Genomic DNA, 144,179 nt, shown 5'->3' on the forward strand with positions numbered 1-144,179 from the left:
TGCAGTTCTGACACCAACTTATCTAACCCCGAGTGTTATCCTTCTCTACGATTTATAGCCACGACACTACTAAGCATACACGACACCTACCTGTCCCTTCGTCTGACTCGCCGCCATGCCACTTGAACTCATCTCCATCTACTTGCCTCGGACAGCTACCACACTGTAGCAGCTTTCTATGCATGTTCGATATCTTGGTTGTGAACCCGATACAACGAGAAAGAACCGTGCGGGTAAATACTCAGCTTTGATGTCTGTGGCCCCCTGTTTCTAACGTTCCACTTTTTTTTTCACTGCAGAACGCACTGTTGCCGGAGAACAAACAAAACAAGACTGCACTGGTGGACTCCACACGTGTCATCTTTGACTGTTTGAAATATTTGAGTGGCGCCCGCTGGCGCTGACATAAGCTTAGGGACTCGCGCCACTCTCGTCCGCGACGCTGCACTTGTGAGGAGAAGTAGTGCCTGTGCTAGCAATTGCCTTCTTCGATGCTTCAGGGACCAAAAAGCGTATTTTCAATAATTCAGTTAATAATGAGAGGTTCTGACTCCTCTGAATAATTTCAAGCTGTATCCTGCACAAGTTTGCAGCGCATGAGGAAAGAGAAATGTCTTCAGAGCATCGTTCGGATGATCATGTGGAACTCGTAGTCTCTAGCTTACTTGACAGGTTAATGGCTCAGAGCTACTGACCAGGTATTGACAATGCAGAGGATTCTGCAAACTATTTTTGAGATGCTCTTAAGAAGACTCAACAGTCTAATGCTACGCATCATGCATTGGGGGCATCGCACAGCATTACAGAAAGCGGCCGTCTTCTGTTTTTTAAGGTTGGTGTTGTTGACTTGTATATGATGCATGTTTTTTTTTGTGCCAAACGCGTTATTTTTTCGGTAAGTCAGAAACGTCTTATCAGAATGTTTGGGAATGGTTGGAAGGCTCTCAATGCTCGTGTGGATATATTCTTGAGTCTATAAGCCATAGAACCTTCTTCACAAATGGGCGTTGCTTATCGCTGCTTCAATGCAAAACCGCTGCGTGCGTTGTTTATTCACATGTATATGCAATGAGAAGTTATGGGCTACGCCATGACGAACCGGCGCAGACGATTTACTCCGTACTGAGTGCTCGAATGTGTTTTTTTGCTCCAAATTTATATCGTTACTCTAATTATCAAAGCGAACTGACTCTTCACCCTAACAGTTATCGGTATTGAATGGTTAATATACCCGCTAACGAATGCAATAAATAGTATATGAGCCTGTTTTCAGCATAACCTGAAAAAAAGCCGATGAATATGTCGAAGCTGTTATTACGGTTTTCTAACCCTTCCAGGCGTAAAGAATAAATCCTTGCCTGCTTGGGATGGTCATCTAGGATTGAAATAAGATTACTCTTACTTTCTTATCCTGGACCTAGGACGCCACCCAATCACCAGCTTGATTTTACTTTTAAACAAAGTTTTCTCCTTCTGCTCCCCCTCATTCCGTTCCTCTTGAGTACAGCTTTACTATAACGCATATCTGAATATTGGAAATATATTGCTGTGGGAAATGTTGCCAAGAATGTTTCATGTCTAAACAAACATAGTAATACTCGATCTGCTAAATAAATCTCCAGACTGGTTAGAAGACTGATATTAAACCGGCACGCGCCTATATACAGTCGGTAATTAGCAAAATAACCTACATTTTTTGTTGGCCACGGTGCATGTCCGCGCACTTTCATGCCGTGACACGGTAATTGATGTAGTACGATACTTTGGAGCGTTTGGCAATTTTTCCAAAACTGTTTTACCTGACATACGATTACCGGAATCGTAATGCCGTCTGCCAAAGCCGACAGCCCCGAAGAATTAGCATTTTATTAAGCTGTGAATTTTCTCGGTTGTCGGTTATTAGAAGCTAGCTGTTCCCTTTGTTCGAAAAATTTTCTGACAACAGAAGCTGGCGCCTGGCATAGAATGGCGTGATGCCGGCCACGTTTCTTCCGGAACTGCACCCGAAACTCTGCTTTAAATCACTCATTGGGTTGTTTTATGCAATTCTAAGTCTTTTATTATGAAAGAAAGTGATGCACGCGAAAACTTTGGTGTCGACAAGCAAAAACGTCAACCGAGCCTAATTAAACAGCAGAGAAAGTCAGCCCCAGTGAAGCAGGCGAGAAATGCTAGACTCCCCAAGCTGACGTCACGGAGACGCGCTTCGCAGCGCCACCTGCTGTCGCGCTTCATGCCGATTTCCCTCCCCAACACCTATGTCTATTTCAGAAGTTGTGCAATCGCTTGAAATCGGCGGTATAGCTGTTATCAAATAATTGCTGAGAATTACGCACGAGCGCAAATGGGCATAAAAATGACCAAAAGCTGCCGCCAGCGTTGCCGCCTCCAATTCCACATCGCATAGTAGGTGCAAATACCTGATGGTTGAAAGATTCACTTGCCCAAAACGCTAGAGTGAGCTCATGTTCCTAAGTTAGCCTGAAGGCGTTCCCGAGCGACGTCGATAAGACTGTTGATAATGATGATTCTGCGGTATGATGAAAGTTTGCGCGATTCCACGACTCTTCCTGTCCATGTCCTGTCTACTCTGAGTCTTAGTTGGCAAAGTGCAGCTGAAGGGAGAGACGCGAAACCACTCCCAACTGAGAGCGTCATCACCCCATTCACCGGAGTCTCCAAAATCGGTGGTGCGTCACAATGTTCACCTAAAAAAAGCCGTAGCGGAGGGACTACCTCAGCTTCCACCGGTAACGCAATAGCAGAAGGTGACAGCTCAACTAGGGGGGAAGACTGCGACACGTCAGCAAGGATGGTGTACTGAACAAGACCCGTGTGAACCTGCGCCTCGGTAGGATTAAACCAAAAGCAACTTGTGCTTTTGTCGTGCTGCTGTAAAAGGTACGTTTTTGGTAACTTAGATCTTAATCATCCCCTTTCCTCTCTTAAAGAATGGGTATGATTGTGATTAGAGTGAGCGGGAACCACTGCATTTATAGATGCTCTTTTCGCCGTCTTCGGAGGAATGATCGTTTCCGCAGAAAGTAGCCCAGGTGATTTTTCCAATGAGAGCTTCGGTACTTTGGGCGTAGTGTTCAATGTCGTGGTTATGGTGAGATTGAATTTTACGGTACAATATGCAGTCATCTGGAAATAGTTTGATACTAGATTTAACGCTGTCTGGTAGATCATTATTATAAACTAGAAAAGGCAAGGGCCCGAGTATTCTTCCCTGAGGGGCACCAGATGTTTCGGGGACTGGGGATGAGCTGTGATTGTTAACTAATGTAAATTGCATCCTGTTAGAAAAAGTATTTTATCTATGTTATATTAATAGGGTAACCTTGTGAATAAGTCCATGGTGAGGGACACGATGAAAAGTTTAGCTTTTGAAAAGCTTTTGAAAAGTCTAGAAAAATTGTAGAAAAATGTTTCTAGAAAAGTCTTAAAAAATGCCAGCTTCTATAGATGAATGCACTTTGTGAATGAAGCCAGCTACTTTGGCGTCACAAGAAAAGCCTTTACGGAAATCGTGCGGATGCCGAAAAATAACGTTATGTTTTGGAGTAATTAATGATCTGGGAGTGTATAATATGCCCTATAACTTTGCAAATGGTACTGGTTAATGAAATGGGGTGATAGTTGTGGGGTGAGGTGCGATCACCAGATTTGAAAACCAGAACAACCTTCGCCACCTTCCAGTCATGGGGTATAACGTCGCTTGATAGAGACTGCTGGAATAGGGAAGATAATACTGGGGAACTGCTTTGTGCTATATCTTTTAGAATAGTTTTATTTAAACCGATGCTGTGAGCCGAAGAATTAATCCTAATATTTGTCCTAAGAGAATATACGCGAGCCTCGGTTATTGTTAATTCTGGCATAAACAGTGCTACTGGGTAAGGTTGCCTGTGCGTGAAAAGATTCAACGGTAACTACCAATGAAAATGTTTTGTTCAGTAGTTCCGAACAGTCACTGGCAGGTATTATTAGGGTGTTGTGATAAGTAAAGACGATATCAGGATGACGCTTGCGATTGATGATACCCCAGAAACGCCGAGGATAATTTGCTGGCATGGATGATAAATTACGCTGGAAAAACTGTAAGCGCGTGGATTTTAGCAATTCTGATACTCTCTGTCACATTCCTTGTACCGATGCCAGGAAAGAGATAATTTACATGTTAAGCTTGCTTGAATAATCGTTTCTTTTGTTGGTTAGGCGACGACGTTTCTGTAAATACCAAGGCGAAGTAATATCAGATTTTATAGAGATTACCGGGATGTACTTGTCTATCAGATTAGTGAGAGGGTGTTTCAGTAGTAACCAGTTTTCTTCGATGCTCCGCGAGAAGTTTTCTTTTAGAACGTCAATCACAACAAGCTATAGTTTGCGGTTATTACGATCGAAATTAGCTTTCTTGTCACATATTATGAGCCTGGTAAATGTTTGCCTTTTGATAAAAGGAGGAACTATGCGGCCGGTACTCACGTCGTGATCGGATAAACCATTAGGTTTTGTATATCAGAGCATATATCTGCGTTGGTTTTTTTCTTACGTAACCTCAGACATGATACCGCGCGTTTACGAAAGTTGGAATACATTACACTAATACGCTTTGAACTAGAGTACGTGGCAGCCAATTGCTACCCTCATGAGGCATATGTAATAAATGACTTAGAATCCTCCCAAAACTGTGCGGTCCGCTTCATCTTTTCAGAGTACTCACCCTATACCAGCGAAACCGAATTAAAAGTCGTGCTGAACTCGAAGGCTTATTGCGTCATCACAAAATATCTCTCTTAATATTATTTCATAAACTGTACTTCCATGTATCCCTTCGTAATGAATTCATGTGTAAACCCGCAGCCATATTTCCGCGTCGAGATCAGTCATGCAACATCAAACGCATCCAATGTCCTACCGTTGCATTTGCCGAATTATTTGTTCATCGTACCACAATAAACTGGAATAACCTACCATCAAACATTGTTACTGATCGGAATACCATAAAATTTACTAATGTTTTGAGCAAAACTATCACAGTATAATATGTATCATTTCACTGCCTTCTTGTACTCAGTTTTGAGTTGTCAAATGACGTGTGCTAAAATTACATGTAATCATAATCTGCATAGTTTGTTCTAGTTAGTGTGCCAATAACTGTTCTTATTGTTTCCTATTTTTTTATATTGTTTCCACTCTAGCAATGCAAATTATTTTTTCCATTTTTAGTTCTATTGTTTATTTTGTTTTTTTGTAGTTTTTGTGACACCAGTGTGACCCCCTATCCTATGTAATACCCTCCCAGAGATCCTTTAGAGATTTTTAAAAACATAAATAAAAAGATATCATCGCTTTGAGTTGGGAAAGCAGGCACGCACGCGACAGTTAATAAAAACTGCTTTCATGGTCTCCGGCAGCGTGCGGCTGGCAAATGCTAGAAGGATGCGTCGGGTCTTGATTAATGCCCCATCTCTTGTTATTACGAATCCATGAATGCTAACCACACCTTCATCTTTCATTCCATCCAGGAAATCAGCGTCTGTCTGAGCAAGGATTTCTCTTCCGAAAATAGCACCTTGTACAATGTTTAGCGCACGATGCGGCGTAACGGTGATGACCGAGTTGGCAATCATTCCTTCCTTCAAGAGGCGCGCGCTTTCGTTTTTTTTTTCGAATTAGCTCAACAAGCAGTTCTCTAGAGGGCATCTTTTTGGCATTGGTTTTTAGAGGAATGTTTTCAATGCACTTGCAAGTCAAGATGGGTGACCTGCCACTGATTGGTGATTTTTTGTTGGTAGGGTACCTAACTAGTAAATTACTTAATGTTCCCGAAGTTAGTTCGATTCGCAGTGTTTCAGTGCGACCCCCTTTTACGAGGTCGATCAGGACCTTCGGTGGAATGAAAAATGTACCCATAAAAAATAAATCACTCCGGTTGCAAAACTGGTCGCCCATGACCGAGCACAACAATGGACATCACTTCACAGCACACGCTAACAATACCTTGCAACTTCACCGTCTTCTTGAACTCAAAAGAGAGATTTTTTGCAAACGGTTACTTCCCCCGCTTAAAAAAAAGCGTAGAATGAAAGAGGGTAACTTTCTTATACTGATCGACATTTCTTCGGACATGTAAAGTTTAGGTTTGTCGTCCCCAGGTTTTGTAAGGCATCTCTCGCTTGTTATTGACTACAATATAGCGAATGCTTATCCCGAAATAAAGGAAATGAGTGCACGCGCTTTTTGCGCGTTTCTCGTAAATATATAAAATACTCGCAAGCCTTGGGACAAATTTGGTTTCATTATTGGCCTACTAAAGCAATAAATCGACGTTTTTTTCCTTCTCTTTCAACGCAAGAGAGGGAAATGTTTCTCTCTTTCAGCGCAAGAGGTCTCATAAAGCCCATGCTTTTCCTAGCACGAACAATACAAAGTAAGGAAAGCAACCGCTTGCGCATAACGCACACTGACGTTTGGTAGCCAAAAGCAAAGGAGTGTTCTACAAACAACTGAAAAAAGAAAACCAATATTTTTCTACGAACAGAAAACAAAGTAAAAAATCCGTTTACCCCATTGTCTAAGGCAGGCTGAAAAAGAAGAATAGAGTCCAACCAGTGTCTCGAGAGATGGACGAAGAGGTAAAAGCATGGTTTTTAAATATAGGTCGCTGCAGTTTTTTCTTGGAAAAAATGATGAGCCCGGTAAAACACCCCTAAAAGTCATGTGGAAAGGACTAAGATATGGTTTGGTTGCCTATAGTGGGTTGGCTCATGCAGAGGACTTCAAAGTTTAATTTGAAGGATTTTGTTCAGCTTGCACGTTTCGCGGTATTGCTGTGTTTTGCGGTATAACCGGCAATATGAAAGGGCGAACTGTTATGCTGATTGTTCTCATGGTGGGGTTTGTTACGTGAGTAGGTTTTTATTTTTTGGTAGGAAATTTTTAGCTCTGTTAAAATCTTGTGTGTTCTAGAGATTGGTATATGTGTTTACTGTCAGAGGGGCAAACAGTTTCTGTCAGCGTCCAGAGAAACAGTTGGGAAATGCAAGAAACCTTCCGGGTTGGTTGCTTTGTGGCATCTCCAAACCCTTTCAGGGTTTGAAGACGCCACAATTGTTCAATGTAATAGAACTTGCTCTGTTCGGAGTTTCAGTTTGCTCAAAGGAAACGATGTTAAATATATTAGAAGTCATGCAACTCATGTGATACTTAATGTTTTAAAGCAAAAGTATAGCACATAGCATACCAGACATACGGTTCTTTTGGACGTCACCTTTAAATTGGATTACCAGAATTGCTCAGAATAGGTTCATTGGCCACACTCTGTAATACCCATTACCGGCAGGCACAAAAAATCTGGCCTAACCCATGCAAGCCCTTAGTAATTTTGATGGTTCTGCATTCATGTGGCTGCTATATTTGTAATATCTTGATATCAGTTGCTGCGGCCGTACTGGTGAATAAACAAGCTTTCTATAGAAATTGTATTTTAGGTACTTCGGAGTTTAAAACAGGATAGTATAATCGGAACCACTGAGGTTCATACCGCGCTGAGCCTTTGATGGTCTGTTATTTAATAAACACTCTCATAAACAAAAGCTTTTCGCGTTCACTAAAAAAACTAGAAAAGGTGAGATATTTTTTTTCAAGCCTGAACAGCATTGCTCCCTAGTTGCCGGCAGTTTAAACTCCACGGTTATTCCGGGCAAAAAACGATACAAATTCACTACATGGTTTTGCCTAAATGTAAGCAAGTAGTCGTCGTATCGATAGCCCATAGTCGTCGTATCACGATGGGCAGCCTCTTCGCAATTGAGGCACACTTTTTTTCCGAAGCTATTGATACAGCACAACCTTTGGAATTGTTTTCTGGAATAGAGTACTGCATGGTCCCGCCGATGCGCGGGTTGCCTGAGTGAGCCAACCCCCCCCCCCCAGAACTTTGCTTCCGTTTTTCCTTAGGGGGACCCACCGGAATATTCTTTTCTCTTTCTCATTTGATATACCGGGTAGCGAACGCACAGTGGTGGTTGTTGAGTTGAACGCCTCATAAGCATTGCATCGTCTCACGCTGTTGAAGGAGGTTCTGAATTTCGACGCGTTAGCCTGTTTTCTTTGCTATTGCTTCGATGTGCATTGGATAGCTTATAACCACCTCCGGCCTGTCTCTCTTTCCTGCCGCCATGCAAAGGAAAGCCCATGCCGACGGTGGAATATCTTGTTTTTATATTCGCTCTATCGGTAGTTGTACTAATGTTCCCGGACTCTATCGCTAGCTCAGCTAATAATACGCGCGCAATAAAACCGTTCAAATTTATGGCTTTTATGCGAATTTTCTGTACGGCGATACACGTTTATTGGGCAGTTGAAACGTCGGAGCGCTTCCTGCCGCATTCATATTTGTAGAATTAGGAAAGCCAAATGTTTTTATTGTAATTTTAGACGCATTGGGAGCGAGGGAGTTTACTTTCCTTAAAATATACAGCATATAATAGCCTAAAATTTCAGTACTAACCTCTGTAGAGACTCCAAACAACATTTAAAATACAGGTATTGTAGAGCCATCGCAGACGTATGCAGTTGTTACGTCTTAGCTTTAACGTATGTCATGCAGGGGTAAATTCATTGAATATGCTAGGCTCAGAAATTCTGGATATTTTTGAGACCCTGAACTTCGTTTCCCAGGGGTGTAAACTTTTAGGTCTTGTAGAATATCGTACGATCTCGTAGGATCTCCCGTGCGCGCTTTCAGGGAAGGAGCAATGGTGCTCGCTGGCTTGTGGTGACAATAGTGCAGAGACGTCATTTATCACTGTTTTTGTGAGTGAGCTCTAAGTGTGCATGGCCGACAGAGCAGAAAGAGGGGACTTATAAAATCTAAGCAGACATGTGCTATGGCCTTCCTCTGAATTAACTGTCGGCACAACCCTGATGTGTTCTCCGTCCACTACGTATCAATACGGCTGTTAAAGAAATGAGTCCAGCACCACGAGAAGGAACGATTAACTGTATTCATAATAAATTGAACCTGAGTAATACAAAGCTCATGGCGTCTGGTGAGTTTCTCGCCTTCCTTCCTTCCTTCCTTCTTCTTCTTCTTCGTATTCTTCTCCTTCTTCTCCTTCTTCTTCTTCTTCTCAGGTTGCTGACGTACAGTGCCCGTAAGCCGTGTGCTGCTGCGCTGCCAGCCAGCTTCGCACACCGCTGTCCCAGGTGTGCCACTGCAATTAGCTCATTAGACGCCAATGCTGCAATCTCTAGAAAAAATGCCTTCTCATGATACTACAAAATCACCACCTTTAAAATGCCTATCTTCGTAATTTACGCTCATGCCTGATGGTCCTGTCGCATAGAGCCGCAAAATAATCACCTGAGTCAAACAAAAGGTACCTTGACTTGTGTAACGGTGTAGACGTTCCTGCCACCACGCTTAGGGGCTTGCCTAAAGATTACATTCCACCGACTGCTAATGGTGGAGCTTGTTTATTTATGATTATTAACTGCTTCTTAATATTGAGTGGCTGTAAAAGTGCATCAGTCTCGCAATCAAAAAACATGGACGGTGCCGTTGCTCCGTCTAGGGGCAATCCAGCCCTGATGTACTCGACCTTTGCTAAGTATGGGCCAGTTATCTGTTGTAATGAAGGATAATATGCAAAGGTAGCGATCTCAGAAGAATGTCCATCATCCTAGAGGCATACGCAGTTGATGAAATCTTTAACGCAGCCAGCCCGCACACGTGACATTTTATGTGGCCCAGGAATCGCCATAGTCCGCCGACCTGGGTAAATGACGCTATCAACCCGCCGCGGCGGCTCAGTGGCTCAGGCGTTGCGCTGCTGAGCATGAAGTCGCGGGTTTGATTTCTGGCCGCGGCGGTCGCTTTCCTGATGAAGTTGAATAGAGAAAACGCCTCCGTGTACGAGATTTCTGCGGTCTTTAAAGATCCTCAGGTAGTCAAAATTAATCTGGAGCCCTCCACTACGGCACGCCCCATTGCCTGCGTTGCGTCGGCGTTTTAAACTCTACAATCAATCAAATCACGCTACCGAAAGTCGCTTGTGGTCCCACAAAGCAGCCGCTGAAAATTATCTCGGGACCACTCTGCAAAAACGCGCCCACTTGAGAGGCCCTTGCATGGCCTATTTTCCCTTAACAGGTAATATTCTCGCCCTTACAAGCCAATACCCTTTGAGATGTTAAAAACACCAATGACGCCTCACCGTCCTCTCAATAGCGGTAGTTCTTTGTTTTCCTGTGACAGTGACTTGCCTGTAACTGTGACAGTGACTAGTAAAGCCTCTAGGATACTACTTGCTGTTTTTTGGCTCTTTAGCGATCAGCTGTGTTTTTGCCTTCCTTGTGCAATGGTAATGTTGCCCCTGATACCCATTCATAACTACAATGTGTTCGCTTTTTTAACCCGCATTTAGCGTGCCAGAGTTTGGAAAAGCCGTAACAAAAGGGGAACGCCATTGCGCTTGCTTCACTGCAAATGTCAAGACGTGTAAATTCTGCCACCATGACGTGTAAATACGTCTCCTCGATTCTAATACACAACTCACACCTGGGCTCTCACCCTCTTTCTGTGGATGCTGAAATAAGTGCATATTTACATTCAATTTATTTATCTTTGCAGCGTTTGCTCTACTCATGCGCAGTCTGTTTTATTTTTGCGAGCAGAGGTTATTTTTTGCGAGCAGCTTGACGACACTTCTTTTTAAGCGTTTCGTTTTATTTTGTCGTCTGTGCCGCCTATTTATTGCTGTATTTTTTGGTACCTTAAATATGCAACTTGTTCTTGAGCGGGAATGAATGGAGGCTCTCGTTGGTATATATGTAATTTTGCCTCTGAAATGTCGGGTACTTTTTGAGGCTGAATAGTGTAGACAGAAATAGGTCCAGACACCAGTTCAATCCTAACGTGGCCAGCTGTTGTGCTAGCAAATAATTGCCGGGTGGCAACTGGTTGAACCCACGTAGAGTCCCACAAAAATGCAGAAAGGCGGACTGAGACTCGCGTACATACCCCGAAAGTTGGTGTTTTGGCCGCCCAGTAAATAATATTATCCTGAAAGAAAGTACTCGTTAAATACATCCGAACATCACAACCAATGATTGATTCACCCCAAGTTTTCTGTTACAGCTCTTAGGTTCTCTGTTCTCTATTAATTGTTTCTGTCAATCAAATGTTTTGGCGTGTGGGAACCAATTAACACGCATACAAATAGAACAAGACACACCGGCGTTGTCTGCACAGCGTTCACTGCCAGGCGTGGTAAAGGGCTTATCGACATTTCTCACATTCCAGAGGTTTTTTTCGGAACACTTCAATACAGGCGAATTTTAAAAAAAAAGCTACTCTGGGAAATTTTCTGCCTGTGCCTGAATCACATTTTAGCTGGAGAAGTGCTCTACCCCAGACAGTCCTGTTAAATGTCAATATGAGCTTAAAATTGTAGCCGTCGTTGCTGCAAGCTAATTTTAGCGTGATCTACAGTAGCCGAGGTTGAGCAGTTTTATGTGGCTCCTGGAGAGCCGTGCTGCGCATGCGGGAGGCGCAGTGACGTCACACGGCACACAGAACTTTTCTCGCTGCCCGAAGTCTCTCAAACACCTCACGCACCCAACTTCTTCGCCGGCCTCTGTTCTGTACGTGACGGCCCGGTCCACTTGATGATCATGCGGAGGGTGGCCGGGTGTGGAACCGATGGCTCTCGTGTGTCACAGCAACACCGGCGTGCCCCAGTGGAACCAGCTTAGCTCTGGGAGGATTGGTTACGCTGCGCTGGACCGCTTGATACATTTATCACATGATGCGTATACCGTGTGTGTGTTAGTGAAGGAGCAGTGAGCATGGTAATCAAGGTTATCCTGGACAATCAAACAAGCTGGGAATAATCAGCTGAACCTTAAGTCACGCTACGTATATCCTGGCATAGGCGAGCTAAGCCACTGCTAATATCTTTTATGCCAGGATCATGCATTCATCGTGGTTTTCTTACCTTAAGCGACGTTGTTTCATAGCGTGCAGCAGTAGCAGTGGTAGGTTGTATGACATTCTTATGCTGAACGGTGACCAGTTTCAAACGACCCTCGTGTTGACACGGAGGTTCAGCTGTTTAACAAATGTTGTAAAATGCGGAATGAGCTGCGTATCCAGAAGAACAGAAAGCCTCGTTAGATACGTCGATTTTGCTTTTCTGCGATAACTGAGCTGCGATTGAGTTTCCACACGTACAATACCGCGTTCCTTTTCTCAGAAAAAATGGAACATTGTTTTGCCTAAATCGTTTTACAACAGGGGCTATATCTCTAGTCTGAGCCTGGGGCAGTTTCTGCAACGCGTGTGCAGTGTATAATCTCAATGAACTTTTGGGTAACACATTTCACATTACAGTATATGCTTACGGTAATCTTCTGGGCATTACTTTCATGACGCAGATTATTCCTAGATATCACTTCTACATCTCTAAAAACGTGCTCAACAAACTACTGTAATTAACCAGGAGCCTGTAGTTCATATCTTCAAAGATATCACGGCTACTATGTGTTCTGGGCAGAGTACTTCTGGTAGCTGTTAAAGCAACCTTAATATTACCTCTTTCCTCTTTTACACTTGCTATTATATATTTTTAATTTAATTTGTGCTGCAAAGTAGGAAATATATAGAATGTATAATTGATCCAAGCAACACTACTTATGTGCTTCATTACCCATTGAAGACAGAAAATTATGTCGAATACACAGCGTTGTCGTCACTGCTTGAAAAATAAACTAACATCCTACGCCAGGACCTATTGCTAGGTTTTTAACATTTGTATTGCCTAGTTTAAAACAATGCCTAAAGTGCTGACCAAGGCGCAGTGTATTTTAATCTCTGTGATATACTCAGACATCTTGAAACTGATTGTGTCGTCTTCATACTGATCGTAGATGAAACTATTCTTTAGTTGTGGACATGCTCCTTCACTTGTGTTACTGAGGAACTATTGGCTAAGAATGATGAAGCGTAATTTCGAACTGTCACAGATCTTTGGAACAAAACCCATGCCGTAAAATATTTCAAATTGTGGTGTTAGGTCTTTCACCTTTTAAGTACAAAGTCTCAAGCTAATATAACTGCAGAATTTTCTTGCCAGTAGGCTTATCGGACAAAATGATCTTACACAACTCATTTGCCAGTAGATTGCTTCTCATGCCGGTGCAAATGCATTCCATCGCAGGTGCCAGGCTCGAGTACCCAATAATTAACGAATGAAAACCGCTCGCAAATAAGTCACAAAACAAATTCTTTCATATTTCACATTATTATTAAAGCTAGCCTCCTAAAACGTCACTACTTAAAGACGTTGAATTATTCTTCCACAACACGCTCAGTCTTTAAAACACTGCTATTCCTAGATTATCTGCGTACGTTTAGGTTGTGGCTCGGTTGGCTTGCCGTTCAAAAGCTTCAGGCAATTATTTGCTTTAAGGGTTAACCATTACTTTCAACGTTTACTTTACCTTTTAAAATAATGAAAGTGTACAGAAACTATTTTTTACAAAAAGAACAGGTTCTTACGTCAACATGCCTTCTGCAACGTTTGCCGCGTTGCTTTTTTGTATATACTGATCGGGGAGTAATTTCCTGCGTCACCATAGCGTCTTTGAGCTTGTCTTGCTGTTAGCTTCAGATAAGTGCATGCAGCTGCAATATTGATATATTACATGTGGCCCCAATAATTGCAATGATTGCAATGATTGCAGCACCTCTAAAATGATGTTTGAGTGAAGTGCTATCTTTTGAGGGCTGCTTGCCTAATGTGTGGGGAATCCTGAGCACTCTTTGAAAGATGGTTATGTTTTTGTATTCGGTTCATCCTGCAAATCGTCATTTGCTATCTGATTTACCTGTAAGTTTTGTCTTCAATCAAAACAGTCATATTTTTATTTCCTTGCATTGTTAGATTCCGCCTATGAATGCCTCTTTTGCGTACAAGCGCGTGTTCTTACTTCAATATCATATTGTTTATGCGCCATCGTTACTCGGTATTTTATTCAACCAAAGTCCCTCTCAGTCAAGAAACGCCTTTTGGGATGAGAGCGAAACTAAAAAGAAACGACAAACATCGTTTTTTAGGTTAATAAAAGAATATTAGCCGCGGCTTTAGGAGAAATTGAAGCAATCTACGTAGTCTAATGCAATACAAACTGTAGCGGAGCTTCTGCACCATACTTTTTATGTGCAAGAATAACTAGCAGATCCTTCAGGAGATCCGCGTCGGAAAAGCGGTAGCTCTTCTTTATGAAGGTAAAAATTTGTCCTCTTCCCCCTCGATGCACGTTAGAATGCGGCTATTGTCTACAGTACCAGTGATCGTCGGACAGCAAAATTTGTGCTGGCGATATTTTCTTTGCTTCCAGACTCTCTGATGGACTAAAAATAGCTGTAGAAGCTGCCATGTAACTAGTTACTCTTCAGGTTTACATTGGCAGAAAAGGAGTCGTCGATATTTTATTCTTGGCTCTATTTCTGACAAATTGCATTCTTTTTGCAATCAGCAACAGAATAGACCGACATGGCAATGTATTCTAGAGACAATTCCGTAGAATATGTTTGTTACATTACAATTCTGGACACTGTCCGGGAGTATGCTGTGCATAAAGAAAGCTTTCGTACAATTAGAGCTCAGCATAAATTCAGTGGCTCCTGGCACCTTCCTGTTAGTTTCAGACTGCTGTTCGAAGTTGAGTTACCACACTAATTATTATCCTTTGCAATATTTGCTTCAACTATCGTAAGTTTCATTACTATGACGTTTGCAGGCTCTGCCCGATGGTGCTCGCATCGCTGCCGCCTACTACTCGAAGGTAAATCTTTCCTCGTGTAAAGTGCAGTTTTTTGCATGAAAAAAACACATTTTTTCTTTGCCTATAAAAAAACGTTTTCGCAGGTATCTTTTACCACGGTCAATGGCCAGCTCTGGAAAAGTTGCAGATTGTTCGCTTAAGCATTAGCAGAATTAGCAAATACAAAGACATCCGAATACAGCATGACGGGGAAGCTCAGAATAGTGTCAACGATGGCAGAAATCCAGGGTAATTAGAACAAGTCCCATAAAACAGAATTGGTTCTGGTTCAGGCTTCTGAGCACGGCTCAAGAGTCACCTTTTCTAACAAGGCATTGAAGGCGTCATGAGCGAGAAGCACATTTTTTTCTGCGCAACTAACTGGCAAAAGATTGCATGGCGATCGAGAAAGCTGATTAGACGTGTTATTGGCTTTGCAGCGGGCCTGTGTTTTAGTGTGAGGCAAACGGCTTCCTCTATAATCGAAAGTGTACCTGTTCATAAAAATGGGTGGCATGCCTATGTTTGGTACAGCAGGTAATCCTCGCGCCACGCTGCCTTGCCCGTTCATATCTACTTGGTGATTGCTGACGTGTACTGTGTGTGCGCACTGGTGTTGGTATAGCCATTGCAAAATAGGAACTTGACGTAATCTTTGCCTTCCACAATGCACAGTCAAAACGACTTACGACCTGTGCGAATATCCCCGAATGTATACCCACATAAACATCTCTAAAACAAAGACGACACTTTGGTAAAAATAGCCAAACTACAGCTCAATCTTGTACTAAACTGAAGTTTGTCATGCCTTTACTCTGAATTATCGTCAGTTCGCTTAGAAAAAAAAATACCGGTGGTAATACTTTTCATCACGCACAGTTCCACGTTTGTTCCTCTTTATTTGTTCGCAGTCATTTTTACGTGAAAAGGAGATGTATAATGCATTTAGGTTTATTCAAAAACACTACTGATGCGGGTGCGCCCTACAGGTTATAAAATAACAGTTCATTTCTATCAATGGGACGTGCAAGAATGGTATAGCTCGCACGCAACCGCCTCAAGCAAAAAGACCTAGCTGTTATGGCGTTTAGCCATTTATTAAATTCTGTTTGCATGCTGTGTGGATTACCCAATTTGTCAAAAGTTGATGATTAGAACGTAGAGGTTCTTTCCAGAAATTTTAGCTTTGAAGGGGTTGTGAGTGGCCGTTGAAGCAGAAACTGTTCTCGTACTCTCTGGGTCTTCCAAATATTGTGTTACAACTACATTCTCATAGTTTATATAAAAACGTTTAGGTTGTTGCCAAAGAAACCGCTACTTAAGCTCCTATTGAATCTTGAGCGCACATATTCACACAATATGTTTTGGCTAGCGCTGTCTTTCGACAGGGTAAATTTACATTTCATTCGAAATCGGCGGCCTCCGGGGCCTGGATTTTGTAGCCGCGAAAGGTCTTTGTGAACGATAATATTTGCGCATTGATCTTGAGGCGATGCACCCCCTGAACATGAAGAAGCACTTTCGTACTGCTGCCTGCGTACGGCTGTTTCCACTGTTAAAATTGCAAAAATTTTAACAGTGCAAAAATAACTTAAAAATAAAAAAATTTAAAAATTGCAAAAATAACAAGCACTGATAAAAGTGCTTGTTAAAATTGCAAAAAATTCTTCACGAAATGTAGACCCTGGAAAAAAAAAAACGAGTACAAAGACAAGGCCAGATTGCAAGTACCTTTATTTTCTTGAATGAAGCACCCATAAGGACCATCAGTGGAAACAGCAAAGCGCCCGAGCTACACCAATACAGAAGCAAAATCGAATCTAGCCGGCCACCCGCGTCGTGCGAGCTGAAAAGAACCCGGTTGGGGCTAAGAAAGGGGCTTTGTTAGGTGCGCCAAAATACTTTTTCGTTGCGACAGCTACAGGAACTATTCACTATAGCTTTTTAGGAAACGAACTGCAAAATGTAAGCAGATTCGTTTTTGTGCACAAAACCCATGTGCAGGTGTAATTAAGAGTAACAAAAGCCAATTTTAACACCAGAAAATTCAGAACATTACCGCGAACCGTGCTTTGGGTTTGTTTGTTTCCGCTTTTTTACAAACTGGCTGCGCCGGTCTGTTAGCAGTGTTATCCGTGGGCCAAGCGAAGCGCATGTCCCATCATTTATGCCGCACCTATATAACCATTGATAGGGAGAGTGTTTGAAACTAACCTCACCAGCTTAAAATAATCTTCTTTGAGATTCAGTGTTCTGTATTCAATACGACGGTTCTAGAAACACTCGAGCTAAGGGATAAATGCCCGCTAAGCAGACGCCGCGGCCTTTGATAGACCAGACGCTCTCTCCCACAAGTCGCTTTGTTGACTGCTGCTTCGCCACCTCGGTATACTTAGAGTTTTTAGAAGAGCACAAGTTTGGTCAAATAAACTTATTTTTCTTTCAAGGCAAATGCGTCGTCTTGGCTTCATGAGATCTGGTTGAGGTGCTGGGTACGCACACTTTATGTTCCCTACCACCTCTGGAAGCCGCCAAGACAGTTCAACTGGCAGCCGCCGACTTCAAGGTTTACCGCCCGAGTTGGGTCTTCTGCCAGAAGGACCGAAGAGAACAACAGCTGCAACAACCATCCCGGTGCGAGAAGTAACGTCGCCAATTGTCCTGCAGCAGCCCCGAAAAGCGCCAGGTTTCAGGGAACAAAACGTGGGATTCGCGATACCTATTGCGACAGAGACACCACGGTAGAGAAAATCTTTGGTCAGTCTGCACGATAGCTTCGACATCAGGAACAGCCTCTGAGCAGCACACGGTAATCATCAAGCTTGCGTGGGGTGGCAGGGTGACATGATCATCACCGATCCTTACAGCAGCACGGTGTTCGGTTACCCACTTGTTCTCTAGATGATTTATTGCACCGTTGTTCGTAAAAACGTCCACTCCACAATATACCTTGCGGGAGCAGTTAGGCGAAATGACGAACCTGACAGGGCACGTGGTGTCGTCTATGGTGATGCGTGATACACACGTTCCACCTGACGTTAGGAGATTGTCTCCTGCTGTGCGTATGTGCGGACCATCCCATCTGGTCGTAACGTTCTTCAGTTTATACGCAAATGATCTGCTCATTACTGAGTATTCGGCTCTAGTGTCTATCAGGAAGACTACATAAAAGCCGTCGATGGACAACTGGATGTCCGACGCCGCCTTCCACGACTTCCCGATGCGTCAGGGCGTTTAATCTCGGCTTGTGCGGGTGACCATCGGGACCTATGGATTGTTGCCGTCAACTTCTCACAAGCAGGTCCGGTCATGTCGGCTACGCATCGCACCGTAGGGCTGTCGTCATGTGCGGGTGTCATGCCAGGGTTAGATCGCTTTGTCGGGCTGAGAGCACTGTGTTCGGTGCGTCCTTGCATCGTTCGAGGGTTTTTGGTTTTCCGCCGTTCGGCAACTTCACCTCCAGAAGTGGCTGCTTTTAGTTTCCTCCTAGTGGACAGGGGGACCTTCCACCTGCGAGGTAAGCAGCGCTACGGCGGTTCGGCGACTGGTACGGGTATGGCGACGGAGAACACTTGAAACGCGCTTGACCTAAGTTGGCGATAGACAGGTATTCTTCGATCTCAGATGGGCGCTGGCCGGGTAGGGGACGGGGTGCGTCGACAGAAAATTGGCACATACCAAGCCTCTTGTAAGGGCAGCGATGGTAGTTGTAGTAGGTATCTCAGCAGTGGTAGCAGAGTGGACAATTATTGGGCGTTCGCCACACGTCGGAATTCCTCGGTGTCGGGTATTGGACTACAGGGGGTCAAGTGGGCGACAGTGGAGGGTGGTTTTGGGGGGCCTTTTGGCGACGAGCTGGAGCAGGGCGGGGTAGACGAAGAGCTGCGGAGGAGGCTCGCGCTGTGCTTGCGATGGCGTAGGAGTCCCCAAAGATGGTTGAACCTCTTCTCAGAACCCCTCAGTCGTGGAAGCCACTTGATGTTGCGGCGTCGTTGGAGAAAGTTTTCGAAGCTCCTTTCTGACCGCTGTTCGGGTGGTCTCGGGCAAAGTAACGGCGCTTACAGCTGCGGCACCGATGGTGTTTGACAACAGCGCATTGAAGTGCAGCCGTACTGCCTCGTTTGAATTTCGAGCATCTTCTGCATCGCGGCAGTTCTAGGTGCGAATTCGGCCTTCATTTTAGGGGGGTTGCGGACAAGGCAAGCAAGGAATTTTTGCTTTATTCTCGCATAAGAAATCTCAGTTTCATTTCTTCTGTCCTTTCCGGGTTCCCGCAACAAAATAGTCACTATTTCTCCAACCAAGACAATGGCTTCTTCGTTGGGGTGCTGCGTTCGAGGAACCGTCGTGTCATAGGCTCCTGAAAAGACTGCCCAGCATTAAAAAGCGCCGGTTTCGCTCTGACAAAATGTCGAACAGTTAAACGCACTATAATTCTTAACGAGCTTTGATTCTTACCCTATTTCTTGTCCCAATCTCCATTCTTATATTGGGATTTTTACCCAATATAAAGTGGCGCTCATACACGTTCAGTTGCAACGCACACGTTCTTTAATAAAACACTACCCAATACACTAAGAAACAATCTCAGATAATCTGAAGCATCATTAAAAAAGCACGGATGTAGCTGCAGCGCTTAAGTATACAGATCATGACGCAGTGCTTGCGGAGGTGTTTCCCGATATTTGCAATGCTTTTTTCTTCCCGATTCTCTACATGTAATATGTTTAAGGGTTAACTTGATTATAAAAGTCTTCATGCATGTTTTTTGGAACCGAGTGTTTTTGATAATTACGGCGTTGAATGTGTCATTAGAAAACTGAAAATGTCCTCATCCTGCAAGGTTGACAACATCAGCTTGAAGTTTTTCGTAATGCTAAAGTGTAGTCCTCCATTGACATGACCAAACACTTTGCGCAGTAACTTAAAACATGTGCTCCCTCAACAACTCAAATTGACTGCTGCGAAGCAGCAGTCAATTAAGCGACGTGCGCAGGCGTGCGCCGGCAAAAGGAATGCCGTGGCGTCTGCTCTGCGGGTATTTATATTCCGCAGCTGGTGTTTCTGGAACCGTCGAAATACATCGAAAACACTAGACTTCAAAAAAAGATTATTCTAGGCTGGTCACGTTACTTCGAAACACTCTCCCTTTCAAAACAGCTAAGAATTGAGGGATACACAATAATCAATGAACACAGGATTCGCTTTGCACACAGATAACACAGCCCGGTGCAATTGGGCGGTAAAAGCAAAGATATAAATACACAAATTTATACATGGTTCAGGAAGGTACCCCCCTTTAGGAGTGCATCGACGTGTTGTACGCAAACGTGACATATAGAAGCACTTTGTCCAATGTCTTATATCAAACGTCGACATACATAAACACCCTATCCGCGATCGTCTTGTTCAGACGTTCCCTTAGTCCGGTCATTTAAGGGTGGTACGCCGTTGTTCGTGGGTGATCCGTATTGCTGTGGCGTAAGATTTCTTGCATAACCTCTGCATTGAAGGCCGTTCCGCGGTCCAGGATTGCGACATCATGGGCTCCATGTCGCAGCACATTTTTGGTTATGAAGAACTTCACAACTTCTTGTGCAGTCACCCTCGCAAGATAGTCGGTCTCGGCGTAGTGCGTCATGTAGTCTGTCACTACGCCAATACACTTGTTTTGGGATTGTGATGTAGGGATCGGGACCAGAAGGTTCATTCCAATCTGCTCGAAGGGCCTAGATGAGCAGGCGATTTGCAGCAGAAGTCAGGCGGGTCAGTTCGGTGGTGTTTTTCGTCGCTGGCGGTCGGGAAGCTCCGGACGTAGGGGGCGAAGTCGGGTGTAAGGCGGGCCAGTAGTACGTCGACTTGATTTTTCCTATAGTGCGAGATGTGCCGAGATGTCCGGAAGAGGGGTTGTCGTGGCGCACTACCGAAATTTTGTCACGAAGGTCTGCTGGGTTCACACGAAGATAATTGGTTCTTGTTCCGGGGCTGAAATAATTCTTCAAGAGGACGGAGTTTTTCAGGGTGAATACACATAAGTTCCGTTTGAACGCTTTAGGCACAGGCGACGTTGCATCCTTCGAGATAGTCGATCAGGACGCGTACGTCAGTGTGGGAACGCGCCTCGGCGGCCAGGTCACTCTCCGTCACGGCTGCGAAGAAGGCGCTGTCTTCATCGAGTCTTGTGGTGGTGGGTCGACTGGGGGGCGGAAGGGAGGGGAGGGGTGAGGGGCCGCGGGAAAAGGCAGTCGGCGTTGGAGTGTTTCCCGCCAGATTTATCAAGATTTTTAAGTCGAACTATTGGAGGCGCAGGCCCATCTCCCAAGACGGCAACAGGGGTCCTCAAATTGGCGGGCCAACAGAGCGCACGGTGGTCTGCCACAATCTTGAATGGTCTGCCAGAAACGTATGTGCAAAATTTGCAATGGCACATATAACTGTGAGGGGCTTTTTTCTTGGAGGATGAGTAGCTTTTCTCTTCCTTCGACAGACCATGCCTGGCAAAGGGATCACGGTTTCGCAACCGCTGTGCTTTTGCATGAGAACGGCACCCAAGTCTATATCACTGGCGTCCATGTGCGTTTCCGTTTTGGTGCTTTCGTCGTAATGCGGGGGCACGGGTGGGTTTTTTAGGCGTTGTTGTGGCTCGCAGAATGTTTTTTCGGGCCTTTTCCAAGCTGAACGGGGTGCTATCTCTCGTCAAGCGCGTGATTGGCTGAATATGTGTGGGAAATTTGCGACGAAGCGCCGGTAGTATGCGCACCGTGCGACAAATCCTCGCAAGCCCTTATTGTCGTTCGGTCTTGGGAAGTTCACATGGGTGAACCTTTCGGCGGGTCAAGCACCGCTGCCACGGCGTTGAAGGCATGACCCAAAAACTTCAGTTCTTCGTACGCGAACAGGTATTTTCAGGCGTCTGCGTTAACTACGAGCGAATAGCCTCGAGTACAGACTCCAACCTTGCATCGTGTTTCTCGAATGTCCGGGCGAATACCAGATGTCGTTGTGTATACGAGACTGGTGTGCCATTTTCAGGGCAGATAGCATGGTGTCCGTGGTACTTATAAACGTTCCTGGTGCCGCTCACAGCACGAACGGCATCGGCTTGAACTCGTACAGGCCGTCCTGTGTTTTAAGTGCAGCCTTCTCTATGTCTCTCTCGTCCTGTTCTACTGGCCAGTAGCCTGTTTTCAGATCCATGTGTGAAAAATACTTAACGTGGAAAAGGAGGTTGACGGTGTCGTCGATTCGTGGCAGGGGGTACATGTCCTTTTTGGTGATTTTGTTCAGTCACCGGTAGTCGACGTAAAACGTTGCTGTGCCGTCTTTTTTCTTTTCGTGTATGACCAGCGCAGGCAAGGGGCTTTTCGGAGGCTGTATAATGTCTTCGCTCAGCATGTCTTACACTTGTGTCCGGATGGCTTCCCGCACGTGTGAAGGTGCGCGGAACGTGGTACGCGCGTCGTCGTACCAGGGTACGTGATACGACGACCTGTTTCAGCAGGGCGGGGTCGGCGAACGGCTGCGGAGTCGGTCATAGCTTTGGCTCGCGGGATGGTTCGGATGGCGCAGAAGTCCGCTAAACTTTCTAAGGCATGTTGAACTTCTTCCCGGATCACGTCAGCCTAAGAAGCGACCTGGGGTTGTGGTGTCGTCGGGAGGTTTCCGCAACTCTTCGCGAATGACGGCGCGTATTGTTTTCCGAAAGTATTGCGTCGCAAATCCAGGGGCGTTGACTGGGCTCGCCAAACACGCGTGTCGATCGTACTGCCTCGAGCGCCATTGAGTGTCTTCTCTATAATGGAAGCTTTGGTCACAAATATAGCCACAGTTTTGGGGGGTTTGCGAATGAGTCCAGCGAAGAGCCCTTGTCTAACGTCTTGCACCAGAATGCGCAGCTTCTACTCATCTGCTATTTCAGGGTTAGTACCAAAGAACAGCATTTTCATCTTTTCAACGAACACTGTAACATCCTCGTTGGGGTGTTGGATTCGCGTCGGTTACCACAGCTGAGCGCTTTCTTTACGCACTTCGGTTGTACACGATTTTCAAAATTCTGTTTTGAACATGCTCGATGATGTTAGCGAGGTTTCGTGATTTTTGCACCAAACTGAAGCGGAGTCTTCGAAAAAGAGATACGCTTGCCTCAGGGGTTCTCCGTCATCCCACTGGTTGAAAATTCGAACGCGCTCCAGCTTCTCTAGCCACTCTTCCGGGTATTCATGGGGGGTCCTTGGTGTGATGGGGGCTCCCGAGGTTGCAGCAGAACTATGAGAGGATGGGCGTGGTTGACCATGGTTCTGGTCGCGATATCTCCCTTCTTCATTTTCTCCGGTAGTGAAACCGAGCTCGGTTGGGTGGCCTTGCTATCACTGGCAGCTAGGAGTAGGGATTGCTCAGCGACATGCACAGGGTTTAAGGAGCATGTACTCAGCACCTCTATCGGATGTTACGATGCCAAAATAAATATGAAACAGTTGGCATAAATGAAAAAAAACTTTATTGGAGCGAACCTGTGTTCCCCGAACAACTAAAAATAAATTGGCTCCAATACACGCTGTGAAGGTGGTTGGAACGCAAAGGTTTAAAAGCGACCCATAACAGTTACCCATGCGACGTCACTTCAATTCATACATATGACTCTACAAAAAGTGAGACCAAATATTCTGCCACCCGTTATCTGGAATTCGCGGGGGTGGCGTGGCGAACGCAGCAGCAGCGTCGGCCACGACGGGGCCAGAGCGGTGGACGCTGCCGCTGTAGCCCGGCCGTGAGTTGGGAAAAAGAAAATGGAATGTCGCGGATCGCGACGTAAGAAAGGAGCCAGACAGCCGGTCGCCCTTTCGCTGCGCTGATCACGAACCAACTGCCCCGAGCACGAGGCGCGAGCTAAACCTGTACCCGCGTGCCCGTGCAGCCCTGCCTCTTTTATTCATTATCCACAACACACTCCCGCCGACACCAAGGTGCGCATTTGTTGGGTGACAAAGCGGAATCTAGCAACCCTGATGTGCTAGCTTCGGGGTACGCCACCGCTCGACACAAGCGCAGAAATCGAAACAATTTGGAATGTGAGCTTAGTTCTCCCCATTTATACCATTTTTAACAAAATAGTTTAGTAAGTGTGGGAATTTCAATAAAGGTGAGCGGACTTTTATAATCGCTAATTATCAGAACCAGTTGGTACTTTCGCCTTTTTATAATACCTCTTAAAACACAATGTATTTGGTATTCACCAATTTAGAAATCGGAGCCCAATTCATGCCAAGCAGTTCGCAAATGGTAGCGTTTTTTTAGCGGCCAGATGCCTTTATGTGGTTTGTACATGTTATTTTCACACCACCCTGCAAACCAATCCTTGAACTATGTTTGGCGTATGACCAATTAATTCCGTTGGGTTCGCGTTACCAGGAGGTGCTGCGGAATAAGTTAATCGAGCCGTGTGAAGGCAGCGAGCAATGAACGGGAAGCTGCTCCAAAGCAGGCACAAAACAACCGCTGCCAAAGAAGACGCGAAAGCCGCATCGCAGACGCCACCGCTGCTTGCACGCACTTCCGCCCGGGGAACGCTGGGCAAAATTGCCGTGGCATCTACTGTGTGCTCCGCGAGGGAAGTCTCCGATCCCTCCCCCTTCTCTCGCCGCCGCCTCCGCGGCGTTGGGAGTTTGTTGCCCCGCACCCCATGAAAGAACTGTTGGCTGGAAGAGCTAGAACGCTTTGCGTTATTACACAGGCGGCGAAGCAGCAGTCAACAAAGTGATGTGCGCAGGCGAGTGTCGGCCAAAGCAATGCCGTGTGTCTGGTCTGCGGGTATTTATCTTTTGGGGCTGGTGTTTCTCGTACCGTGGAATTCCATCGAGAACACTGCAGATGAAACAAGAATATTTTGGGGTGGTGACCTTACTTCGAAACACTCTCCATGTTAAAAGAGACAACAATTGCCGCATGCAAAATGATCAATGAGCATGCGCTTCACTTGACACAGTGGTAACAGTGGCTGGAGCACCCTGGTGGTAAAAGCAAAAAACATAAATAGGCATGTCGAAAGTGTGGTTGGCGGCAATATAAAGGGAAGTTTCTAGTGCATCTGACGCTACAGCTCTACAGTCTCATGTTAACCATGTTTTGCAGTAGTGCGAACTCTGAAAAATGACACTCTATACTATTAAATGTAAAAGCATGACATTTCTCAAAGTAAAACACAAGCATTTCGTACCTCTATTAACCATGTTCCTCTTGTAGATGCACGGTCCTACAAATACCTTGGCGTGCGCATATCATGTGCCCTATCCTGGAAAACTCATAATACATATGTTGTTTACAACGGTAATCAAACGTTAGGGTGTCTCCAGAAAGAGGATAATCGCAATAATTCTTCACGAAAACTGCTTTTTCACAAAAATTTGTGCATCTAAAGTTGGAGTACGCAGCCAGCGTTTCGGATCCGAACAGGGCGTCACTTTGTTCAGATTTAGAAAGCATTCAGAATCGAGCTTCGTGTTTCATACTTTCAAATTATCCCCGCATATACAGTCTAAAATGTATAAAAGCAACTTTGTCTTTGCCTCATCTAGAACATTAGAGAAAAGTTTTCTGTTTGTGCTTGTTTCACAAGATTTGTTATTCTAATCCCATCCTGAGAAACAGGTCTAAGTGTCGTCCCGCATCGACCATCAGTAGAAAGGTTACGTCCAATTGAGTAGCACCAACCTGTTTCCGTATTCCTTTGTCCACAGCACCTCCGAAAGTTGGAAACGACTTTCTCGGTCTGTAGCTGAAATCGGCCATGAGTTCGTTTTTCGTTCAGCCATCACAAACCTGTTTGCATACGAATTTGTTACTTGTAATGTATATTGTTGATGTTTCGCTACTTTCGTCTGTATTACTGTGTATTGTCCAGTCCCCTCTGTAACGCCCTGGGGCCCTGAGGGTAGAATAAATAAATAAATAAATAAATAAATAAACATATAAATAAATAAATAAATAAATAAATAAATAAATAAATAAATAAATAAATAAATAAATAAATAAATAAATAAATAAGTAAGTAAATAAATAAATAAATAAATAAATAAATAAATACAATGAAACTTTATTGACACAAGGATGGCGACTCGGCCTATGTGGGGGCGGGTGGCGAGGGTGGTGTCAGTTCGAGAAAACTTTACATTCTCAGATGAACGCCAGTAGCGAGAGCGAAGTCCCACAAGGAGGCAAACACCTGCTTGGCTGTGGCTGCGGGTGGGTAGAGCCAGTACGTCAAACACGTAACGCTGCTGTGTTTGCAAGACGTGCGCTCCGCGTGCAGACCCGGACATGTCCAAAGGAGATGTTCAATGGTCGGTGTGGCTCCTAAAGAGCACGTGACGCACGTGGGTGGTGTCATGGCCGGCGGAGGTGAATTGCTTGCGGTAGCGCCGTGGAGAACGGGTGGCCGCCATTTTTTTTTTGTATGTAAGAACGCCACTTGAAAAGGATGTCCTCTGTAAGCGGCGCCCTAGCACGAGCCTTGTGGATCAGAACCTGAAGGCCACGTGGCTGTCCTGTAGGTAACGGGTAGTCATTGGCAAGGATGTGGCTGTGGCGTCGAGCTCTAGCACATCGCTGGTAGGTGGCACGGGCTTCAAAGGGGTCCAAGTTGGGGTCGTGATGAGGCAAAACTGGGTGGAGCGGGTGGAAAGAACATCGCTCGCCAGGGCGCGCGCGGCCTCCTTGGTGGAGTTAACGCAGTGCCCTGGCACCCAGTCTACCCGAATTTGTAGTCCTGTTGTACAATATAGCCTTCGGGCAAGCGTCTTGATGGACGCACAGATAGAATTCTGATAAGGCACCCGGCGCAATGCGCGGAATGCCTCCTGGCTGGCTGTGAAGATAGTTGCATGAGGCTGGTTGGTAGGCCAGTGAGAAATTTGAAGTTGTCGGACAGCCAGTAAGATCGCTTCGAGTTGGAGGTGGGTAGACAATGGCGCTGTTGGATATTCTTGTTGACAGGCGGCTTGAAATTTCGAGTGAATGGCCGCTAATCCGGCAGTATTCGTGATGGGGTCCCAAGTGGCGTCGGTGTAAACAGCGCTATGTGGAAACCGCTGCGTCATTTCAGATGTGCGTCTGTGTTTGTTAGAGTGGCGAAGCGTAGGACCGGTGACTGGGAGTGGCTTTGGGTTAACGACGATGAAGTCGTCCCATGGGGGAAGCGGCAAAGCGATGGGATGTTGTGGTGCCGCGCATTGTGGCAGTAGCGCGAGTAGCGCACGGCCGGCGAGAGTGGATGCTCGTAGGAAGTCGTGGCCCTTCTGGCGGGTTCGGATGATTTCTGTGAGAGGAGGGAGTTGAGCGTGCTTGTAGAGCTCCTCGAGTTTGGCATGTTTTGGAAGGCCAGTGATGACTCGAAGGCTCTCCCGAAATAGCACCTCCAGCTGCTGCAACTGAGCCTTAGTGAAGTCGAAGCATACTGCCCCATATATCACTTTGCTCTTACAGTTGTTTCCGTTGTAGCCCCTCCTAACCGGTTGCTTATGCGTTTGATTATGTGAAGCTGTTGGTGCCATGTTTTCTTTATTTGTTCAAGCCACACACTGCAGCCGCCATCCTCAGGGACAGGGATGCCAAGAACTTTAACCTACTTTTCGGGGGACGGCTTAAGGAGCGATCGTACAAACTGAAAAGTGTAGGCGTCCTTCTGTTGCTGTGTGCCACCAAACACCACGTATGTGCTTTTGTCGGGTGAAGGCTGCATACCAGTGTGTTTGAGGGCGTAGGCGAGAGTGTCGAGTGCAGTTTGAATATGTACCTACACTTGCTGTTGCGTCAGGTCTGTCTTACGGGGGTCAATCCAAATCGTAATGTCGTCGGCATATGTAGTACTTTGAATAGCATCAAAGCATCCCATCCTAGCGTCCTTGGGATGCTAGCCGCGGAGCTCTGAGTGGCTTCAGCGTTGCGGTTCTCTGGTTGTATTCATCATCTTCAATAAATAAATAAATAAATACAATGTTTTCAAATCTGTAAGGGCTACAGTTACAGATAACAAGGCAAGGTTACAACGTAGTCTACAGTTACAGTAAGCCCAGTTAATTTATTGGGCTCATTGGTGTGTGACTGGTCCTGCCACCGAATACACAGCATCCTATTGGGGTCTACCTTTTTACCACCTTGATAAAAAAAGGTCGCACCGACGCAAAAGTTAAAATCTGAACCATAGTTTTCTAAGTTGTTATTCGTTTTTGCGAGCCACTTACTTCTATTCATTCATTTGCGTTGGAAACATTATCGGCAAAAACTGCGATGCCAAAAATCTCGCCTTTGGTTACCTAGCTGCTTGTCGATGCAATGACAAGAAAACACAACAATGACTTGCCGAATGAGAAAAAATATTGTGACCTGACCATTCCAACGAGGGCGCCGCCATCTTGCGTGCGCAGCGCCCTCTCGTAGCTGGCCGATTTGGTGGCTTGGGTGCTTGCTCCGCGGCGCATGGGCACCAACGGCGGCTCGATGAATTTTGTGTTGTAGCGCGTTGTACGTTCATTTCCGTAAGATACTTTAAATAGGAAAGTTGTTGCGCAGGACCAGTTTAAGCGATCTGGCTTAAACTGGTGGCTTTTTGGGCCGCGGGGGAGCTGAAATTCGCCTCGAGGTGGCATGGTCCGCGGTGGGTAAATGATGCCGTGTCCAACATATGTTTGCAATACTTTATCACAATTTTTTTGTGTCGAGTGTTTGTGTCCGGGATAGCGCATAGCGGGATGTTTGATCGCTTTACTGCAAAAACTGATGTTTGTGAAAACGATCTAACCATTATTCCCTCGCCGCTCATGGGCGACAAGCAGAAGCGCGTGTCAGTGTAACAGCCTTGAGGCTTTATATCCCTGCAGGGGTAAATACAGGTAGTTTTGGGTGAACTTTGCAAACATTTGGCACACAACATAGTTTGTATTACATCCTATGGATATATAAACACCATACCCACAGCCACTACGGCCGCTAACTATAAACAAAACTTCCTCTCTCTAGAATTTTGGGCTTCTCTACAGTACAATTTAGCCATGCAACTAATGTACAAAATAAATAAAATAAACAACACAACTCCTGGAGGGCGTCGTATAAGGATTTATTAACCGCCCACCGTTGGGCAACCAGACAAGCGTTCGCTTTTGCGTTGCTTAGTTTGATGTTGCCGACAAAGAGACATCACATTTGGGTTAATAGACTGCAGTCTTGGCTGGAGTGAGAGAGTGAACAACTTTATTTTGCCCGAATGGGGTTGGGGTAAGAAGAGAGGTACAATCCCCTTCAGTATCCCCTCTTCCGCCTTCCACAAAGATTTTCTGGGGAAAGAGACAACCTAGGGAGGTGGTAGTCACTGTGAAAATCGCCAAGGCCAGCCCACGTAATACTTGGAGCTGGGTATGCCGCAATGTGACAGCAACGGTGGACAAGGAATTAATACCATCTGCGGCAGAGGCAATCTTCAGTGACCTATCTTATTTGGGAAAGAAGGTAGAAGAATTTTCTGAAACTACTCCAAAGTAGGTATACAGAAAGAGCTCAGCAGAACAGAATTGCCAAAAATCTTGCATGTTAAAGCACACAAGCAACTCAAAAGCTCTTAGTCTGGCCCATTTAGTTACATTTCATTAAAATCATGTGTAACTTAGTGGTAAACCCGCACCCGCGGTGCCTACAGAGCCTACAGATGCCTACAGTCATGGCAAAGGAGCAGCTGCGCCAGGACCACCGTGATCAGGGCGCACACTCCAGAGAGGGGAAAGGCGGCCGCGTGCCGTGACCGCTGCATGCGAGAGTACGTTTCCCCCTCGCCCGATGGAATGGTTTGGGAAAGCTACATTATCATCCAGACTGAAGCCAACATCGAGTGAATAAGGTATCTAGGAGACGATGGCGTTCGCAGCTTTTTTACACAGAGACGGAAAATAGTTCGCGTAGAAGTACTTTATATAGGCATTTGCAACCACTAGCTTACCGGAGATCCTGAAAGAATACTTTATAAGTTCTAATGAGCGTACCTTTATTTCCAGTCACACACGTAGCTTTCGTTGTTACTTCGGTTACGGCACTCAAGCCTGCCATGGGAAGCTTAAGTTTGGGAACTGTGACGAAAACGTTTAGGCTTATTACATAATAAACAAATAAATGACAAGCCGTCCTATCTGCAGATTATAAAAACACAAACCCTGCGCACTTCAAACCGTGTGCACCTTTCCAGAACAAAACTGATCGGCACAAAATTCCCTGAAGCCAACACTTTCCCTGAAGCGCAACCAAGACATGTTTTTTGCCGCTTTCTATCTGGGGGCCGCACAAAGGGGTTTGGGAAAGGTCATTGGGAGATGCATTGCAATATTGCCTATGTGACGCCTTCTCTGCCCTTTCCACGGACCATTTATGGCCGCTTCTGCCACACAAGCAGAAGCAGACGCCGTTGCTCCACCAGAAAGTGTTTGGGATTGTACAGCACACCTGTACGTTGCCGCACTGTTCACCGAACCTGCGCTTGGTATTGCAACAATGTGAACCATCGGGAGAAATGCAACTTCTTTGTGGCTAAATGCTTCGGCTACCATAATTCCTGCGAAATAAGACATCAGTAATGCGGGAGCAACTGGAAAACCTCCGATATTTTATGCACTGCCAATGCCCTTGTGGTGCTCATAGCTGCTCTTGCCTAGTGTACCAAGTGGGGAGGGGGGGACGAATCACAAATCTTTCGCTTCATAGAACCCTCACACGTCACAAGACAACCTAGCAGTGTCGGCGCCTTTAAAGTTTCTGTAGGAATATGGGTGCCGCAATACTTGTAGATATTTGTTTTAGGCCTCAAGTGCGGAAAACACAACTCTCTGACTTCAGTGGTTCATATTGCACATGATTGTGTGAACGGACTTAGGCCTAATCTGCAAACATTCGTATCAGATATTTTTATTATACAACAGACAATATATTGCACACATAGGAAAGTTCACTGGAACGTTAGGCCTGCTGAAGAATGCCGATCATACATGTACTAACTGCAAAGATGTCAACCAAGTATATAAGCGCCTTGAGGAAACGCATTCAAGTGCACCAGAAAACTCATGCTCAACCAGGAAGCCGTATGTAGGAAAAGAAAGACACCTGCGGTTACAATTTAGGAGGTACCACAAACGTAGCATAAAACATATTCTCTCTGAATATTGTCACGAAGCCAAGATCGAGTTTCGGTTCTTCTTCGTTTTCGATGTCCCTATAAGCAGAGAATTAGACAGGCCTTGGTGATTACTTATAACGCTGAAGTCTCGAGACGACACTGAACAAAATTATAGCTATCGAAACTTAGGATTCTTGATGGTGTCTTGGGTAGCACGTACAAAAATGGCGAAGCCGGTCACTTCCTTTCGTTCGTGATAGGGTGCTAGATTCCCGTTTGTGTGGTAGAACCTCTGTAGATAGTTAGTGAAACAAACTTGAGATTTTCTTTGCTTAAACCGCGCAATTCCTCTTGCGATTGAGACACCGCCGTTAAGAAGAAAATATCGGTCACTCTAGGTGATAGCGCCAGTGCCAGGAACAGCATATTCACACTAGATGCTAATCATCAATGTTGCACTTGGTGTGGGCTTAGGTGAACTTGGGCGATCCTTTCAGCACAGCGTTGTTTGAGGCTTGGCTTGGTCGACATGGCGTCATTGGTGGAGGAACTCAAGGACTTGGTTGGCAAGTTAATAGTCACGTCTCTTCCGTCCAAAAGATATTCCGGAGAATAACACCACGGGATCAGTTTAAAGTATGAAGAAAAGACCACCGTACGTGGTGCCATTTACTGTGTTCTATTACACGTGCCATTTCGTGTGACCGATCAAACGTTCTGGTGTGGTGATACGAGAACCATGTCAGCTCGTCGGATTTTTTCTCCAGCTTCGTGGTGAGAGATTCGCTCCTCACAGAGTAAAGTAAGATAATTGGCTTCTGTATTTTTGAGTGCCTTTTCATCAAAGCCGTCGTTAAAAAGCATTGCACTGACGACGTTTTTCTCGAGGTCGTGTGCGTTTTGGCGCGGCATAAACACTGTGGGTTGATGGTGGGCGGCTAAGCGCTGTCAGTGTCATCGTCTCATAAATGACTGGCTCGGACACGTAAGCTTGGCATAGTACCGTGTGGCTGTCATCATTTTCGGAGATCACCGTAGGGGCGAACTCAGGTGGTCTGACTGTGGCTGCATAGTAAATTTTAGTCTGCGGTGCGCCGTTGTATTGTTGGAGAGTTTGATTTTTCACAGCAGTGCAATTTCATCACTAGAAGCATCTGCTTTTATGTTCCGCTTCGAGGGCTGGGAGACCTTTTAGGTACGATTTAGCGTTATTGCGGTGGCTCGGCGATAAGTGTAGACGGGTGGCATTTGAAACGTGCTGGACCGCGACTGGTGTCAGAGCGCGGCTAATCTATCTGACTCCGGCGTTGGGCAGGCGTGCGGGTGGTGCGCACACGGCGAATCATCGCAGGCCAAGTTTCCTGTAGGGGTGGGGAATGTAAATGTGGCCTGCTCACGGCAATTGTTGCCCAAAGGGTGATTAAAGGGGGTTCGTCGCATGCCGGTTTTCCTTGGTGTGATTTAGCACCTTGCAGTAGCAACCGTTTCCTGATTCGGTGTGCGGGGCTGAACTTGATGATCATGATGGATGGATGTTAAAGGCGGAAGGCCAACTGCGGTAAAGAGCACCAATACAGTTCAGCCGTGGGTAGGGTATTTTGACTGCTGATTTTCTTGCTGCCTCTAAAATGAACATTCACATTCAACGCGAGAATCTACTAAGCCCATAAAAACACGCCAGAGGAGTTCTCTGCCCACGCCATACGACTTTAGGTGTTCTTGAGGAATTTTGATGGTTTTCAATCATTTCTGCTGAGTGACGGGAGAAACCAATGTGAATGTTTCTAAAACGCCAGACTAAAAATTGAATAGCCATTGAGTTTAAATTTGGGATTTCTGTGGATCCCGCGTCTCTGCGAAAATACGACGCATGTACTTTTTGTAGAAGCATAAAACCATTTTGATCTGTAGCGAGCCAGATTATTAACGCTGAGCGTGACTGTGCGTTCGGAAACGGGCAGACTTCTCAATTTGGAAAATATGTGCACATTGTCTACATAAATAAAGCAAGAGATTGTTCGATGCAGTGCCTTCCCCAATGATTTCATTTTCACAATAAAAATGCGCAACCTAATGCTCCGCACTGAGGCACACTGTTCTCTTGTACATGAACTCTCGGAGGCGCAGAGCGTACTCTCACAGTAAAACTTCTTCTAGACAAGTAGCTATCGAGAGTATTCAACATGATAGCTGATAGTCCATATGACTTCACATCTATGAGGATACTGCGGCTGTGTTCTCATTGAAACCAGGCTAACACACTCGTACAGCACTTTCAACTTGTGTCCACTACAGCACACTACCCAAACACTTTCATACAACACGAAACATCTGCAGAGAAAAAGCCCTTACATGACAAACACTAGTCAAAAACACGTTACAAATCTGAATTTATATTCTTTGAGTTGAGGGCTGTCCTGAGCACATGTAAAACTTCAGCTCCAGGCCCAGATAAGATTACATGCATCGAGATACAACACCTTCATTTAGAAACTCTTCTAACACTACTCCACCTATGTAACAAGTTATGGCTTTCTGGGAAGATTGCAAACTCTTGGAGGAAGGCTAGAGTTTTAGCTTTCCTGAAGGACAGAAAAAACCCTTCCTCTCCCACTAGATATCGACCCACTGCCCTGATCATCTGCCTGTGCAAGCTTATTCAGATGATGATAATCCGGCGGCTCGTGTACTTTCTGGATAACAATGCTCTTGAAAGCTGCCAGGCAAGCTTCAGGATGGGGTGACCTACCAAGAATCAACTTGTAGTGTTGAAATCCAACACAAAAGATGCATTTGTGCCTTGCCGTATTTTTATATATTGAAAAAGCTTACGATACAGCCTGCCGGGACAGCATCCTCAGTACCCTTAGGTCTTTTGGTTGCTAGGTAACATGTTGAACACCATTTCGATTTACATGTCTATAAGGGCATTTGGTGTTAAGGTTGGGTCATCCCTGTCCGGGTTATATGTGTAGGAAAATGGTGTTCCGCAAGGTGGGATTTTGAGCTGCAGATTGCTTATAGTTAAACAACCTCGGAGGGCCATTGCCATCAAAAGTTTCTGGTTCTATCCATGTAAAGGATCTTCAAATGTCCTTTCAAGCCTGTAACCTCTCAATTTTCAAACATCAAGCACAGCTTATTGTTAAGAACCTGCTGGCTGGGCACACGTTAACGGTTTTGAACTGAACCCGGGAAAAATTACACGTTGAGTTGTCCCGCAAGCCTGGTATTTAGGCTGGCCTGGAAAATTCCCTAACCTTCCATATATTTTTCTAAAAAAAGGAGAACAAGTTTCTCGGTGTCATGTTTGATGAAAAACTTTCGTTCGTTACACACATGAAACAACTTAAACGTAAATGCCTGAAAATACTGAACATTCTGAAGGTCCTCTCCCACCAATCCTATGGGGCAGACAAGGAACTCCTAGTCCGTGTCTTTACCACCTAGTTGGGTCTCGGTTACAGTATCGTAGTGTCGTGTATGGCTCAGCATCAAAAACAACACTAAAATGCTTGATCCAGTGCTCCATTTGGGCGTTCGCCTTGTGTCAGGTGCCTTCCGCACTAGTCCGGCACAGAGGCTACGGTGAATGTAACAAATGGTGCCTGGAACATCGGCGAATGTACATATATTTATTATATGCTTTGAAGGTTTCATAATTGAATAACTGCGCTTTTAAACCTGTCGTCAACAATTCATCAGGAATCCAGCTTCCAGCTGGTGCACTTTATTACCAAGGTGCGGAAATTAAGATTGAAAAGCGTTACCGACATCCTCGCTCCCTGCGCGGCATTTCAAAATCTTTGGGTGTTTTTTGTTTTTGTTTGTGCAAGTAGAACGAGGTCGCCTGTATCGCCATTACAAGCCAAGAGACTTTTATTTCTGCGAACTACGTCTCTGATCAGCGACACCTTATCATTGCGACCACAATTTTCTGTAAACCGAAGTTTCTCGCGTGTATCGTGCACGGAGCGCGAGAAGTCTTCGCTAATGGAAAAGTTAGAGCCTAGGAGTTTAGTGCATTCTTTGAAAATCACGCTCTTATCGGGTAAGAAGGATAAGAAGGACATATTAAAACTTGAACGCGTACAGAGGAAGGCCGTAAGATTGAACACAAAGGGACGGATTCGCCGTCATCGATTATGAAAGATGATAACATTGCTACATTGGAAACACGCAGGAAAATAAGCCGGCTGCTTTTACTTCACTAGTTTTTTCAGGAAAAATTGCTCTAAATGGGACCAATGTTATCCAACCTGCTCTGACACGAAAAACAAGGCACACTGCTAAACAAGCCCTAACCCCTATTTTTGCGAAGAATAATTTATATAAGTATAGTTTCTTTTCCAGAACGGTGAGTGAATGGAATGACTCTCTACCAAATGTTGTCATTGCCAATAATTTTTTGCAAGAGTTGCAACGCTTCTTTAGTGATTTGTAGAAACAGCAGTTTTGTCGGTGCATGCAGCAGTTTTGTCGGTGCGTCGTTATTAGGGTGCTATTACATTTTATGCTGTTTTCTTTTTCTTCAATCTTTTCTGTTGATTTATTAGGTTATGGTTTGTTCGTTTTGTCTTCTGAATTTTATCAAGTTTACGCTCCTATGTTCTCAGTGTTGACGATGGTTCTGTTACCTGTTTTTGTTTTGGCATTAACTCTGCCCATTGTAATAGCGTAGTCCACTGCGATACTCTTTGAATTAATACTGTTTATCATTGTTTACGTAATGCGCCTGCTGCCAGGGCCAAAGAATTGGCCTGCTGTATTGATAAATTATTATTAAATGAATATATATATTTAAAAATAAATAAATAAATAAATAAATAAAAAATAAATAGACAAATTATTATTCCATTAGAACTAGTATTATCGTTTCGTTCTTTGCTTCCTCGCTTGGTTTAGGGTGGCCCAAATGGCGATTTCCTTTAAATGCTGGCGCTCGTTCATCTACAATTTCCTAAAATATTCCTTTTGCGACTTCTTTTGCATACATTTCGTGGTTTCTTCTGGTTGTTCCTGCAAGCCGCAGATAATAAAATCCCATCGACGGCTCTGCTTTTCCAAGTCATACACTTTTTTTGTTATAGCGGCAAGGTATTTTTTTTAGCTGAGAAATTTTTGACATGCAATCAGACACTTGCTTTTCCAAAAAGTTGATCTTCTCGAGCTTCTGGTTAATAGCGTTGAGAATCTCGTATTTGAATAATTTTACTTCTTTATTTCTGCCATATCTTCCACAACAGCATTCAGCTGAGCTGATACAGACACTTTTTCAGGGCCTTAATCTCTTCAATGTCGCCACTCAGAAGCAATTGAAAACGAAGTAGTGCAGAGAGTTTACACATGTTATGAATGGCCGGTGGGTCGGCAGCAGGAAAAAAAGACATACGTCATTTTGAAACATTTGTCGAATCGTTTGCTCACCTAGATAAAGAACACAAAGGCATTCGTGATTGGAATCATGTGCTGCTGCAGTGCAAACTGCTGGTCGGCCCGTCAATCCGCTGTTGCATAGCGCAGTAACCGCCACGGTAGTCAGTTTCTAAGGCGTTGCTCTGCAGAGCAGAAGGCCGCGGGCTCGATTTCCAGCCGCGACGGCCGCTTCTTGATGGAGGATAAAAGCAAAAACACTGGTGTGTTCGATACTGCCGCGCACGTTAAAGATTACCAGGTGGTCAAAATTAATCCGGAGCCCTCCACTACAGCGCGCCTCATCGCCCGTGTCGCGTCCGCCCGTTAAACCCCAGATTGAATGCGTATAGCTAAGTGCGCCATACAATCGCCGTGCCGGTGGCGGCTCTTGGGCAGTACTCGTGAAGTGACGTAGGCAGGCTGATCGGCACAAGTCATGCTGGCCCCAGTCTGAGCAGCGGCTCCTACGGTGTGACCCAGGCAGAAGATGCTTCGATCGGTTTCACCGGTGTACCAGCAGCTAACTGGATTAAAAAACGCAAAGGGTTCATGAACCATCCTTAAGCTGCTGCAGTGCCCATGAGAGTGGTAAGCAGATTGTGGAAAAAAACGAAAATTAGAAGAAATAAAATTTTGTCAAAAATTGACTAAGAAAATATCAAATTTCCATCTTTGATATCGCCCGCAAAAAAATAAATATAAAAATTCCGCAAAATAACGTCTAGAATTCGAAACCAAAAATAAGGAGGAAGGTTAAAAAACTATAAAGGCCTGTATTTCCATACAAGTGCCGATGTAGCGGTAGTTCTATCTGAAATGGTTATAATAAGGCAAGTGGATAAAATTCGTCAGAAAGGTTGTAAAAAAAGATAAAAATCAAGATTTAAAAAATATCTGACTAAAATAGTATTATGCATCCTAATCATCTCCCCGAAAATAGGATAATAAACGAAAAGAGGTCTTCAAAAGGACGCCAAAGTTAAAAAATAACAAATGTAGAAAAAGACAAAAATCTGCACAATGCTCTGAAAATGCAAAAAGTTCTAGCTTTCTCGGAAGTTACAACTCCAATGATTGGAATAGCGCAACCGGAGGAGAACCCTAAAAAAAACAAGATAAAACAATAAAATACAATTTTACTTTAACATAAATGATCTGTCAAAATCAAACTTATTAATCTTACACAGCTTACCAAAAACGGAAGACTCAGAACATTCGGGAAAGAAACGTTGAAAACGCAATAAAAGATCGCGTAAACGAACCAGCGCTGCAGTACGCCCCGTATCTCCAAAAAACATACTTAGAGAAGTAACAATAGTAATCGGCATAATTGCATTAATTTACAGCACTGGCGAACATTATGAAAAATCAAGAAACACATCTTCCCTACTCATAGCGAGATTTGTCCGTAAGGAACGTACGCTTGAGTCAAGATCCTCAAAAAATCTATGGATCTGTAAACAAATGCGTGCATTTTTGCCCATATAAAGGTTTCGATGAGAATGATCGACAAATCACTCAATAGTCGGCTGATGCGTCGAGCAGTGCGACTACGTTAGTTCCGTCGATAGAAGGCTGCACATCAGAAGTAGTAGCTTTGATTATTTATGTTCGTCAGGGCGTCGAGGTTCGCGTTGATGATCGGTGGCTACGGTTTTTCGTTGTCGTCGTCTTGTTAACGGATGGTTTCGTCACGTCGTCTAGTCGTCGTGCCAAAACCCTGTCGTAGTGTGGTTTTGTCGAGTCAGCGGCAGATCGGAGCATTAGGCGGCGAAGGGTTGCAAAATTGTATGTTGAGTAAGTCGTTGCGTCGTTGTATAAATTTTCCTATTTCCCGGAAGTTGAACTTCACCTCCAGAAGTTTGTTTCTTTTAGACGTTCCACCTGCAAAGTCGATGTTGCTGCGGCAGCTAGTTGACTTGTATAGACAGGACAAGTGGACGAAGGAAGCGCTGCAGATTTCGGCTGGTGGCCAACAGATATTCGCCAATGTTACCCGGCCTTTGGCCGGGCAAAGGGCGGGATGCATCGACGAAAAAATCTCGTTGGCCAAGTGGATTTTAGGGCAGACAAGGCAGGGGTGGCCGGCACGCCCGCAGCGGTAGCCCAGAGGACGGCGACATCAATTTCGCTCCACGTCGATCTTCCAGGGAGCTGTGGGTGGTACTACAGGTGTTTCGGCGAGAGGCGTTAGACGGCAGTAACAAGGGGCGTGGTAGAGATGAATAGCCGGAGCCTCGTGACAGCAAATGGTAGCAGCGTTTGTCATGGGTACGTAGTCTTGGCATCATTTCGGCGGCGGGAGAGCATGTAGAGCATGCTGCAGCTTTTCACCGCACACATCCGGTAATTCTGCGAATTGAGGTTGCGGCGTTGATGGGAAGAGTTTTGGGAACTCTCAGCGAACAGCGGCACAGGTGGTATGAGGAAAGACATCGGCTAACGGAACAAGAGTGTGGGCCCCTTCGGCTGTGAATATGTTGACTTTTTTGTATTATTGTCTTGTGCTCATGTCTAGTGTTTGCTCAACGATTGCAACTTCTGACTGGGAAACAGCTGTGGTTTTTGCGGCGTGACTTAGGAGCCCAGGGAACAGCTCCTGATTTACACCGCGCGTTAGAAAGCGCTGCTTCTTCTATTCCGTAATGTTATGATCCGCTCACTGGTATTTCCTCTCCATCACTTCAACGTACAAATGAACACCCTCGTTAGTGTGTTGCGTTCATGTTTGCAACAAATGATCTTGTGTTTCCTTCCACACAAGCATAGTGAACATTTTCCGGAGGGATGTTTTGAACATAGGCCAGCGAAAAAGGACGCACCGCAAGGCGGGACTAGGTACCTTGTTGCCTCAAGGCACCTTGTTGCCGCTAGCAGAAAAACGTCATTGCGCTTCGAGGACTGAATGGAGTCAAGCATCTCCATACTGTGGCCATTAATCTCGAGCCGGACTGTAAAATCAGTAGCTGCAGGTCGTTTTCTAACCGCTGAAATCGCTCCACTTCTGTAAGCACAGTGTTTCTTTTTATCCTTTCATTTTCACGATACGAGCTAGGCTGGCTAGGCGCACGGACCTGTTAACTCGCGGACGATGTTTTCTGAAATAGCAATCACGTAGCCACAGTCACGCACACTTCGTAGGGTCCGGAATACCTGTTTGTCCCCGAGTTTCGCTTCCATAGAAACGGTGCTTTATACCATTTTAAAGCGAAGATTTGGTGTCCTCATGGATGCCCTGGTACGCAAGCACGCCGTGCAGAAAATCCAACTTTTACTGACTATGATCATGTATGATCATCGGTGAACTGAATAAAATAAATGTTCCATGCATCCGAAATTGAACCTGGGTCCACTGAGTTATGAAGGCGCGGTCCATCCGATCGCTGCATTTTGATACCTCGAAGCGAACGCCATGCAGCACGTCCCCTACACCCGAAACTCGAACTTTAGCCCTACGGATATCACATCCAAGTGGTTTAACTGCTTTATTGATTCAAGAGGTTTGAAGCGAATGCGCGCCCGCCTGAGAGTTGCTGTGGTATTCTAGAAAAGTTGTGCGCACCCCCAGACCAGCACGTACTCGCTCTGTGGTATTGGCCAACCACAGACTCCATCACCAGAAAGCTTCGAGTTCAACGGTCGCCATCGTTATACTTAAGCCAAAAAGTTACGCCGCATCCCAAGCAAACATGACAAGGATACGACGTGCGTTAGTGCATTCGGTAGGCACTCTCACATAATAAGTCGCAGCCAACAGTTACCCCTGAACCGGAAAGTGTTTAACAGCTGCATCTTACCGGTACTCACCTAGAAGGCACAAACTTGGAGGCATACTAAAAGGGTTCAATTTAAATTGAGGATTAATCACCGAGCAATATAGCGGTAGGTGGTAGGTGTGACATGGGACAAGAAGACAGCAGAGTGGGTCAGGAGACAAAGGTGTCTCAACGAAATGCTATTCGAAATCAGGAGGATTACCTGGGTGTGGCAGTGCATGTAATACAAAGGCAGGATAAGCGTTGGTCATTAAGGGTAACAGATTGAATAGCTACAGAAGGCTAGTATGGCAGATGGCGGCAGAAGGTTAGATGGGAAAATGAGATCAAGTTGGCTGGTCTCATTGGTCGCAGTAAGCACGGAACAAGATAATTGGAGATCGATGGGAGAGGCGCCTGCCCTGCAGTGGGTGTAGAAAACCTTATATTGATGATGATTAGAACAGGAGAACACACAGTTTTCAATGGAGGTTTTCTGTTCCTTTATGTATTTTTGCAAACATTTACCCAATAATATAAAAAATTCTGTGCTTTATTGCGTAGATCGATTTCGTTTGCAAAAAACACTGGCTTCAAAAAACAAGGTTTAAAAATGGCAATTTATTTTCAGACTAGCAATAGCAAGTCTGAAAATCTGAGCTTTACGAACCTTGCTGTAAATTATTTTCATTGTCTTAATTCTAGCAAACTCTTGTGTGAGAAGCAAAGTACAAAAATGAAACACGCTTCTAGTACATGTAAAACATGCAGGCCATTCTTGAAAAAACAGCCCATAAAAACAGCCTAAGCAGGCTTTTATTTGCAATGTTTACCACACACATTTTAATGAAAACAATTTTTGATACTTCTGTTTACTTTGCAGTGCTGGTATAAGAATGGTGAGGCTGCCTTCAGGTGGCTTCAAATTGCAGTGAGGTGTGCTGAGGTGACATGACTGCTTCTTCATGAGGGATCAATGTTCAATTTAAAATTTTATATTTGCACACAGTTCATGGTGCTGCTACTTTTTGGTGACATCGAAGTTCAACACCAGACGCGCGCGAGAAGTCATTTTGTGATCACAACTGCCTTTCTTCGATAAAGTGACAGGCGCACTTGAGTAGCCACCAAGAGACTTGCACCTAATTAAGATGGGGAGAGTATAAGGAAGCCAGAAGCATTGCACGCAGTTGGGCAACCGGGGTAAGTGGGGGTCCATAGTGACCATCTCTGTGTTGCGCGTACACTGGAATAAATCCCCTGGTAGTAGTACCAACAATGTCTTGGAGGGTCGCTTCTACACATTCACACCTCCATTACTAGAGCCATCACGAACTATTCACGGCACACTCAACAGAGCACAACTTCTGTACTCACCCTACCTTTGGTCCACAACAGCATCCCAGCCATCCAAATCAACACCTCTGAATGGAACACCGACACACAGGAAACGGTGGCCATACAATGCCAACCTACGAGTACGATGGCACCCCTGACAGTAATTAATACATATTGGAAACCAGGCAGGGACACCGGATCGGTCGATTAGGTCAAAAGAGTTGCACACGACCACAAACATAGCCACCTGGTCGTTGCTGGAGATTTTAATAGCCGCCACACAGCGTGGGGCTATACGGATTCAAGTCCACGAGGCCGCAAACTACAAGAAGTCACCACACAAGCAAAACTGACACTACTTAACGATATCCTGCAACCCACCCGTATTGGAAATAGCGGTCAAAAAAATACAATGCCAGACCTTGCATGGATCAATCAACCCAAGTAAGCACAGTGGTAAAACACCCAAGAGAACCTGGCCAGTGACCATCACATCGTTGCTATTGAGTTAGCGCCCTTACGGCCAAAACAATGCAGCTGACGGACCAAATTCCAAATAGGTACCATCGCCCTTACGGCTTGGGACAAGGTCCGAGCCCTGCTTCAGGAATCGGAGCCACCAGTCCACAAATAGGAATAGAGCAAACAGATCCACCAAGCCGCCGTACGCAGCACACAGAGCTCACGACGACACGAGAACAGCCGACCGTTGACAATCATCTCTTCGCACTATGGGACCGACGGCTTAGCCTGAGAAAAAAACTCCTCAGAAACAAGCACAACAAAAAACAACGTCGACAACTTCAGGAACCCTCCGACGAAATTCAGATATATTCGCAACAGCTCATCAATGACGAATAGGTGCAATTGTGCGATAGTATGAATGGTCGCCTCCATACAAGCAAAGTTTGGCGCATCCTTAACAGCCTTCTAGGCAATAAGAAAACGAGCCACACCATTCAAAAGCTTAAGCTCCACACAAAAATGACTAATGATGACCTAGCTGAGCTTCTGCTGGATCATTTTTTCCCTCACACCACTACAGTGTCTACTAACAAGCACCCGAAGACGTCACTCCCACAACCATCAACTACGGACATTAATCAGCCATTCACAATTCATGAACTGCAAAACGCCCTACAAAGCATCCGAAGAAATACAGCTCCTGGACCAGACCAAATTACGTATATAATGCTACAGAACCTACCTTACAACCACTTAGAAGCCCTCCTAGGTTACATAAACCAAGCCTGGGAAAGTGGCCATATCTCTATGACGTGGAAAACGGCACATGTAGTTGCTATTCCTAAACACGGTAAATCAACTGATGACATTAACAATTTGCGCCCCATTTCCCTTACCTCCTGCATAGGCAAACTCATGGAAAAGATGGTTCAGGCCCGCATTGAATGGGCTCTAGAAGAAAACCAGGCTTTTTGTTATACGATGACCCGTTTTCGCCGGCATGTCTCTGCCCAAGACACCATACTCCGCATTCATAGAGACATTGTGGAAGTGAAGAGCACTGCCCAAACTGGTATCATAGTCGGGATCGATATAAAGAAAGCTTTCGATACCATCGCTCATGAGCCAATACTCGAAAAAGCAAAACGCAACAAATTAGGACCCAGAACTATCCAGTACTTTTGAGATTTCCTCACTAACCCGCTCGTCAAAATCAAAGTAGAAGACCACATCAGTAATGCCCGCAAACTTACAGCAGGAGTGCCCCAAGATGCCATACTTTCTCCAACTCTGTTTAACCTGGCCATGAGCGATCTTCCGCCCCTTCTGAATGATTTCCCGGGACTAAAACATTCCATCTATGCCGATGATATTACCCTTTGGTGTCACACGGGCTCTCCTGGCACTCAAAAAGAGACGCTGCAACGAGACATAGACGTAGTCACTACATACACGGCCTCTATTAGACTGGTGTGCTCTCCTGAGAAGACAGAATACACGGTTGTCATCAACTCCCGCAAGGCTCACGCAAACGATATCCGGGGACTCATCAGGCTACACCGAAACGGCAAAAAAATTCCGCGAAAACACTTCATACGGATCCTCGGCTTTCACATAGATCAGGACGGCACAGGTACAACCTGGATGAAAACCTTCACTACTCAAGCGAACCCGATCCTCCACATGATAAATAGGGTATCCCGCGGCAAGTATGGTTTAGAGGAACATGAAGGTCGCAAGGTGGTGGAAGCTCTCCCTATCTCACGGATCATGTACGGCCTTCCTTACTACAATCTGACAAAAACTCAGCACACAAAACTCGAAGTAATTCTCCGCAACGCAACCCGTATCATAACAGGCACCCCAAGTTTCACCCAAAATGACCTATTATATGCCACAGGCGCGCTGAATACACTGAGTGAGAAGATTGAAACGCACCACCTCGCCCAAACCCAAAGACTACAAACGTCGCCCCAAGGTCGTCTCATCCTCCTTGATCCGGCCACAACATCTCGCAGCTCCAGCATATTCCACCAGAGCCGCCACCATGGTCATGTCCAGCCAACATAACCTTGAAGCACATACCCAAAAATATGGGTCCAGACCAGGCAAGTCGCCGCGCTGACAGGGCAAACCGCTACAACAGGAAGACATTTCTCCCAGGAACTACGGTCATTTACACCGAAGCTGCGTACAACAAAGACACCAAAATCGGAACGACAGCTTTTCATATCGACGTCCTCTCCGCAGTAGCCCAGTACGCCCCCGCACCGTCGTCGACATCTCTGGAGCTTGAGGCTATTGTAAACGCAATAGAAGCACACCAAGATCAAACAGAACTGGTAATCATCACGGACAGCAAATCAGCAATTCGCAATTTACGGGAGAATCACATGCACCCTCACATGCGCTACACACTCACCAGCATCACACGTAACCACCCCGAGCTTCATACTACTGTGATATGGGTCCTTGGACACGCAGGTGTAGAGGGAAATGAGAAGGCCCATGCCTTAGGCCGAGCTGCTCTCTTTGATCCGGGCACCCCAATACCCTGGCCTCGCTTCTATGACCCAAAAGAGCACCGCCGAGAAATGCATCAGACTCGTAGAAAGTACTTACGGGACGTCAGAGATCAGAGAACCACCCTCCTCTTCCCCCGAAAATTCGCCAGCCCTGACGCTGTCCTCATTCGACGTGCACAAACGGGCACGCTACCAACACAACACATACAACACTACATAGACGGGCTTCAAGGCACACCAAAATGCTAACACTGCGACCAATACCCCAACACACCCTCTGGACATGCCCAAATATACAAAGCACCCTGAGATCTTCCCTGCAACCAAGTCCTGCCACAAAGCGGCCTACTTGCTGGGAGGCATGGGTCACACCCCCTAAGGAGCTTGAAGAGCTCTATTGGACCACGCTGGTGCACCACGTTAAAAACACGCCAGGACTATAGATAGCCAGGACTATAGTCCCTGCAACCTAACCAAGAAGCCGAGCAGTCCTTTGGACACAGGCTTCAAAATAAAGTTTATCTCTGTCTCTCTCTTCATACAAATGGCATCCTAGAACACTTGTGACTGTGCCATGATGACCATCATGAAGGAGTCAGCGACGGTTTTCACTAGAATATGGTCGCGTCAGAGTCATTGCTGACTCTATGTACTGCAGTCACCCATGCACTTCAGTCACTCTAGTATGATGAAATACGCCTGACCCTCTCTAAATAAGAGTCGCGGGACACTGTTAAGAGGGATCCACAAAGAGTCCATTCTGCGCAGGGCAGGTACACCCAAAGAGAGTAAAAGAAACCCCAGTTTTTATTTGCAGTGCGGTTCACTTACAAAAAATTCCCCGCATTTCCCCGAGGGGAAGAATGTGAAAGTTCGAATGCACGAGTTGAATTTGCGCGGTTCGGTGATGTTCGCGAAAGAGAGATCCCACACACACACACAACTACAAAGAAAGATGCATTTATTCACAGAGACCTATTTGTGTTGTCGTTGTACTTGATTGCTAGAGCGGATCTCAGCTTTGAAATTTCGTGTCAGTACTCCTTTAAGCAGGTGCATTAGCCCTTCTCACGCCCGATTCTTGGCCAATCCCCCACGTGGGTATGTGCCATGTCAGCAGCCAGGCAGCGCGCGCCCATCTCACCCCGTTGCCAAAGAAGACGAGGAGATTCCTGGCCAATCCCCCACATGGGTATGTGCCATGTCAGCGGCCAGGCTGCGCGCGCCCATCTCCACGTGCGCGGACATCGCCGGTGGACGCAGGTTCAGGGTCGCTTAATAAGTGCATTGCACTTAAAAGAAAACGGCAAGCGCGTGGCGCGCCACATGAATTGCCGAGAATCTCAGACAGCTGGTACATGTACACTGAACGCATGAGGCGGGAGAACCCGCTCTGTCGCCTGCTACGGCGCTTCACCATGTCGCTCAGATCTTTCGAGTGAAAAGTTTCCCAGTTACCCCAAACTGAGTAGCCCAGCGGAGTGCCGTAGCAGACGACAGAGGGGCTTCTTCCGGGTCATGTTGTCAGTGCGCATGTGCCGGCGGTCTGCGTTTGCCGCCACTTCTCAGCGGCGGCGCTACGTCGAGCGCAGCGGCCGCACGCTCACCGTTTCCCTTTAGGAGTGTACCGCACAGCACTACCACGACTACTAGAAAAAACATGTGTTTATTACGACGCGACAACGTCTTTTACCTATAAACCTGATTATACCAAAGTTAAAATGCTTATGTGTTTTTTCCGTGCAGCACAAGACCTCCGGTCGTCACTTCGAGTTCTCAGCTTGAGTGCGAAGAAATAGTAAGTGTTCATAAAATTTCCGGTTTTCTTTCCAGGAGGTTCTCTGCAGCACATAATGCCTTGTTGTTTATTTATTTATTTATTTTTTATTATAATTTATTTATTTATTTATTTATTTATTACCTATTTATTTATTTATTTATTTTTATTTATTTATTTATTTATTTATTTATTTATTTATTTATTTATTTATTTATTTATTTATTTATTATAGACTGCGGGACACAATTTGACCCAAGCAAAAGAGCATGGTACAATGGAACGAGAAATATCACTAAGAGTGCCCAGAAAACAATTCGCAGTTACCCGGTTCCACTCTGAAAAAGTGCGCTCGAAAACGATAATTTGGATGCGTCGGTTCTCGAGTATTACGGCGTTAGTGCGTTTCGTTGGTGATACAGTATGGGTATTGTGACTAAGATGGCAAGAAAAAGGGATGGATCAAGGGCAAGCTTGCGATTATATAAAAGAGGCAGGAAATCTGGGTGGGGCTCAATCCTAAAGGGAAGATAAATTACTAGCTAGCATTAGCTCAGGAGGGGAGTATCTTCACAAAAACTTCGAATATACCCGCCGAATGGTCTTCTCTTGTATTCTCTCACGTTTTTTGTTTTGTTGAGTACGGGGGTCCCACACGATACTGGCATATTCCACCTGCAGCGTAATGAAAGAAAAATATTCAAAGGGCTTGACGTTTGCCGGGGAATTTCCTAGATTGTATCATGAGAAGTATAACTTATGAAAAGCGGATGAGTAAATACAGTCTATGTGCAAGTTTCATAAGTTGTTTGCGAATATGACGCTTACGTATTTATGGCTCTGAACCTGTTTAAAGGAGCCATGAAGAGAAAACACAAGTTTGGTTCATTCAAAAGATTGTCTCGTTAGAATCATACTGACACCACTTTTAACGTAAACTTCGCTCAAATAAGCTACATAATTAAGAAAAACGGGAATGGTCATGCGACCCACCAGCTCATTTCCCGCCACAAAACCTGTGATGTCACATGGGCTAAGCTCTGCGATTGGCGGAGGCTGGCAGAAGCAGACGCAAATTAGGTAGAGCTTACAAACTAGACGAACGAGCGATTTGCGCTTAACTTTAGGGCACATTCTTTACAAAGCAATAAGAATGATGGGACAAACAGTGGAAGTTACGAAAGCACATGTAAACATAGAAGTACTGATGCGGTCTGCTGTTCGTACTGCGCACAGCATGCTTTGGTTTAGCTGCACAGCACTACGGGGCTTGGGGATGTCTCAGACGACACTGGCCGATTGGCGCCAGCAACGGTGTCTTACGTGACCCCATTTGTCGAGCGAGCACTGTTTCAGGGAACGAATATTTTCACCCAGAACAAAAACAAGCCAGGTTTAAATGCGGGCAAAAACAAACCAAACGCTTGCCACGGTATGGTGGCGCCATCTAGGTTACGGAACGTAAAGAAACGCGGGAACAAACGAACAAACCAACACCGCTGTACAGGGTGGAGACAACCTTTGAACGGTCCCGTGCCGCCGCAATTGGGCAACGGGCTCAGCGCGTTATTCTTTTCGTTTCCCACGAGACCTAGCAACGCGAAACAGACAATATGATTCAAACTTCTTCAGTAAACCGCGTTGCGGCGATAATTTTAGCGCGGTTTTGACACAATGACTTGCTTCGGCGGCGAGCGAGCAACGGAACATGGCGGCGCCAGCGTTACGTGTCTCTACCCTTTACGGCGGATGCGTGAATGAAGGTACTCTAGGCTGCAGAGCGGTCGGTTCCCGTGATGTCACTTGGGACCACGAAAACGCACGATTGAGCGGGAAAATCAAAATTTTAACCTAAATTGTTTATTTTCTCAGTGAATAAAGCACCGTTTGTATCCGGACAAGCGCTGGGGGCACTATAAAACACGAAATCTTTCGAATAAAACCAACTTGCATTTTCTCTTCATGGCTCCTTTAAGACGATCCTAGTTTACACACGTGTTCAAAAGAGTATTTTCATTAGGTTCAGACAAAAATTTAGACTTTTTTTTCCAGATTTACTTCCATTCCCAATTCAACGCACCACTCATAGACGTTGTCACGTTTTGTTGAGTTTACTCTGATCACTATTACCTGTGACTTCTCGAAACAATACACAGTCGTTACCGAACAATCGAATTTGAACGTTAGTATCAACAACAGTTGCTAAATTTTTATATACAACAGAAAAGTCTATGGTCGGAAAACAGTACCCTGTGGCACCACCGTGGTGACAGGAAGGCACCGAGATTTTCTTTCTGTCTATCGAGATTGTCTATGGTATCTACTACAACCTGGAAAAATCTCGTTTCTATTGTTATCATAAACAACGGAGCTGAATAGCACTCGAAGTAGGTACTGGTATAGGCATGTCATATGCAGTTCTGACGGCTCAGCGTGTAGCAATGAATGCTTACACACAACTCTAATGTTTACAAGCCAGCATTATCTTTATGGCAAGAGAAGTCTAGCCATATATTTGGGTCTGGGTTGCGGATACGGTCATTGTAGTTTGGGCTAGGTTTAAGGATTGGCAATGCGTACACTTCTCGGTTAGTTTGGAATGACACCAGGTGGTTTCATGGACGGGTATTCGGGGTTACTCTCAGTTAGGTTGGAATTCACTCGTGAAAATAGCTACTCAGCTGGATTCACCTTAACCCACCTGTAGTTGGGCTATTTTCCCTTAAACTAACCAAATACAAAAAAATCTCCCTTACCTTGCTTATTATACCAGAAATTTTCCTATTGTTTGACTTTCTTTTTTGCCTTGCACCATTGACATATAGGTATCTTCATCATCAATTCCTAATGCATCATTGCTTAAATTTTTTCATTTCGCCTCTCGTCCGAAATAGCTCAATCTGCCGTAAGAAACTTTAAATTTATCTCATAGATCCGAATCTTCGTGGAACCTGCCTCATTCCGCGTTACACTAATATTGTAGCTGAATCCACCCTCCCCGGTTTAATTCATATACATATTTATTTATATATTTGCAGTAACCTTAGGGTCATATTTCATTAGTGAGCGGAGTAGTTGATGCAAAAAAAGTAGCAACAAGCGAAGTAAATGAAAATGGTTACAAAAGCGGCATCCAGAGGTTCATTATACTTGACGAGTAGAACCAGTAAAAATTACACAATTTGGTTCCCTATCATACAATATTAGCTAGTGCATAGCTTATGCGATGGGAAAGAAAAAAATACCATATAATTTTGTAAAGTTCTTGAATTTAACTTCGTAAAGTTTTCTTGAATAATGATGATGATGGTTGGATGTTTATGGCGCAAGGCCAACTAGGGCAAAGAGCGCCAAAACTAGTCATATATGAGGGGTGAAACCTTAAACACTACGAACAGTCAGCAAAAACAAAAGTAAAATCACAAAACGACAATGAGCATGGCTGGTGTATAGGGCCAGGGAGTGATCACGCGTGGTATGAAATGAGGTCTAAAAATAGAACTTCTTCTAAATATTTAAAAACACACTTGATAGAAAACATGGGATCATCAGAGAGGAAAAACGCTGGGTGTGGTGGGACGTGTAGTCTGTATAGCTGTGGGAAGTGTTTGCGTCGTGTTGTGTGAAGTGCCTTGCATGTGATTAGTATGTGCACCACGGATAGGGCATCTCCGCACCTGCTGCACTGGGGTCTAGAAGATCCCGTCAGCAGATACGAGTGCGTCGCATGGGTGTGCCCTATCCGCAGCCTACCCAAGGCGACTTCCGTGTGTCTGTTGCGTGAGTCAGCTGTGTACCGTCCCAAGTGTGGCTTTATTACGTGTAGTTTGTTGTCTGTCTGTTCGTCCCAGTGTGTTTGCCATGTTCTCCGCAGGTGTTGTCTTATGTGTGGCTTGAGGTCTGTGTAGGGTACGGTTGTTATGTCTACAGTGTTCCTGAGTGCAGCAGCAGCAGCCCTCTCGTCTGCCAACTCATTCCCAGCGATCCCACCGTGTCCTGGAACCCAGCAGAGGAGCAGCTGATGCTTCTTTGCATACACAGACATGATAGTGTTAAATACAAGATTAACTATGTGGTTTTTGGGGGGTATATGCGATGACAGTGTGCGAACAACACTCAAGGAATCTGTGTAGATGATAGACTTTGGAATTTGATTTTCAAGTATGTGCCGTACAATCAGCAAAATCCCATACGCCTCTGCTGAAAAAATTGTCGTGTGGACGCTCATGGTTCTGGCTGCACAGCAATTCGGACCATGAGCAGCGCAGGAGACCATAGTGGAGGTTTTAGACGCTTCACTGTAAAATTCTGCAAGTGGGTATTTAAACTGCAGAGACAGAAAGTGCTGCAGTATTGCAGCCTGCGGTACCCGATTTTTGTCAAGTTTCATAAAAGAAAGGTCGCACGACACAGGACGAACCTGCCAAGGCGGTAAACTGTTTGAAAGGGATGACCTGTACACATCCAAAAACAAAGCACTGAGATCCGAGGCTCGCTCTTTCACTCTAAGTGAAAAGGGCAGAGGAACGGATGGGCGATTTACAAAGAGCAGAGATGTGGATGTGTTGTTGAAGACAGGATAAAAAGGATGATTATTCAGCGATGAAATTTGAAAAGCATAAAGCAAGTCCATGTATGTTCGTTGATTCTCAAGGCTCCACTTATTACACTCAACATAAAGACTCTCAGCAGGGCTAGTGCGAAAAGCACCCGACGAAAGACGAAGGCCCAGGTGTAGAACTGGGTCAAGAATTCGCAAGGCTGTCTTAGTCGCCGACCCATACACCACACTGCCATAGTCCAAACGAGACCCAACCAAAGCAGTATACAAGCGAAGCAAGAGTTCTTTGTCGGAAGCATAGGATTGGTGGGAGAGAACCTTAAGTATATTCATTGTTTTGAGACATTTATTTTTAAGTTCCTTGATGTGGCGAATGAATGTGAGTTTGTGATCAAACACCACACCTAAGAACTTGTGCTGCTTGTTCACAGGAAGCGACATGCCATTAAGAGTAATGTCTGGGTCCGGATGGACCCCGCGCTTCCTGGAGAACACAACGCAGGAGCTTTTTGCAGGATTCAATATAAACCCATTCTTGTCTGCCCAGCCGGCAAGCTTCTTGACGCCGAGCTGGACTTGACGTTCGCAGATGGACATATTACATGATTTAAAAGATATCTGTACGTCATCTACATACATGGAGTAAGAAATTGTAGGCGGCAGTGCCTTCCCAAGGGAGTTCATTTTTACTATGAAGAGAGTGCAGCTTAGAACTCCGCCTTGCGGCACGCCATTTTCTTGCACGTGTACCTTTGACAGTGCAGAACCAACTCTGACGCGAAAGGTTCTTTCAGACAAATAGCTAGCAAGGGTGTTAAACATATTACCAGAAACACCGAATGACTTCAGGTCAGTAAGGATCCCATAACGCCAAGCGGTGTCATAGGCCTTTTCTAGGTCGAAAAACACAGTTAAACAGAACTGTTTATGAATGAAGGCATCCGTAATATATGACTCTAGTGCCACAAGTTGATCATTCGTGGGTCGCCCCGCCCTGAATCCTGCCTGGCAGCTCTCGAGAAGGCCGTTATACTCCAAAAAGTACACGAGCCTCCGGTTTATCATCTTCTCGAGAAGCTTACACAGGCAGCTGGTCAGGGCAATGGGTCGATAGCTAGCGGGAGAAGAAGGGTCCTTCCCTTCTTTCAAGAATGCTACAACTATGGCATCCCTCCAAGACTTTGGAATGTGCCCCGAAAGCCATATCTTGTTGAAAAGGTGAAGAAGTGTTACAAGAGTGTCTGTGTGTAAGTTCTGTATCATTGTATATGTAATGTTGTCTGGGCCTTGAGCTGAGGGTTTACACGTGCTCAGAGCACCCCTCAGCTCATGAAGCGTGAACTCGGAGTTATAAGAGGTGGCTGACCTGTCATTGTCATGTAAAGGTTTCTTTTCGGCCACGAGTTTGTGTTTCATGAAGGTGTTTGTGTAGTGTGCTGAACTAGAAACGTGTTGAAAGTGTTGTGCGAGTGTGTCAGCCTGGTCTTCGAGTGTGTCCCCTGTTGTACTGACCAGAGGCAGGCTGTGTGTTTGATGTCCCTTGAGTTTGTGTATTCGTGTCCATACTTTCCGTGTGTCTGTGTAGGAGTTAATTGATGTTATGAATGTACGCCAACTCTCTCGTTTTGCCTCACGGCGCACACGTTTTCCTAACGCCTTGGCCCGTTTGAACAAGAGGAGGTTACTCGACGTGGGGTACCGGCGAAGGATACCCCACGCTTTGTTCTGGGCCTCTCGCGCCCGCCTACAGTCCTCATTCCACCACGGCCTCCGCTGGTTGCGCGGGGCAACAGAGGCGTGGGGAATGGACTTTTCGGTGGCGTCGAGGATGTGCGCCGTGAGGAGTTGGGTAGCTTCTTCAACGTGTAGGTGTCCTATGGATGTGTGGTGTAGTTTGGATGTCTCTGTAAATGTGTTCCAGTTAGCTCGTGCTTCATTGAACCTATTATGGGAAGATGGACTGCTCGGGCCTTTACCTATATACGTTAATGAAGTGGGGAAATGGTCACTGCCATATGGGTCCGTGCCCACACCCCACTCGAGAAGAGGAAAGAGAACTGCGGAGCCAATAGCCAAGTCAAGACATGAGTATGTGTTGTGACCTATGTTATGGTATGTAGGATGTTTATTGTTGAAAAGGCATGCTCCAGAGGATGTAAGAAACCTCTCTATCAGGCGACCTCGGGCATCCGTACGAGAAGAGCCCCAAAGAGAATTGTGAGCATTAAGGTCGCCTGTTAGAATGTATGGTTCGGGCAGCTGGTCAACCAGCGCCTCGAAGTCAGAACTCAAAAGTGAAACATCAGGAGGAATGTATATGGAGCATACCGTTATCAACCTATTAAATATTATTAAGCGTATTGCTACAGCCTCAAGGATAGTGTTCAAGGTGACAGGGTGGCATGCTAAGGATTTCCGGACGATTATGGCCACACCGCCAGAAGAGTGTGTGCAGCCATCCCTGTCTTTCCTGTATACCAGGTAACTATTCAAGATATTTGATTGTTTAGAATTCAAATGCGTTTCCTGAACACACATTACACTCGGCTGATTGGTATGCAGAATCTCGTACACGTCGTCAAGATTATTCAGAAGGCCTCTGCAGTTCCATTGAACAATATTTTCTCTTCCCATTATTTAGTGTGAGAGCTACTGGAGTGTGTATGTTTATGTGTCGTCTTTCGGGGCTGTGACTCTTGGATTGGGCTTTTTGGGCGGCCTATCTGTAGGCTTGGACGTCGGAGGCCGCTCCTTGCGCTGCGTTGCAGGCAAGAACGGCACGACGTCCATCTCGTCGTCCGATGTCCTGGGTGTGCCCGTGGAACCGGGCCCCCCGGACTTGGCCCCCCTTCGGGGGCCCTTCGTTTGACCCGCCACCGCTGGTGGTGTCGGAGGCACCAGAAGTGGCACGGGCGGTGCGGTGGCGGTGGGAGCCCGTGCGGGGCTCGTGGTGTCCATGGCACACTCCAACGCACTGGACGATGGGGACGCACGGACGGGAGCGGCACCGGCCCCGACAGAAGAGGTTGCCACCACAACCGCTGCTGCCTGAGCAAGCGGCGTGGTGGCGGGTTGGGCTAGCAGAGGCAACCCAGGGGGGGGGGGGGGGGCAGGGGCGGGACCAAGTCCGACTCTCGGTATTGGGTGCCCGCCGAAACAAGACGCCGCTCCGCCCCCCGGCGAGCTGCGTCGGCGTACCTGCCCAGAGGGAAGCAGGCGAACCTCTTCCGTGCCTCTGAGAAGGAGATGTTTTCGTTGACTTTCAAGGCAATGATCTGTTTTTCTTCTTTGAACTTTCCACAGCTCCTAGAATAGGCAGCGTGTGGTCCCTGGCAGTTGGCACAGGTGAAGTTCTCGGATTTACAATTGTCAGTTTGATGATCATGTGCTGCACTTTTTGCGCACGTCAATTTACCACGACAAGACGTTGTGCCGTGCCCAAACCGCTGACACTTGAAACAGCGGCGCGGGTTCGGCACGTAGGGTCGGATTGGACATCTCAAGAAGCCTGCGTTGACCGACTCAGGAAGGTTAGAGCGGTCAAGTGTCAAGATTATGTGCTTGGTTGGAATTATTTCATCATTTCGGCGTATGGTGATTCGCCTCACTGCTGTCACGCCCTGCTCTCGGAGGCCCTCGAGCAGGTCTGCTTCAGTCTCATTCATTAGATCCCGATCAGAGGTCACGCCCTGGCAGCTATTGAGGCTGCGATGGGGCGTGATCTTGATGTCAACATCTACCATGCGCGTTTGCTTGAGGAGGTTAGAGGATTGTTGCTTGCTTTCTACTTCTATCAAAACTTCTCCCGTTGTGAGTTTCTTAGCCTTATACGACTTTCCGATAAGGCTTTCAAGAAACTTAGAGATTAGAAACACAGATTGGGAAGTGATGGGCTTTGTCTTGTCAACAGATTCCATGATCAGAAACCGCGAGAAATTATCAGGCTTTGGGGGAGAGATCGATTGCAAAGGAGGAAAAGAAACTTCGGTGCGGCCCCTTTTCGGGGGCCGATCACGTCTGGGGGGGGTTTAGAAAATGCCATATGATACATTGAAAAGCCGGGAGACGGGGTACTTTCTCCTTTGACCTTACCCTGGTAGTCAAAGAGGTCCCGGAGCTCCCTGCCTGGTAGACAGGCAGGGAGCCCATCGGCCGGAGCTTGACCACGGCTCCGACGGCCACCGTTAGAGGTTTCTACCCTTCACCTTAAAAACACATCACCACGGTAGGACACAGCTTATGTTGGGGGGCTCGGGGTCCGCGGTATCGCCAGTACCGTCACCAAGATTACTCAAGGTGCCCCGTGGGGGGAGTTTTCTTGAATAACTTGTGAACAATAGTTATCAATAATGCAGGATTGTGGTTCTATTCACCTGAAGTCTTGGGTATAAAAAACTGAAAAAATAATTTGACATTGACAGTTGGTAATTCCTGGCAATACCCAGAACACATATTTTAAGTCAACTTCATAAATTTTATCTTTCCTCAAATTTTTCTGTCATAACAATTTAACTTGAAACAGTTTGATCTACCGTTAACCCCCCAAAGCTATATTGATGTAACCGTTTACCCTCAGCTCATCTGACGCCCTTCGTGTTTGTCGTATTTCCCGATTATTCCTGCTTGATATGTGTTAAAACTAGCAGTTGCTTTCCTTCATTTCAATGGAGTCATCTTATCTGTATCAATCTAGTGTTAATAGACGTCACCTGCCTATAATAAAGATTATGCGAAGACTAATTTACTTTTTCCCGCATTGTCGAAATTTGTGTAACCCTCACAAAATGTTACACCTGCAGTAGAAAAAACAAAAAATACGTGCGTCACGTGTGAACCGGTATGTTGTGCTGAATGCCTGTCTCCCAAGCGCGAAGCACCGTGTTCAACAGAAGCTCAATTACTTGCAATGTGCTTTTGTGCATCACATGCATGTGCAAAACAGAAGTCCTTTTGAAATGGGTGATGTAGTACAGAAAACCTGAAAATGTAATTCAAACACCTGCAGCAACGAAATCATTTGCATTATTATCCAGCATAATTACTCTAGAAAGTAAGAAATTGCCCTCCTTTTTGATAGCTACAATTTGCCGCATGTTCCCATGAGCCACGCGAAGTCTTTAAACGGACTCCTTTCCTCAGTCAATTTTAGTCGGTACTTGCAATTTACCATGTGTGGTGTGTATTTTGTCCTCACATTTCTGTATCTGACATATAACAATGCAGACACACTCAACATAGATTATACGTCTAAACTGCAAACTGCAAACATTCGTCTTAAGATGATTCGTCTAAGCTGTAAACATTCGCTTTGAATTACGTATGTAGGCTGCTCAACCATTCTCATTGAAACTTCTATCATGTTGAAGAAAGTGTAATAGAGCATGTTCCCAAAAAGTCGAGTGTGAATAGCACCATTTCCAATTCCATTAGGAAGTTGCTTCAAGTTAAAATCAGTTTACTATATGTGCCTTTGCTTGCCATGAGGTCATTCTCACCATTAAAGATAATAAGCCCTCTCATAATTTACGCATCATAGAAGTTCAGTTCGTTTTAAGCGGGTTTAGACATATCAAATATATCAAACTGGTTGAAACACTTCAACCTTTTAACCATACGAATGAACAGTAAAAGTGACACTCACCAAGGAAAAAATTTCACAAGATGTTTCAATACCTGCACAGGTTTCTGGTTTACAAGGGGCAAAAAAGAACGAGCAATAAAGATTTTGCCATGAAGCTTTTGACGTAATGATGTAGAGTACATTACTGGCAATGTTCCTTCCGTCTGGTTTATGGTATTGAGGCTTCTCATGATCATCACGCCACAAGTTTCATGTTTCAATCTCGATTGCTTGTCTTTTTTACGTTTGTATTCATGTCACTGTTTCTTGAGATATTGCCTGACAAGATGAAATTTTGTTGAGCATTTTGACTATAGTACTGTTCACTATAAGCGTGTTCAACTGTACGGGAAGGAAGTCTGCTGCTATTGTCTATGGGAGCTTCCCTTCAACGAGTGTGATAGCACAAAAGAAGTGTGAATGTTCCATTCTGATTTAGCGCCGCTCGCCAACAAGCTGAAAAGTTACTATTTTTACACAAACTGATGGATGCATATAGTTGAAAATTGTAGTGATAAACTTAATAGAAGATGGAACCCATGTGTACATCCTGCTCCGATCCTTCATGACATATCATGTCATTTAATGGATCAACTGAACCAAATAAAATCCACCAAAGCACTATCCGCTGCCGACAATAAACGAGGGCCTCGTTTATTGTCGGTATACTACTCACCGGCATACTACTAGTGCCGGCATACTACTCACTGATCAGTGTGGGCATACCTCATAAGAAAGCTTGTTTACTTAAACACTGTAAGGTATGGTGATAACTCTGTTATCAGATACCTTCGGACCAAATTACTTGCACACATATGAGGCTACAAAGCGATAGCTCAACAGAGCTCAACAGATGCCAGCCACTGCTGCCGGACCAGTTCGTCGGGATTTCTTTCTTTTTTGAGACCGCTCAGTGAACAATTCAACTTACGGAATTAGTGAGCCTTCTATACTTGCCCTTGGAGGAATAAATAAAAAGACTAAACTGCGTAACTGCGATGGAATATAAATGGGCAGGACATGTGCCGTCGTTAGTTTCATCTGGCATTCACAGCAACTTAACTTTCGCTAAGAATTCAAGTCGTCTGATTAAACGAGCAACAACCATGAGTTGCGGCAACCAGGCAATTTCTTGAATACATGCCTCTGTTAGGAGGCTTCTTTAAACAAATATGTCCTTTAATGCATGATGCGATGGACAACTTCTTTTCGCACAATATGCGTAGGACACCTTTTGAGTTTGTAAGAGTGCTTACAATTCTGACTATTCGAACAGTAAGCTTACAGACAAGTACCATACTATTCTAACTTGTATTTTTTATTACGTGACAGCTACTTAACAAACCTCTAATTCATCCATTGGCTGTAGCTAGTTGTTTACGTGTAAATTCCGCCTAATGAGGGACCGTAAAAGTATAGCCGTTTTGTTCCAGGAGGAGGGAAGGGGGTGATGGGTGCAATAGCAGGTTTCAAGCAATCCGAGATTTTCTTGGCTAGTGATAGGACTATTGCTGGACAAGGGGTTGCACAAATATGCAAACTATTCATGTCAGGTGAGTGTTAGGAACCACCGCCACAATGGCTCAGTGGCTAATCTTTTGTAATGCTGAGCCCAAGGGCGTGTGTTCAATCCGGCCATTGGGGCGGCTTTTCTCATGAAGACGAAAATCAAAAGCGCAAGTATGTCAAGATATTGGCGTATTTTAAAGATATTTTAGAGATCTTCAGGTTGAATAAGAGGAGCAAACTTTATTTAGGCCAGCCTTAGGTGCTGATGTCGGGGCACCTGCCTGCTGGGGGCTTTCCTCTAGTCCGGGTTAGCCTGGCCGGCACTGGCCAGCCCGGCCTTCTCCACCGGACTACGCTGCAGGAGAGGTCGGAGCTGGTCAGCCGTGCCACCCACCGCTCGTTTGTCAAAATTCATCCTGAATACTCCACTTCTGCGCGCCTCACTGTCAAAGCGTAGCTTAAGCGCGTTAAACGCCACAATTATTCAAATATATGTTACGACTCGAGAAGTAGAAAACACGATTCATTTGCGGAACCTCGCTTTCTCTTGTTGCAAAAACATGTGCCTGCAGCCAATAAGGTTGCAAGTTCCTATAATGCCAATACCATCGAAGTATTCCTCATACATTCAAATGCTCTTACAATCACAGCTAAAATGGACAGTTCCCTACCGTTCTAGTTCCCTTCTCCTATGCTAGGAGCCAGTCAGAAGACAAAAGTGCTACATCCTTTAATTTGTGCTTCTGCACCTAGAATTGCAGCTCGGCACACAGCCCGATCTAGACATTGCTGAGCCGATATCTCTCATCGAATGAAATGCGGCTGATGTGGTGACCAAGTTCTCGACACTGGAATGAGTTCGAATGAACGACATCGAGAAAACAAGCAGCGCACATCCAACCCTTTACCCTTTCAGCCCTGTTTTTTTTATTTCAAGCAAAACGATATTTTCTGTGTGTTTTCTTAAAGTTTAGAGTCCCATAAGCCCCAAAACAAAAATAGAGCTCGAAAAGCAGGTAATAACAAATTTAATTATGAGACAATTAATTAGGGCATCTAGCAATTAAAAAATTTGTGCTGAGCAGAGTCGTGACTTTTGCATATTTACCAAAACCTTATCACTACATGAACCTACAGACAAAAACTGAACTTCGTAGTGCATGTATTTATAGATTTACAAGCTTGGAACTAAAATCTGACCGCTGTTTTGCTCAGCTTCAATGCCGTAATGTCGTCTTCACCGGAGCTTCTTCTTCTTTGTAGCGTGAAGCTGCTCTAAAATGAAACTACAGTGATATCAATCGCAGTAGGCATCATTGAAGAACGATTCCCTAAAAAACTAGCTGTTTTGGTTTCGCTCTCTATGCGCTAGACGAACTTTTATGTGATGGCGTCAACTGACACCACCAGGGCCGAAAGGGTTAAATTTTTTGAGGAGACATTCAAACACACTGATGGACATAAGCAGGTGGCGCTTCCTTGGAAGCCAATTTTAGTGCACCACAATAATTAAACGACTGCTTGGAGCGCCTGCACCTCTTGACAAGGCACTTTCTAAACTCCCCAGGCTTGTGTCAGGACTACCGACGCTGGGATCAGAAACTACGACCCGCTAAGGGATAGAACTCATTATGGACAGTACGAGTGAACAATTGCTGTTTACTATGAGCCGCACCAGGCTGTTACACGTGACTCCCTCAAGCTTCGGGTGGTGTACGCACTCGGCTTTCGAATGCGCGGCGGTGCTATTTGCTTGGTTGCGCGAAAGCCATCTGTAAGGTTGCCTTCTGCCATGCGGGTCGCGCGGTCACTGGTGGAAAACGTAGTTTGCAGCGTGGAGTTTGCAAGAACATTCGTGTGAACAGTGTTTTTTTCTGCGTGATATGTGGGTTTGCGAATGCCTTGCCACAAGTAGTAGAATAATTGTTTTCGCATCAAAATTCCGGACGGCACTCTATGCGTTTCCTACAAACGCCGAAACGAAGCCGGTCGCACGACAAAAGCAAGTGCCGCTTTTTTTTTCTGTGGCTGTTTCTAAGCAAAGCATAGAGCAGTGCGTCATGACGTTCCGACTTCTTGCGCCGAATTGACAAAGAAGTTATCGATAATGAGGCCAATAAGTAGTAAATCTGTTCTCCCGTTTCATTTTACGTGGGAACGATCGGCGTTCAAGCTTTCATCTCACACGTAACATGATTGAAAAATTGCGCAGAGACTCTGCTCCGCTGTCTGCACCTGTCGAACTGTTGGACAGGTGCGGGTAACGCGGTCCAATTTGCGCTATCTCGGGGTGATTCCTATGTGCTGACTTTGTTAATTTTGGGTTGCTTCAAACAAACGCGACTCAAGTTATGAAAGTTTCTACACCCAAGGCCGCGACGAATATTTCATGTGGTGGTGGCAAATGAGCTGAGGCGCTGGCTTTACCGAGCGACTCAGGCATGCGGCGCGCTTCTTGGGGAGTATGAGAGACAATGACGTTCTCTGGCCAACGTGTTCTGGTGTGTTTAACGCATTACTGCCATACACCTAAGCTCCGCATGAAGGTGAGCAATTATGCAGAGGTCCTGGGTTAAAACAATCACGAGATATGTACGGGATAAAATTAGGTGCGGCCGCGTCGACAAAGATTCCACCGATAATGTTCAAGTGCTTTCCTTTTCGATGTAGCCAAAGTGAAAATTATAAGCAGAAAAAGATTATGGAACACGCCTAAAATACTTGAAAAACTGAGGAAAGAGAAGTGATAAACAAGGCCGCTCTATTTCGTGACACCACACATCATCTCTGGGGTATTTTTGAAGTACTCAAAGTACTCCCCGCCACATGAGTGTGGAAAACGACCACGAGCGCAGCGTCCAAAACGCGCGTGCCACCAACCATTTAGTGGTGAAGAAGAGACCAGGGTTACACACCAATCTACACCGATGCCTACGTATCAGACGACGGTATAGTTGCTACCGCCGCGTTCTACGGGAACGGACAAAGTACTCGTCGCTACCCGGTAATTCGTGATCCCGGTCATGCCGTAGCGTTAGCCATAGCAGATGGCATCACGAACTTCACCGGCCGACGCAGACTGCTTACACTCACTTGCAGCCAGGATGCGATCCGCTACTTCTGGCGCAACAAAATGGCCATGCATATTCGCTCCACTCTGAAAGTGCATCTAACCTCCCAACCTGAGCTTTCATTTGAACTCCGCTGGATCCCAGGTCATCAAGGAATGCCAGAAAATGTGGCGGCTCACCACTTCACGCGCGATTCTCTCTTCCCCGAGTCTGAGCCTCCAATTGCACTCCGGAGGAATAAGACCGCCACACAAGCCACGCCAAAGAAAAAAAAGCCAGGCACCAAAGTTGATAGAGCGTCGCACCGATCAAGACACACACTGCGTTTCCCCCATCTTTCGGCCGCGATCGCAGACAAGTTGCATCCGCCGAGCTCAAGCAGGTGCCCTAGGAACCCCACATATCATGCGCTACTTAGAAAACAAACGTGGCCAGCCTAGCCGCCCACGCTGCGGTCCGGGTACCTTAACAACAAGCACTACATGTGGCACTGCTTAGATATTATACAGACAAGGAACATATACACAGACTCCCTTTTCCCTTCTCCTGGCACTTGGGCATAGTGGGGTGACCCCCAGAGGATCCCCAAAGCATGTAAAGTCGATCTACGCAAGCGCACAAAAAGCGCCGGCCGGTGCCGACCCTCCGTCTGACAACTGACCGGCTCCTCATTAGCACTGACAGCAGAGGAGCACTGCGAGGCACTCCTCCAACACATTGAAGCAGTGTTTGGGTGTGATTGGTAACAGCAGCCCCTTCCCCAGCAAAGCAGAAGCCTTTATGGAATGACAAACATAGATGTTATTTGTCGCTCTCTCTCTCTCTCTACTTTCCACGAGCTTCAACTCCACTTAAAGAAATACAAAGAGCAGTAACCTCAAACTGCGAGACATACACGGGTGACATGCTCACAGGAGCTGAAATCGAGGAAGCTGCGGTGAAGCTCTACAACAACGCAACCGTAATGTTTGAGTCAGTAAAAATGAAACTGGACAATGGTCGTTCAGCAGCAAAATGCTACTACAGCTATTTCATCGTGAGTCCCACGCTACCATGCATCTAGGTTATTGGCTGGGAGTGCTAAAAGTTTTGCAACTTATATAGGACCCGTGTACTGACCAGTTAACATTATCTACATCCACGGATTCCGTTCATGGCACAGAACCATTCACAAATTGCTCCATGCTACAAACAACGCCATGAATATGTGACGCACTATGGTGACTTTCTCCCTTCATCGTCCAGGCAAAGGTCCTGTTCCAAGAACTGTGAGAGTGAGCGAGAGAAATGAACGTTTATTGTCTGAAAGACTAGCTAGAACTTGGTCTTTTCCTGTCCGAGGTGGTGGGTATCCTCAGTCCAGGAAACCTCGCTGCCGTCTTCGCCCGGTTAACCAGATTCTTCTGGTTCTCCGGATTGTCGTATACGAGCAGTGCCTCCCACTTTTCAGCAATGTCAGGTTGACCGGTTGTATGCATGCTTGCAATATCTTGTGTTGCGGTAGTCAGGGTTATTGATGATGCTTGGCTATCCACAGGTGGGTCTGGGTGGCGGTCTTCGCAAGGGCACTACAGGATCGTGTGCGGCAAGGTGTCCGGTATGTCGCAATAAGGGCATAGATTCGGAAATTGCGTGAGGTAATTGCGGTGCATGATTATTCCGTGCGCGTGTGGTTTGTTTGGAGGCGACTAAAGATTACGCTTTCTTCCTCAGTGAGATAAAGGTGTGGTGGGGGATATTTCCTCGACTCATGTCGGTAGTGCTCCAGTATTGCCCTTTAGGTAATGGGTAGGTCTTCTGCGCCCGTAGTCACACGGCTGTTGGGTGGCAGGAAGGGCCGGCTGGTATGTTCTCCGGCTGCAGCGTGCGCTGCTTTGTTTCCCGCCAACCCTTCATGCCCCGGCTTCCAGATGACGTAGGTGTAAGGAAGGTTGAGGCGCGTTTTTCAAATTTTAGGTGCTGCTGTGGACACGCGTCCTATTTGGAATTGGCGACATGCCGCTTGTGAGTTGGAGAATATTAGTTCTCGGTCGCTGCATGTCGTCACAGCCAAGGCGATGGCTGCTCCTTCTGCTGTTTTGGGGTTACGAGCCGGTATTGTTGCCGACATCAGTTCCCTGCCTCGTTGGTCCGTGGCGCTTATTGCGAAAGCAGTGTTGTCTGGGTATCGAGCAGCGTCTGTGTATTCTGTGTTGGTATTTTTGGCATATTTTCGGAGGAGTGCCTTCGATCTTGCCTCTCTTCTTTCTTTGTGGTAAGAGGGGTGCATGTTACGTGGTATGCATGCTACAAAGCTTCCCTCTCGGAGTTCCAACGGTAATCTTGCTTTTTGGACGGTGTCCGCGATGTAGATTTTGCTGTAATTGAGATAGCAGAGTACTGCTCTGTCTGTAGGAATGAGCTTGAGGCTTTCGAGTCAGCTGGCTTTGTGGGCTTCGACCATTTGCTCCCGCGTATTATGTTTGCCTTATTTAAGCAGCTTCTCGTTGGATGCCATAAAAAAGACGCCCAGAGCAGTCTTGGCTGCCTTCCTAATCGTTATGTACAATTGGTTTTTTTATTTCAGCGCTGTTTAGGACTAAGTATGGGGTTCCGTACGTCATCCTACTGGTTAGTAATGCTCGAAAAACCTGTAAGGTGTCTTGTTCTTTGAGCTCCCTTCATTGATTTGTGATTCTTTTAACTAAGTGGGTGAGTTGTATCATTGGTTGCTGTAGCTTGGGAAGATGAGCTGCACCTGATTCATTCTTGTGTATTGTTAGGCCCAGTACCCAAAGAGAGTTGACCTTGGGAATTTCCACTCCATAAAGAGTGACGTTGGGATACTCATTTACAAGTTTGGGTGGTCATCCTCGAGTTCGAGCCTATAGCACGAGAAGTTCAGGCTTCTCCGGAGCACACTGGAGACCGCAAGAGTCTAAGTAGGTAAGTATCACGTCGATGGCCTCCTGTAGAGGATCATGTTGTTTCGCCGTTGTAGGCGCTCTCACCCACAGCGTGAGGACGTCTGTGTAAAGAGCATGCCTTAGTCCTTTGATGGTCCGAAGTTTCTTTAGCAGGTGTAGCATGGCGATGTTGAAAGCCCGCGGGGAGACGACCGAACCTTAATGCGTGCCCTTGTTTGGTACGTGGAAGTTTTCTTCTGAAAGGTTGCCGATGTCCATCGTTGCCGTACGATTCGTGAGTACGTTTTGAACATATTGTAAGCTTTGTGGCCACAATTGGTACTTTGCAGATTTTTGTGAATCTTTTCGTGCTTGATATTCTCAAAGGTGCCCTTGACGTCGACGGCGAGTATGCAGGGCTTGTGATGACGATCCTGGTGATCTATGATGTCCTCCTTCAGGAGCAAAAGGATGTCTTGGGTAGACAAATGCTGTCGGAACCGAAACATTGCGTCCGGTATGTACAGTTGTGCTCGAGATACGGCGAGAGCCGTTCGTGGATAATGTGTTCAAGAAGTTTACCCCCGCAGGAAGTCAGCGATACAGGGCAAATATTGTCAATACGTAGAGGCTTGTTTGGCTTGGGAATCATGGTCAAATCCGAATGCTTCCATGTTGCTTGCAGTTCGCCTGTTTTCTAGCATGAGTTAAAATACTATACGAGCGCTTCTGTTGCGTTTGAAGGTAGGTTAGAGAGGATCTTATTGTTAATCTTGTCACTGCCGGGCAAAGTGTTCCTTGTGAGTTTTGCCAGGGCTGCCTCCATTTCAGCTTTTGTGAAAGGCTGATCGAGGTCAGGAATATGCTGGCAGTAATACGAATCGGTACTTGTCGTACTCGATGGGATGTTACCGGTCAACTTTCGTTGTATCTCATCTAGTATGTCTTGTTGGGTGCCTGCGAAGGAGTGGATTATTTTTGAAGGTCTTGCTTTTGCTGTATTTTTGTTGCCGTAGTCGCCAGAAGGCCTCGTAAGATATGCCAGGTCCTTTGGGGGCTGAGGGTGCGCTGAAGTTGGTCTCATGGTTTGTCCCAATTTTGCCGGCACAATAGGCCGCCATATTCTTCAGCTTTCTTATAATGGCGGCGATTTTCAGCTTGAATTTTCTATTGTGCTTTTTGTCTTTTGCACCGTTTGAGGAGGCTTCTTCCTGCTTCCCAAAGATGGAAAAGCTGGAGGTCATTATCGGGAATATCTGTGCTCAGTTGAATTATGTTTGTATGCTCTTCCGCTTTCTCAAATGTCTTAGAAAATTATTTGTCAATTTCTTCAATGTTTCCGGGATCGAGGTAGGTACAGAAGGCTTTCCAATCCGTGAGCTTTGCTGTCCTGCACCGAACGGTTCTTTTTCGATGGCTTATCTCGAGTTGTAGGATGTGATGATCACTTGCTAACTTCTCCTGCAGTAGGGTCCACTCTGCCTGGTGGATGCCGTGGGTAAAGGTGAGGTCGGGATTAGTGTCTCTGGTGACACTGTTGCCTACTTGGGTTGGTTGCAGCGGATCATTCCAGATACTTAAATTGTGAGATTGGGCGCGCCATGTATGCGGGTCTATTTCCTGGTTGTTGACGGGTACCCCCACACTGTGTGAGGAGCGTTAAAAGCACCCGCCATCTCAACTTAGTGCCCTTTCGTGATGTTTGTGATTTTCCTTATAAATTGCTCGAAGTTCGCCAGTTGGGCTCGAGGGGGCTGTAGACGCTTAAAAAAGAGACTTTGATGACTTTTTCTGTCAGGTAAGATTTCGACACGTTTATGGTTCACGTTGGTGTCCATGATTTCGTGCAATTGGGCGGTAAGGGTCTTTTTAGTCAGGACTACGGTGCGCTCTGTTCTGCTGAAGGCGTCTTATCCTTGAATGCTAACGTTAGTGCTCTACGTTTCCTGGAGGGCTATTGCATCTGGTTCATGTTGTTTAGTGAGTTCGAGGATGTTAGGGATTTCGCGCCTGATAGATCTACAGTTCCATTGCCAGACTTTGGTTTAAAAGACGTCTGTGGTGCCGTTAGTTTAGACTGCATCTTTGATGGATTCAATGTCAGAGAACTCTTCTCGGCTTAATGAGCAAGAATGGGATGCGTCACGGCTATCGTTTCGTGCCTTTTTCCGCGCCGCATCTGTAGGGCTGAGGATTGAGTCGAACGTCGTTTTGGTGATATACTTCTTCCTGGCGTATGAGACGAAGTTGTCAAAGATTACAGTGTTGTGGGATGCTTGCTGCGCAAAAGGCGTTATGGCTTTCTGGAATTGTGCCGCTACGACCTGCTGTATGTTTTCCATGATCCAGTGTTTAAGTGCGGCTATTCTGTCTTCAGTTAGCTGAATACCACGCTCCTCTGCGAGTAGCACTTGTTCTGGAGTGCGTTTAGCAGCTTCTTGTTCTCGACAGCACTGGAGCAGCTTATCAATGAGTGTTTGCTGGCTTTGGATCTTCATCTCTAAGGCTTTGATGGCAGCTTCGTCTTCAGAGCTTCTTCCAGATTCCCTTGCCATATTGGCGTAGCTCACTCTCTTTTGAGATGAAGCTTGCGAGCCGGTTCGAGATAGCGAGCGCGCTCTAGGTCTGTCTCTGCTGCTTCTCTGCTGGTTGTTATCGCGGTTATCTTAAGTTGTTCTCTTGACTGCTTGTAGATTTAAGGAAGTCTGTGCGGTGCCGCCATTCACTCTGTGGTTCTAGGCTCTTTACTGTTCATTGCTGTCGAACCTTATGGGGGGCCGGTCCTGGCTTCAGCTTCAGCCTGCACTCTGTCCCTGCGGTCTCAAGCGGTTCTTTGCAGATTTTGCAGCATGGTTGACAGTTGTGGTCAGGTGATTGACTGGTCTCGCCGCATTTGTGGCAGAAATTTTGAGCTTGCCAGTGGCCCAGCTCCCCGCACGAACGGCAGTACTGCATTGTCTTGCTATAGGGCCGGCAACGGTAGTCACCGCTGTGATATATCACGTTGAACGGTACGTGGGGGCCATTAAATAAATGACAGCTGCAGACGATTTTCCCAGCATTCGTGCCGCAACAATGGTATATCGTTCTGGCACGCGGAGTCCGTCTATGAGTTCACCGGGACTGGTATTCGGTGGAACGCCGTTGATGCTCCTCTGCTGATCCACTCCGGAGTTTTCACATGAGCTCGCAGGGTGAATATTTCTCGTCCTAGTTGAATGCTGCTGATTTCTCCCAGGAAGTCGAAAGCCAAGTCTTTCCTTGATGTACTTGCAATGACGAGGTTTTCGATTCGCTGCACGTGAATGCGAACATTGTCATGAAATTCCTTCTGTGTGATTTTGCTTGCCCTTCCGATGGCGTTACTTGTTTCTACGAGGGATTATTTCGAAAGTTGAAGGCCGGCTTGTGGGCAATAAGTGATTTTTGTATCGTCTACGGGCAATGGTGGCATCCGGGAACGTTTCCGCTGCGTCGTCTCCGTAGCCGAGTGCTCAGAGGTTGGTTGTGCCGCTGGTGTGCCTCCCTAAGTGGCAGCGGTCTTGTTTCTTTTCTTTTCGGTCACTTTTCATTGATTCAGTAAACCGATTGTTATGCCGCTATTTTCATCGTATGCCAACTTCGCTGCGAGCCGCTTTCTTCGGTGGAGTCGGTGTGCATAGCGTTGTCATCCTTGTTCGCTTCCTTGCTGTGTGCGTGCACCGCCGCGTCGGGTGCTTGGCTCATTGTGGGGTGGTGGGAGCTTGCGTCGGCGACGAGCAGCTGCGGCTGCACCGGCTCGTGGAGCTCTTGGGCAGCCGCAGCTTGCCGATGAGAGCTCGCGCTGGGGCTCATGTACGTGGTGCGGGCATTTGCTACTGGCTCCTCGAGGCGCTCTCCTTCGCCGGCCTTGGAACGTTCCTCTCGTGAGGCCTAGCTTGATGCGATGTTTAAACAGCCTGAAATCTTCGCGTAAAATGCACTCACTGCGGCAACCGTGGCCACGGGAGATTTCTTGTGACTTGCCGGTGTTTTTCACGCAAAACTGAGAAAGGTGAATGGCGTTTTTCTGCGTGAAAAGCCGCAAAAGCGAGAGCTCATGTGGGATAGGTTAGGACTTTTTTGCCCACTCTTCAAGAACTGTGGCGTAAAAATACCAACTTGGAACCTCTACCGGACAACACCACGGCAGCCTGGAAGGTGCAGTTAGGTGGGCTCCAATATCTCCCCGAGGTTCAAGTACTCCGGTACTACACGTCACACACAAATGGAGGCAGGATAGACTGCCTTCATATTTTCGCTGATGCCAGTCCACTGTCGTATAGAGCAGTTACTTACCTCAGCCTGGAGGGTGAAAACGGTACAATTTCGAGAATTCCAGAAAGCAAACAAACGATGGCACAAAAAAAAAACACTGCTGAGCCTGGAACTGATAGCACGCCTGCTTGCCGGTCGAGTGTGCCACTGTATTTTGAAAACCCACAAGCAACACCCTTCAAAGCTAGACCTGTGGACGGATTCAACAACAGTTCTCTATTGGATTCATGAAAATGTTGACCGCTGTAAGCAGCTCGTGCACAACTTAGTCACTGAAATTCAACACCTCGAACACAAGTTCGTATGTAGACATTACCCGGGAAAATAAATCCCAGCATGCGGAATCTCGAATCCCAGCCACACAGCTCGCCAAAACCGAACTGTAGTGAATCAGAACACTGTGGATTTGGCCCGCAGACATGTACTGGGCTTTAGTGGTTCTGAAAGTGACAGATGATGAAATCGAACTAGGGGAAATCTAGGAAACATCATTGCCAAAGGCGACGTCGCCAACTGCTATGTTGGGTGTGATCCATTTGAAACACGAAGGGAAATTATTTCTCAAAGCTAAGCTGGGTCACGGCTCGGGTTTTTGGATTCATCGGTAGAACTGGGCGACAAAGCAACGAATTGGGACCCGTCATATCCAACGAGCTTAATCAAGCGATACTGAATATATTGTGAGCAAAATCACGGATTCTAAAATGAAATCCCGTGTGTCGCCCACGGAGCATGGATTATCCCCGAGTCAGCTTTAGAATGTCCACTGATTATTGACAGTGCTGGCATTTTAACAGTTCAGGGAAAGCCACAGCGTAGCCAACTTTGGTGTGGCTCAAAGCAAACAACAACAGCAAAAGTGTAACTCTGCATTTTAAAAGGTTTATGGCCGAAACCATTTTGTGAACATGGTATGTCAACACTACTTACAGGCATCTGTCATGATTGCACGATTACATTAACAATAATCAGATGCTTCATTCGTGAAGGAACTCTTTTAAATAATGGCGCATGGTATCGTTAGCTTTACCGAGTTCCTATACGCGGAATGTGTAAACAAAAAACGGTTGCGAGTGAAGTGACCACGAAAAATGCAGCTAGTCCTGCACTGGGACAGGATCTCGCATGAAGCACACGCCACGTAACCAACGCAGTAATGAAAGCGAGAAAAACAGCCTGGGAAAACACTGCAGTTGCATCTCAAACAAAACACACTTGCCACGACATCACGCGGCCACTAGAATAGGTGCACTAGTGGAGCACTCGCGTCATTTGTTTGGGAATGCCACAGTCAACCAGCGGCACCAAAACACTATGAACACTGCCACACTTTAGAACGCAGAACAACCGCCACATATCGCCACCAAATGCGCAGATATACACAGGGAAAATGATGTAAAAGGAGCCTCTCTTCGATGCTTTGTGTTTCTTGGAGTATCGTAGATTGCGGTGCCGCAGCTTCACACACACATTTGGCGCACGTTAAAGATTCCCATCTTGCCAAAATTAATCTGGACCCCTCCACTACGGCGCGCCCCATCGCCTGCACTGCGTCGGCGCGTTAAAACCCTACAATCAATCAATCGCATAAACATTAAACTCCGGAAGAACTGAAACTTACGACACACGTCAGTCACATTTTGACGGATTTTGGTGCACATGGCTGATTGCGAGAGCTTAGCTTTCATACATCAAACGTAAACAACAGCACTGCACACACCCCTGATAAAGAAACACTGCACTATACAAGCGCTTACTGCCACTGCGCTTCTACTCAGAGTGACCGCATTTTGAACGTTATCTATGGTCCAAGCGTGGAGACAGGCCTTGATAGCCGGACCACAATTCGGAGCCCGCGCAGTCCGGGCCACGATCAATTGGTTTTATCAGTCTTCTCGCGCTAGCGACCGTGTTGCGTTATACGCGTTATTTGTAGGTGAGCAAGACGAGCTTATCGCTGAGGGCTTGATAGAAACAGAAACACCGCACCACACTGCAGACGCTGGTGCCTTTCGTGTCTCGGCTGCACAAAAATCAAAATCACGGACATTTGAAACAAACAAACGATAAACGCGTATCGCTGTACCGACTCACTACCGGGATGGTCTGTCGTAGCTTCTGCAACTGCTTGTAATTTTGATATCACAGTCAGGCAGTGAGACGCACACCGGCCCCGCCATAAGCTCCGCAGTTCGCCGCCGTCATGTTGGCACTGGCCGATGGGTGGAGCAACTCGTCTTGGATGGTCGAGCCGCATGGCTGAGCCGGATGAATTTGATCACCGAGCATATTCGGCCTCAGCGTTCAACATGGCTCGACAAAATCCACCCGACAGCGCCCGACAGGCCGAGTCGGACCACGTCGGGCTCAGTCGGACTAGAAAAAAAACCGCCTTTACTGCGCGCCTTATACCGGGCAGTGGTCCGACGCTCGCCAGTTGTCTCCATAACGGCGGCCCCTATGGACTATCAGCACCGCAGCTTTGATGTTCTACCAGACTGTTACGTGCAGTAAGCTATGGACTATCAGCACCGCAGCTTTGATGTTCTACCAGAGTGTTACGTGAAGTTAGGCGAAAACTCATGAGGACAGAAGAGTGTTTTGTTACGTGTTTGTGAGCCATGGTGGTACAGCATACGTGCTTCGCTATGAGCGGCGATCCGGACTGCTCTTCTACGAGACGTCAATTCCTTTGTGTGATAGTGGCTCGAGCCTGTGTATCAATCTGCTGACGCTCTTTCCTTCCTTTTGCTAGCTTATTTCTTTGTGTAACCGACTAAAGACGTCTTGCACTAGCCAGCGTGTGCTGCCTGCCGCTCCCGCCCCTGGATCTGCGAAGACAGAATAGTGCTATCTTTCTTCAAGCGCGTGAGGGGCTCTGGAATGCATGGGAAGTTTTTGACGATGCGCCGATAGAATGCACACATACCGAGAAATCTTCGCACACCCTACTTGCCTTTCGGTCTTGGGATGATCACTAAGGCTGAAGTTTTCGTCGTGTCAGGCAAGACTCAGGGCGGAGATAACACGGCCCAAAATCTTGAGTTACTCGTACGCGAAGCGGCAGATTTCAGGCCTCATGGTTAGCCCTGACAAGCGAATAGCCTCGAGTACATACTCAAAACTTGCAAGCACTTTCTCGAAGGTTTGGTCGAATGCCATAACGTTTTCGAGGTATACGAGAAATGCGTGCTACCTAGGCACAGTACATCTAGCACGGTGTCCATGACTCTTTGAAACACTTGTGCTGCAGTGCACAGCCGGAACGGCATCACCCTGAACTAAGGTCGTCCGGGGTTATATATGCAGTCTTCTGTTGGTCTCTCTCGGGTTCTATTGGCCGGTACCCTGTCTTTATATACATCGATGAAACGCACGTCGCGTGTCAGAACTGGTCGAGTGCGTTGACGGTTCGCACCAGGGGCACACTTCCACAGTGGTGTTTGTTTGAAGTCGCCGGTAGTCAACGCAAAACCTTAATGTGCCATATTTTTTTCTTCAGGAGTACTACCGGCTCAGCCCAGGGGCTTTTCGATGGCTGTATAATGTCGCCCCTGAGCATGTCTTCCACGTGTATCCGTATGGCTTCCCGTTCGGGTGAACGCCCTCAGTACAGTGACTGCCGGGTATGTCGGGCTCCATCTTTCGCTATATTTCTGTGCTTCGCTAGAGGAGTACGTCGTGAATTTCAGTTCGACAAAAACACTCGCTGCAGCATCGCAGCATAGCCAATCATTTTTTCGTTCTTCCGTCAAAGGGATGAGGAAGTCTGAAGGTATTTTCGGGGGCGCGTTCAAAGTCGGCGACCGCAATCACGTCCCTTCCTTCTTGTGTTTCTTGTATGAACGCAGGTGCAGCACCCTCGTTCAAATGCTGATACCCCTCTCTCAAAATAGCGACGTTAAAGTGACACTGCCGATGCTTAAATCTTAAATCACGCAATGCCTCTTGCGACAGAGACTCCGCGGTTGAGAAGCAACATTTCCTTAGTCCCTCTGATAGTTTCGACGTCAGTAGCAGCATTTTCGCAGTGAACGGTGATCCTCCAGCTTGCTCAGGGTGCAGGGTGACAATTTTAATGGCGATCCTTACAGCAGAAAGCTGTTCGAGGTTTTGTTCCGGCGTTTTGTAGTGTTTGGTGGAGAAAGTTTTCAGCTTGCTCTGTAGACGAATTATTTCACCGTTATCCGTCACGATGTCCATTTCAAGAATTACGTCGTGAGAGCAGTTAGCCAAAAAGACGAACGCGACGGGGCACGTGGTGCCGTGTATCGTCACCCATGACGTGTATATTCAAGTTGGCGTTAAGGCATGGCCTCCTGCTGTGCGTATGTCGGGACAGTCCAGTCTGGTGGTAAATGTGTTCAGCTTAGACGCAAATATACCGTTCATTCCTGCGTACACGGCTCCCATGTCTATGTGAGCGATTACATCAAAGTCGTCCATGGACAGCTGAAAGTCCGAATCTGCTTTCATCGAGTTCCGGGTGCGTCGGTTCATCGTATCTCTGCTTGTCTGTGTTGACAGTTGTGAACTATGCGTCGGCATCGTCTTCTCACCAGCAGGCCCGGTCATGTCCGGTACGTGTCGCACCGTGTGGCTGTCGTGTTCCGGAGTCACGTCAGGGTTACATCTTGTCGTCGGGCTGATTCCATGTCGCGAATCACGGTGTTCGGTGCATGTTTGCGTCGTGGGAGGGTTTTTGTTTCTCCGCCATTGTGCAACTTCACCTCCAGAAGTTGCTGCTTTTAGTTGCCCCCGCGTGTTCGGGGGGTCCTTCCACATGCAAAATGAGACTGCTACGGTGGGTCGGCGAGAGGTGTGGGTGGGGCGATGGTGAACGGTTGAAATAGGATGTTCCACGGCTGGTTTGAGATAGAGACTTGTCGATCTCACATGGTCGTCGGCCAGGGAGAGGGCGAGGTGCGCCGACGGAAACACCACGCAGCCCCGCAGTCTTCTGCGGCCAACTACGGTTGGTGTGCTCGGCCTCTCCGCAGCGGACAATATTTGGAGGTTCGCCACACGTCGGTCGTCTTCGGCGTATGGTATTGGACTAGAGGGGGTCGGGTGGGTGACAGTGGAGGGTGGTACGGCGGGGGCTCTTGAATACGGGGTCGACGAACAGGGCGGGTTCGTCGAAGAGCTTCTGAGTTGGTCAGTGCTTGCGGGGTGCTTCGGATGGTGTAGAAGTCTCCAGTGCCTGTTGTGCCTCATCTCAGATGACTTGAGCCAGGGAACTGACTTGAGGCGGCACCGTCGGTGGAAAAATCTTTCTGAAGCTCCTCCCTGGCAATTGCGCGGATTCTTTCGCAAAGTGTATCGGAGCCTCCGCATGGATCGTCTCCGAAGCTAGCGTATTGATGTGGCGGTCGTACTGTTTCTTACGAATATGCAGCATTTTCTCCAATGCGGCAGCCTCATACGTAAATTCAGCCACCATTTTATGGGTATTGACGACAATGGCAGCAAAGAGCTTTTGCTTCACTCCTCGTATTACAAACCTGAGTTACTTTTCTTCCGTCATTCCAAAGTCCGCTCGGCGAAATTGTCGCTTCATCTGAAGAAAACCACGACCTTTTTGTTGAGCTGTAGCGTGCGCGTTTTCAACAAAAGTGCGACTCGTTCTTCCCGCACGGCGGTGGCGAATGTTTTAAGGAACTCGCCTTTAAAGAGAGCAAAGTTGGTTGGGGAGCTTTCATGGTTCTAGAAGAATATTCGAGCTGTATCTTCTATATAGAACAAAACATGGCGGAAGATTTTTTTTTATCATACCTGTTAAAGATGCGGACGCGGCCTACTTTCTCCGACCAGTCCTGAGGATCTTCTCCAGGGATCCATGGAACGAGAGGGGGTCCCGGGGCTGTTTCCGGACGATAGGAGGAGTGGCTTTTTGCACCATGTCGAGGTTTCAGCTGTCTTTCTCTCGGTTCGTTCTGGTAGGAGACAAAACTCGCCCGGTAAAACTTGCAAAACTGCTGCTGCCTTGGCTGTTGCTGGGTTGTTAGCTTCCAGAAGGCGACGGGAGCATAAAGGGTGCGGACGCAGCACCTTTACCAAATGTCAGAGAAACCAAATATGACGCAGTTCTCTCGAAGGAAAAACAAGTTCATTGGACGCAATTTGCGCTTCTCTAAGAACTCAAAGAATACAGAGTCGGCGAAGCCAGCAGTCGACAAGGTGACGTGCACAGGCGAGTATCGCCTAATCGAATACCGCGCCGTCTCCTCGGCGGCTATTTATCTCTCGGCTCGAGTACTATTAGAACCGTGGAATTACATGCAGAACACTGTAGATCAAAGATTATTTTTAGGCTGGTGGCGTTTGTTCGAAACGCTTTTCCTTTCAAAGGAGATAACATCTGCGGCATAAAAATGGAACATGCGCTTCACTGGGCCGGCGGATAATCCAAATAACACAGCCCGGCGTAGCCGGTAGGCAAAACAACACACAATCAACCCAAATACATGTGTCAAGGCAATATAGAATAACACCAGGTTTTTATTTAACTCATGCACGTTAGATCCCTTCACCTGTAATCAAATAAACATAAAAGACCACGCACCAGTATTACCATCTCGGGGCAGGCATCGTCCTAAAAGGCAACTTGTTAGAAGTACGAAATTGTGATCATCCTCTTGAATTTTACACTTCATTGTAGTCATCATAATAGTAGGGAGAGTGGAGGAGATGAGATGGCGAAATTCTTATCTATTATATCAACGATGACATAAGCTTCACCATTTCATGGTAATTTCATGAAACAAGCATATACGTCGTCGAATGCTTGACCTCCCTTACCAAAGCAGAGTAAGACATTTAAGGGGCTTCCTTCGCCATATTTCTTTTTTAAAGCAAACACTACATTCCGTAGGTCCACTGCTTTGGCCTTGGCGTTGATATATCAGAGGCATTTTCACGTTTTGAGAGGGAGAATTTGAAGTATTCCGCTATAGCTTTCGCATCGGGTAAAGTTCGAAAAATTTGTATTTGGTCAATTACTTGCGTAGCATTTCTTAGCAACAGAAATTGTAGACACGAAACGGCAAACACTGAATTCATATACTTTGGTGTGAACAATCTGTAAAAGAACATTATTTCAACCAAACATAAAACACACGTGTTAATGGTTGGGTAAGCGCAGGCCAGGTTTTAAGAGTTTCATCATGAATTTATTACAAAAAAGCATTTCGATATAGCAACGGGCCTTCCGCCGCCAAAGAAACTTATGGAAACGTTTCCTAGACTTTTTATTTTTCAGGGTTTAATATGTTAAAAATATAGCTATACTTGGTATCTGCAGCTTCGTAGCAATGTACTGCCGAAATTTTAAGCCCTACTACGATGACACGTTTCCCTGAGCAGTGATGTGCGGCCTTTTGTGTTTGTTAGTGTTGCGATTTAAACAAACCTATCCCTCATGTGGTGATATACTGCGTCAGAATGTTTAAATTGTTGCACATATTTCAATGAGCAATGAAACCTCGTAAATGAAGTCAAGATAAGCAATGGTCAAACATATTATAGGAAGCTGCGAAATTCCTCAACATACCAATTACGTCTTTGTAATTCACCTGGCTAAAACACTCGGGCTACTCTTTGAAGTTTTTTCCGCCCACCGAAGTAAAAAGGAACTTGACTGCGTCAAAGTGCGAGCGACTTCATTACGAAATTAGGGATACAACTGCTCCTTGTCGCACTCAAACTCAAGTTTTCGAAACCCCGGCGGTTACAGCGCCTACACAACCTGGAAGGATTTTACTCCCAATATTTAAAATCTTTATATAGAGCAGTATCATCGGTGCTTTGATGAATCAGTCATTCACTCAGGCAGTCGGCCATACAGGATATGCGATATGCACACACCAAGGCAAACAGTCCGTCAGCCAGCCACACGCCTGGTCACTTTGTTAGTCAGAGGGTTCATAAAACAGGCAGTCGGTAGGTCGGTGGGTGGGGAAATATTTTTATAGGTGTGAAGAGACATTCACATGGGAACCAGTATTTACGGTTAAATTTTTTTTTGGCAACAAAGATTCTTTTCTTGAAAAGTGGCCTGGTATTTACCTAAAGTGCTATCCAGTATGCTTAGTATCAAAAATATCATTTCACCATTTTTCATCTTGTTGATGACTTGTTTTGTAGCGCCCACTCAACTTTCATAAGCTCTAGTTGGCAGGTTTAAGAAATTTTATGACACACGGGGACCCTTCAAACTGCTATCAAATTGATTCAGTGAGAAGAAAAATGGTGCGAACAAAGCAGTGCTATGTATGTGGGTGTACTACGAATGAACATGCAGTGGTTAGCTGTAATAACGTTCCGTAATAGGTGACGTTCAGTGTTGCTTATACACAGTTTCTTTTCTTACTTCGCTTCTTGAAGAAAGCAAAAGTCGTCACTTTGTAGATTGGGCCAAGAGCGTCATGCTGTATCTGAGTATAATTGTGCTGACGGGAAGTTACCCTCTTGATGCAAATAAGATCGGCTGTTTGTGCTCTCTTAGAAGAGTATGAAACAAACGGTTCTGATTCTGTCTTGCAAGGCGTCACACCAAACCAAAACTTCTTCGTATCATATAGTTTCAGCCATTTCCGGTTGAGTGGAAGATACTTCCATTATTAAAGTGCTTCTGCGCACAATTCGGTTTAGGTTCAGTTAGAGTCTTTCTAACAAAACTCGTCCAATGGGCTCAGCTTTGTGGAGAAGTTCTCCAGGAAGCGTCCGCAGTAACTGAGCCGTCTTAAATCGGATCGCGATTCAGGTACATTCCTGGCATATGATTGTCCTGCCTTCTTAACCTGTGGATGTAAGCTATATCTATTGGCACAGTTTCCCAAGTACTCAAGCTTTGGTGGCAGAAAAACTCCTTCTTCTCATTTTGTCATGTTGCATGCAGTCATGTTAGCACTTTCTCACACGGCCTCAAATGAGTCTCAACAGTCGGTGCTTCACTCAGATGTCATCCAAGTCTCCGGCAACGGTTTACAAACCTTGTATCATTTGTTCATCACCTTTTGTAAAATGGTTGGTGTTGTAGACACACCATATAAAGGTCTGCTGAAATAGTACAGTCCTTTGTGAGTGTTCAAGGTCAAAATCACCTTGCTTTTTGGGTCCAACTCCAGCTGTTGCTAAGGGCTTGACAAGAAAGTCAATGGAAAGTAGGTCTTGGATGGGTTGTAAAGATACTCTTTATGCTGGATTACCCCATTCGTGGTGAATTGGAAGTATCTAAACAGATGACTTGTTCCATCTTTGAAGACTGCTAGCAGTTGCGCGGCGTACTCGCCTTCGTCCACTCGTAAGATAATGGCTTCCTTTTCTAGTTTGCGCAGATGGCTCTCGACTGTGTTTTCTTAGCATAGGCGGTGTTCGAGCCGTGTAAATGATTTCCGAAAAAGTTCTTTAGCTTTTTCTCGGAATTGAAGGCAATTCAGCACTCGCGTACTGTCTCGAAACTGGTCATTGTGCTTGCCGAGGACTCTTTGGAAGTCCTTAAAAACTCGCAAATTCCCTTTCGCAGGTGTAGCTGCATTCTCTGTCTGCGGAACCAGGTGTTCCTTTGCCTATTCCTACCGTGCATATTTCGTACCAGTTTAGCCTAATCTTGTCCATATTGCAGGTTGCTGTCATTTCACAACTACTCCAGTAGCTTGTAGGCTCTGTATTTGTAGGTGACCGGAGGTAGATTTCTCCTTTGACGAGATATTTTTGTCTTTTTATGACGTCAGCTTTAGCCTGTGTGGATGCAATTCCTATAGTTTCAAGCTGTCTTTGTACTGTCTTTCCACGAACAAAGATCCTGTCTTTCCACACTAGCAATGTCACCGACTTGGCAGTCAACTTGATTGTATTTTTATACAAGAATATTTGTAGCACTTTTAAAATGACTGAGACATAGTCAGAAAGACAAACACAGTGTTGAAATGTCCCCGACATTTGAGCATCGGAATGGAGCAATCGGATAGACACCGTATTCATAATTTGGTATTCATAATTTTCGTATTCATAATTTGTATAGGCCGCCGTGAAATAAATTTAGGAAGAAAGTTCCGTGACCAGTGTCGCTGACTTTATCGCGACTATCATGCCACATTTAGGTCTTGTTAAGTTTTGATCAGCTTCCAGCATCCGTGGAAAGAAAACGAATAAAATCTGAGGGCTTTGGTACAGTTACTGCGACTTTTTTTACTCAACTTTTAGGCTTAATCAGAGGCCCCTTGCAAAGCACGGTATATTCACTGAAGATGGCGCTCGAAAAACACGTCCGTCACCTCAGCCTATGTATTCCGACCAGCTTGGATATAGCTTAGCCCGTGTTCAGGGCAAAACGACATCACACAACCGTTCAAAAGCCCATGGGCGGCCGACGCTGTGCATCTAACGAAAAAATATTTGCCTTCCATTCTGTGCAGAAGGATGACCTGTGAAGCTGCACTCTCTAAAAGAAAGTGAAGAATTAAAACATCATTGTTTATAGCTGAGGTCGAGTAATTAGCACTGAGCACAAGGAAACTGAAGGATTCGGAGTTTATTTTAGTGGACAAACATACAGCTCTCTGTTTCCGTACCGCGTCGTAGGCGTCTTACTCTCTGGGTAACACACCAATCCATTCTGCTCAACCCCTGTGGACACCGGAAAGTTAGCATTGGGAGGTAAGGGTGCAGATACCCGTTTATACCTCCCACCAGTACAACGGACAGGTCATCAGTGAAAGCATGAAACCTATATCTTCGCTTGCACGCCCACCCTTCCATCCACTCTCAATTCGTACCCGATAAATCAGACACTAGTTATGTGCCTGTGCTTAGTAGTGAAAGGCAGCGCCAAAAGTGTCGCTCTGAAAGCCCTTCGAGCTGAACAAAATTATTGGCTCACGTCCACGTTGCTGTTCATGCAGGAGAGATTCCCAGCTCCTCGGCGAGCTGGTATTTGTGATGAAAATGGCAGTGGAAGCACCTTTCTGTTGTTTTCGCACCCATCCGCACTACTGTTCTAACAGAGGTTGCTTCATTTCCCACTGTTCTTTCTACAAGCAAACGACAGGCGTCTGCCTATAGGCAGTTAAAAGCTGGAAGGACTCGAGCTTTATTCTAGTTGACAAATATGTTGACAATATATTGATTGTCAAATATACAAATTGACAAATTGAACAAATATATGTTGACAAATATGTTGACAATATATTGACAAGTATAAAAACTGGGGCCTGGAAAATGGAAGTACTCGAGAGGGACAGGGACCGCAAGGAGACCTCGTCAATATCGCAGATAGATTTTATGAGTTCAAGGTGATGCCGCTTGGACAGTGCATGGCAGCAGCAACGCTCTAAAGAGTAGCTGGCACTGAGCTAAGCCAGACTTAAACGACATGGGCACTTGCCTCGCCCATCTCGACGACGTAGTTTTTGGCAGGAGCTGTAACCTGACAATTGCGGCTTGGCTCGAGAGGAACTAAACGTTTTGGGCACGTCAACAATGCCGAGGAAGTCCTGGCTCAAGCTGCGAAATCTTCATCAATCACTATTTTTCTGAGGCCAAAGGACACCATAGGCACGCGAAAGTTGCTCTGACTGTGCGCATACTTGGGGGCTTCGTCGAAAATGTCGCAAAAATTGCCGAACACCTAAGGCGGTGAATAAAGGCAACGTTTAGTTCTGCTGGGAGAAGGAGCAGCAGCATGGTTTCGGAGAGCTTTGAAATTGCCTACAGCGCCCGGCTGTACATTCCCATTTTGACGAGTACACCGAGGGTGAAATGCACACAGACGCCAATGACGAAGGCTCCGGTGCTTATTCAGGAAATGCACGCCGCACATAACATAAAATCCATTGACTAAAGGCAGTTTTGATCCATTTTGATCCACTAAAGGAATATTTTGATTTGTAGCTTGAAACATCTTGTTGTGATATATTTAGCCCTCAACGCAACACCTACCCTCTCTTGGCGTTAAAATTTATGGCCACCCTTGCCTAAAGTAGTTCGTGCCAGCCTTTGAGTTTAAAATTGCAATGTTGAGAGCACTTTTACAAATAAAATACTTCACTTTTGAAAAGCTGCAGAAGTTATGGTATATACTGTTTCTTCCTTCCATTATTTTTTCAGTGCCACCATAGCAGCCCTGTAGGTTGTCCATTAAGTTGTCCGTGCATAAGCCACCTCAATGAAGACGAAGGTTTCTGTACCAATCCATGACCAACGTTCTTCGCTTCGCGCACACCACACAGGTTCACATAAAGCAAACAAATAAATGAATTGATGGAATTTTAAACAAAAAAGAACTGAGTGGACAAAACTGCTGTTTGGTAGACGTCTGTTATCGAGCTTCAAATGACTTTTTCAAGCTGCAACAAATATTTTATTCTACAGTATTTTAACGATTTTCACTTTGCTGTGTGAGTTACCGCTTACAAACAATTCGGCTTTGAAAAGAAAGAATAAAACAGTAATGGCATAAAATATAAAGAAATACTGACAAGGTATTCCAAAGCTGCGATAACTATGAAAAAGTGTTAATTTATACAGAGAGATATCCCCCGACAAGTTTTAGCCGTAAACGTTCAGAATAAACATATTCGAAAACCATTTTAATCTCCGCGTGAATGAGAAAAATTCTTACGGACACCCCGTCGCAATCGGCCTCAAAATGACGCCATCCACTCCTAGCCGCAAACTGCACATGTGTAAGCTTGCGTGACGTGCACAACACGCTGTCTGCGGACGGCGCAAGCTATTGCACCGTGTGCGAACGTCAGTGGTTTGAGACTGACGTGATGCTGCCCCGGAGAATGGATATGGTGGAGAGCGCAGCCGCTCTGGGCGCGCGAGGGAGAGCGAGCGCGCGCGTCTCCTCACAGGCAGTGGTGCGATAAGAAAGGTGGTGTCCCGAGTGCCCTCCTGTCATGGCCGTCTGCCTCGGTCTTTGTTTAGTCGAAACCGAAGCTCACACAACTGAACCATGCTTTAAATAAATACTTACCGTGCTATCGACAGACAAGTGTGAAACCTTTTAATTAGTATGCTCATAGGCACTTATAGCTGCAAAAAAACCTAAAACGAAAATTTTTTCTCAGTACTCCTCAGGTATCACATTAGAAAACCACAGAAGACATTCCAAATGGGTTATTGAAAAATGTTTAGAAACAGTACTCTCAAATGCAACAGGAAAAGAATGCTAGTAAACTGACCAACCCTTATAGAAAACGTTGCCCATAAAAAAGCCCTGGAAAACAGTTAGGCAGAAATAGCGAAATGATTACTGGGTCGGTAAAATCAAACGCGGTACAAAAAGGCACGGAAGTGGGTACTATCTACATACAAATGTTTTTGGTGTCATAGCAGCAACTTGAGCCTTTTTGTAATATTATGTATGGACTACTGCTGCTGAATCACTTGTTTGGTGAATGTTGATAAATTTTGCATTTTTCAATGCGTTTTAAAAGGCCGCAACTGCGAACGAAAGGAAGGTATGTGCAAAATCAGAAACTAAGTTAGGATACAAAATGTAGAAAAGTACAAATAGAAAAGCGGGCTGGCGTGTTGATGTTACACGAATATGTAGACAACTCGCAGGAAGTGCCAAGCACGCATTAACACCACTTTATCGAACAAAAGTCGTTCAAAGGTAGCAAACAATAGGTCCTCGAACTATAGAGTGTTACCGTCTTCAGACAGCCTTGCCTGAAATATTCTTAAAACATAGGGAGTACCTTCTCAGCAGATATCTAAGAAATATTATTTAAATGATGTTACTGCATAATTAACACACTACAGATTAATTAGGATAAAAATCTGCAGCGGACACCACTCCTGCACCTCAAAACCATTAGTGTTTTTCCTGAATATCAATAACCTCCTTATTCCACTCTTCGTCGTCTTTTCTGACCAGCAGTGTATGGAAGCTTATGAAATAGCTTTGAAAAATCATGATCCACATATCTAGATACAGCACCAAGCACTCCCTAGCAATGATAACACAGCTTGCAGATGGTTTCCCACATATCCCACCAAACAACTAATACGTGTCATTGTTGGCACCATGAAAAAACGCTGTGAAGCTAGCCTCAAATGTTGCGGTCACTCTTGGCACAAAAAAGCGTAAAATTTTATTTAGCACGCCTGCAATGCAATCATCTGCCGCAAATCAACTTCAGCCACTTTTCTTCATAGTTTTACCCCTTTACAGTAGCAGTGCAGAATAGGTAGCATAGGATTGCACCACCACATGATTTTGCAAGTGCTCCCGGTGCAAACAAATATACAATATATCAGAATAAAGTTACCATAAAGGTTTCCAATTGCACAGGTGTACCCCTCGGTGCTGTCGGTTCTCCCGCGTTACCAAATGTGGTCGTGGTGAGAATAAAATACAAATTCAGTAGTCAGTAGACTTCATTTGCTCTATGCCTGAAGCAGGTGAGCCGCTAGCTAGGCTTTCATAGCTATTTCTGAAGCAGCTACTCATCGAAGGCCATCTTCTCCGCGTGCTGGACTGCAGCGTATAAACATTTTACGTTCTCTTAAAACGTGTGTGGTAATTTCAGAGCAATGTTTATGTTCAGGTAGGGGTATATATAAATCTTAGCTCAACAGTACTGCCGGCCTCAAAGACAGGTATGACATAAGAAGTGTTGAAACTTCTATTTGCAATAAAAATTTAGATATGTACACTGCTCCTGCGAATAGGCACCATCTGCTTTGCCGGCGTTATTACGATGGCAACCGAAAATCGTCGTGAAGAAGTCAGCACAACAAGCGGTATTTCAAAAGGTGCTAGGCATTATTAGGGATAACATCAGTGCTAAGGAGTCTATTAAAGACAAAGTTGTTGCCCCAAATGACGGTTCTATTACCTGCAAGTCGAATGTGCGCAGGATTAACCTTCCCTCGACTGTTATAGATGGTATGTCACCTGGCATTGTCATTGTCCTAAATTCCTCATTCAATTGAAACGCGGGTATGCGGGACTAAAATTATGAATTTTCTTGGGTAGCGCTCATTGTTTGGTCTAAAATTACGCTTTTAGCAATAACGTGAATAACCGCCACAGGCCGCTTCTCGTAGCATAAACAGCTTTATTTTCCCATTTATGCCATAGAAAACGTGCAAATATATGTGGTTCTTTTTATTCTATAAAAACGGCGCTTTATATAGAACTGGGAAAGAAGTACATTGACAGGGGGGCTGTCTAAGAACAAAGGCATTTCGATTGCACCAAGGAATATAAATGGATATATTGAGTTACTTCCGGCATGCGTTAGTGAAGATAACACAAGCACAAATGTCTGGTGTCAGAGTGCAGCCGCTGAGTCACCATCCCAAAAGTCATGTTCAAGTAGCCAAGTTTCCTGTTATATACGGCTATTGAAGGTGTGCTTATGCAGCCCTATACAACACGAAAGTTGGCTACTGAAACACGTGGCATGCATGATGGTGACTCAGCGGCTCCACTCGCACATCTCACAGTTGTGTTTGTGTTTTTCTGCACTGAAATGTGTCTGGCGTAATTGCACTTTTCCTTTTATATGGCCCAGTGCCATAAAAACATCTTAGTTGTTATTTAGCGATCGTTGTCTGTATACGTCTTTCTCTGTAGTTGTTTAAGCGCTGTTTTCCCCGTATAATAAAGAATCAAGTAGCCCCCATTCAAACCTCCGCTAAATATGCGTGGAATATAGGCACACGTGGTGGATTCACCATTAGCCATTAAGCGGCGAGACGTTCATTGCACACTCACCAATTTAGCGTTCACTGCATCATGACAATACGAATAAACAAGTTCACATACCCAGATAGCAGGGTAATGAATCCGGACAACAGCTTCTGTTACGAGGTCGCGATGAATAGACCAAATCCAACAAGGCTCCGACCAGTATGCTCTTTCTAACAATTTAAAATTTTAAACATGAATAAAAGACCCAGGTAAACCTATTGCTTCTAATAAAAGAAAAAAATAGCATTCCTAAATCGTATAATTACACCCAGAATGCTGTGTTTACAGAACCTACCACTCACCATCTCCCAGAAAATGACAGTTCCGGACATCCGTTTAGAGTAATTTTGGAGAAGGTGTTTGCAAATCTTTATGTTCTTAGCCCAAGCGCTTGTTTCTTTCCTCGTTTCGGCTTTCTTTACTTCTTCTTTCTTTACTTCTATTAGACTCAATTACACTATTGTCACATCCAAGGCGAAAACCATCCCTGGCTGGGCACTGTCAGCTTACAGCTCCAGCAAATAGTAAAGTTATTTATAATTTTATCAAAGAAAACCAAAAGCAGAGACACTGAAACACAAATTGAGAAACCGTGACACAAACGGTGGCCAGTAATTGTATTTTTGTAAAATTCAAGTTGTGAAGTTGGCGTACACATTGTAATGTTCGGTACCGTAATTCTGTGTTCGGCAGTTGTCTGTCAATGTCATTTCCTTTCACTCGGTAGCTTTTAATTTGTTAGGACAGTAAGTTTTGTGCAATACTCCATCGCATGAATTCTGGAAAAAAAATGTATGCAAAATTTGCATGTGTATAAAGATCGAATATATAATAATAAATAGATTATAAATTACGGCCCCACCGTTTCAGTTCTGTGCGTCCTATAGTAGCCCATTTTCCTCTTTTGTAGGCTTAAAATCCTGTTGTGGTTAGTGTATATTGTGGTGAAAAGACTAAAGAACGCTCGTTTATGTAGGCTGGTTTTATAAATTAACACATAGCAGATGCCAATACAAAGACAGAATTCTGCTTTAACTGAACTTATGTGTGATGCCATCAGGTGAATTTAAAAATACTACTCCCCGAAATGCAGCTGCTCGTGGTTTCTCGATTGGAAAACTACAACAAATGTACATTTTAATGATAATGCGTGGATATTCCCCCCCCCTACAAACTCATATATTTGGTTTTGTTTGCATATATTGTCAGGTTGCTGGATGCAAGACACCAGCATTGATCTATGATACAGCGGAATGTCTGTGCGAAAATATTTTGCACGAGAATCCCAGAAAAAAATCAACGGGTGTCATACGAGTACACTATGAATTAGCATCACTTTTTTGGTTTCTCGTACCATGTATTTAAAAAGGAACAGTGTCACCCAAGAAATTATACCTAGTGTAGATCATATTTTATACATCGTATTTTATACACACAAGATTTACTACTGCGTGGTGTGCTGTAAAAGTTATGTAATATTAACCAATGTCAACGTAACGCTTCGAATCGCATAGAAGAGAACCTAAAATCAGAAAACAAACCTGATAATAATGATTTGCCTGAAAGTTTCACGTATTCCCACCCAATGTTTAGTGAGAGGGCTGTATGTTTATTTGTTTTTACAAACCTCAAGGTCTTTCGCCCACTAATACTGTTTGCTATTGCGAATCCTGTCAAATTTTCGTTTATTGTACGCTGAATATTTATCAACACCGCACCATCCTGGCGTCAAGGACAGCCACACAACAAGCCTTTTACCGGTTTACTTTTAGGTCTTATATATATATCAAACGAAGCTCAGTCGAAGCCCGCCGTACGTGCTATTTGGATGCGCTCACAGCAACATAATATACATATGCCCAATACCACTTGTGGTGCATCTTACCACGTCCACAATGCGTTTCGAAGCGCCCTCTTTTTAGAAACAGTCGTTTGTTATTGAGTAATCTCGGCTATTCTGCCATTTCACGAATAATGCTGCGCTGTATCACAGTAGGCATAGACTGTCATATCAACATCTCGCCTATACCTCTCCAGAAAATCCTAATGAAACACCGATTCACCCAGTGCACCGGCTGCTTTCCTCAGGCTATATACAAATCACAAGCAAGTAGGTACATGAAGGGTCCCACCTAATGATAATATTCTATCCATACGTCGATGGCCCTGAGTTTAGAGGGTAGCCTGTAAAACTGCCTTACCACGTACGAAGGACTAGGTTTGAGCAAAAGACGAGGACGAAGATAAAGGAGGACAAGAAGAGTTCAATTTCAAACTTTATTTTGCAGAAAATAACAACACAGATATATACCTCCAACTGGTATCACCACCCATCCGATCGATACATGCACCACCCATTCGGGGTTACAAGAACCACATGTCGAATACTACTACAAACAATACGATTCATTCGAACGGGTAACCAACCAGTAGGAACCAGATTTAACTTTGTCAGTATACACGTGTGCCAAAATCAAAACGTTGGAAAGCCAAAAGAAAAGAATAAAGAATAAAATCAGAGATTAAAGTGCATAAAACCACTAAGATATTTTTATAACAGGGATGAGAGTATTGAAGTGATGAACAAGACAGATTGTGTTTTCCAAAATATAAAAGAATCCCAAAACAGATCAAGATTAGATACTACAAACGGCGTTTAAAATCAATGTGTAAAACCTAAAACCAAAGATGAAACAATAAAACCACAAAATTAGAGACGAAACGCATAAAACCACTTAAAAAAGAATCAGAAGTGCGAGAACGCAAGTGGTGAGCAGCATCGACGGTACGTTTCCAAGAGTTACCAAAAGCCCAAAAGTGCCGAAAAAATGGAAGTTATTTAAAACATGGCCCTTGAAGAAGGTTACCTCTTGAGGTAGGAGGATTACTCAGGTCTTGCTGACGTATTAACCCCGTAGTCTCACATTCTGTCGGCTTCATTATTTCTCTCACGCTTTTAGCTTTAGCTCGTTCTAGGAATTCGATATCTTCAAGCTTTGGAACATAGCCTCAGGTTCTGCAATTCATAGCCAGAATCCCAACCTCCCCCGTTTTATTTTTAACAGAAAGATTGTGCTTCAGCCCCCTAGTAACCGATAGCTGTTGTTTCGCAGGTCAAAGAAATTTGGTAGACTGAGCCTGAAACTTATTTTGTGTAGCCTTTTTCGCTTCTTTTTCCACACACACTTCTACTTTGTTTGGAAAATAGCGTTCACAGATTTGATATCTTACATCAGACTGAAAGAATCATTTTACATTGTACTGGATGGCTACTTTTTTATAGCTTTGCAATGCTCTTTTGATGTACGGCGTGACGTGCGAATTCTGTCATTTACCTTCCTGCAGGTCCTCTTTCGTTACAACATTTACTGAAAGCGGAATTGTATTAAAACGCTTACCAAAAATGTGGATTCCAGCTCTCCTGACCACCCGTCCAATCCAAAGGACGTGCCACCCTTCAGGAATTCTCATATGGCTTACAGATTCTAGCAGTCGGAAAAATCCAGCCATTTCCTCGTATCTGCAAAATCATTAATGCCAAAACCATATTCGCACGTTGTATGGACACCGGGTCAAGGGTTACTTACTGAGGAATAAGCAGCCAACACCTGTTCCTATGCTGCCATACCCCATGTACACCTGGAAGCTGACCAGCGATTGCTCCTCTATCCCTAACCTGAAGCTGTACATTTGTTTAATTTTTGCACCCAATACACAGCTTCACAAGGAAAAAAATCCCTCTAACCGTGACTCCTGACAAACTGCTCCCTTCATAGCACCCATCCTCTTCTGATAAGTGCTGAACCGTGCCATCTCACCCCCTTTTCCCGCCTGTTTCACGCCGAATCTGGAGCAGTGGGCCTGCGGTTTCGAAGCATAGACTCGTGTAGCGGCTCAAGAATATTTCCTGGAGCGCGATGGTTTTCCAGGGTTGTTTTTCTTATTCTAGTAATAGTGTTGTTCTTCTTTCGGAAGCTGGTTCTGCAGCTGTTCCTTCCAGAGTTCACGTAGAGAAAACTCCGTTTCGAACAAATAGTACCATTCGCGACATCACCACCGAAAAGTCCGTTTGAGAAAGACAGAATTTATTTGTTGCAACAATAGAAAAGTTGTGGTGGAGATACATCTATGGGTAGCAGTTGGCCACACTTTTGCGGCTGACCGTTAGCTGCTGCCGCCACTCTCGCAAGAGAGAACAGGGCCTCTTGTTGTTCGAGCATCAAGCTCGGGAATGGGAAGTCCAACTTTGCTGTAGAGAATTCGTGTGCATATCCAGACGAGATAAGAAATAAATAGGCTGATTGCATTGGGGGCCGTAAATATGTGCCTTGGTAGTGGGGATAGGTGATCGATACAGGGTGATTGTAGTACGTGTTATTGTGAATCCGGTGCCAAAGGGGGCGTGTACGGTGTGAGCGAAAGGCGGAGGAGGATATTAGCTGCGTCGTTGTGCTCTGAATTGGCACGGGATTTCCGTGCAGTTTTTGAGGAGGGGCGTTAGGGAGTTTTTAGCATTGTTTGCCTCCTTTGGGAATTTATGTTTAAGAAGAGCACGGGCAGTGCGTCTCCTGCCTCGGTCACAGGGAAGGCAGTAACGTTAAACATTAATTTTTTGTAAGCGTAGAATTACAATAACGTGTGGAATAGTGAGGGCACGCAAGTACTAATGTTGAATAGCAAACAATCCTAGAGCACTGCGCTGCACCCTTTTTTTGGTGCAGTTGACTCAGTCATTACTAGTGTTGTCGGGAACTATTTGGTGTGAAGCGTACCGGGTGTAAACACCTGCTGATGCATAACAGCATTTCAAAAATAGTTCGTCCTTGTTACGCATACCAGTCGAAATTAATGCCCACAGACAAAAGTATGATTTGGGAATCAATCCTAATAAAGTTACATCTATCCATTCCTTCCTAAGGGACCGAAGGCATTACATAAGCCGTAAACGTTGCCGTAAACCTAATTTCATAAGCAAATAACCATGAGTAGAGTCTTTTCAAGTATTTCGTGCTGCGTGTTTCTTCACCCACACTTTTAGTGATAGGGAAAGTGCGTAAAATTTTTCCATATTGTTATGCGCCGGCTATACAAGTCAAGTGTTGCACGTACTAGGTACAATCAGCAATCTTGTGTATGCGACGGCGTCACTTTAGTCTTTGTGGTCAATTTTGTCTGAATAAATTATTTTGGAAACCTAAAAAAAAAAACCTTCGATAAAAGAGGCGAGTAGACGAGAACAAGCATTTATCTAGACAACAGTAGTTACCAAGAAGGACGTTACTCCTAATAACGAACTCTACTCTAAGAACACAAAAATTTTAGTCTAGGGAGGGCAAAATTGTCAGTTCTCAGTTGAGGTCGTACACATCTGTAATAGATAAAAACCTCAGGTGTCGCTCTAGATGCTTACTCATTGGAAACCCGTGATTGCAACGCCCGCTTACTAGTTGACGCGGGCTGCATCACGACAGACAGCCGATGCCGGCGATTCAATATCCGGTCGTCGAGGGCAGCCAGTAGACACGCCTGGCACCGCAGGCAGGTGAATTTCTCAGCGTTCTGACAATGGCTTCGGAAGATCCCGGTTATTGCATAGCAGGAATCTGGCAAACAGCCTTCAGAAGCACGTCTCTCACAAATTCACTCTGCTCCATAGCTCAAACTTGTGCCCCTCTTCTTCTTCTTCTCGTGGCATTTTATACTTATCCTATTTTCACGTTTCACTTGCTGTAACAATCTTCATGCCACATATCCCCACATAGGCGATTACCCATTTTCGGTCATCCCATGATAAAAGGCTTGAATTTGTTTGCCAGCCTGATAGGCTAAGCTTAGATGTACTTTAAATAAAACCTCGATTTAGTAATATCACGATACTCACTGAAATGAATTATCCAGTGATGATGACCGCAACTTTCAGAAGATCGACGCGGATTCAGCAATACCGATTTGGCTGAGACATTAGCATTCAAATGACAATTTCTAAACTCCCCGTTATAGTGACGACAAATAATGATGATGGTGAAGTTGAGGTTTAATGGTGCAGCAACGTTTCAGTTATAATGCGCCATTAAATAATGCTAGTAGCTACCGACATTATACGGGTGCTGCAAAGGTTCACCATTCGCTGAAGCTCTGAGAGACTCTAAGACTATGTGCGCAGCCTTCTTTTCCGAGAGTAACAAGGCTTGAAAGTGTCAGTGTCAGCCTTGACATTTTAGGCGAGAGCGCCATCATCTGCGAAATTGCTAAGCCCTTTTTTATACAACCACCACAGGCCGGGTTTCAAAATCTGGAAACCCGCACCAGCAAGCTCCAAGGAAAATTCCGTGGTAGAGTGCCTCGTACCTTCACATCGAGAGAAATCTCGCATGCCTCGATCCAAAATTTGGGTCTGTAACTTTGTCATAACTAGTATCGCACAGTACCTTCAACGATAGGTTAAGGAAAGTTTTATTATTATAAGGACGGCATCAAAATCTAGATGAACTCAAGGGGCTACAAGAACAAACAAGCGGTGAATAAGGCTTGGTAAGGAGTTGTGGCAAACGTTGATTCTACCGTACCGGATCCAGGCCTTTCCAAAGCCCCTTAAACGAAGTTGCCTCCAGATATCGCCCTGAATCAAACTCCTGATTTTACTTCTGTGTGTCTTGGTTGGCACCACACCCCTGCACGCCGACCCAGACCCTATTCGCCTACTGAGCATCCCCGTCTGTTTCAAAAGCAGTCGGACTATACTTTTGCGGAAAAAAGGAACTGATCTCTACTCAACATGATATTCGAATACTATCAAATAAGCAGTGCAAAAACCAGTGAATACACTTGCCAGCGCTGCCGCCGTCCATATCGTTACCAACAAAAAAAATTGTTACGTATTGAATTGTACCTAACTACACCTTCTTAACGTTCTTCATAGTGCGATAACATAGCAAATTGGGTGAGTTTGAGTAGGTTGATAATGACCAGCGCCGACGAAAACCGGACAAGAAGAGAAAGGACGACACACGAGACACACAAGCTATCTAGCAACTGAAGTTTTATTAAAAAAAAACCGTGTTATATAGGAAAAAAGTGAGATAAAAAATTGCCCCATCTTCCCGAGGGGAACCCTGAGCAGGATGCGGAGCATCGGGGGGTTTTGTTGCGTTCCGTTGTGTTAGTAGTTGGGTTTGGGGGAAATTGTCGGAGTTCCGGTACCGCCGCTCGACATTCTCGAACCGGCGCTGCTTGACGTTGCCGAAGCTCAGGATCCACTGCTCGACGTTGACGCTTCGAAGCTGCTTCGCGCTGACGAAGTTCAGGGTCCGCCGCTCGCGTCAAGCGTTTGCGTTCAGCGTCGCGTGCCCTTCGCTTCGCAACTTTTTCTTTAGTGGACGTAACGCTGCTATTAGTGTTTAGGCTGATGCTGACGCAGCCTTGCGTCAGCCCACTCACTGATGGGACTGTTGCTTCCATCACACTTCATCGGAAGCATCAACGGAGTCAACCGAAGCAAGCGCTGCACTGAACGTGCGCAGCACTCTACCCCCTTTATATTCACACTTGAAGGAGAGGAGACTAGAGGAGGAGAGTAGCGCATGCACCGCAAGAGCAGAAGCGAGAACGCTGGAGAAGCGCAAGCAGATGGTAGGAGAAAAGTGGAGAGAGTAACGCGCAGCTGTTGGAGACCGGGAAGGAGGAGAGATGCGCATGCGTAGTGTGAGTGCGGACGCTGCCACCGCAGGACATACCCCCGAGCAAGAGACGCTCGGCATCTAAAACCAAAAACCTGTCAATAAACGTAAGTCACGCAATCACTTAAACACCCGACTTGTCTATGAAGACAACCTCATCGTCAGTAAGCGAAATTGACGGATGGCTCACACACCTGTCTCCGCTCTTTAGGATGTTATAATCGTTGGCTATTTCACGCGTTCGCCGGCTTTTCCTGCTCATTATCATGACTTTGTGATTAAACTGCGGAGCGCAGACCACTCTTTGCAGTGACAAGACAAGTGTGAGGATGGTATGCCCCTAGGGCCTAATTTCCGGGGCCTAGTGAACTGGTTCGTCGAAAATTACCTTCGTGCGATTGTTACGCATAAAGAAGGGTGTTTGTTGCCGTGCCCAAGGGAACGTTCGACAGGAAAGCTATTCAGGCTTTGGAGAAAAACTTCAAGCCTGTAACTGAAAAAGCTGCCAGTATAAAGAAACGCGCTCTTACCCTCCTTGCCGACTTAAATCTGGAATAAACATTTGCATTCAGGAGTGAAATTGGCCGAGGGACTTGAACTCCGGATTTTTTTTCACAGCAAAGAGTCACAAGCCTGGCATTCCTTACCGAGCCATCGTAACTGAGCAAAATGTATGGCAGCACGTTGTGGCGGGTTTTTTACAGAAGAATGTGGGAGCACTAATCATTGTTGACCCGTACGTGTACGTTACTCGGTGGATGTGGTGACTGTATTGACCGAGCACAACCCAGCAAAGTGTTCGCATTCAGTGTGGACATACAGGACTACCTCTGTTAATTTCCCCACGAGCACGTGATGATGTGCGATAAAGAAATCATTCTTGAGGACAACAAGGATGGTACTTTCGGAAACCGTGCTGGAATTTCTGTGGAAGGCTTTCTAGAGCTATTATGGTGTTATTTGTGCTTTACATCGTTTCTTTCCGGAAGGGTCTTTTTGTGCAAATGCCCGGGGTATGTATCGGCTCTAGGGTGGCCCCAGCCCTTAGTAACATTTTTTCTCAAAAGTGTAAAGAGCCTTAAAACAGCCCTTAGAAGGGCACGCATGGCATGCCTTTAAAATGTGGATGACAACTTGGTGTTTGTGGACCATGTGCATTTTGTTAAAGTTTCATTTTGTTAAAGTTTCATTTTGGTCATACCAAGTTTGTAAAAGACGGGTGGGCCACTTCGTCTCTCGGCTCAGCGCTAAAGAAGTCCTGTTCGCATGTTGTGCACGAAAGGTTTTCGCGCCAAAGTGCCAGATTGGAGGCGGCAGGTTTCCCGCACTTGGCTCTTGCTTCCGTGTCGCAACGATTGCTGAATCGGCGAAAGCAAGAATATTTCTCTAGGTAGTATGTAGCGGAAACGCTCCCGGAGAGTCGAAAAAAATCGCTGTTGTTCCGTATCTGCCTTCTGTCTCACACCAAATAAAAAAGATTGCCGGCCAGTACGATATCAATGTCGTCTTTCGGGCAGGAATATGCTGGCGAGCGTCTGTTCCGGCATTATTTGAAGGTTGCAGGAAGGAGGAGCTGCTAGTGCTGGTGAAAACTGCACCATAAAGCACGAGAAACATTTCACCAACTCTGTGAAACTGTTCCACCACTTCCCGTGTTCCGCTACTTCCCTGGGATGGCACGAATATCAGCCTGACGGGACGATGCCTAAACGTTCCCCGTTGCAATGAAGGTTGTGCCTACATCGAAATTGTGACACCACTGCAAAGAGTTCGGTTTCGCTCCGCAGTTTAATCGGACAGTCGTGATGATGAGCAGCAAAAGCCAGCGAACGCCGGAATTAGCCGAAGCTTATAAGATTAAAAAGCGCGGAGACACCCCAGTCGAAAAACACAACAGGAATTTCTGTCGCACAACAGAAATTTCTGTCTCACGACAGGGATTTCTGTCGCACGACAGAGATTTCTGTTGGGACTACAGAATGGTCTGTCGTGCGACAGAAATTTTTGTAGTACAACTACAGAAAATCTGTCGTACGACAGGCATTTCTGTCGCACGACAGGGATTTCTGTTGGGACTACAGGATGGTCAGTCGTGCGACAGGAATTTCTGTAGTACAACTACAGAAAATCTGTCGTACGACAGGCATTTCTGTCGCACAACAGGAATTTCTGTTGGGAATGCAGGATGGTCCGTTGTGAGACAGGAATCTCTGTAGTAGGACGACAGAATGTCTGTCGTACGACAGAAATTTATGTAGTACAACACACATATCTATGATGTGACAGACATTGTGTAGCCCCACTACAAAAACCTTTGTAGTAGAACTACAAAATGTCTGTCGCATGAGACATTTCTGTTGTACTACAGAAACTTCTGTTTTGCAACACCCTGTAGGCACTACACAAATTTCTGTTGCACCACAGACTGTCCTTCAGCAACTACGACTAGATTCCGTAATTACTATTATTATCTGCCATGCGACCGAACATTTTGTAGTCCCTGCATATTTTTACAGTCTGAAAGAGAATTTTAGATTCATTGCAAAAGTGTCACACGACAGACCGTTCAGTATTGCTACAAAATCTCTTGCTTACCCTGTCGGCAAACCCCGCGTTTTCCAGGATTAGGAAAGCAATGAAATACGCCGGAAAGAACGGAATACACTGGAAAACGCAGAGCTGGACAACATCAACGCGGGGACCGCATTTTCTATCGAGAGAGCGATGTAATACGCTGGAGACAACAGAAAACATTGGAAAACGCCGCGCTGAACGACAGCAACGCGGGGTGGTTGCTGGAGAGCATCGAATAACACGGGGCCATTGCCTTTGAGGACAGAGCTTCAGGCAGGACAAACGGGACAGCACGAACAGGATAGTTAGTGTGGTACCGCTGCTTGGCTGGACACGGGAATGCCGCGCGCCGCTGAAGGGGTGGACTGGTTGTATTCCAGTACCGCGAACGACGCAGATGCTCCGAAACTTGGTGTTTTCGGCCTGTGTGGTGCCTCGAATTCCCACTTTTTTAGCGTGCGCTGCACGAAAACAATGGTGCGTGCGAGTGACGGTCATCTCGTTGAATTGCATCGCAAGCGTCTGTTGTAATGAACGTTTGTTGCATTACTGCCATTAGCATTCCGGCCGTGTTTGAAAAAACCTTCGCTACAAATTTGCAATTAACAACGCAACTTAGCACAAATCACTGTAATGTTGCAACATCTAAGCGTATAACCAAAGAAATGGATACATAAAGAACTTCGCAAATTTCTTTAATTCTTTGAGGGAATTGCAATTGCATATATTGTACTGTGGACAATCTTTGATAAAAGAATGAGGCAATAAGGGTAGCCCGTCGGCAAAGCAGACGCATAAAGGACAAGCAAGACATGCTTTTTGAAGACGTGGTGTAATAATTGCAGTGCACATTCTGACACGTATTTCTGGGTGTCTTTGAGAGGCAATGAGAGCCCCATTGTTTCAATCTGCGTGCTGTTGTTTTATTTTTTATCACGCAATTTGTTTATTTTAACGGGAAACATGTGTCCAATCAAGCCTAAATAGTTACAGATTTTAAAAACAGCAAACCAGTTGCCGCTACCTGTGTGAAAAAAAAAAAGAAACGGCGCCAGTGAACTCGTTGCATTACCGAGATGTGTTAAAAAAATAAATGTAGAAAGAAAGAAAACGCACGCCTTCCCTCTAGCCCGGCGCTTCGGAAGAAGTTCGGGGAAGCATCGTCACCACTGAAGGCATGTCGCGGCGCGACAGCACTCGCGGGACGGGGAGACCACAATACGAAGAATCAAGAGGGGTGCGGAGGGGTCGCGAAACAACTTCTCGTGATCGGCCGGTTCCCTCCTTACCCTTCCTTTGTTCCCTCCTGCTTTGCTCATTCCTGCTTTTCGTCTTTCGGTCAAAATTTGGCGGTGGCAGCGTGGCCGAGTGGCTCGTTCACATTTAACATCGGCGCTTTGCCTAGCTGAAGTTACGCGTAACTTTTTCTAAAAACGTGCATATGATGTCTCCGCGAAGTATCAGCAGCAACATTTGAAGCTTCGGAAGCTGTGGTAAAAGCAAGATCAGTGGTCCGGATTTCAAGCATCTCGAAGTGAGGACTCCTCTAGCCACGACTAACCGTGGTGCTTGGGATTATTGGCACACTGATGCGAGTGAATACGACGAATTTCGCAGGCAGTGTGATCTCGAATAGGTGCGATGTGCTTCGACAATCGACTGAACTTGCAATGACCCCTGCGTGACTTCGGCAGGTATCGGGCGTGCATACTCATCGAGATAGTGCAGCACCACAGAAACGTGCGCTTTTCGCCACAGGATACCCCTCCACGTTTTGCTGTGCGAATGCATTGTCAACGGATCAAGGTTCACCAAGGCAAGCATTCCAGCTAAATATTGACTTTCCATTTTAATTCTCTCACGTTCTCTCGCGTTTTGCTGTTTAAATAAATCAGGTTCAAGAAATATTTGTTTGCTTGTGTTTTAATGGTCCTAACTAGTATAAGGAACGAATTTTCGAACGGTTATTGTCCATGCTCGCCTCGCAACGGACTATGTGCTCGCTTTGAACGGTTATTGTAATAGTTTTTTTTTTCTATCCGGGAGAATAAATTTGCTTTCATGAACAGATTGAGCGTCATTGATGGAACGCGATGATGGGACGCGATTTGGCCCTGCTTCAGAAGCACGGCCAAATCAGCTGAAAAGTGCCCAAATGACTCTAGCTAAATTTTGTAGCGCTACTTAGGTGTCCCTGAAGGAAAGACTTCTGTATTTCTTCTTAACAGCTACGCGGGTTGGTAATTACACGGCTATTAAAGAAAAAAGGCCTAGCGCGAGCATCTGCAGACCACGTTGTCTCCGGCGTGTTCCAGCGCTACGTTCTGCGGCTGCCGGATCCACGAGTTTCCGCGTGTGCAGTGTGCGTGTGCACGAGTTTCCGCAACTGCACATGCATCAGGCATGTGCAATCTGCGTAACATCAAACTTTTGTATTGCATGCATGAATGTACCACTTGTTGCTTTGCTTACATTGCCTTTTGGTACAGCTTTCTGAAATCAATTATTCAGTGAAAACAATTTTAAGCTTGTTCCAGAAAGGCAAAAATTCCCCCAAATGGTTATGTTTGTTGGTCATATTTTTATTGAAATTGTTATGCATATCCTGCATTCTTCAGGTACTTAATAGAAAAAACATCACGGGAAGTAAATTTCTTATGCAAAACAAGTTGAAATTCGAGACATGACAGGATTTACTACGAAAACAGACATGGCAGGATTTACTACAGACTACAGAACAGGATTTACTACAGACTACAGGACAGGATTTACTACAGACTACATGACAGGATTTACGACAAACTACAGGACAGGATTTACTACAGACTACAGGACAGGATTTACTACAGACTACAGGACAGGATTTACTACAGACTACAGGACAGGATTTACTACAGACTACAGGACAGGGTTTACTACAGACTACAGGACAGGATTTACTACAGACTACAGAATGTCCCATTCCCTCACAGGATCATTCTGTCGTATTTCTCTGTTGTGTTTTTCGACTGGGACGTGCGTAACTTATCCGCCAATTCCACTTACGCATGATGAGGTTGTCTGCTTAGACAAGTGGGGTGTTTAAGTGGTGGCGTGACAAGTTTTTTGTGCCGTTCTTGGTACTTATTACACTTTGTGCCTCCATACACATGTTTTTTTCTTATAAACGTTCAGTTGCTAGAAAACGCATGTGTCGTCCGTACTGTTTTTGTCCGGTTTTCGCCTGCGCTGACCTTCATATTGCGATTCTTCGTACCTTCGCACCTTCCCCTGATTACAATAGCATACAAAAACCGTTCACCTTGAAGATCCGGCGGCCTTTCCACCCAAAAAAAAGTTATTCACGAGGAAATTGACCAATATAACTTCTAATAGAAACTTCTCCTTCAATGTAATGGGCTCAGGGCCTTAGCGAAGAAACATCGACCCTCTACATGTATTTCGAACACCACTCCATTTGGGACCACAACTTCTCCAACCAAGGGACTAGAAACTATTTTTCCGCAGACAGTATTATGTCTGCTGTACGGGTAGGGACGTAAAGTATTGAATGCCCTAAAACTAACGACAAATCATATCATCGCCCGCACTACAGCCGCCTAAAGACAGAAACGTTCTCAGAAACTGCTAGCTACTAAGAAGTGCAACCAAAATCAATATTTGTACTGATGCCACGCTGATACCACGAAATCTCAGAAATGCCTCCGTTTTAACAGATGAAGGAACTATTATGCCTGTGAAGCGTGGGCTACGTCAGGTTTGTTTCAGAGGTTTTCAGACAGGGAGTCGGGCATATGCATACGCAGGAGACTATATTAGGAAGCCAAACGAACGGAAATGGATACTACAGAAGAGACGACCTGCGATACGGCACGAGACGGTGCACATACACACACACGGGGGTAAATGCAGCGTCGTACGCTGGACTTGCACTGCAGTGGGGCTGTCGGCACAGCGGTGTCGCTTCGAAGTTCGTTGCGTGGACCCGTTGTCATTGTTGTTGGCAATCTCAATAGAGGGTCACGCCCACACCCGCCGCAGATCGGTGTGCCGAGCCTGTTGCGCTGCGTCCGGAACTCGTCGTCTCGCCCACCACTGGCGTCGTCAACATATTGCAAACAATATGGGCCTGTGATCAACATTGAAAGTGGACCCGTATCCCCAAATCAAGACTGGCATCCTGGGAAGCAAGCCTGGCTGACACCAACGCTGCGACAAAATTCCTACTGATATCAATAGCAGAGGAAGCTATGACCACAGCTTCCCAAGACAGCACCCGGTAGTAACGGTGCTTAGGAAAATAGGTTTTTTCTCTTCCTTCCTTACCTGCCTCGACCGTTATTCACGCACACTCCCCATCACAGAAGTGGGTCGATGAGTTCGAGGAGGAGAGAACCCTACAACCTTCCAAAACAAGGTCCTGCCCACAAGCCTCTAAATATAAAGTCTCATGTGATTCGTAGATAAGATGCCAGCAAAGGATATCATTGAAAGTTCGTGCAGTCTATGGGTCTCTCCAGCAGTGCTGCTGCAGAAAAAAAGATGGCATATGGCGGTTTTAAGCCGATTATCGACTTATAAACGTTGTCACAAAGAAGGACGGGTATCCCCTCCCAAGGATAGACGATGCCCTTGACTGCCTTCATGGCGCTAACTATTTTTCATCCATTGACCTTCGGTCTGTATATTGCCAACTCAGCGTAGATGCGATAGACCGTGAAAAAAACGGCTTTATAACACCCTATGTTCTGTATCAGTTTAAAGTGATGCCATTCGGCCTTTGTAATGCCCCAGCTACATTTTAGCGCATGATGAACTCGGTGCTCCAGGGCTGCAAGTGGTTCACCGGCCTCTGTTAGCTGGATGACGTTATCGTATTTTCTCTCTCATTTGCTACCCATGTCGAACACCTTTATAAAATTCTAACTTTGTCCGATGCCCCGGTCTTCCTCCAAATGCCATTTCGGACGTCAGTAAATCACGATCCTCGGACACCTCGTCGATGTGTGGAGGGTTCTTCTCGACCCTGATAATGTTTGCGCAGCTGATAACTTTGCAGCATCGCGGTCGACGAAAGTCGTTCGAAGTTTTCTCGGACTTTGTTCGTACTTTCGGCGCTTTATCACTAACTTTTCTGATATAGCTAGACCCCTTACCAACTGCTTGAAGAAAAGTATTTCGTTTTCGTGGGGCACCGACCACGCTGCCCCATTTACCAACCTTATCTCCGTACTCACCCACTCTCCGCTTCTGGCTCACTTTGGCCCTTATGCGCCCACAGAAGTACGCACAGATACCCGTGGGTACGGAATAGAATCGGGGCTGTCATGGCGCAACGACAGGATGGTCTTGAGCTGGGTTATTGCCTATGCTAGCCATCTTCTTTCCGCCCCAGAGAGCAACTACTCTATTGTGGAACCAGAATGCCTCGCCCTAGTGTTGTCTGTCTCAAAGTTTCGCCATTATGTGCATGGCTGCTCATTCACAGCCATAACAAACCACCACGCGCTGTGCTAGCTCTCTTGGCTAAAAGATCTGTTTGGCAAATCAGGTCGATGGGCATTGCGCCTACAATAATATACATTCGATGAAAATACAAATGTGGACGCTAGCAACAACATGATGATTGCTTGGCTCGCAATCCGGTCGACCCACCTGACGCTGATGACGATGATGACGAAGTCTTTTTCTGGGCCATATTTGCACTCTTCTACATTCCGGAAGAACAGCGTCGTGACCCAGCGTTACGTTCGATCATCGACAACATCAACTCTGCCTCATCTGACGCATCGACGGGAATATTTGTGCTTCGCGTTAACCATTTGTATCACCGCAATGCCCGCCCTGATGAACGCGAACATTTGCTCCCACTCCCTGAGCTCCTGCGCTCCACTGTCCTCCAACAGCTTCACCACATGCCTTCTTTTGGTCACCTCGGCATTTCTCGCACGTACGAACGCCTACGCAAGCGTTTTTTCTGGCCCGGCCTGAACCGTTCCGTACGCGGTACGTCAGTTCTTGCGATCAGTGTCAGCGCCGCAAGACACCAATTCCTGCGGAAACACTACCTCCACTCGAGATCCCGCTAGAACCTTTTTTCCGGGCTGGCATGGACTTGCTTGGCCCTTTCCCCAGTCGATATGTGGAATCAAGTGGATTGCTGATGCCACGGATTAGGCCACGCACAACGCCATCACGTGTGCATTGCTGACTAGCTGCGCTATTGATGTGGCAGATTTCCTTCTTCGGGATGTCATTCCCCAGCATGGGGCTCCACGTCAGTTGCTCACCGGCCGTGGCCGTTGCTTTCTCTCACAAGTCATTGACGACATCCTCCGATCCTGTTCTCCTAACATAACTAACGCCCCCAAACTAATGGACTTACCGAAGGCTTAAATCGTACCCTTACCGATATCCTTTCCTTCTACATTTCAGCGGATCAACGCGAATGGCACGCCTTGCTGCCTTATGTCACATTTGGCTATGATTCGCCAAGGCATGATACGGCTGGGTGTTCGCCGTTCTACCTCCTTTATGGCGGTGAGCCGACACTACCACTGGAGACGCTTTGCCTTGGTTGGCAGACAAACCCTAAGTGCGATCGGAGTACACCTGGGACGCCATTGCCGGCCTGACCATGCCAGGCAGATTCCACAAAACCGGCCTTGTTTCTCCGAAACTGATCAGAAAACGACTTATAACCGAAGACATCGGGTGGCGCACCTCGCTAATGGATCGGTTGTCCTCCTCCGGAAGCCTACCCGCCGTATCAATCTTTCTAAAAACGTATGCCCGCTACTGCGGTCCATTTCGCGTCTTGCGCCAAGTTACCGAGGTAAGGTCTCTCCCTGATCTCCTCTAGATTTCCCCGATAGCGTCGACACCGTCGATTCCCACTTCTTCTACGGACATTGTACATGTAAGATTGAAGCCATAGTTTACGCTGGACGCTGTAACCCCATGGTACCGCGACGGCCCTCGTTCAGCCGAGGGATAACGACACGAGCCACCGAGCGGCGACTAAAAAACTATGTGGCTATGGGGGAATTTGCCATAGGTAAACGAACGAAATGTGTGAAGAGTTTCAGTGGAAGAAGAGGATGAAGCGATGGTTGCGCAACCCGCAGTGTGTACTAGCAGCACCCAGCCTCTTGCGTTTTGAATATTAAAATACACATTTGATACACACACACACACACACACGTATATATATATATATATATATATATATATATATATATATATATATATATATATATATATATATATATATATATATATATTTATATATATATATATATATATATATATATATATATATATATATATATATATATATATATATATATATATATATATATATATATATATATATATATATATATATATATATATATATATATATATATATATTTATGTTTACCTACATAAATTTAAACCGTTCCTAATTAAGTGAGTCAGTCGTCGTCGTGAAGATAGCGTCATTAAAATGCGAATTTCGCCGTTTCATCATCTCGGAGAACTGCCTAACTTTTACAGCGAAAGAATATTAGCTGGTCTTTTGGCGTTGTGTCCAACAACTAATGCATTTGCTTACAAGGCGGTAAGTCAACCCAAAACATCTGCTAAGACCTATCGACACACCGCGCGCACGTGAAACCGGGTTTCCGTTGTGTCAATGCGGATAATTAGGAATCTCGAACAAAGAACTGTTCTAGATAATGCAATACACATAGCGATAATAAAAAGAGGAGTACAGCAGTACAACTTCATCTTATTAACAACGTATCGGCTACATTAAAGCGCTTCGTATATGCGTTTGCTTTACGCGCAAAAAAAAATTCGTATGGGTTTGTTCTTTGTGATTTGAGTTTTGAACGCTTGACAATCCAATTGGCGCACTTTGTTTGAACGTTGGATGTTCCTTTAGGTTCCGTGCTTCTCGTAGTTTTTTAGGAAGGTATGATAAATCATTTTGCTTGCTGCAAACCGGTTCTATCCTTCGAAGCAAAAGAATGCCGTCCTGAGGAATACCATTGCTCCTTTCTTGAGCTAGACGACCGCCAGTAGTTAACATGGGGCAGTTGTAATTGTAGAGAAAATCAGGCTTAACCCAAGAAACACACGTAAAAATAAGCAAACCAAACATTACACCGGCATTTGTAAATGTAACCTTACTGTTCTGGCGCAATCACTGATGCAAGTGTAAGTTCAGGTCTATATAGGAGTTCTCAAGAAGTGAGTATAATCTTCCTAACCAGCAGCTGCACTATCCTTGCAGAATCTGCTTGTGTCCATTGTTCGAATCTGCAGTAAAAAATTTAGAAACGCTTTGCCTGCTCAAAGCCTTGTGTACCTCGTAATATATCGCATAACCTGATACCCGCTATGGCCCTTCACTTTGTTTTAAACTCGTCCTGTCTTTTATTTTCTGGAGCATGATATATTATAGTAGGTATCACAGGTGTTTCCCGATACGCGATCCTTGGTGCCTTGGTGGGTGCCTTAGTGCTTTGGTGGCGTCGTGGTAGGTGCCTTGGTGGCACCGGGCACCTAGCGGTAAAATAAGTACACGCGACTCCCCGGCCTGGCGCTCGGCCCTTGTGTAGGACTACAACGCTTGGGAAGTTCACCCGGCTTGCACGGGAAATCGCGCATATGGAAAGGGTCGGCTTCAAAAACGCAGAAAATTTGTTAATGTTTTGTGATGAAAATTATTACCGTTTGTCCGGTTCCAAACATCTCGAGCCTGATTCTGAACACACTGTGGTTTGTTCTCGCTTTACATTCTTTCGGTGGTCTCACTCAAAGAGAAAAAGAATCGCTTACTTTACCGTGCGCTCCCGGCGCTTGTGTATCTTCCGCAACAGGTTGTTACTTATCAAAAGAGTGGGCGTGGTTTAATTGTTGATGGCTGACGCTGGTCAATAGGCTTTTTGCGGGGAAGTGGACAAAACGCAATCGACTTCTTCCACGCAGCCCCGTTTCTGCTGTTCTCTTTTTGACTTATAGCCCACTGTTTTGATAAAGAGCAGTCAATGTGCAAATACAAATAGTCACGGGCCAGGACAAACCACTTGCCACCCTGCGCACCTCCGCCTGACAACAAGGAAGAAGCTCGGGGGGGGGGGGGGGGGGCGAGTGGCGCACCCAGACTGAGCAGAGTTATGGATGCCTGTAAGAAGGTTCTTCGATTCATGTAAATGTACCACGTCATCCCCATATGGTTCGTTTCATCTGCCGCTACATTACAATATTTTGGCAAGCACCACTTAGGCCTCAATTTCAAACCGCTGATGACGTCAGCCGAAACCGCAACGTTCTTCATGTTACCAGGACCGGTATGGTAGTCTCTTACTTGTACCAGTTTTTTGAAGGGACAAGTATGCTGCGCCATAGGAATTCGGCGTTATAATCAACGAGTTTTGAGGGGTTCCCAAGCAGGTAATAACCTATAAATGCACACCTTTCATCAAGCAGGCCGAAAGAAGCAGCTCAAAAATGTCGCAGGCAGCAGCTGAGCTCGAAGTGGATGAAGCGGGACACCCTGTGGCATGTTTCAGCGAGGACTTCATGAGCCAAACAATCCTTTCGCAAAACTGCCGCATTTGGGGACAAAACATTTGTTCACATCCATCTTCTACGCTTAGGTATAGCGCAAGCCGATGTCTGACGCGATAAAAAGAAAGGGAAACGTTACTTACTGCAATGGTCAGATCTACGAAATCTTAAAATACACAAAACACGATTCATTGTAACCGAAAGAAAATCAAAGTGATATTATTAGGATAGATGACGTAAAATATTCGTCACCATGACACTAGAAGTGCAACATTAACAAAAATAGGTTAAGATTTCGCGGCTAACAACTTTAATCCAAAAAAGGTAGCCTTTTAAGCATGCATGTAAAACGAAAGCTCGCTTACACGCACAAAAGATAATCTACCACGCGGACCTTCATATCTTTTTATTCGCCTTCGGCCCGTGGACTGTCCAAAGTACTTTAAACAAAAACAGGTGCGGAGATTTTGTAACTTCAACAACCCTGTGTTGTCAAAAAAAAGAAGTTTTAGGCTACTGTTTCAAAAACAAAGGCATCAATTGTGTTGGGTTTCTTCTCCAACATGGTGCCCATGCGGGCGCGGCTTTTTTGTACCGATAATGTTTTATCTTGTCCGTGTATTTTGAACTTCGAGCAGCCTTTTTGCTATAAAGGCCGGGGTGAACAGAACTGGTACAACAACGCATATTCAGATGTGCAAGCGCACTGAATAAAGGAGAAGAAATGAAGTAGACACAAGACCCAGCTATACCAATCTTTAAAGATGCCGAGATAAAAAAACAAGCAGTACTAGTACATTTTTTCAAGATACTGTGATCAGGTGTTCAGAAAGTACACATTGAGAGTACTGTCTAAAAAAGCCAAAGCTTAACAATACCTTTAACAAAGGTAGCATTAAACAACTTTATACCTTAGGAAGAGACCATTTTTGGAAGTGTTTGAACTTTCTACGAAAACGATGATGAAGCAAATGCCGAGCTCAATAAATGCATAGGCGATATAGTGTACGATGCCCAGGCGAGGCAACAAGGTGGCTGTTTTGAAGACCGTTCTCTGTAAATGGTATAAATAGCTCGCATTTGTCTTGGCGACGGCCTCCTTCCTTGCCTCCCTGGCCGTGGATTCACATAGAGGGTTTATACCAAATATTCGCTATTGTTATAAAACTGTGCAATATTTTCCTGTTTCCTAGGAACACAACTTTTGATCACGCTTTTATCATACTGAGTCTAACGTGTAGAAGAACATAGAGGAGGTCTTAGTTGTGGTAGAAAAGTCAGATTTCACCGGTGTTGCGAATATTATGAACAAAGTTTTAGCCGTAGAGCCTAATTTTGGGCTATTTTTGTACACACGACCCCTTAGGAAACAGCGTGAGAAACTTGGTCTGTGAAATGAAATAACAGTACGAGCAAACAAAAGTCTGTCATCTTGCGTAGTAAGCATTCAGGCGAACTAAGTTGTTGACTTCGGGCCGCGTGCATTGTCCGTATGTTCCCGAAGCACCATCGGGGATAACTTCGTAGGTAAGATGAGAAAAACGTCACAGCACCCAATAGGATCCAAAATACCGTCGCAGAAGGTATTCACAGATTAGGCGCCATCCTACGGGAGTCCCAAACCAACACAATATCACCAGGGTGGTTGGTATTCGGAGTCTCGATGTCGGAGGTTCTAACGTTCTTCTCTACCAGCTGCTGGTACGTTGTACGAGCTCGAGCGTGCTTTTGGGCCTCCTCAGCACGTTCAAGGTATTCTTGAACGTCGGTGTTTAGGTCGTCGTATTCTACTTGCGGAAAAAATGCATAAAGCATCATAGTCGGCCATCTTCCGTATACAATCTGGAACGGTGCCATTTGCGTAGTTTTCCAGGCCACCGTGTTGTACGCGAATGTGTTATTCTGAAGGACTTTGTTTCAAGTGATGTCCGATGTCGACGTACATAGCCTATCCGCGATTGTCGTTTTCACACGTGGTACGGCGTCATTCTTCAGTGATCCATGTTGCTGTAGCGCAAGATATCTCGGATAAGCTCCGCAGTGACGGCCGTTCGGTGGCCCTTGATTACTTCAGGGGTTCCATGCCGCAGCACAACACTGTTTATGAAGAACTTCGCGACCTCTTGTGCAGGCTACCTTGGAAGAGCGGCGGTCTCTGCATAGCGCGTCAGCGTGTCACATAGTTGATCGCTACGACAAGCCACTGGTTCACGTATCGTGACCTAGAGAACAGCCTGCAGAAGGTCCATTCTGATCTGTTGGAAAGCCCTCGGTGGGGCAGTGATCGGCTGCAAAAGTCCGGCGGGTCTGTTCGGCGGTATTTTTTGTCGCTGGCAGTCACGGCAGCTCTCTACGCAGTGCGACACATAGGATGTAAAGCGTGGCCAGTAATACTTCGCTTTAATTTTTCCGTAGTGTGTGCTTTGCCTAGATATCTGGAAGACGCGTCTTCGTGAGAAGCTTCTAAAATTTTGTCTCGCGGGTCTGCGGAAATGACATAAACATTATTTGTTCTCGGTACCTCACGAGGGTTCAGTTTTGTAGCCTTAATGCGGGCAAGTTGCGTTTGAACGTCCGTGGCAAGCGACGCTCCGTCCTTCGATGTAGTCGATCATGATAGGTAACACGGGGGCAGCCAGCGCAGCCACTAGATTAGTCTCTATCACGACTCCGAAGAATGCACCGTCTTCATCGGGGACATGTGGTAGCGGGTCAAATACTGCAGTCAGCGTCGGGGTGTTTCTTGCCGAAGCAACCAAGCTGATATCACTGGCGTCCCTGTGCCTTTCGCTTTGGGCATTTTCGTCGAAATGAGCAAAGACAGGCGGGCTATGTAGGGGGTGTTGCATCCAACATATTCCTTTGCATGGGCGTCCTGCCACCTCAAAGGGGTGCAATCATTCGTCAAGGGAATGAGTGGATCTGCAATGATTGCAAATTTTGCGACGTAGCGCCGCTAGTACACGCCCAGTCTGAGAATCTTAGGATGCCCTTTTTCTCTTGTGGTCTCGGTCTTCTGGTCAGAAGGTTTCGCAGGATAAGGCAGGACTGCTATGGCTTTGAAATGTTGCCAGAAAATTTGAGTTCCTGTTACGCGAAGCAGTACTTTTACGGCTTCAGCGTTAACCCCAACCTACGAATAGCCTAGATTGAGTGCACACTCCAACCATGCAACGAGGTGGTCAAAAGTCCACGGGAATACCAAAACGTTGCCAACGTTTACAAGGCAGTTTGCCAGCTGACGCAGCCTTCATGATTCTTCTAAACGTTGCTGGAGCCGAGCACAGCCATTACTGCATGGCCTAGAACTAGTGTAGGCCGTACGGGTTTATGAATGCATTGTTTTGTCGGTCTCTTTCGTCCATTTTATTTTGCCAGTACACTCTACCGATCCGTCGAAGAGAGGTACTTTGCGTGGCAGAGGTGGTGCGGGCTTAGTAAATTTGTCCCGAATAGTACACGTCCTGTTTGGTGGTTTTGTTCAGTCGCCGGGGGTCAAGGCAGAGCCTAACGTGCCGTCTTTTTTCGTAACAACTACGACCGGCCCAGCCCTGTCGCTTCGTGTTGGTTGTGTAATGTTGCCTCTAAGAATGTCCTCGACTTGTTTCCGGTTGTCTGCCTGCTCTTGGGAAAAGACATTAAAGGCGACAGTAGGCCAGGTAGGTCTGCATTACTGTTTATTCCTCAGTCTTTTTCTAGAGGTATCCGGCATAATTTGGATTCCGACGGCAAGCTCTCACCGTAGAAACCCTGCAAACCCCCCAAAAATACCGTTTTTCGTCTGGTAGTGCAGTATTTACGTACAAGGAATAAGGAATCTTGCTGATATGTTCGGGGGTGTGCTCTAGGTGGGCGGCGGTGACCACGTCAGTTGCTTCTTGCGTCTCTTCGGCAGACGCAGTTGACCTAAACATGAGATTTGCGTTGCTGGAAGAACGCAATACCCTTTGCGACAGAGACGACGAGGTTGAGAAGCAAACTTTGGTCGCTCTCTACGACAGCGTCGACGTCACGCGCTGCATCTTCAGAGTGGCCGGTGACTAGACAGCCTGCGTGGGGTTTAAGGGTGACGTGATCAATGGTGAGCCCTACAGCAGCATGGATTTGAGGGTTCGGTGCCGGCGTCATAGAGTGATCTTAAGAACTAATTATTCACTTGGTCTCCTGGACAATTATTGCACCACTGCACATCAAGAAGCCTATTCCGAGAATTACGTCGCGAAAGCAGTTTGACGGAATGCGAATGAGGCGGGGCACATTGCGCCGTCTAGGGTGATGGGGAATGTAAGCGTTCAACTTGGCATTAGGAGATAGCCTCCTGCTGCGCATATCTGTATACCGTCCCATCTGGTCGTAACTTACTTCATCTTAGACGCAAATGATCCACTTATTACTGAGTAGGTGGCTCCCGTGTCTATGAGGGAGACTAAATCAAAGCCGTCGATGTACAGGTTGACGTCGGATGGCGCCTCCATTGAGACCCGGTTGCGTCGGGGCGTCGTATCTTGGTTTCTGCGTGTTCACGGCCGGGCACTATAAGTATTCGTTGTTGTCCTTTCGGCGGCCGGCTCGATGATGTCGGGCAGGCGTCACCATGTGACTGTCATGGTGTTTGTGAGCCACGTCAGTGTTAGATCGGGCCATTGTGCTGAGGCCATGCCGTGAATTGCGGTCTTCGGTGGGTCGTTGAATCTTTGGAGGGGTTCCGACTTTTCACCTTTCAGAATCTTCACCTCCAGACGTGATTGCTTATTGCCTTCCTTGTGTTGGCTGGGGAGAACTTCAACGCGTTCAGACTGAGTTTCTTCGACAATGTCACGACCGGTATTGGTAGGGCGACAGCGAACGGTTAAAGCGCGCTCAATCTTGGTTGGTAGTGGACGGTAGTTCTGTGATTTTAGTAGGCTGCTGGCCGTGTAGCTGGCAAGGTGCGTTGACTGACAGCCCTCGCAAACCGAGCCTCTTAAACGAGCTGCGATAGTATATGTCTTCGGCCTTCCCGCCGTAATAACACAGCGGACGAAGATGCGGACCCCCATAGGTCTATTTGCCTAGGCCTCTGGATTTGAATTAACGGGGTCGGGCGGGTGACAGTGGAGGCCTGTGCGTCAAGTTAGAGGTGGGCGTGGTCGAGGAACCGCTGCAGAGTACGCCATAGCTTGTGGCTCACCGGGTACTTCGAATGGCGTAGAAGAACCGAAATTGTTTTGAACTTCTTCCTGGATAACTTCGCTGCAGGAGTTGACTTTCAGTTTAAATATCGTTGAAAAACGTTTCTGCAGCTGCGCATTTATGACAAGGCCGTATTTTGCACAAAGTGCTTCGGAGCTAATAGCCCCGGCATCAATCATCTCCGAACCCAGCACATGGTATTTCAAGCGTCGTTCCCATCTCGGCCGCTTTAGACGTGAATTCGTATACCGTCTTTGGCGGGTAACGGACAAGGTATGCCAAGAGCTCTTTAATAAACGCTCGCACCAGAAGCATTCGTTCTTTTTCTTGGTCATTTCTGGGTCCGTGTGGTGAAAAAGGTGCTTCAACTTTATGTTGTGTGCATGTCCAATGAATTACTCGGCCCGTTCCTTGCGTACGAGAGCCATGAACATTTTAAAAAGCTACCTTGAACAACTGCCTTGTGGTCAGCGTACGTTTATGGTTCTTTGGACAAATGCGTGCACATTCGACTAGATAGAAAAACATTTGCCTCAGTGTTTCGTTGTCATTCCATCGGTTAAATGTCCGACCCCTCTCAAGATGTCCCCGCCATTCTTTAGGATATTCAATTGGTTACTCGTGAAACAATCCAGGCTGGCGGGGTTGCTGCAGAAGTACACGAGTGCTGGTGATGTTGGTCATTGTGGATGCGTTGTTCATGGCACCGGACACGACTGGCTCAGCCTTGAATTTATCTGTCAGCAGTCCACACTCCAGCTGGAAGCCTTGCGGTTTGCGGCTTGCAGGCATTTGTCTTGGTTCATGACTTAAGGGGGTAAAGGTCGTTGTAACAGCACCTACCAGATGTTATGTAGCCACAAACGACGCACTAGTCGTGAAGGAAAAGCAAATTTTTTGGAGCGAAATTCTTCTTATCTAAAAACTGAAAGAATACACCCGCAGCGAAGCAGCAGGCAACAAAGTGACGTGCACAGGCGAGTGTTGGCGAGTCGAAGTCCGCAGGGTCGGCTAGGGGGCCTTTATCTTTCGGCTTGATTGTTTCCCGAAAAGCTAAATTACATCGGGAACTCTGGAGGTCCAGAAGATTATGCAAGTCTAGTAACGGCAGGAAAAACCACTTTAAGACAAAGGGATAACGCATTGGGCATCAAAAAGACAAAGTAGAGAACGGGCTCCGCCTGGTACACAAATAAAACAGCCGTGTGTGGCTGGGCGGTAAAACAAAACACACGAAAAAAGAAACCCAATGCATGATTTGCGGCAATATTTTCTCTAAGTCTTCTGTGCATTTGAAACTTGAGTGGTGCACCCTCAATGCTTCGTAGTTTTCTTCTGATATCGCAAACCAAACTGTTTAGCCTTTGCCTCCACGAAAGCAGCCGTGTGTCGTAGACCACCTCCTGTCCAGGTTAAAAGAGTTTTGCTGCTCATCTTGTAAATGTTCAACGTGTATGCTGCGGTCGATTTAGATATTTGTTGTATTTTGGTCACTCTAATAGTGGGAACAAGAAATACTTGGAATGAGGTAACAAGTCCTTGCGATTAGCCTTTTTTGGGAGAATGATGATCGCCAGACCTCGTATCTGAAGGCATACGGGGAAGCAGAAACCCTGTGACGTATGTGGATGATCCTATCGATCCTTTTGGCCCATTCATTACTTTTCGAATGCCTTCGTTTCATACATTATCAAATCACCTTAGAGGCCAAAGACCATGATTCGATATCACAGCTTTTTGGGGTGTTAGTGCTGGGTTCTGGTTTTCCACGTTGGAAGCAATCTTTCACTGAAGATCCCGTGCTTAACTCATCAATAGCATTAGAAAAGTGGTCGATGCTCTGGTGCGTTCAGGATTTCTTTGACATTACTCACATAGGTATCATGTTCCCGACAAAGGCATGAACGCTTCAATGCTTCAGATTTTTCCACCCGCTGCTGCTTTTGCTATGCATTACCACCGCATACCGTGTTTCCGCGATTTTTACCGCTTACACGATGCTTCCTCTTGCTTTTTTCTAGCACTGTACAAACTTATGCATTGCACCAAAGGTGTTTTGTGCCGCCCTTACATCTTTATGGCTTTCCTGAAATTAAACTACGAGTGCCTGAAGAGTGAACTTTCTTTAGTTCGGGTTTTTTGGTACTGTCCTGCTACGCCCGATGTGCTGCGCTTCTAAAGTGATCAATATTTGGCTGCGGGAGTTCCGAAACGGCATCTCGTTTTGTTCCAGTAGGAGCTTTGTGTGTTTCTTTTGTTTGCTTCTTCATTTCGCGATTCTGCTTTATGTTTTTTCTGAAGCGTTTCCTGCAATATCTTTGACTAGCTTTGGGCAAGGCACCCACGAGGAGTGCTGCTACTTGTGTAGTTCTGGTGTTGTGCTTGTTATTTGATAATATTATAATTATTATTATTTTTTATTATCTGGGTACAAATACCAAAAAATGTCCCGCTCACATGAGCCCACAGGCTTGGGTGCGTAGCTGGGCAACCTCAGCACTAGACATAGGCAAAACAGATGCCCTAGCACGGTAAAAAAATCAGGCAAATATGCAAAGCATAAAAATGAATATCTAAAATATTAATCTGGTAAAGTAAAAGATTACCAGAAGCGTGATCAATTATATCTTCCCCAAATATAACAACTCACTCGCAAAAAAACATATACATTTCTTCACAGAACGGCGGCAATTTCCCCGCAAATACAATGAAATTGACTGAATCCACCACTCTACTGTGTCAGTAGTATTTCAACGATAAAGCAAGGCATCAATGTCACACGGGAAGCACACAGTATACATAATAAAGAGGGTAGAAAGCGATGTGCAGAGAATGCCGCATAATTGCTTACTCCACAGTGTACATAATTCAAATGGCAAAAAACGATGCGGAAAGAATGGTGCAAAATTGCTTACTCTAGACTCTTTCGGAAGCCTGTTTCTAAGCCTCCGCATATTAATAAATCAAAATTATTATAAATAAATATAATAAAAGCTTATTAAATAAAATGGAACATAAAAGTCAACGCGCCTCTTTTCCGTTTTTTGTGTACACCCTCGGCACAATCATTTTTTTAAGAAACGGAGGAGCCGTGATTTTCGGTTGACAGGTTTGGATTCAGAGAAAATGTATCTTTTAGAAACTGTCAAAATGAACTGTTTTTGCACGGGGGACATATCAATTAAGTCTATAAAAGGGAGGGGTCTTTGCTATGATAACAAGTGGCATGAATTATACTCTGGCAATTCTTTTATTATGCTATTCAAGTCTTTAGGTTGGTAAGATGAGGTAAGACCGTTAATTTTGGGCCTTAAGTTACCTTAAAGTCGTATAACGTAAATAACGTTAAATCGATTAAGGTACCATAAAAATTAGATGCCTTAAAATCGATTCACCGAGTCTCTGAAAAATGATTTCATTCACTCTGAAATCAGAAAAAGATCTCAAATTATGCATATAAGTACACACAAGTCTTACACGTTTGAGAGTGTGAGAAGAGAATTTATTATGAAACCACACGTTTAGCTACGTGCCTTATGTGTACGTTCCAGGATAACGTATCATCTATATGCATCCCTAGTTATCTAACATTGCTCTGTAGCCTAGTAGGTTAACAGTGACAGTTGCTGAAAGTGTTGAGGTGTATAAAAAGTGGCTGGGGTGAATTTGTACTTTTGTAAGAGCTATGGAAACGTAATAGATTGATTTATCCCTAAGTTCTATAAATGGGATTGTCGTTTATTCTATCCAGTAAACGCCAATTATCCATCTGTAGATAAATGACAGTTAGAATATGATTTGCATAAGAGAGAGTCAGGGCGGTGCAGTCCACGTGTAAGTAAATTGGAGAGTTGAGAGGCAGATTGGCCGGAACATTTATGCAGATATTAAATAAAAATGGCCCGAGACAGACCCTTGTCGCAATTCCGAATTACTACATAACATTTCGCTTAAAAAATCCTTAACCCGTACACGCTGTTCCCGACTAGTAAAATTGTTCTGGAAATATAATTCCCCTGGACCCCCAAAGCGGAATCTGTAAAGATTAAATAGTAACAATTGATGAGCAATTGTATCAAAATCCTTTTGTAAATCGATGAATATAAATAAGCACTATATTGATTTGGTCTATGTGTTTACAAATCAAATCAATACATTTTTGAGAAAGCTGCTAGTACTTTGACCACTACCAAAGACGAACTTTGCTTAGTTCAACAAGTCATCATTTGCAAAAAAAGGTCATATTTTTATGAAGCCTTTTCTCTATAATGCACGCAATAGACAAAAGAATTGCCTTGGTCAATAATAATTGCAGTCTTTTTCAGACTTCCGTTAGTGCAGTGCTCTTACAATACTTATCTTTATAAGGTTGTTAATACGGCCAATTTAGAGTGTTTGATTTATGATGCACAGCAGGACCAATTTTAGTCTATTAAATTATTTTAAAGGTCTCTCGTCCCAACGCCATTTTATGGTCCGATTTTATTACCGAGAACGTCCTCATAATTTGTCATAACTCCTCCTCTGTTTCTGTCGGCATGCAAGAAGAGTGATTATTGTACGTGTAACACCGGTGTTAACGTCGTTTACTTGTTTAAGTTGATGATTGAGCTTATAAAATATTCATCCGTCGCAGAGAGCTGCAACTGTCGGAGAGACACCGGGGAATGCCACTTTCATGATTTTATCCACATTCGGTTTGACTGTTCTGCCTCCAACTGTATTCACAAGGCTTCATATTTTCGTACGTTACGCTGACACGATGCAAATTGATTTATGGTGTAGTGTTTCTCAACCAACCTTATTTTTGCAGTTATTTTACTTCGTAGTTTCCTTAACTCCCCTTTCATCATGATGTCAGTCATTTTGTCCGGAATGTTCTTAAAACGTAGTTTTATAGTAAAAAAGCTTCATTATTTTCATGTCAATCCATCATCTAATAAACTTTCTAGGTTTAATAATGGCGTTCTTTTTTGAGTTACAGGATATAACCTTAAACGTCTGTACAACTTGTTCGTACGTTATGAGGGGTTCCTCATTACTTAAAGAATACCCAAGAAAGCTCTGTATTTGTAATCTACTACTATACAAATTAAGGAGTAGTTTTTTTGCCTAGTATACCTTCATCTAGAGACTCACTTTATTTGGACACTAATACAAAGACCACATCGGCAACTTTTTTCTTTATGACGGGCGCGAAAGACTCATGTTTAAACTGTCTTTGATATGGTCTATACAGGGTTGGCTTAATTTGTTTCCCAGTTTTTCTTCCGCGTACAATCAGAATATTATTTTAAAGTCAGAAGCTTGCTATTAAAGTAAGGTATTCCGTAACCATCGACTTTATTGGAATTGACGTATGTATGCTAACGTCCCCTCCTCATATTATCTGCCTATTAAAGTGTCCGTTCAAAAAATAGGAAAGCTCGTCAAGAAAAACAGGTACATTGTTGTTAGGTTACCTGTAAGTCGCAATAACCAGAACTTCTGCTATATAAATACTGATGGAAACTCGTTTAACCTCACCTTTAGTAAATGAAACGATTTCGTTCTGCAATCTATGGCTCTCTGAGAAACGCCATTACGCCACCTCACTTTCTCTTGTTTGAACAAAGCGAAAAAGAAGGAAAACGTCGAAGAAATAAATGCGGGCACTCTTGCTAAAATTTATCTCAGGTAAAATGAGTAGTTCGACCAATGGCAAGGTGTCTTTGAGATATATCAACAACAAATTTCAGTGCTTACTCAGACTTTGAACATTAACGTGATGTAGCTGAAGAGCAACACCACGTAGTTCTTGTGCGCAGTCTTTATCCGCTCTCACTCTAGAAAGGTTCCTGTGATAATCATCGTTTTATGTAAGGTTGTTTACTCTAGCTTCATTTTCAATCTCAGTTAGTGGAGTGCCTTCCCATACCCTAGCATATACTCGTCCCTTGCGTGACCATGCGAAATTGTATTTTTTTAGCACAGCACTTCGACAGCCATGCAGCCTCTTCCCTCGTGAAGTGATTTTTTTCATTGATGACGATTTTTGTTTCGTTTTTTAGGGCAGTTTTTTTGTCTAGCCAGCTATATTGTACATTGCGCCTCAAGAAATGCACCAGCATGGGAGCTACAAGGTTAGGCTTGCACGGAATCGTTTGAACCGCTCCAATTTATTCACTTGGTAGCCGGAAGACTTAGTTTTTTGGGAATAGATGAAACAACCGGTATCAGATATTTGCCATCCCTAATTTGAACTCCTTGAATCGCAGGGTTTTTTTTTCGGTAGTATTGTTCTAGATTTTTCACTTGTATTGAAGCTGGAAAATTCTAGCATCATTGGTAAGAAGCTCCACTTACAAGTCAAAGGTTTTCTTTCCCACGTTTCTTAGCTGTCCTCCTTTCGTTACCAAGGGTTATCATATTTGGAAAACGTGCGTCAAAAATGGTTTCCATACCTAGCACTGTATTATTCTGTAGCTCTATTTTCTGGTTTGTCTAGTCCTCAAAAACCCGTTGCGAATTGTGCTTCATTTCTAGAAACTCAATCCGGCGAATTATATCGTCTAGTTTCTTCAGTACACTATCAAGCGATCACTCGACAGTTCGTGTCTGTGACTCTTCTACCTTATGTGCTGCTTGCGTCGGTGTAAGCCTGGACTGCCCAGCAGTGCAGGTTGCTGCATGAATTTCGTTCAACCGGCTACTTGGTCTTTAAACTGTTTTTTTGTTACCACCGAACAACGGCCTGTAGGATAACAATTACCACAGTCGGAACATGCTAAGCGCTGGCTATAACACGCGATTTCTCGCATGCGCGGAAGGCAATAAACGGCTTCCGTCATTTTTCAACGCGTTCAAAAGCGCCGCCAAGTAGTGCAGTCCGACAAGGCAGAGTGAAGCAACCAAATATTTAATACGAAATTGGTCTTACCTACACCAGCAAGAAAAAGAAATTAGCTTCGGCCGCATAAACTGCCGAACTGCGCCCGCCGACAGGGATCGCTGGAGTTTATGCAGTGGGAATCTCGGGGGCAGCTTCGAGTTGGCTCCGTCCAACGTGACGATGATAATGATGTTTGGATGTTTATGGCGCAAGGCCAACTAGGGCAAAGAGCACTAAAACAATTTCGTTATGTATGACGGACGAAGATTTCAACTGTAAAATCGCTCAACAAAACAAAATTAAAATCGGTTAACACTATGAGGTTGGCTGGTGTAAACGGCCAGCGTGTGATTTCGCATGCAATAAAATTAGGTGCAAAAACTGCACGTGATAGGAAATGAGGTGTAAAAATCCCATAAAAACAGTGCTGGTGTAGTGGGATGTGTTGTCTGTATAGTTGTGGGAAATCTTTGCGTTTTGTGGTGTCAAGTGCTTGTGCTTTGCATGTTTTAGAATGTAAATTTTTGATAATCCCTCCCCACACCTGCTACAGAAGGATCTTGGAGATCCAATGAGCTAGGGGAGCGTGTCGCGTGTCGCGTGTGTGTAGCCTATCCGGAATCTAGCTGGGGCACCTTCGATCAATCGGTTTTATTTATTTGGTCAATACTGCCAGCAGCCTTTTGGCAACTAAGGCAGGAGTACAAAGCAGTGAAATAATGCATTTTGCAAACTGTGAGCACAGAAGAGGAACAAGGTATAAATTAGACAGATAAAACAAAAATTCAGAATATTCAAAGAACAGTGACAAAAAGAAACAAATATTACTGAATTTTTTACTGCGTGAGGAACAAGTTCGCAACAGTATGACTGGGCATGAAAATGATAGAGTACACACTGGAAAAAGTATACCACAGGAGTAGCACTAGATGTAGCTTATGAGTAACAAAAAAATACAATAGAATCATACACAGGCCATAACCGCACTCATTGGCTCAAACACAAAAATACAGGAGCAGGGGAAATTCAGGCACAGAAAAAACAGCAGAGACAACAGCCAATACCTCTGAATGCATATTATTGAGTGGTTCAACGACACCCAGATATACGAAACAAGACTGCAGCAGTTGTCGGGTTTTAGATAAGAAATGCAAAATGAGTTGTTATTTCAAGAAATAGAGCCGATCGCAGCTACAAATGAATCTAAGAATTAAGCTTTTACCGCAGCGTACGAAAGAACGTTCCAGTCGCTTATCGTCCTGAGAAACAAAAAGAAACGTTGGGCGTTTCTTTTACTACAAGGAACCACAATTTTCTTATCATGCTTTCTTCGAGTGTCATGCGCTGTGTTATATTGTACACAGTCATGATAGTTGAGTCTAGTGTGCTCATTGACAATGTTGAACGGGGTTTTGCGGCGGTGAACTTGCGGCGTGATTCAAGCGTAGGGAGACCGGTCCTGTTGCGTAATTCTGTAACAGAAACGTGCCTCCCATATGCGTGATAGATAAACCTTAACGTTTTGTTCTGAAAGCCCTCAATACAAGCGGTGTATTTTATTGTGTGCGGGCCCAGATGGTGTGTGCATATTCCAATAATGGGCGTACCAGGTGTGTGTAGGCAACGAGTTTTGTCTTGCTAGTGCCGTGCTCTAATTGCTTTTTTGCAAGCCATAACCGTCGCGATGCCACCGAGACCATGTTCGTGATCTGGCCATTTATGATAGATTAGATTATATAAGGAGGCCTGGGTATTTGGATAGAGAAACCTGCTTTATTGGGTTGTCATTCATTTTGTAGACATGGTGCAGCGAGTTTTTGTACGGGTTATGGTAATTCGAATGCATTGTGAACTGTTTAAGGTCATTTCCCAATGTCTACGCCCGTTTGCAACCACGAAAAAATACGTATCTATCAGCTGCTGATCCTGAGGTGACCGGATAGCATGGTACACTACGCAGTCGCCCTCAAACAAGCGGCATCGCACAGGAAATGTAAATAACAAATCATTTTAAAACTTAGAAATAGAAGTGGCCAAAGGAAAGAACCCTGCTGCACGACCAAAAGGGCTGCTGTGAACAAGGAATTGGAGTTGCCAATGTTAAAAAATTGATGTCCTTAAGAAACATCGCATTCTAGCCACTGGGTTATTTTTGTGTTGCGTAATATTTAGAGCAGTTTAGTTTTTAGATGAACGTGAGAAACCTGACAGAGGGATTTGCGGAAATAAAAAAAATAACGTTAATCTGTCCGCCATTATCGAGCAAAGTGAAGAGTTCATTAGTTATATAAATAAGCTAAGTCTTCGTTAGGAGTCCACACTGGAACCCATGGTGACTCACAAGAAAAAGTTGTTAGTCTCTAAGAATGAGCTGATGGGGCTGAAAATAAAGTTTCCTAGTACTCTGCTACAAGTGCATAGCAAAGAAATGGGTCGATTATTGAATTGCGATAGTTTTTCACCATATTTGTAGATGAATTTAACCTTCGCCGTCTTCCAGTCCTTTGGCATTTTGGTTCGGCCTAAACTTTCACTAACTATTGTAAAATAAAAGTTGCTGCACCATTCCGTGTGCCGAAAAAAAAGGCATTCTGGGTTTCATCGAGTGCCGCCCACTTCTTTGTGTCTAACTCTAGCTGGGATAAAAAAATTTTCTTCTTTAAATATTGTTCTACGAGGCACATCTACGCCTTTTGTTTGGAATGATTCGCTTGTGCTGCTGCTGCGAAGAAAAACCGAGACAAAAATCGTTAAAAGCTGTTGCTATGCTGGTGGAATCAATAACTTCTGTCCCGTCTATCTTTATTCTAGTCACGGGATTCTTTTTGAGTGTGATGTGCATCGAGAACTTTTTGGCGTTCTTGATGAAAAATATGCATTTTGACATCCAAGAAATTGAACATAGAAGTCTTTATTTTAGTTCTTAGTTCGTTGCGAAGCCATGTTATTCTGTTAAACGCGGTTCCAGAAGTGGTCCATCAAAGGCGTGTTATTCTACGTTTAGGTTGTAGTATCTCGCGCGTCATCCAGGGGCTTGGAATATCTTGTTTTTATTTCGTTTGAGGGGTACATATTTTTCAATCCATATGGCTACTTTTCCTTTGAAGAGCTTTCACAAACCATTTGCAGTCTAATGAACGCTGTTGGCCATATCTGTGAAAATGTCAAACTTTTCTTCAAGGAAAGCTAGCATAATTTTGTCATGGGCATTATTAAAATCGAGAATCGTTTGTGAAGTTTTTGGTTTAACTGGGTAAGTTATACGCAGGAGGCTACTTCTAATGATGACCTTTTTTATGGTCTGCTATGCCTGGAAGAATGTCTACTGAGCACTTCGAACGCAAAAGAAACAAATTAATATCGAGGGTAGAACTACTATTGGCCGTAACTCGTGTTGATGATTGTACTAGTTGTTGAAGGTCGTAGGAGAAATAGTGTCTAATAGTAGGTTCGCATGGCGACAGGTAATTTCAGCGATCGTAGTTTCGCAGTTAATTTCGGGCAAGTTAAAGTGACCGGCAATATTTACGTGACTGTATCACTTCCTGTGTACACGAACACAATCTTAAAAATTGTAATGCTGGAAGATCAGCGGATGTTGACCGGTTCACTGCACCAATAAGCAACTTCAGGTTTGCATAATTGAACACAATCTAAACCATTTCAATGTTGCTATCATAGTTGGACCCCTTTTTACAATGATTACAACGCCACGATTTCCTGAATCACTGTCATGACGCATTATTTCGTGAGAGTCGGTATGATGGCCTCGTCGGTAATATTGCCACGTAGCCAAGTTTCAGTAATGATCATTGCGTCAGGATCATGCGGGAAAAGAAGAATTTCTAAATCGTCAGTTTTGTTCACGGTACTCCTGACATTTACGTTCAGGAGAGTAAACGGCTTCGAAGGGTGGCCAAAATGTTTCGCAGATAAGATTTTCGGTCGCCCTTTTGAGCCTGCGGAGCCATGTTTGGGGGTTGGCCGTCATTACAGATTTAAGGGGACCATTTTGTCCAGTGTGTCGTCCCAAGGACAGAGCTTGCTGTTGATCTTAATTTTGTCGAATGAATGAACTATTTTATCGCCATTGTGGTGACGTTGTTTGGTAGCATCCTAAAGGTTTTTCCGGATCTGTCGCACGCGGGGCGAAAAATCTTCAGATACGCTGAACCCAATTCCTTTCAGGTTGAAGCAATTTTTAAGAATTTTACCTTTGCCCCTTCCATCAGCGTACTTTAGAATTACTGGCCTACACTTGTTTTGGCTTCGTTTGCCTATTCTGTGGATCCTCTTAATAGCAACGTCTCCAATGTTTAACTTGTCTCTGAGTATGGTTTTTGAAACGAAGTCTATGAAGAATTGCTCTTCCATCTTATCTGCTTCCTTAATGCCAAAAATGATCAACTTGTTTCGTCTGCTCCTGTTCTCTAGGTCATCCACCTTCATAAGTAACCTATTCACAGTTTTTTCTTAGTTTTTCACTTTGTGTACGTAGAGGTTTACTGTGGATGAGAGATGGGAAAGTTTTCATTCAATAGATGTTAGCCTATTGTTTGTTTCACTCAATTGCTTCGCAGAAGATTTCATGCCTTCCTTTATTTCGAGCATATCCTTACTTGGTGCTTGCAGCACTTCCTCTATGTTTGGCCCGGGAATTAGTGCAACGCCGCCGCAACAAGCCAAAAGATTCGCAAAACAATGATAAACCGCTGCAACCAGTGAGCGTGGGCACGGCAGAAGCAAAAGGCATCGTTTGTCACTCCGGTATGCATAAACGAAAGGGTAATCCCTCATCTGTAGCAAAAACAACAAACCGTTGCTTAGACCCATTGTCGCCATGTTTGCGCCGTGTCCACTGGTGTACATCGGCCCAGTCCCTGTCTTTATAGCCGCGCCGCAGGTCGCCGTTGACGACGGGGGCGCTTGCTGGAGTTGTGGGAAGGTTGTCCATGTGCACATGTCTGAAGATTCCCAGCCGGTGCTGTTCGCTGAAGTGGCCAATGATCAAGCGAGAAAGGTGTCGGCCTCTTCTCTGCTGCAGGTTGCTTCGTCCGGTGAAATATCAGCGCCAAAAAGCAAGGCCTGTAGCAAAAAAGGGGTTGCTTAGACGCATTCTCGCGAGGCTTGCGCCGTGCACACTTGAATTAGTGACGTATCGTACTAAGTGTGGTTTTACTATGTGTAACTCGCTCTATGTCTGTTTACTCCAGTCGGCTGGCCATGTTTTGCGAAAGTGTTATTTTATGTTACTTGAGGTCGCGATAGGGTATTGTCGTTATGTCCACTGTATTTTTATGGGCAGCAGCGGGGTCATTCTATCCGCGTTCTCGTTCCCCGCGATTCCCGCATGGCCTTGAACCCAGCACAGGACTAGTTGAAAATATTTTGCACATGCAGATGGCACTATAACAAGATTGACAATTTGGTTTTATCTAGGTCTGTGTGATGAGAATGCAGCCACTACGCTCAAATAGTCTGCAAAGATGATGAACTCAGGAATTGTTTGGTTAAGAATGTGCTGTACGATCAATAAAATACCACATGCAGCTGCCGAGAATGTAGGGGTGTGTTCGGATATATTTCTCCGAGAATTAAAGTTAGGAGAATGAGGGGCACATACACTGCAGTATATTTTTTTGGTGCATCACTTTAAAAATCACCCCATTTATATTTACCCTGCAGCGAGTAGAAGTGCGACAGAATCACAGTTCTCGGGCTCCTTTTTATATATTTTCATAAATGATGAATCACATCATACAGGCTGAAGTTGCCATGGTGGCAAAATGAAATAATAGATTATGTGTACAAGTTTAAAAAAAAGAAGCCGAGAGCCGATGTCTCCTATCTCACTCTGTGTGAAAAAGGCAGAGAAACAGATTGGCGATTTTCAAAATGTTTGGGCAGGTATGTATCCTTGACAGCAGGCCTAAACGGGTGACTATTTATTGATGAGATCTTAAAAGAGTATAGTAAATCGATACATATTAGTTACGGTTCTAGGCATCATTTGTTGCATTCCACGTATAAGCTCTGTGCTGTGGATTACGGAAAGCTTCCGAGGCAAGGCGAAGCCCAGTGTGCAGCACTGGATCAAACAGCTTCAGTGCTGTTTTCCTGGCCGACCCGTACACAACACTGCCATAGTCCAGCTGAGACTTCACAAAGGCAGCATAGACACGCAGAAAGAGTTTTTGTCTGCACACTGGTGTGGCCAGACCTCCAGGATGTTCATAGCTTTTAAGCATTTGTGGTTAAATTGTTTCAGGAGTGGAATGAATGTGAGATCTTTATCAAAGATAACACATACAAATGTGTGCTTTTTATCAGCAGATCGGCGCCCGGCCCTGACCGGGTAACGCCCGGCCCTGACCGGGTAACGAACAGAACGCTTAGGAACCTCGATGACCAGTCAATAGAAGCCCTAACAGATTACTACAACGAATGCTGGAAAACAGGCAAGCTCCCCCGACAGTGGAAGAAGGCCAAAATGATTCTAATCCCGAAGCCGGGCAAGCCCCCAGACCCAGAAAACCTCAGGCCTATATCGCTGACGTCCTGCGTTGGAAAAGTTCTCGAGCACGTCCTCCTCAACCGGTGGCAAAAGTACCTCGAACGAATAGAAGCCTTCCCCCCACGATCATCGGATTCAGGCAACACCTGGGCACCCAAGATGCCATGCTTCAGCTCTGTCTTTACTTCTGACTCAAATGATACGCTTCCAGACTGCCCTCCTTTGGATAACCCAGTTATGCCGGACATTGCTTTTGATCCTAACGGTATCATAAAATTAATAGATGCGTTGAAGCTTACTTCATCCGCTGGAACCGATGGTATCAATTCTAAAATTCTAAAAAACACTAAGTTGTTAACCAGCGTTATCCTTTCGCACATATTTCAGCAATCACTTTCATGCGGTGTGGTGCCGGAAGACTGGAAGCTCGGCAAGATCATTCCTGTCCCAAAGAAAGGTCCAGCATCTTCTCCGAATATTTATCGTCCCATTTCCATCACTAGTGTATGCTCTAAATTAATGGAACATGTCATATATTCACATGTCATAAAATTTCTCAATTTCGTTAAATTCTTTCACCCCAGCCAGCATGGATTTCAAAAAGGTTTATCATGTGACACTCAACTTGCTCTCTTCATTAACGACCTTAGTTCCAGCATCGACGTTAACATACCCGTAGATGCCATTTTCCTTGATTTTGGGAAGGCTTTTGACAAAGTATCCCATCAAAGGTTATTTCTCAAGCTCTCGCGCCTTAACCTAAATCACCTGGTATTTAATTGGATATGCGAGTTCTTAACTAACCGCCAACAGTTCGTTTATGCTAATAACCATTGTTCCTCTCTTTCCACTGTGTCTTCAGGCGTACCTCAAGGTACTGTTCCTGGCCCTCTGCTTTTCCTAATCTACATTAATGACCTGCCTAATAACATATCTTCTAACATCCGCCTTTTCGCCGACGACTGTGTAATTTACCGTCCTATCCGCAGTACTAACGACTCCGCCAACTTACAATCAGATCTTTCTCTGGTGCAGTCATGGTGCGAAAAGTGGCTAATGTCTCTTAATATTCAGAAAACATGTGTCCTGTCCATTCACCATCGCCCGGCTTACTCACCCGCTAAATACTCTATATTTAATTCTGAAATTACGCCAGTTAGTTCATGTAAATACCTTGGCATTACCATAACTTCAGATCTCACCTGGTCACCCCATGTCATTAATATTATCAATGACGCTAACCGTGTACTTGGCTATCTTCGAAGAAACTTGCGACTCGCTCCGCCTTCCGTTAAACTTCTTACTTATCTAACACTTGTCCGCCCAAAACTGGAATACGCATGTGCCGTTTGGGATCCCCATCAAATCACTCTTACTAACACACTTGAATCGATCCAGAACCGTGCAGCCAGATTTATTTACTCAGATTACTCCTATCTAACCAGCGTTACCGAACTCAAATATCGAGCTAATCTTGCTGACCTAGTGTCCCGGCGCAAACTTCACCGACTATGCCTTTTTCATCGCTTTTATCATTCCATACACCTAAACCAGGCTTTAATTCCTGCTCATCGCCTTTCATGTCGACTAAGCCATTTGAAAGCTGTTTATCCTGCTCGTGCGCATACTGCCGCACACCATTCTTCATTTTTTCTTCAAACATCAAGGGACTGGAATGATCTGCCTTCTGACGCCGTGCACCACTCCTGCATCACTCATTTCAAAGAAGCCATCGCACAAATCATCCTTCAGTGACTTGTTTACCCCCTCATGTAACGCCCTTAACGGGGCCTTTGAGGTATAATAAATAAATAAATAAATAATAGACGGCCAAACCAGCGGTAACAAAGCCATATTAGGTCTCGACATACAGAGCGCATTTGATCAAATCGAACACGCTGCAATCCTAAGACAAATATCGAAACTCAGCCTGGGAGAGCGCAGCTACAACTACGTTAGAGACTTTCTAACAGACAGAAGCGCCGAACTCTTGGCGGGAGACTTAAGAGTCGGCGAACGTACCATGGGGCACAAGGGCACCCCACAAGGGTCTGTAATCTCCCCAATGCTCTTCAATCTCGTCATGATCGGAGTGGCCGAGAGACTCGAGAAGCTTGAGGACGTCGAACATACGATCTACGCCGACGACATTACCCTATGGGTATGCAAAGGCAGCGACGGAAACATCGAGACAGTACTCCAGAGAGCGGTCAACGAGATCGAAGATTACCTCCAAGACACTGGCCTGAAATGTTCACCAAAGAAGTCGGAACTACTCTTGTACCAACCGGCAAGAAAACACAAGAGTAAACCACAAAGGGAACGGGATAAGATCACGATACGCACCAAAGATGGTACCATCATACCCACGGTACCTAAGATCAGAATCCTCGGAATGGTCATCGAATCTCATGGGAGGAATGGGGACACGGTCAACCGTCTCATATACAAGACAGCCAACGCCACCCGGCTACTCAAACGAGTAACCTCGAAACGGGGAGGCATGAAGGAGGACAATGTAGTCCGCCTAATTCAAGCGTTTGTGATCTGTCACGTAACCTACGTGGCTGCATATCACCACTGGTACCAAAGTGAAAGGAAAAAGATCAACATACTGATACGCAAGGCTCACAAGATCGCTCTCGGCCTACCGGATACCACGAACACCGATCTGCTGCTATAACTAGGAATCCACAATACGCTCGAAGAAATAGCAGAAGCACAGAGAGTGTCTCAACTCGAACGGCTATCAGCAACAAAGACAGGTCACAAAATCCTCGAAAAACTGCATATCAGATACCACCGACAGCAAGGAAACAAGAGCACACTCAGCAACGAAGTTCGCCAAGCCCTACGCATAGACCCAATACCTAGGAACGTTCACCCAGAACACAACAAAGGCAGGCGCCAAGCCCGAGCCAAGGCCCTCGCGGACAAACTCAGCGAGGACCCCGGCGCTCGCTTCGTCGACGCTGCAGAATACGCGGGCGGCAGCAGCTACGCCGTGGCGGTAGTTGACGCTGCAGGCACTACAAGTTCCGCTGCGAGCATAACTTGCGTCAAGTCCGAGGAGGCCGAGGAGGTGGCCATAGCCCTTGCGCTTGCCGACCAAGGCTGCACTACAGTCCTCAGCGACTCACGCCAAGCAGTACGGAATTATGCCAAAAAGAGATCTCACCCAAAGCGGGCCGCATCCTGGAGCGAGCCGACCTTCATAACCGGAAACACATCACTTGGTTCCCAGCACACGAAGGCAAGGTCTCAGAGACAAACGAAAACAGAAACGAGTCGGCCCACGTCGCAGCGCGCGCTCTATCTCTCCGCGCTGGCAACGAACAGGCCACACAACTCTGGTTCAGCACTAAGGACAGACTCGTCAACTACCAAGAGATCACCAAAGCGTATCGCCTGGCTCGCAGGACTCTCCCTCCACCCAGCGACAAGCTGGACAGAGCCCAGGCTGTCATCTTCATACAACTGCAGACCGGAACCCTCGTAACGCCGCTACTTCTGCACAGACAATACCCCGATGCCTACCCAGACAGCAAGTGCAGGGTCTGCCGAAGGGAGACGGCTACTCTAACGCACATGCTGTGGAATTACAACGAACACCCCGAAGAAGCAAAGTCCGGAACCCTTCCGCCGCGACTAGCAGCGGCGCTGACATCCTACGACCAAGGAGAACAACTCTGGGCCGTCCAGCAAGCCCAAGAGGCGACAAAGAGGCAGGCTTCCGACATCCCGCATGTGGGGAGAAGAAACCTAGCCAAGACGTCTCCCTGACGGTGACCTAGGCCCGGTCGACTAGCGTGCGTGCACGCGAGTTTTGCAGGCACATAATAAAGTTTATTCCACTCCACTCCACTTTTTATGCTCCAAAGAAGTGACCACACAATTCTAGCTCAGGGCTGGGGCAGATTCCCCGCCTCTTGGAGAATACAACAGGTGTACTCTTTAGATGATTACCTTTAAAACCATTTTTATCTTCCCAGACAGCGAGTTTGGTGACCCAAGCTGAACTTGTCGTTCACATATCCACATATTACAAGATTTAAACGACACTTGCACATCATCGACATTGATGGGGGCAACGCTTTCCGAATCGAAATCGTATTCACTACAAATAAGGTGCAGCTCAAAACACTACCTTGAGGAATAACATTCTTCTTCATGTGAACGTGTGACAGTGCCGACGCAACTATGACGCGGAAGGCCCTTTAGGACATGTAACTGGCATGAGTGTTCAATATTCCAATACCATGTCAATAACCGATGTATAAAAGCAGTAACTATATACAAATACTTAGGCGTAGTCTTTACTTCTGACTTCCGGTGGAACGACCACATAACACACATTGTGAATCAGGCAATGAAAAAACTTGTATACCTCAGAAGAACCCTCGGAAAATCAACGCGCGAAATTAAGCTATTAGCATACAAAACATATATCAGGCCTGTGTTAGAATATGCAGCAGCAGTTTGGGATCCCTACACACAATGTAATATTGATAAGATAGGAAATGTGCAGAGGAAAGCTGTTAGGTTTATTTTTAACTCTTATAGCTGGCACACATCTCCAGCAGGCCTTTTACAGTCAGCAAACTTGGAAAAATTGCAGGCCCGACGTTACCGAGAGAGGTTAAAACTATTCTATCTCATTTATTATGATAAACTCGGCATACCAAATACTAAGTACATTGCACCGATCCAACCGCGCTCAACCCGGTCATACCACTCAAAATAGGTCAAGGAATTTTCATGTCGTACAGATGCCTTCAAACAGTCCTTTTTCCCCCGCACAGCAGCTGATTGGAATACTTTACCGTTTAACACGGTTAACTCCAACTCTGTACCTGCGTTCCTAAACGAACTGCCATAACTGTTTTTCCAGTTTGTATTGCGGTAAAAAAAGTTGCGGTCTGTTTCTCTGTTGTTTTAGTTTCCAACGAGTACGTTGTAATCTTACCTAGTACATTGCTTCCATAAGTTTGTCATAACCATGGCTTGTAACTAGCTCTTCCGCGCATACAAGTGTGTATGTGTGTGCGTGTAAAACTATGTCCTTAAGATTGTCATAACCATGGCTTGTAACTAGCTCTTCCGCGCATACAAATGTGTATGTGTCTGCGTGTAAAACTATGTCGATATTGTATAGTATTGTCTCTTGTATAATCACGCGACCTGTCCTTCTCCTCACTGTTATTTTGGTGAATAGTCTTGTACCACTTTCCCCCACTCCTGCTTAATCCTGGAAATCAGGCTAGCAGTATGTCAATAAATAAATAAATAAATAAATATGCTGCCATACACACCGAATGACTTCAGGTCTCTTAGGATCCCATAACGCCAAGCAGTGTCATACCCCTTTTCGAAGACAAAAAACACTGAGATGCAACACTACTTATGGAACAAGGCATCCTTAATGTACCTTGCAAGGGCCACTAGTTGATTCGTCGCGGATCGCCCCACCATAAAGCGTGCCTGGCAGGTCTCGCGAACACAATTATACTCAATAAAGAACATAAGTCTCCTGTTTATTATCTACTCGAGAAGCTTGCACAGGCAGCTCGTCAAGGTAATGGGACTGTAACTTGAGGGGGACGACGGGTCCTTTCCCTACTTCGAGAAAGCAACTACTATGCCCTCCCACCATAACCTTGGAGTGTGCCCCGAGAGGAATATCTTGTTGTATAGGTAGAGGAGTGTTAAATGGTGTCTGCGTGAAGGTGTTGTATCATTGTATACGTGTGTAAAAGATTGGCGGGATCACGCGAATCGAGGGAAATGCTCATGGTGCGAAGAAGACATCATATTTACAGACGATACAGGATAGAGGTTTTGAAGCAACGACGCAAAGTTATACACGAACGTCAGACGAGACACTCAGCTGAGGGAAACAACCCAAGTGGCCCGCTCCACTGCCTACTACTACAAGGTCCAGGACCCTCCCCGCGTAAATGTCCGGATAGCAGAACCCGCTCACGGTCGGTCGTATGAGGACGCGGGTGCCGACGTCACCCTCGTAGCGGTGCTTGTGTCGTCGGCGGTACTCCGCAGGTTGCGAAACCGGAAAGAACCTCAGCACAAGCAGTTGAAGACTTGATCACGCCTCGCGCCTGGTCACGCGGCGTTCGGCACGCGGAGCCCGGTAGACGGTAGGCCGTGCTGGCGACGACGCCCGGAACCGTGGCGGAGACTGGCGATGGCCTTGTCTCGCTATGGCATGTAGACGGGACGTGTTAAGCGAAGTCTCCCATGTGCCGTGCCCCGTTCGATCCTCCTTGTCCCCTGGCTCGGTCACGCTCGCTCTCTGCCCGTGCCTCGTTCACACCTGTTCTTCCTCCACCTCATCCGCACCCGCTTGGTCTTGGAAGTTTCTTTATGGCGGAGAATGTGGGGCCATTCCCCTTCGCGGGTATCTTTCATCACATTACTCCTGGCTTAAGAAAGTTGTTTAGGGAATACTTTTCTATAGTCCAACGCAAAGTCCCCAAAAAAATCAAATGCGCACCTAATTATAGTCAAAAACACGCACTCTTCACAAAAATTGTGTTTCGCGGACGCAAGCTGGTTCCTACGGAACTTAAAAAGGATACATGGTAAGATTGTCACGGGTCCTACCCGGCAGAGAAGAAGGAAACGGGAAACCCGGACATGCTAGGCAAAAGTGATTTATCACACAAAACACGCACGTCAAAACCAAACCCGAGTAAAGAAATGGACACACTATAACAAACTACCAAACCCAATAAACAATGTCCTAATACGACTCTGCCTTACAGCTTCACAATGTCCCGGGAAGTTGTTCTAGATAATGTAAGGCTTACTGAAGTCATGGGCTACGACGGGCGGGAATCGCCGTATGTCCGTGAAGAGCTGGTGCGCACGTTCTGTCATCACGATGTTGGGGGACTGGCGTAGTGCGACTCGTTTCGGGAGATTTGCCGTTGTGGTGTCCGTCGTAGCGGAAGACGACGGTTCGATGCCGCTGACCGAGAGCACACGCCCGTCGCCGCTGGAGCCGCCAAGGCATGGGTTGAGGGTGTGTCGCGAGACTAGAGCCGATGCGTCATCGGCCCTCTCCCACGCAGTCTTGTGTAATGACGTCGCTGCCTCGGGTCGCGTCACCTTCGGCTTGCTCTTCAAAAAAACGGTCTCTTCTCGCCGCACCTGCTTCAATCTCTCTTCTTCCTCGTCTTCCTCCACCTTGTTCTCTCCGGCGTCATTGCGGGGTTGACCTCGACTCATCACACTTCCCCCCTCTTTAAGAGTTTTTTCTCCAAAAAACTTCTTACCAACCTCCCCCGGGAAGACCAGTAGTCACTAAGTCCACAACCACTGTTCACTTATCACGCAGTTATTCTTCACCGTCACATTGTTCCGCCTCACATTGTTCACCTAAACGCACTCACTGTTCACCATCGGCGTCACAATTGTTCACCATCACTTTTTTGTCACCGTGCACTTCACTGATGTCGCGCACTACTCCAGTTCTGTTTACACAATGTTGAGTAGTGTCCAAACCACCCTACGATCCGCTCTCACACCACGTTACTCATACTGTCCGATGACAATAGATCACCCCCATGAACTCTTCTCTAAATATACTACAATTCAAAATGACACACGGGCATGCTGTTTAGAAACTATCTTCTTTGTAAACACCACTGTACCGACTAATTTACCCCTCTATACATCCACCAGTGCTTCTTTAACTTACTGTACTACAACCAGTAGTGCACTACAACACAATAGTTGTCTTCACAGAAAAGTTGTCGCCATGTTTGAAGCCTACTGTTATGGGAATCCCGTTTCATTTAAACGTTTTTCCGCCGCGTCCATTCATAACGTTTGGCTACATTGTCACTTAGATTTTCAAAATGCGTCCCCGTTTTTTCATCGACATGCGTACAGCCCGAACACTTGCTAACCGGTACTTTTCGAATGCTATGCTTCTGTGCTCTACCCGGAAGACACCTGAGCCACTTTGCCTCCTCCAGCTTCTCGCTCATTTGAAAAAGCTGGCCCTTTCGTTGAATGCCATGCTTTCGAACTTGCTTACTCAGTGCTTGCAAGCCTTCTTTGGATTGCATCAATGGCCCATGCATTAGATACCGGTCCAACGCGTCAAGTCGGTGCTCTTGGACGACTCTAGACAAGTCGGTCCCAGGGCGCTGCCGTACTAGGTCATACAAAATGGTACTCTGCTGTTCTGTTTTGGTCCCTGTAACAACCTCTGCCCCTGAGCAGTCCACTTGATTGTCCAAAGACGTCGCTCTCTCCTGAGGGACAAAGTTCCTCTCTGCAGACATAGGCACTTCTGAAGGCACCTTTCTACACCCTTCTGGCATGGTACTGTTCACACAGCCATGCGAAGAGGCAGGCACCTCAGTCCCAGTAACGAGTATTTTGGATACTTCTAGACCACAGAAGTCAGGTGTGCCGTGGGCCATCAGTCTTCCCTCTCCCGATGTATTCTCAGCATGGTGACCTCCATGCGGCTGGTTTGCTGCCGTGACACACTCATAGCGCTCATGTCCCTGCGGCTGGACTCCCACCGTACCAGAACCAGAACATTCAATGTCTGGCGCATCAAACTCGGCTTCGTCGTGAGTTAGCAGCTGAAACCCCTTTTCGTTTTCTTCTATATTTCGTGCGCACTCATCACTGCATGCGATTCGCGTGTCTTGTCTTCTACGTGCGGCGAGTTCAATTCTTTCTGCTGGTTTGTAACTTTCTTGGACGAGGCGCAGCTTTGACTCTAGCCGTTGTATATCTTCTTGAAATATTGTCCATTCTGCCTCAAACGCCTGCTGCTCTCTGCGACTCTCTTTCTTGACTATCTTAAACGCCTGCTCCTTGTTCAAACCGTGCGTTTGAACTAATGTTAGAAGTTTTCCCCAATCCATTCTTCTAGGCGGCCACGACGCGTGACACTGGGCCTACCCTGGCAGTTGTTATGCCAAGATCCTGGCAGCCTCGCCAATTAATAATGTCACGCGTCCTACCCGGCAGAGAAGACGGAAACGGGAAACCCGGACATGCTTGGCAAAAGAGATTTATCACAAAAAACGCACGTCGAAACCAAACCCGAGTGAAGAAACGGACACGCTATAACAAACTACCAAACCCAAAAAACAATGTCCTATTACGATTCTGCCTTACATTAACAATGTCCCGGGATGATGTTCTACAGAATGTAAGGCTTACTAAAGCCATGGGCTACGACGGGCGGGAATCGCCGTATGTACGTGCAGAGCTGGTGTCCACGTTCTGTCATCACGATGTTGGGGGACTGGCGTAGTGGGACTCGTTTAGTGCTGTTGTGGTGTCCGTCGTAGCGGAAGACGAAGATTCGATGCCGCTGACCGAGAGCACACGCCCGTCTCCGCGGGAGCCGCCAAGGCGTTAGTTGGCGGAGTGTCACCAGACCGGAACCGATGCGTCGTCGGGCCGCTCCCACCCAGTCTTGTGTGGTGACGTCGGTGCCTCGGGTCACGTCACCTTCGACTTGGCTCTTCAGAAAAATGGTCTCTTCTCGCCGCACCTGCCTCAATCTCTCTTCTTCGTCGTCTTCCTCAACCTTGTTCTCTCCGGCGTCATTGCGGGGTTGAACTCGACTCATGACAAAGATAACACAGTTGAAGCGTTTGGCGGAATTCATCCGTACAATATGATTTCTGTACAATGGCCAGCTGCAGTACAAAACTCTGAGGCAGTGATTAGCCGATTGTAGGTTTTGTAAAAGCAGGCGATTCCCGATCGATGGTTTTGGCAAATGTCTGACCAACGAGTTCGAAAGGATTACCCCTACTTCGACCTAGAAGAGAGGCATCAAGGTTAGTGTCCGAGGTATCGGTTCTTATTGAAGAAAAACTGATTACGCTTGGTCAGTTGCTCACATCAAAAGGCCGACGAAAGCTTTTGCTTCAGTATGTTGAACGCCCCCTCTTGAGACTCATCCCAAGTAACCCTTTTTCTCTCCGTTGTGTCCATCAGGTCAGTTAGGGGCTTGACAATGCAGTGTAATTCGAAATAAACTTCCGGTCGTACCCAGTCAGGCTGAGGAAATACTGCAGGGCCTTTTTTATAGCCGGACTTTTAAACTCAACGATCTTCTCTAAGGCCCGTGGACGGGGTACATCCCAGCTACTCATAACATGGCCTAGGGAAGAGTCATTGGTTTCCACGAAGTCGCATTTTTCTTGCTTGGACACAGCAACGAGTGTGACAAGGTAGCTGTACCTCAGGGGTAAATAGTGGTATTCCAACCCGGCCCGTACATGTTTTCTAGCAGCCGCCGCATGACCTGACGAAGCGTTTGACGTCTCCGCGCAGACCCCTTCAGTAAAACTCGTCTACGATGCGGTAGACGGTTTTTCGTATGCCCTGATGAATTGCACAGAAGCCTCCGTGTGCAAATCAAAGGATTGGTTCCCTTTTTGACTTGGACAAAATCACCTTTATGAATCTTCTACCCATTGAAAGGTTGATGTGACAATATAAGACGTCGCTGGTTTTGACGAAACGGTAGCTGTCGCCTTTCCCTGAGGAGACTGTTTGTCCAATCTTGCGGAAACAGCTTCTTAGCGAAGGATCGCTTTGCTGCTCCCGGGCGAGCTGTTCTCTTTCGGTGTCGGTGGTGGAAATCACAAGCGCGGTCCCGTGATTGATGTTCGATGGGGTGGCTGGTGCGACCACCAACAACAAAACATTCTTGCTAGGATAGACAAGCTCCTTGGTGATATTTCTCACTAGCTTAAGTGAACGTCCATCGGGGCGTTTCCAGTGAGGATCCGGGATACCCACCACTCTGACACCTGGGAGGTTTCCAAGGACGAGATCGTAGATCGGCCGCTCCCTACAAGATACAGTGATTTCACCTACGAAGTACGGAGTGTCGACATGGATCCTCCCCTTCATGGAGCGTCTATAAGAGATACAGAGGCTGTTCTTCCGGTTAGGCGACCGTCTCCAATCAGATCACGCCGAACGATTGCGGTATTGCTCCCAGTATCCCAAAGGACTGTAGCAGGCTTCCCTTGAACACGGCCTTCCACGACAGGTGCGCCGTTCATGCAAAACGTGTCCTTTCCAGTGACTTGACCGCGGTCGTGGGCGGAATGATAAGCATTTGTTCCGGAGGCACTTCGCTGGCTACACACTGGATGATTTGTAGAGGCCATGGTCAGTGCGCAAGCAGCAAACTGCTCTTCACCGTCTATTCCAGGTTCGCAGTTCTCTGTTTTGTGTCCGACACGTACACAGGCGCTGCACTTCGGTGGATCCCTTGCCGTTCTGCGGCAGTACGAAGCGCAGTGGCCTGCCTGGTTGCACAAGAACCACTTGGGAGGTTGCTTCTTCTGTGAGTCTTGCGCATTCTTCGGCGGTCAGCACAAATGTCAGCACATGCAGTTGAAGACTTGATCCTGCTTCGCGCCCGGTCACGCGCCGTTCGGCACGCCGGAGCCCGGTAGACGGTAGTCCGTGCTGGCCACGATGACCCGGACCTTGGTGGCGACGCTCGCCACCATGGTGGAGACTGGCGACGACCTTGCCTCGCTGTGGCACGTAGACCGGACGTCTTACGGGAGTTCTCACAGCGCCGTGCCCCGTTCGATCCGCCTTGTCCGCTGGCTCGGTGTCGCTCGCTCTATGCCCGTGTCTTGTTGACACCTCTTCTTCTTCACCTCAGCCACACCCGCTTGGTCGTCGAAGTTTCTTTATGGCGTAGAATGCGGGGCCATTGCCCTTCGCGGGTATATTTTATCACAACGTGATGTTGCCTGGGCCAGAAGCTGGGGGTTTACTCGTGCTCAGAGCAGCCCTCAGCTAGTGTAGTGAAACCCGGGAGTTGTAAGAAGGCCGTGATTTGTTGTTGTGGCGTAGGGCCTTCTTTTCTAAAGGCACTTTATGCTTTATCAAAGTTTTTGTGTATTTTAAAGAGCTGGACACGTGTTCAAAGTATTTTTGAAGTGTGTTAGCCTAATCTTCGAATGTGTTCCCTGTTGTGCTGACCAAGGGCAGGCTATGTGTGTGTTGTCCGTAAAGTGTACGTATTTCTCTCCCTTACTTGCGTGCATCTGTGTGTGAATTTATGGACGTTATGAAAAAGCGCCAAGTATCTCCTTTTGCCTCGCGGCACACGCGCTTTGCCACAGCCTTTCTCCTTTTGAAAGAAATTAAGTTAGCCGACGTGGGGTACCTGCGAAGGACACCCTACGCCTTGTTTTGCGCCTGTCGCGCTCGCCTGCAGTCCTCATTCCGCCAAGTTCTTTTGGGTGGCGGAGAGCACTGGAGACCTGAAGAATACACTTTTCGGCGGTGTGGAGGATGTGTGCCGTGAGTGTTTGGGTAGCTTATTCAATGTGTAGGTGTGTTATATATGTGTGGTGTATTGTGGATCTTTCTGTGAATGCACTTCAGTTTGCTCTAGCTTAACCTAACTTGTTAGGGGAAGGTGAACTGTTCGGGCCTTATGCTAAGGGTTAGTGCCAACATCCCTCTCAAGAGATGGAAAGAGTACTGCAGAGCCAATAGCGCAGTCTAGGTGTGAATAAGTGCTGTGTTTTATAATATGGTATGTGGGCTTTTTGTTTTATGGAATAGACATGCTCCCGAAGATGTTAGTTTTTTTTATAAGGCAAAATCCTGCGTTAATTTGAGTAGAGCCAACTGTGCATTATTTGGGTTGAGGTCGCCTAAAAGAATTAAACATTGGGCAGCGGATCTACAAGGCCCTCGAAATTCGAGTTGGAAAGCTGGAAATCAGGAGGGATGTAAACGGATTATAGTGTTATAAGCCTATTGAAAGTTATGGTAAGAATTACAACAGTCTCAAGGCCGGTCTGTAATTGCATAGTGCGACATGCCAACGACTTTCCGGCAATGATGGCCACAACCCCAAAAGAGGTACTACCACCACCGCTGTTCTTCCTAATACCAGGTAACTATTCACAAAATTCGTATGATTGGAATTTAAATGTGTCTCTTGTAGGCACATTGCACTTGGCTGGTTGGGGTGTCGTATCGTGTGCACATCGTAAAGATTTTAAGAAGGCCTTTACAGTTCCAATAAATCATGTTTTCTCTTCCCATTATTTAGTGTGATAGCTACTGGAGTGTGTATGCATAAGTGTCGTCTTTCGGGACTGTGACTCTCGTCTTCTGGAAATGGTCCGCAGGCTTACGCCTCGGGACACGTTTCTCGCGCTGCGCCGCAGGAAAAATGGTCCGATATCTTTTTCGTCGTCGGATGCATTCAGAGTTACTGAGCGATCAGGATACGTGGACAACGGACCCTTTTGGGCGAGCTTTTCGGGCACGCAACAACCAACAGTTTTAGGAACGCCTCGGATGACACAGGCGGTGGGATGGGGGCGGGAGCTGCCACTGATTCTTCCAACTCCTTCGTCGCCTCACGTGTGGCTTGGGACGGTGGAGTGGAAGTGGTGGATGCAGTATACCTCCCATCAGACATGGTTGTCTCCACAACCGCTGATGGCTCAGCAAGTTGTGTGGAGACTGGATAGGCCCACCAGAGGCAGCCAAGAAAGGGTGAGGGGGACAAAGTCTAACTTGCAGTACTGCGTCCCAGCCGAAGCCAGACGTCCTTCCGCTCCACGGTGAGCTGCGTCTGCGTGCCCCTCCAGATGGAAAGAGGTGAACCTCTTGCGCGCCTCTGGGAAGGTGATGTTTTCAGTGACCTTGATGTTGAACATTTTCTTTTCAAGTTACAACTTTTCACATTTCCTGGAGTAGACCGCATGTGGACCGTGGCAGTTTACGCAAAGAAACAGTTGCACGTTGCAGTTTTCGGAAGGGTGGTCATGCTGGGCGTATTTTGCACAGGTAAGTCGGTTGCGGCAGGAGTTTGTGCCATGCCCGAAGCGTTGGCACTTGAAACAGCACCGCGTGTTCGTGATGTAAGGCCAGACTGGACATCGGATAAAACCCGCAATAATAAATTCCGGAAGGGTTGACCGGTCAAAGGTTGTGATGAGGTGCTTTGTGGGTACTTGTTTATCATCTGTGGGTATGGTTATTCACCTGGCATTTGTTACGCCCTGACCATAAAGGCCCTCCCGCAAGTCGGCTTCAGTTTCATTAAATAGGTCAAAATTCGAGACCACGCCCTCGGAGCTGTCTAGGCTGCGGTGGGGCGTGACTGGGATGGCCAGATCGGCGATGCGGGTTTGAGCAAGAACTTTCTCGGCCTGATCCTGGCTATGAACCTCCACAACGATTTCACCAGTGTGGTGTTTTTTGGCTTTATACTATTCTCCAATGATATTTTCGAGAAATTTTGACGCAAGAAATACTGATTGTGAAGCAAGAGGTTTTGATTGGTCGACCGATTCCATCACCATGAAGCGAGTTTCGCTGTTAGGATTAGGAGGACTCGAGTTAGGAAGTGGTGGGAAAGAAACTTCGGTGCAGCTCAATTTGGAGGGCCGATCATGTTTGGCAACGGGTTTAAACATACCATAAGCTATAGTGTAAAATCAGAGGACGGGGGAACTTTGTTTTCTAACCTTATCCTGACAGTCAGAGTGGTCCCGGAGCACCCTGACTAGTAAACAGCCAGGGAGCCTATTCGCCGTAGCTTGACAACGGCTCCGACGCCCACCGTTTGGAGTTTTTTCCCTTCACCTTGAAACTCCTAGCCACGGTAGGATACAGCATGAGTATGGGGGCTGGGGGTCCGCGGTGTCGCCAATTGGGTCACCAAGATTGCTCAAGCTGCCCCGTGCGGGATTGGTCCAACGTGACGTGGAGGCGTGGTTGTCTTGCTCGTGCCCGTGTCTTTTCTGGTATCCCATCGATGCACTCCGGTAGATGATACGGCAGTCGAAGGACTGACGACAGCTCGGTCACTGCCGACTCGGTGACGGGTGCAGAACGTAGACCAGAGAGAAAAAAGGTTAGCTTCGGCCGCGAGCCCCACCGCACTAAAGTCCGGCGGGGGTTGCGGCCAAAGCTACCTTTCTTTCTTGTTGGCCTTTAGTAACACCTTTTATTAGTTTTAGTAACACCTTTTTAACACCACCTAACACCTGTTTCTTCTCAAGTCTTCTTAGAGGGTGATTCGTGCTTCTTAGGGGGTGATTCTTCTTAGAGGGTGATTCAGGTGATTCGTGATTCGGTTCATGACAAACCTTTAGCCTAGGTCTTTTCGTGTTACTACGCTAGTTTTGTTAGAATAATGTGTCAGCTTTTTTTCTGAATATACAGTGTTCTGAATTAGGCGATTGATACCGATTATCAGGACTAGGCTAACATAGTTGAATAATAGCGCAATGTTTCTCTTGCTTTTTTTTTAATTAAGACATTTATCCTCGTTTTCTCGGAGGGAAAGTCGTTTTTTCCATATCAAGACACTCCAGAATTTTTACTACAGTTGCTCATGCAACCATGTCTACAATTCTTAGCGACCAAGCGGGATGGTCGATAATGCTTTGCCTGCTTGTGTTAGGGCATTGTGGTTTTAACCTGAAAAGTCACTCTTCATCATCACGGCTCGCGTTATGGGGACAACGTTTTGGTGGAACGAGCGAGGTGTACCTTTTCACAAACTTCCGCACAGCGCAAAGAACTGAGGTTTTCCCTTTCTTACTGGTAACATTCCGTATGCTTAGTGATAGTGAGAGTGAAGACTTTTGGTTCATGCAGCCTTTTCGGGCTATGAGATTTCTTTTGTACGTCATAAATAAAAAACACAATTGTTTTTTTTTGTATCATAAATATATGGACTTCAGGACTGCTCGGAATGTATATACTGATACCCGCCATCACATACCTAAGTAGAAATTCAACTTGTATTTTGATCTCCCACATTTGCAAACAATACAGAACAATATAATGCGACAGCGTAACATGAACTTACTAGCTCTGTTATAAATAGAGAATGCGGTATAGCGTGGCGAGAGTTATAAAAAAAACCAAAACAATTATTTAATGTGCATGAAAGCGCATATTGCGTGCTTTTCAGAAAGTTGTGATGCTTCACTATCTGATTTCCTGATGGCCCAGATGGATGATCTGTTGCCCGGTCTAACGACGTTGCCTGCAAGAAATTGCTTTATTTATTCGAGGGTGTGGCAATTGCCTGAGTAATTTCGACAATGCCGTTCTCTTTATAATTGGTCCCTTGTTAAGCGATAATCCTATTTTGCAATCTTTAGATATTGGGAATCGGTTCTTGCCAGCTGCTTGCTGACTATCCGCTTTCGGCGTTTCTTCTCAACCGGCGATCTTATATCTTGCAACTGACTATTTTTCGGCGCCCTGTTGCATTCTGGGCTTCTTTTTTTTCCAACCTCCTTGCTCGCTTTTCCAATGATCGTCGATGGCGTAGGGTTTGCTATCGTATGCCGTGTAGGCGTCGTAGTGAAATTCCTGTGGGTGTCCTTGCTGCCACACACCGAAGTTCAACTCAGAGTAAATTCGCGGTGGGCTGGTTCAAAAAGGTTCCTCTACTGGGTCAAATGGTGTTCGCTGGCGTAGTACGCCGTGGTGGCTGCCTTGGCATCTTGTGCTGGTGTTCGTGCCTAGGCTCAGTATGGCTGAGCTGCGCGGTTAAATTCAGTAGGGCATAAAAAAACGCAAATTCGACCAAAAAACGGGCCAACCGGTCACTGCGCTCAAATGGCAGTAACCATTTGGTAAACAAATAAAAAGGCTGCAATTATTCATTCAAATATCTGGAAAACGTTCTAAGGTGACGGGGGTGGGGGGGAGAGGTGCGACGGAGGCTGGTACATAAAAAGAAACAGATTGCGTAGGTTAAAGAAATAAAGGCATGCCAGAGAGGGTCCGAAGCTGTACAGCACGGGTTGAGAGCGACGCACATTCTAAAACAAGTGCCCACCGCTTTTTCAGAGCGACGCAAGAACTCAAATTTGTGCGCATATGCGCCTACTCAATACAAAAATAATTCCGGGTAAACATTACCAAAGGATTTATTAACTACACTTGAGAAACGGCAGGGAATTTAATCCATTTGATTCGGGAAGTTGGAGAATATCCCGATGTTCACGCTTTTTTGCCCCTCAGAAACCTTCCTAAAATTTGCCACGGGCCTCAATTACCAGGGCCTTTCGTGGAACAATGTCAAAGGTTACATGCTGGCCGGTGGGATGCATGCCCCCTAACCTGAAAAATTCGAAGATTTCCCGTAAGTACTTGCACAAAGTCATAATTGATTATGTTGGAATCGGGGAACCAGACGCAATATATTTATGTCAAAACAGTCTAGAATCTCAAAAAATAAAGGGCGAAAGGAGCACGTGCAACTGGTTATAGCACTTGCCCGAAACCGTCTCCGGAGATATGTGAACTTCGTCTGTCACAAGAGTTGTTGGAATCATCTGCTAAAACGATTCGTCGACTTCAGTTTACAAAGAACCCTTATAACCAACCCCGCACCAATGCAAAAAACTGCACTCAGATAGTGTAGAGATTCAGCATAATGTACAATATGTCATATCATGGCCTAAAGTTTGGGTCCCAGGTTCTATAATAGTATATTTATTTGAAAGTCTTGGTTAAAAAATGGTGGGCTTTATCGCGGAGTTTCCTGGAGATGATTCCATACAGTCCCATAAAGAAAACAGTGCCAAATCAAGACGTCACTATTTTGTGTCTCTCAGGCACTAACGTTAAGGTGACAGCGATGTACCCTCTTCTTTGTAGCTTACCCTCCAAAACTAAGAACGTTTGACGCGAAGCAATTTTGCCTTGTCCAGGACGCAAAAATGCCACCAAAGCTTAGGCATCCACCGAGCAGGCAATATATGCCATCCTGAACTCCATAGTTTTCCGGCACGCGTTTCATCTGTGTGCACGTTACGAAGGCGTGAATTGTCTTTTGTTTTGTCGCCGTGCTAGTTAACCTCCAAGAGATTCGTTTAGGTTGGATTCCCCGCACGGGGCACCTTGAGCAATCATGGTGACGGTACTGGCAATACCGCGGACCCCGAGCCCCCAAACATAAGCTGGATCCAACCGTGGCGATGTGTTTATAGGTGGAGGGTTAGAAACCACGAACGGTGGCCGTCGGAGCCCAGGTCAAGCTCCGGCGGATGGGCTCCCTGTCTGTTCACCAGGCAGGGAGCTCCGGGACCTCTTTGGCTACCAGGGTAAGGTCAAAGAAGAAAGTACCCCAGTCTCCCGGCTTTTATACTAAGCTCTATTGCATTTTCAAACCCCCCCCCCCAAACGTGATCGGTCCCTGAAAAGGGGCCGCACCGAAGTATCTTTTCCCCAATTGCCATCTTTAACATTTCCTGAACCGGATAATTTCTCTCGATTTCTTGTGATGGAATCGCTCAATCCAACCCACCCTCTAGCATCTCAGTCAGTCTTCTTGATCGCCAAGTATCTTGAAGCCATAGTAGGAAAATCATATAAGTGCAAAAAACAAAGGTCTGGTGAACTCCTCATCGAAATAAATGACAAGCAGCAGTCCACGAAGCTTCTAGCTCAGACTAGACTGGCTGATCTAGACATAAGGGTCACACCCCATCGGAGCCTCAACAGCTCCCAGGGTGTGATATCCGAGACAGATCTTTTGAACGAAACGGATGCGGATCTCCTTGCCGGCTTGAAGGATCAGGGCGTCACTGCCGTGAGACGCATCACTATGCGCAGAGCCGACAAGGAGATTCCCACCAAACACATTATCTTGACTTTCGACCGCGCAATTCTTCCACAATACATAAATGCAGGTTTCATCCGTTGCTCCATCCGTCCGTACATCCCGAACCCGCGGCGCTGTTTTAAGTGCCAGCGGTTCGGGCATGGTACGAACTCTTGCCGTGGCCGAACGACGTGTGCAAAGTGCGCGGCGCACGATCATCCGAGCGAGAACTGCTCAGCCGAAACTCTCACTTGTGTAAACTGCGGGGGGCCGCATGCGGCATACTCCCGCAAGTGCGAAAAATTTCAACTACAAAAGAAAATCATCAACATCAAAGTCACTGAAAACATCACCTTCCCAGAGGCGCGAAAGAGGTTCGCCTCTTTCCCCCTGGGGAGGTACGCCGACGCGGCTCGCCGGGGGGCGGAGCGGCGTCTCGTTTCCACAGGGACCCAGTTCAGCGAGTCTGACCTGGTCCCTCGCCCGCCCCCCCCTGGGTTGCCTCTGGCAGCCCAACCCGCCACCACGCCGCTTGCTGAGGCAGCAGCGGTTGTGGTGGCAACCTCTTCCGTCGGGACCGGTGCCGCTCCCGCCTCTGTCTCCCCGCCCTCCAGTGCGTTGGAGGGTACAGAGGTGATGGACACCACGGGCCCCGCACCTGTTCCCACCGCCACCGCACCGCCTGTGCCACCTCTGGCGCCCCGGACGCCCTCGGCGGTGGCGGCTCAAACGAAGGGCTCCCGAGGGGGGGCCAAGTCCAGGGGGCCCGGTCCGTCGGGCACCCCTCGGACATCCGACGACGAGATGGATGTCGGGCCGTTCCTGCCTGCAACGCAGCGCAAGGAACGCGTCCCGACGCCAAAGCCTCCCGACAAGCCAAAAAAGGCGAGAGTCACAGCCCCGAAAGACGACACATAAACAAACACACACACTCCAGTAGCTCTCACACTAAATAATGGGAAGAGAAAACATAATTCAATGGAACTGTAGAGGCCTTCTTAAAAATCTTGACGATGTATACGAAATACTGCATGCTAATCAGCCAAGTGTGATGTGTCTTCAGGAGACGCATTTGAATTCCAAGCACACAAATTTCTTAAATAGGTACATGGTCTTCAGAAAGGACAGGGATGGCTGCACACACTCTTCGGGCGGTGTAGCCATAATAGCCCGGAAATCCCTAGCATGCCACCCTGTCGCTCTCAACACCGTCCTTGAGGCTGTAGCAATACGCACAATAATTTTTATTAGGTTGATAACGGTATGATCCATATACATTCCTCCTGATGTCACACTTTTGAGCTCTGACTTCGAGGCGCTGGTCGACCAGCTGCCCGAACCGTACATCCTAACAGGCGACCTTAATGCACACAACTCTCTTTGGGGCTCCTCCAGAACGGATGCCCGAGGTCGCCTGATAGAGAAATTTCTTACATCTTCAGGAGCATGCCTTTTCAACCAAAAACAGCCTACATACCATAACTAAGGACATAATACGTACTCACGTCTCGACTTGGCTATTGGTTCTGCAATTCTCTTTTCATGTCTTGAGTGGGGCGTGGGCACGGACCCATATGGTAGTGACCACTTCCCCACATCCCTAACATACATAGGTAAAGGCCCGTGCAGTCCATCTTCCCATAACAGGTTTAATGAATCAAAAGCAAACTGGAGTACATTCACAGAAACATCTAAACTACACCACACAACCATAAAACACTTACACGTTGAGGAAGCAGCCCAACTCGTCACGGCGCACATAGTCGACGCCGTCGAAAAGTCCATGCCCCAGGCCTCCAGTGCGTCCCGCAACCCAAGGAGGCCCTGGTGGAACGAGGACTGCAGGCGGGCGCGAGAGGCCCAGAACAAGGCGTGGGGTGTCCTCCGCCGGTACCCCACGTCAGATAACCTCATTTCGTTTAAACGGGCAAAGGCTCTTGGGAAGCGAGTGCGTCGTGAGGTGAAAAGGGAGAGTTGGCGCACCTTCCTCACTTCCATCAACTCATACACCGACACACACAAAGTCTGGACACGAATACGAAAACTAAAAGGACAACAGACACACAGCCTGCCCCTTGTTAGTACAACAGGGGACACACTGGAAGACCAGGCTAACACACTTGCACAACACTTCGAACGCGTGTCCAGTTCAGCACACTACACAAAAACTTTCATGAAACACAAGACATCTGTAGAAAAGAAGTCCCTGCGTGATAACAAGTCGCACACTTCTTACAATTCTCCTTTTTCAATTCATGAGCTGAAGGTTGCTCTGAACGCAAGTAAGCCTTCAGCTCCAGGTGCAGACAAAATCACATACACCATGATACAACGCCTACACCCAGACACTCTTGAAACACTCCTACATCTATACAACAACATATGGCTTTCGGGGCACATTCCTCGCTCTTGGAGAGAGGCCATAGTAGTGGCTTTCCTGAAGGAAGGAAAGGACCCTTCCTCTCCCGCTAGCTATCGGCCCATCGCCCTCACAAGCTGCCTGTGCAAGCTCCTCGAGAAGATGATAAACAGGAGACTCATGTACTTTCTTGAGTACAATGGTCTTCTCGAGAGCTGCCAGGCAGGCTTCAGGGCGGGGCGGTCCACCAACGACCAACTCGTCGCGCTCGAGTCCTATATAAAGGAGGCCTTCATTCACAAGCAGTTTTGCACAACGGTATTTTTTGACCTTGAGAAGGCCTATGACACCGCTTGGCGTTACGGGATCCTCTGTGACCTAATGTCTTTCGGTGTTTCGGGCCATATGCTCAACACCCTTGCTAGTTATTTGTCCGAAAGAACGTTTCGCGTGAGAGTAGGTAGCGCACTCTCAAGAGTTCATGTGCAAGAAAACGGCGTTCCGCAAGGTGGAGTGCTAAGCTGCACTCTGTTCATAGTTAAGATGAACTCCCTTGGGAAGGCACTGCCACCTACAATTTCTTATTCAATGTACGTAGACGACATCCAGGTATCTTTTAAATCATGTAATATGTCCATCTGTGAGCGTCAAGTCCAGCTCGGTGTCAAAAAACTTGCCAGCTGGGCAGACAAGAACGGTTTTAAACTTCACCCAGAAAAAAGCACCTGTGTTGTCTTCTCCAGGAGGCGTGGGATCCATCCGGACCCAGACATTATCCTTAATGGCGTATCGATTCCTGTGAGGAAGGAACACAAGTTTTTAGGTGTGGTGTTGGATGAAAGGCTTACGTTCATCCCTCACATTAAACAATTGAAACATAAATGTCTAAAGGCTC

The 144,179-nt window shown here is 45.8% G+C and overlaps 1 long non-coding RNA gene across 1 annotated transcript; it reads left to right on the top strand.

The window, feature by feature from the left end:
* Window positions 1-6,755: 6,755 nt before the first annotated feature.
* LOC144165086 (uncharacterized) lies at window positions 6,756-80,694 on the top strand. Its single transcript, XR_013321350.1, has 4 exons — window positions 6,756-6,915; window positions 14,818-14,862; window positions 46,230-46,281; window positions 80,311-80,694. It is a non-coding gene; the product is annotated as an uncharacterized LOC144165086 (long non-coding RNA).
* The last annotated feature ends 63,485 nt before the right edge of the window (window positions 80,695-144,179 follow it).

This window comes from Haemaphysalis longicornis, unplaced genomic scaffold, assembly GCF_048455015.1.
Source record: "Haemaphysalis longicornis isolate Haplotype H1 unplaced genomic scaffold, Haemaphysalis longicornis Haplotype H1 scaffold_14, whole genome shotgun sequence".
NCBI classification, from domain to species: Eukaryota; Metazoa; Arthropoda; class Arachnida; order Ixodida; family Ixodidae; genus Haemaphysalis; species Haemaphysalis longicornis.